Source organism: Microcebus murinus, chromosome 9, assembly GCF_040939455.1.
Source record: "Microcebus murinus isolate Inina chromosome 9, M.murinus_Inina_mat1.0, whole genome shotgun sequence".
NCBI classification, from domain to species: domain Eukaryota; kingdom Metazoa; phylum Chordata; class Mammalia; order Primates; family Cheirogaleidae; genus Microcebus; species Microcebus murinus.
In genome coordinates, this window is record NC_134112.1 from 60,714,839 (window position 1) to 60,855,648 (window position 140,810).

Sequence of the window (140,810 nt, forward strand, 5' to 3'; positions counted from 1 at the left end):
TCCATTTTCACCGCATCTGCACCAACATCTGTTGTTTTTTGACTTTTTAGTAATGGCCATTCTGACTGGGATAAGATGGGATCTCATTGTGGGCATCTTTTCATGTGCTAATTATCCACTTAGAAATTCTATGTATGATGTGTCTCTAAAGTTCTTGGCTGTTTTAAAAATTGGGTTGACTTTTTATTATTAATTATAGGTGTTATATATTCTAGATACTAGTTCTTTGTCAGATTGTAATGTAAAAATCATCTCTCAGTCTATGACTTGCTTTTTCACTCTCTCGATAGCTTTGATAAATATGACTTCCTAAATGTAACTCTGTCCAATTTATCACTTGTTTCCTTTATGAGTTAGTACTTGTGGAAAGAAAATTTTGCCTACACCAAGGTCATAAAGATACTTTCCCTTGTTTCTTCCCCAAGGATCTTCATTGTCTTTACCTTTCTCATTTAGGTCTATAATAAATACATCTAGAATTATTTTAGTATATGGTGTGAGAGAGAGGTCAAGATTTGCTCCAGTTTTTTTTTTTTTTTTTTCCTTTTGGAAAGTTATTCTTTCCCCATTGAATTGCATTAGGCTCATGTCATCAATTGGGTGGCTGTATATGGGTGGATTTATTACTGGACTATTTCATTTTGTTGCTCTACATATCTATATCAGTACCATACCACCCTGATTATTGTAGCTTTACAGTAAGCTTTGGAATTAGGCAGTGTCAGTCTTTCAATTTTATTTTCCTTTTTCAAAATTGTTTTGTCAATTTTAGTTCCTTTACTTTCCATATAAAATTTCAAATCAATTTGTCAATTCCCACAAAAAAACTGTGGGGATTTTGAATGGGATGGTACTGACTAAATAAATCAGTTTGGAAATAATTAACATCGTAACAATACTGAGTCTTCCAATTCATGAATATTTACATTTAAGTCTTTGAAAATCTCTCTCAGAAATGGTTTATGATTTTTTTTTTCAGGTACTGCACATCTTTTGATACCTATTCATTTTCATGCATCTGTAAATTTTTGTTTGTTTGAAGACAGGTTCTCACTCTATCACCCAGGCTAGAGTGCAGTGACATGGTCACAGCTTGCTGCAGCCTCAAACTCCTGGCCTCAAGTGATCCTTCTGCCTCAATCTCCTGAGTAGCTGAGACTACAGGCATGTACTACCATGCCTGGCTAATTTTTTTTCATTTTTTTAGAGGTGGGTTCGCACTATATTGCCAAGGCTGGTCTCAAACTCCTGGCCTCAAGCAATCCTCCCACCTCCGCCTCTGAAAGTGCTGGGATTATAGATATGAGCCACTACACTCAGCCTCTGTAAATATTTTTTTCATTTTCCAGTTGTTTGTTGCTATTATTTGGAAACACAATATTGGTTCTTATATTACATTTGTATATTCTCTTGGATTTTCTACATATACAAAGACATCTTATTCTTTATTTCTAATATTTAAGCCTTTCATGTCTTTTTCTTGCCTTACTGTTCAATGTTGGTATTATTTCTTCCTTACATGTTTAGCAGAATATACTAGTGAAATCAACCCAGCTACAGTTCAGTGGCATCATCAGATCTCACTGCAACCTCAAACTCCTTGGTTCCAGTGATCCTCCTGTCTTAGCCTCCTGAGTAGCTGGGACTACAGAGTCATGCCACTATTCTCGGCTAGTTTTTCTACTTTTTGTAAATATGGTGGGTGTCTCACTTTTGCTTAGGCTGGTCTCAAACTCCTGAGCTCAAGTAATCTTCCCATTTTGGCCTCCTAGTGTGCTAGGAGAATTACAGGTGGGAGCCACTTTGCCTGGCCAAGTCTTTTATTTTTAAAAATTATTTTATTTTTTTTAGAGGTGAGGTCTTACTATGTTGCCCATGCTGGATTCGAACTTCTGGGCTCAAGTGATCCTCCTGCCTCAGCCTCCTGAGTAGCTAGGACGATAGACTACACTGTGCTTAGCATTTTCCTTTATCTTAATACTGCAAGGGCCATTTGAAATTTTACTATTAAAATTTAGTTTTTAGTATTTGAAGTTTTAGTATTTAAAAAAAGGAATTCCAATTGTATCACAAATCTCATCTCCCCATTTAAAAAAGTCTCTATAATTTAGGAGTAACTCTCCAGTGAGGTGGTCCACCTTTTAGAGGGGCTCTGAGTACTCCTGTGCAAGAGCTTAACCCTTTCCAGTGAATAGGTAAAGTTTTCTAACCAGAGGAGCCAGAGATTTATGTATACATTTTCCTTACGTACAGTATTTCCATTTACATACTGAAAACTCCCAAGTTTTTATCTCCAGCCTGGGCTTCTACACTGAACTCTAGACTTGTCTATCTAGCTGTGTACTTGACATCCACTTAGATACTCTTAGTCTTTTCATGCTGCTATAAGAAAATACCTGACACTGGGTAATTTATAAATAGAAATTTACTGCTCACAATTCTGGAGGCTGGAAAGTCCAAGATTAATGTGCTAGCAGATTTAGTCTCTGGCAAGGGCTGCTCTCTGCTTCCAAGATGGCACCTTGTTGCTGCATCCTCCAGAGGGGAGGAGATCTATGACCTCATGTGACAGAAGGCACAGAAGTGCAAAACAACAAAAGGGATGAATGCTGTGTCCTCACATGGCACAAGAGAGGGGAGGGCAAAAAGGGTTGAACAGCTCCCTCACACCTCTTTTATAAAGTCACTAATCCATTAATCTAATGGATTAACTAATCGCCTCTTAATACTATTACATTGGTGATTATGTTTCAACATATAAAATTTGGGAAGACACATATATGCAAAATATAGTAGATATCTCACAGAAATCCCCAACTTACTATGCTTATACCTGAACCTCCTATACTATCCCTCTTAACCCCCAAATTTTTCCTCCAGTCATCCTCATCTCAGCTAGGGTCAACTCTACCCTTCCAGATGATCAGGTTAAAAACCCTGAAGTCATCCTTGACTTTTAAAACTGATAATTAATTAGCAAGTCCTGTAGAAGTTTATTTCAAATTATATTGAGAATCTGATAACTTCCCACTACTTCCACTGCTAACCTTATCTGAGCCACCATTATTTGGCAACTATATTATTTTGATAACCTAACTGATCTTCCTGTTTCCTCCTTTGGCTCCTACAGCTTATTCTCAACTAGCATTCAGTAAACTTCGAAATCTAAGCCAGATCACGTGACTTTTCTGCTCAAGTATCTCCAGTGCTCCTCAACTCACACAGACTAAGAACCAAGGTCCTACACAGGACCTAGCCCCCAACACCTCTTTGACCCTACCACAATTGCTCTTGCTGTTTTGTTCTCACCATATTGATCTTCTTATAGCCAGGGCTCATGTGCTTTGGAAGAACAGCAGAAAGATATTTGGGGAAAGCGGGGAACGTGTGGGCAACAAGCAATCTCTGCCCTATCAATTCAGATTTTTAGATGACATAAAATATATTCCATCAGTATCCCATAATAACATTTTCAACCTAATATGTTCTATGTGGTGGTTTAAAGCATGTCTACAAATTCTTTGACACTCCTTTCATCAAGAGGTGGGTCTGTCCCCATCTTTCTAAATATAGGTGGGTCTTTATCACTGCTTTGACAAACCCAATGCTGCTAAAGTGATGCTATGTGACTTCTGAGGTTAGATAAGGCCATGCAGCACCTGCTGGTTTCTCTTGGCATGCTGGCTTTCAGAACCTAGTTACCATGCCATGAGGATGTGGAGAGAGCACATGGAAAGACAGTGTGATCTAACATTCTTTATAGAATTAAGATTCTAAGTGGGTTTGATTTTTCCTTTTCGGGCTAGATACTAAATACTGCCTCTTCATATGCTGAAGGGAATGGAGGTTATATAAATAGTGGAGAATTGCTATTTGAAAAAAATAAAAAATTAACTTATAGTTTTTGAACAATGGAGATAACCACCTTCTATACATTTTCTTTAACTCATTTCAAGATGGTTTTTCCCCTCACCATGTCATAAATACTACTTTTAAGGACTAAGACTGTTAAATCACCAAATAACTACCTCTATCTTCATGATGCCAATGTTTATACTTCCAGTAACTCTAATTTCCAACCCAAATCCAACTACCTACTTCATATTTCCACTTGGATTTCTCACAAGCACTTCAATGGCAATAGGTCCAAAACTGAGCACACAATCTTCTCCAGCCCTGCAGACCTGGTCCTCCCCCAGGATTTTCTATTTCAGGAATGGCTCTATACTGATAGCACCTATTATCCAGGCCAGAAACCTGTCTCCTTTGTCCACTGCTGTATCCCTTGCACCTAACACAATGCCTGGCATATAGCTGGTACTTAGAATTTATTAAACAAATATTGAATACTCTTATGGAAACTGACCATTAAATCAGACCCTTAACTCCTTGAAGGAGCAATGAAATGGATTATTGCTTATCCAAAATTCAGGCAAATCTCTAATGCCTCTAAAACCCAGGCTCTTTGCCTCATGCCAAAGCTACCACTATTTACTTGAACAGTTGAATGCCTTCTAAAATTCCTATCATTACTGTGCATCAACATGCAGTTAAATGAATGAATTGATTACAATTTTCTCTGCTCTACCAAATTTCTACTTCTCATACTGTGTCTCATAAATGTGTATCACTGCTGGAAAATGAACATTAACTGTGTATTCAGGGCATGTAATGGCAAATTTGAGTGAAATGTTGATATCTTGATAGGAAAAATTTCTTTGAGCTCTACTAAGCATTTCTGAAAGCAAATCGTGTCAGCAGACTGAAATTACATGCAAAATTATCTAAACTATTCATATGATAGGCAGTCATACTTTGTAGTAGATGAAGCTTTCAAAATGTAAGAGATAAAGCTGAATAATATCAACCTCTGGTCTAATTATCTCCAATCCAAGTCTCTGCCTATGGCTAAAGGCATAAAATGCAAACAATTGCAGTACATGATAGTGTGAGACTTCAGGTAGCAATGGAGGACACTATTACAGCTCTGACTGCACAAGAGACAGTTTCTGAATTTCATCTATTTTTGAGACTTACTGAGCAATTAATGTGATAAGAGATGTATTTTCCTGGACTTGATCCACTACTTTTCCTTTGAATATTACAAAGCAGAGTGGTACATACTTTGGAGGGACTGAGTAGGCTTCTTCCTGTCTGGATCTTTCATGCTTCAGACCACCTTAATTACATTAACCAGTTATTGGCTAGCTGGAGGTATACCACTAAGTGTTCAGCCATTATACCTCGAGGGCAAACAATGTAAGTCTTCAGTCACCTGCTCTCTGACTTGATCATTTTCAGCTACACCTTTGATTATCCCACAGGATGCTGCAAAGTAAGTAATGAAATCTGCATATGGATTAGAGCCTGGCAGATAACCCTTCAATTCTAAAAATGTAAGGTATTGTGCCCATTTGAGTAACTCCAAAATTTAGACAGATTTTTCTAGGTATGGTTAGGTAAGAGTATAGTAAAAAAAGGATGTGCCTCTTCTTTTTATAGTTAGAATGTTGCCATATTTCCTCACTTACCTCCTTTCTAGCCCACAAATACTTCATGATAATAACAATAACTAACATTTATTGAGCACTTACTTTGTGCTAGGTACCTTGCTTAGATTAGGGTTTCTCAGCCTCTGCAAAATTCACATTTGGGGCCACATAATTGTTAAGAGGTATATACTTTAGTATACAGTAGTCCACCCTTATCTGCAATACATTCCAAGACACCCAGTGGATGCCTGAAACCTCGGATAGTACTTAACCCAATTGCCATAACTGGAACATCTTTCATGTCTTCCACCCACAAATTTAATGCCTTTTCCACCTTAACTAAGCACTTATCACAGTGTGGCTCTAGCTATTGCAGTTTGAGATGCACAGCAAAACTAGCACAAATTTTTTTACTTCTTTACAATTCAGATAGAAGATTCATTCTTACTATAGATCTTAGTGACTTTAGCATACGAGTTTTTTTCTGTCCTTATTGAGAACTTTCACTTTAAATTAAACACTTTATGGTTTCTTTGGTATATCTAAACTACCAGCATCATTACTCTTATGCTTTGGGGTCATTAAGTTAAATAAGGGTTATGAGAACATAAGCACTGTGAAACTGTGAAAGTTGACCTGATCCTAAATGGCTACTGAGGGACTAACAGAAGTGGCACATAGGTTGTAGACAGGCTATGCAAAGGTATCATTCACATTGGGGGCGGTATAGAGCTGCATGGCAATCAATTTAGAACTTATGAATTATTTCTAGAATTTTCTATTATTTTCAGACCATAGTCTGAGGTTGGCTGTAGATAACTGAAACTGAGGAAAGCAAAACCAAAAATAAGGGTGTACAAATCACTGTATTCAGCATCTCTGGCCTTTTCCCTTCCCACCCTACACCTGGTTGTAACAAACAAAAATGTCTCCAGAAATTACTAAATGTTCCCTGGTGGGCAAAACTGCCCTCTCTTGAGAACTACTGCCTTAGATATACCAATTTATTTAATTCTGTAAACAACTCTATGAGGAAATTCTATTCTCTACTATTCAGGTGAGAACACAGAAGCACAGACAGGGTAAATAACTCACCATACAGCCAGTATAGATACAGCTGGTATTTGGTCCAAGGTAATCTGACTCCAGAGCCCAGAGTCTCAATCCTGCCCTGGTATAAAGACTTGACCCCTTGTGACTTTAAGGCTTAATGAGATGAGGCTTGGTGCATCAGAATCCCTTCCAGATTGTTGAAAAGGAATTGCTTCACCAATGAAGACTGGTCCAGGGACTGAAAATGATTTGAAAGTAAGAGGGAAGAAGGAGTAAGGTCTCCACCTACATATACCTGGCTCATGGTAATTTAAAGATATTTATAAAATGGAGGATCACCAATGTGTGAATAATCTAAAAACCCATAGCTTAGCAACTTTTTTTTTCTGTCACCTAAATAACTTTTACACCTAAGTGCCTCCTCTCAATAGAAATTTCTGGCCCACCAGTCAGCATAATTCTCATCAATGGATTCCCTTTTATAATTGGAGATTTATATCTTCCAATCAGAGAATTCTATTTGCAGATGACCCTTGTTAAAATGCTAATATCCACATTAAGCTCTGTTAGTCTTCATTTAAATAAATTAATCAAATTAGTGAGTCATTTAGCAAACCATTAGAAAGTAAATTATAAATCAGGAAAGTTCTGATAGCCCAATCAGGAGCAAGGAAAATCTGGTTACAAGGTATCATGTGACAAAGCCACACATCAGACTGGTAACAAGCATAGGAAATGTGCTGGGCAGGAGACAGGTGACTAGCAGTGAGGTGAAGGTATGGACAGTCACTTACAGGAAACTTTGTCTCCTTTTTGTCCTTCTATCTAGTTTCCTATCTGATGATCTCTCCCCCTCTGATAACACAGAGTTCTTCATTTAAAATGCAGACTGGCCCTATCCATGACAGGCTGCACAACAGACATGCATCTGCACAGCAAAATATGAGGTGCTAAAAACTACCCCAGGTGGCATTGTTCAGCTCCCCATACTGCTTTCTACCTTGATGACATATGGATTTATACATGCAGGCAACCTAAGCCTTAATCCATACTACACATAGCTTTAATCCGGTCCTGGCTTCTCCAAACATCTTGTGAAACACAAAGCTTCACCATTTTCTGTGGGACAAGGGGAGTAAGGATGTGCTATCACTTGTGGATGCCACACTTTGGGCAAAAAAGTCTTCCTTGCTGTCTTACGTAGAGAGGCAAAAGGGAGTTCCTTTCCTCCTCTCCCTAACCCATTACCTCTACATAAAAGCAAGTATATAACTACTCATTTTCTTTGAACCTGTGTCAGCTTATCACTACATAAAAAAGGCTTTCTATCTGGGAGTGCCTGGTGTGAGAATTTTTCCTCAAAAAAAAAAAAAGGAATAAAGGAATAAAATAATTAAGCTCTGTAATTAAGTACTTTAAATCTGCTCAAAATAATTTTCAAGCATTCAAATGCTAACAGAAAACTTCTTCAAAAATATGAACAGAAAAGAAAATGAGAACCAAGGTTCATAACTAAAATAAAAAGAAAAAATTTTACTGTAGAACTCTTAAAGGCCAATCAATGAGTAAAGAAAACCATCATGCTGACAAAAAAGCTAGGCTGGATGGCTAACTGCAAGAGAGTGAGTGATCAGCTAAACCTTATACAAGTACACAGTAGTTATCAAGTCAGCTTACAGATGGAAAGTTGGTCTATATCTGATCAAACTACCTTGCCTTTTGAGAAAATTGGGTGAAAAAAGACAAGCATACACACGCTTGGATTTAAAAAAGAACTTGTATTTATTATATTTTGCCACTATGATCTTTTAAAACGGTGGCCCTAGGAAAATCTGCTTTGGCAAGCAACTGCAGAGGCTCCTGTAGAGAGGAAGTGAAAAGACTGGGCATATAAACAAGGGCTGCTGGCACGTTCAAAGCGCAGGGGATAGTTCACAGAGCAAAATGTAGTCCTAAGTAAATGGGTTTCAGGCAATTTCAGTGTTAAGATAACATCATTAAGAGTAGAACAGATTGTGCTCAAACCCTGCTGTTTATAATTAACACGTAGCTTCCAAATACTCCAGGGTCCCTGGTAAATAGTCTTCTGCTCACATCCACCCAGACCAATCAGAATATTTTCATCAGATTCCATGCTGGGCCAGCACCTGTTTGGACAAATCCAATAGAGCCAAAGAACTCCTCTCCCTGGCCAGCTAAGTAGTTGGATGAACACAGCTTGGCTTAGTCATTGTCACAGTGTCCATATGGCTTTGAAGCTTGTTTTCACAAGAAATCATACAAGTATTTTATTATGTCAAAGTTCACCGTCCTACAAACAAAAACAGATAACATGTTAGCATCCTCACCCCTGCACTGCTCAGCTTTGTATGATTCTGTGAACCACATGCAAGATAATTCACAACTAAGGCTAAACAATCCTATAGTGTTATCAAATGCACCGTTATAAGATTGACACTAATCTTTTAAATGTCACTAGGAACACAGTTTTTTAAAAAAGTTTGTTTTTGCCATGCACAAAGTTTGCTTTTCTAAAAAAGGAAATGAAGTTAGAGCTATTCAACATTCTGTATTTCAATTGTACTACAGAAAATTTAGGTTCCATTTGAAAGCTATTTGTTTTTTTGTCTAATAGCCAGAATAAAGTAATTAGAGATGCAAAAGTATTTAAATCTTCTTTGCTTCTGAACATTGCTTATCTTCCAAAACACCTGTTTTGTCATTACATAATGCATAGCTCGTCTGTCCTCATTTGTAGTTTTCATTCTTTTCAGTCTTTTAACGCTGGCTGACCTGTGTGTGTATTGTAACTAAATCTGTATGATCCAAGAATACGATACAATAAACAGACGACGTGAATGTATATTTTTGTACTCTGATGGCAGGCAGAATAAAATAGAGAAAGAGACATATAATTATTTCTTTTCACCAAACTCATTCTTCACTATAAATATTCAGATTTAGAGGTTTATTATTTGAATAAATGGTCAAAATAATTAGATATAATGATTGAGCAATAAGTATAAAATTAAAGCCTTAAGTATTCAATTCTGCAAAAATAATCATCCATGAGAGAACAGCATTTTAAAGATTCACTAATTGCATGTTCTTATTTATTAAACCATCATCAATTAATGTTTTTTTCTATCATTTTGTAATAAACTTTCTAAAAAAGTTTCTAAGCAAATGAGTGACATCAAATTTTTAAAAAAATTTGGAATGGGGAACTATAGATACTGCTTATGAAAACACATTTAAAAATAGCTTATAAAAAGAGATGCTATAGTTATTGTGGTACCTAATACTGGACTGAAGAATGCCTTAATTGTTTCATTATAATAATGCTTTCCCAAAGAACACTAAACTTTTCCAAGTGGTATAAAAATGCTGCCGAAACAATTCTGTTATCATTAGTAGTGATAAAACAACTAAAAAGTTACTTAAATTTAAAAAGAATCTTATGCATAAAGACACAGATGGTATAGTTATTAAATCATAAACCTATTTTATTTTTATGTGGTTTTCTTTCATTCAACTCTATAACCATCCAGATTTACTGGCAATAGGTACCTCTAACAAATGATTTAAGAAAAAAATCGTGACACTGGTTGAAAAGACTTTTTTTAGATTTTAGAAAGGAAATACATAGAGTAGGCTACTCTTAACCACTGACAAAAAAGGGAACTGGAATTTGTACATCTCTCTCTAGGCACATTTCCCCACAATGGCTTTAGGTCTTAAGGTTATAAAGCTAAAGTAACAAGGTAAAATAGATTTATTGGGGTTTTATTGTTTTTTTTGGCCTTGAATGGAAACAAAAGTTTAGAATAAGCTAAGATTAAAACAACTTAAATTCCAGCACTAAGGAAATATCTAAATTACAAGACATTATTTGATGGAATATTACACAGCCATACAAAATGATCAATATGAAGGCATATCTACAATATTAAGGGAGAAAAGGAGAACAGAGAATTGCAAATATGTTTTGATAGTCATGGAGAAATGGTTGTCTAATGGACTAATACTAAAAGAGAACACAAACAAATGAAAAGAGTGTGCTTTGTTTGTGATAGGACTCCTTTATTTTTTTAAAAATTTATTTTCAGAAATCTATTTTATGGATTTTCAGAAATCTATTACTATTCACTATAGCAGAATTTGTGTGATAAAATTTTCTTTAATAAGGCCGGGTGTGGTGGCTTATGCCTGTAATCCTAGCACTCTGGGAGGCCAAGGCGGGGGGGATTGCTCAAGGTCAGGAGTTCAAGACCAGCCTGAACAAGAGTGAGATCCTGTCTCTACTAAAAATATAAGGAAATTAGCTGGACAACTAAAAATATATAGAAAAAAATTAGCTAGGCATTGTGGCACATGCCTGTATTTCCAGTTACTAGGGAGGCTGAAGCAGGAGGATCGCTTAAGCCCAGGAGTCTGAGGTTGCAGTGAGCTAGGCTTACGCCATGGCTCCCTAGCTTGGGCAACAGAGCGAGACTGTCTTAAAAAAAAAATTTTTTTTTCTTTAATACATGGAGTGATTTAGGAACACTAAGCAACTTAAATGTGTTCATTTATAAAAGCTTCACTATATTCCATTTTTCTGCTTTGTCACTGGGAAGTACTCAAGAAAACTGAATCATACAGTAAGATTTTTAGATTTTACAAAAAACTAAATTAATTGGGAATTGAATATAAGATCATTCCTTTAAGAAACATTAACTGCCCAAGATGTATGACTACCTCTATCATTCTTCCACCCAGATATAAATAGGTGACTTGCCAATTGATCCCATATAAATTCTTCCAAGAATTATTATTTAATTAAAACTATGATAAGTATCCTAAAGAACAAAGTGTGTGTGGTTGGAGGAGAAGGGAGTGATGGTGGTCATGGTATATTTGAGAAGACTTCTTTAGGGAACAGACATTTAAGGTGAAATCTAAAGATTATGTAGTAGCTAGATAAAGAGGAGAAGAAGTTGGAAAATGCTGAATATGAAAGAATGGGAAGCAAAGTGGTGAAAATAAAAAAACCTGAAAGACAGAGTAGTTAAAGTGAAAATAAAAAGGGAAGAAGGTATGTGTGCCAGATGTGGCCAGGCACCAAGGGCCAGATCACTTCGGCCTTGACAATTTTTGAAAGATTCTGTTATTTATTCCAAGAGTTATGAGAAACTACTGAAGACTTTAAAGTAGAAGGGTGGCATTAAATTTTTATAAAATTATTCTGACATTGTGTAGAGAATAAATTATAAGGGGGTAAGAGTAGACAGAAGATCAATTAGCAGGCTACAAGAGAAAAGATAACAGTGGCTTGGTCTAAAGTAGTAACAGTACAATGATAACATGTGAATAGATTTGAGACATATAGGAGGCACTTGGTAGGCTCAACAGGACTAGTGATTGGATATTGGGAGTGTGGGAGAGAGATGTCAGGAAGAACTCCCAAGTTTCAGGCCTGGGCAACATGGCAGACTGCAGTGCTTATCACTGAAATAGGGAACACTGGTGGAAAACCTGATCTTTCCCTTTTTGTTGGTTGATTGAAGCAGAGGTTAGAATTCCTTGAGTTCAGTTTTGGAAATGTAAAGGTCAAGATTATATATATTTTTAAAAAGGTCTGATCTTTTAAAATAGGGGAGTTATTAATATATAGTTGGTTGTTGAAGTCAAAGGTGTAGCTAAAGTTGCCTTAGAAAAAAGTATAACCTCAAGAGAAGGCGCCTAGGACCAAGCCTCCAGAAACAGCTATATATATTTAAAGGTCAGGTGGGGAAGATAAGTTGGCAAATGAGCCTTAGGAAAAAAAAAAACAAAACCCAAAAAACAAAAACAAAGGATAAGGAGGAAAGCCAGAAGACTGTGGAATCCTGGGCACTAAAAGAAGACAGTTTTAAGAAAGAGAGAGTGGTCAGCAATGTTAGGTGCCACAGAGAGGACAAATAGTCTGAGACTAACAAAAGTTCTGGGGAAATGGAAGAGATGACTTCTGAGCACAGGTGGAAGAATCCACCTTAGATAGGAAGAGGAACCCTACCCTACTGTAAAAGGTAAGAAAGAGAAGATGGGCACCAATGCAGGGAGTTGAAGGAGTCTTAACTGATGGTTTCAATTTTGTTCTATGACACAGTGAAAGTTGAACAGAGGGAACACAAATCTTAGGATTTGTGCTTTGAACACAGTTAACAATCTAGGTGGAAAAGAAGTCTGTAAACCACATGCTCTATTCTTCAATACACAAGGTGGAATGGCTGGGAGGTTGGTGAAAGGTAATCAGTCACAAGGACAATAATAGGAAATAGAGCCAGATTGCATGAGTTTCAAAGATGTCCACATTTTTTACAAAAAGTTGGGGGCATTAACAGTCTGCAAGTGGCAACAAGAAGGAAGGATGGCACTGAAATTACCTACAACCCTGAGTGACTGGTGTTTGAGAAAATAAATAGCTACCATTAGGGATAACTCCAGGGAATTTAGTGTCCCCAGGAAAGAAGCAGGTTTTAGTTAAGGCAATGAAGAAGAGTATTAGGAGAAAATGTAAGGATATGGGAGGGAGGTTAAGTCAGCAGAAAGTATAAAATGTTATGGGGATGAGAGAGTGGAAGAGGGCAGATGTGGGAAGAAGAGGGTGCTTATAATTTGGATGCTGCCATGCAAAGTAGGGAACAGCAAAGAAACAAAAGTAACGAGTTCCCAAGTTCTAGGGCAAAATTCCAGGTCTATGGTTCCTGCTTCCTTCTGAGGTGATAAATTGAAGTGCACATCCCTGGATTTATTTAACATTTATCATTGTGATGCTATGGACTAAGTGACAACAAATTCAGTCTGATTCAATATATATTCACTATATAGGGACTCACAAACCTCTGTCCTGTACATGATTATGGTGGGGCACAACACAACACATTTGGAAAAACAACAAAATCCCTGAAATATATAGGCTTTATCCCAAAGTTTGCCTTGGATAGAGGCTCTTAGTAATGGAGGTTGCAATATCATTGTTTTAAAAAGAAAAATTATTGCTTTATGACCATACTGAATACATTTAAAAAAAGTTTCTGCTCAATTTCTTCTGTGTAAAAGTTTGTCTGGTTTTATCATAATGAAACATTAAAACCCTCATTTCATGTTTTAGAGTCTATATGCCACCAAAATGTGGCAAATACCTACATCATAGTATCATAGAACTTTTAGTTAATTTTTTTTTTTTTAGAGATGAGATCCCACTCTGTCACCCAGGCCAGAGTGCAGTGGCGCTATCATAGCTCACTGCAGCCTTGAACTCCTGGGCGTAAGGGATCCTCCTCCCTAAGTAGCTGGGACTACAGGTGTGCCACCGTGCCTGGCTAATTTAAAAAACATTTTCTTTTACAGACGAGGTCTCACTATGCTGCCCAGCCTGGCCTCAAGTGAATATCCCTTCCCTTAGCCTCCCATGTAGCTGGGATTATAGGAGTGAGCCACCATGCCTGGCAGAACTTTTAATTTAGACTATTTTGGGACAGGGGCTGCAAACCTGTAGACTTCAGATCCTCAAGAAGCTGTAAAATTGGCTAGGCGTAAGTGGCTCACGCCTGTAATCCTAGCACTCTGGGAGGACAAGGCGGAAGAATCATTTGAGTTCAGGAGTTCGAGACCAGCCGGAGCAAGAGTGAGACCCCGTCTCTACTAAAACTGGAAAGAAATTCGCTGGACAACTAAAAATATATAGAAAAATTAGCCAGGCATGGTGGCACATGCCTGTATTCCCAGTTACTCGGGAGACTGAGGCAAAAGGATTGCTTGAGCGAAGGAGTTTGAGGGTGCTATGAGCTAGGCTGACGCCACAGCACTCTAGCCCAGGCAATAGAGCGAGATTCCGTCTCAAAAAAAAAGGAAGAAGCCGTAAAATTCACTGCAAATCCCTATCTATGTCAACTACTATTTTCAGGCTGAACAAATAATGTCTCAGGATTATATATTACGAATTTTTGAATATATGTAAATACGCTCATGATTAACTTAAAAAGGATGCTAAAATGGAGTCTTCATATTCAGAAAGTTTGGGAGCCCAGTCTTATGGGTTGTCTTGTTCAACCTACCCGTCGACACACCCATTACCTCTTCTACTACAGAACTGACAGACTGTTATCCAGCTGCAGCCATGAGATGAAGTCATTTATTCATATAAATGGCTTGAACATTTTCCGTAACAGTAAGTGCACCTTTGTGAGGAAACTCATTACATTTTTAGACAGCTCTCATTTTGACAAACATACTTTTCCTCCCTAGAACTTTGAACATTTTAGAAAGTTACTCAGAATTAGTTTCATCCACTTTGCTCTTGACAGCCCCTGAAATACTTCAGACAGTTGACGTGTCCTTTCTAAGGTTTCCTCTCACATCCTGTCCGTCAGTCAGGGGTACAACATAGTTCCTCACACTGCCACTCTTCTCATGCCCCTTAAGCCTGCACCTATCTGTCAATGTCCCTCATAAAACTCTAAACACAGCAGAGCACAACACATTTGATCTGTCTATGGCAAAACACAGAACTATTATATCCCTTGAACTAGACACTATATTTCTATCAGAGTTACCTAAGTCAGGATTTTTAAAGCTTTGTAGTCAGCTAAAGACTTAGGACTTAAGCCAGGTCTGTCTCATCTTGTTTAAGTTCATATGAGTTTTTTGTAGCCAACTGTCCATTAATCTCACCTTGCAATACTATTAGACCATTATTCTAGTCTGTGACAGTCTTTCAGAATCTTGATTTTTGCCATCTAACACATTAGCTATTTCTCCCAATTTTATATCTTTTGTATATTTGATGAGAGGGCTCATTCTACAGTGGAGCCTACTCACTGGCACTTAAATGATCTTTTCTTATTTAAGCAACTAATGATATTACATTAGGAAGAACATTAGTTTTTATATTTAGTATATCATTTACATTATTCAAGACATTTTACCTTAATGATTATTCTATCCATACCTTGCAATAGCTCTGATGAAGTCTAGAGACACTGTGCATCTATATTTTGGTCCATCAAGTTGATCGTCATGGCCAACCTGGGTTAACAGCTGAAGGGTCACTAGAGAAGTAATCTAAAAATGAGATAACATTTTTATGAGAGACTATTTGAATGAGATTATGTGATGTCCTTGTTTCTGAAACATTTTATAGTGCCTTTGATAAAGATTTATAACTGAATCCACAAAAATATCTACAAAGAATAAACTACTTTGAAATTTATATGCACAATTTTATATACACAAATGTGTTCATATGTTTAGAGTCCTGATTTAACAACTAGTTGTTAAAGAGTCCTAGTTTAACAACTGATTCAAATTAACAATCAGTCCTTAAGGATTCCACTAGAGACAGTTTTGTTTCATTAATGACTCAAGACACAGGACTGCTAAACCTTGGAAACTACAAATACAGCACACTCTTTCCCTACAATAAGCATTTTAGAGAGTTTTTATCTAAATGCCTCAGAATATAAAATCTATACTCTCTTAGGAATCAATCAATTACAACGTGGATTTGGGCCTTTTTTGGAGTGTGTTACAGATTAAATAAAAGAGAAAAAAAGAAGCTCTTGGACCTGGGCTTGGTCTTGCTTTAAAACTTATCACTGATCAAGTGGTAAGGAAAACAACAGAAGGATCAGTACTGGCAAAAGCAAAAGTGTATTTTGATACGTCAAAGTCAAAATACAAAATAACTTCACATTCATGATGCCAAACAAAGTATTAAGCGCTCTGAAATCTAAGAAAGCAAGCTGATCTAAGAGCTGAAATTCTTTGAGCAGCTCATTATCTTCTCCCAATGTTTTATTTGTATCTCCTGTAGGCCAGTAGGAAAAGAGCCAGCAACAGCAAGAAGAAAATATCTGGAAACTTGGTAACCTGCAACTGCTCTATGGCAATATAAAGGATGAGTTTTCAGTTATAATATCTGTAATACCTAATTATGCACCTTAGAAATTAAAATGCTCACTTAATTTGGGACTAATACATTATAGATGCTAAGTAAACATTCTATGAATAATAAAAATAATATTAGTAGTGATTTGGTTGGTCCTAAGTACTCTATACATGTTATCTCATTTATTCCTCATGACCCTATGAGACTGACATTGATACTCATTTTATAGATGAGCCTTAGAAATGTTAAGTAACTTTCCCCAGATCACAGAACTAGTGGTTTAGCAAGAATTCAAAAGAAGAATCCATGCTCACCTTACTACACTTACATATATTCCACTAGATTTCCATTATAATTTTAAAGGGAAAACTGTCATGCAGTGTACAGTCAGCTGTCATTACATTATTAACAAAGAGTGATGATAGATGATAGGTACTACAGTATTTTATACAGTGAAAATAAATACTATGTTTAGTAAATTATTCAATTTATTTCAATTAGAAAAGTTTGTATTGATACATCAAAATATGAAGCCATGCATTCAAAAGGCTTTAATTTCTAATTCATTATCACTAACTAGGTTATTTCTTGAAACATTTTTTATAAATTGTCTGTGTTTTGTAGAGAGAGTATGCAATTTGCAGCTGTTATGTGCTCTGTTAGGTATGTGTCTTATTAGACAAGGCTTGTTATTTGTATTGTTCAAATCTTATATATACCATTTTTTAAATAACACTGAGAGTGGTACTATAGAAGGTTTGGAGGTTTCTTGAAGAACTAAAAATAGATCTACCATTTGATCCAGAACTCCACTACTGGGTATCTACACAAAGGAAAAGAAATCAATCATTATATCAAAATGATACTTGAACTTGTATGTTTATTATAGCACTATTCACAATAGCAAAGATATGGAACCGACCTAAGTATCTGTCAACCAATAATTGGACAAAGAAAATGTGGTATACATAAAAAGCACAGAATACTATACAGCTATAAAAAGAACAAAGCAATGTCCTTAGCAGCAACTTGGATGGAACTGGAGGCTATTATTTTAAGTGAAGTAACTTGGGAATGGAAAATCATATACCACATGTTCTCACTTATAAGTGGGAACTAAATAATGAATACATATGGCCATACAGAGTAGAATAACAGATACTGGAAACTCCTAAAGATGGGAGAGTCTGCAGGAGGAGATGACCTCAGCCTAATCTCTCCTGCCAAAGGAATATTCTGTGTGATATCCAGCTCTACCTAATTATTAGCACATAGCACAAACTGTACAATAACAATAACTTTGGTTTAATCTCCTTTATTGTAATACAAAAAAAAAAAAACCCCCACCAACAACAACACACCTGGGTGTCACTGTGACAGTGAGTGAAACTGACAATGGTGGCCACCCTGCCTGTCCTTCCTGTCAGCCTCTTCCCCTTTTGTTCCGGCAAAACTTTAACTTCCTTATTTAACTTTAACTTCCTTATTCTCTCTTTACCCCAACAACATGCCTTAGCCAATGGGATAAGGGCAAAATTGTGAGGTCAAAGTCCCTACCAATGGGATGAGACACAGCCCTAGGTCTGCGTTAGGGATAAAAAGATGAAAAACTTCCCTGTAACACACTGCTGGCTGGCTGCTTTTGCTGCTGCCACGCTCCCTTCTTTCTGATCAGAAGTAAAGATTTTGCCTTGCTGAAACAATTCACAGTGTCTGTTTTCTTAGTGATACCGCAGCTACTTCCAAAAAGTGGGAGGGGGATGAAGGATGAAAAATTATCTACTGGGTACAGTGTACACTATTCAGGTGAAAGGCACTCTAAAAGCCTAGACTTCATTACTATGCTATGTAGCCATGTAACAAAACTGTATGCATACCACCTAAATCTATTTTAAAAATCAAAAACAAAAACACCTGAAATAAGTATTAAAATTATCTCATTATCATAGAAAGTCTGTCTTCCTGTGATTCTATTTGTTTTTGCTTTGTATTTTTGAAGCTCTGTTGTCAAGTGCATACTAACAACATTACTATATTTTGCTGACAAATTAAACCTTTTCATTATTATATTAATATAATGATCCCTTTCTTCTCTAGTACTGTCATTGGCTTACAGTATATTTTTTAAAATCCTGATATAGCTATATCAGCATTCTTTTATTTGCTATGCCTTTTTTATGTTACTTTTCATGATTTTACTTTCAAGTTTTATGTTTTCTTAACTTTAGACAGATCTCATGTAAACAACACAGTGGAATTTTGTTTTTACAGTCTGATAACTTTCACCCTTCACGTGGACCACATAATCCATCTGCTTTTAATGATCGAATGATTTTCTAAAATTTCATTTCTACCATTATACCAACCTTTCTATTTGTCTCTTTTTCTACATGTCTTTCTCACTCCTTTCTTGCCTTTTATTGTATTGAATTAATATTTTCTCATCCCATTGTATTACCTTGCTTCCTTGGAAGTAGTTATATATTCCATTTTAACTCTAATTTCTATTTTGATTTCTTCTTTGGCTCCCAAGCTATTTTAGAAGTTTTTCTCTACATTTCCAAATTATAGAGTTTTTCTAGTTTTTCTGTTTTGTTTTGGGGGAAATCACTGAATGTGATCTTAATACTAGCAATCCTTTGAAATTCGTTAAGGCAGTTGGGTTCTCTGGGAGAAAAGAAGGGTGCACAGGGTCCTGGGTGTCACTGTGACAGTGAGTGAAACTGACCATGGTGGCCATCCTGCCTGTCCTTCCTGCCAGCCTCTTCCCCTTTTGTTCTGGCAATGTCTCCAGCTGATGGCAATGAGCACAAAGCATGCCCCACCATCTGGAATGACTCACCAGGCAAATGAAGTGGGGTATGAAAAGAGTTTGCTCTCTTACTTATATAGGTACATATATAATATCCTCCATTTTACCTCTTGGCCTGCAAAATCTAATATTTACTATGTGGCCACTTACTGAAAAAGTCTGCTGACCCCTGCATTAGAGACTGTTAGATTCAAACAATTAATTTATCCAATGCAGAAACTAAGATGTGCAATGACTTTTGCCCAAAGTGATGACTAGATGGTGCCAGAAAGTCACCTGAGTAGGACTTATGTCTCCTAACTCCAGCTCTAAAAAAATTTTTTTAAAAGACAGAATCTCACTCTGTCACTGAGGCTGGAGTGAAATGACACAACCACAGCTCACTGCAGACTTGAACTGCTGGCCTCAGGTGATTGTCCCATCTCAGCCTCCACAGTAGCTAGGACTATTGCACCATGCTTCGCTAATTTTTTTCTTTAGAGACAGGATCTTGCTATGTTTCCCAGGCTGGTCTCAAACTCCTGGCCTCAAGGAATCCTCTAGCCTCCCAAAGTGCTAGAATTATAGACATGAGCCACTGTGCCCAGCCTTAAACTTTTGAAAAATATATCCAACTTGTGATCACAGCTAAGAGAGCTCACATCAAATAAACTGCATTATACTCTTGCCAGAAAAAAAGTGTGTGTTAAAAGAATCAAGATGATCTGTAAAATAATCATAAGGGGAGCATTCAATAGAATGTACCCAGCAGTATGCTTCTAACACTAAGACAAAGGACTCTTTGCTCAATTACTTAGAGGTGTGGTACATGCTACAAGTTTGTGCCTACCATGGAGGTAGAGTTGTCTGACTGTCACTCAAGGTATTATGATCATCCGATCATCGCTTTCCTACTCCCACCCCTGGCCCCAGGATTCCATGCTTGATCTAATTTCAGAAGAGAGTATATTGGTTGGTGCAAAAGTAATTGTGGCTTTAGCATTGTTGAAATTTGCCGTTTGATATTGGAATACATTCTTAAATAAATGTGGTTATGTTATATATCACTTTAATGTGCATTTCTCACTTTATGTTTTTTTGCTAATGACTTATGTGCTGTTTATTTTACATTTATTTTAGACTATAGAAAGGATGTTAGACAAAAAGCAAATTCAAGTGATTTTCTTATTCAAGTTCAAAATAGGTAGTACAGCAGCCTAGACAACTCATAACATCAACAACGCATTTGGCCCAGGAAATGCTAAGGAACGTACAGAGCAGTGGTGGTTTAAGAAGTTTTACAAAAGAGACAAGAGCCTTGAAGATGATGAGTGCAGTGGCCAGGCAGCAGAAGTTAACAACAACCAATCAAGAGCAATCATTGAAGCTGAGCATCTTACACGAGAAGTTGCCAAACAACTCAACATAGACCACTCTACACTCGTTCAGCATTTGAAGCAAATTGGAAAGGTGAAAAATCTCAATATGTGGGTACCTCATGAGATGACCAAAAATCAAAAAATTGTTTTGAAGTGTTGTCTTCTCTTATCATACATAATAACAACAAACCATTTCTCAATAGCATTGTGATACGTGATGAAAAGTAGACCACACCTCAGTAGCTGGACCAAGAAGAAGCTCCAAAGCGCTTCCCAAATCTTGGCAAAACCATTACATCTGAGAAGTATGCTCAGCAAATCAAGGAGATGCACTGAAAATTGCAACGTCTTTAGCCATACTGGTCAACAGAAAGGGCCCAATTCTTCACAACAACACTCAACCGCAAGTCACAGAACCCATGCTTCAAAAGTTGAACAAATTGGGCTATGAAGTTTTGTCTCATCCACCATATTCACCTGACCTTTTGCTAACAGACTACCATAAGCATCTCAACAACTTTTTGCAGGGAAAACACTTCCACGACCAGCATTATGCAGAAAATGCTTTCCAAGAGTTCCTTGAATCCAGAGCATGGATTGTACGCTACAGGAATAAACAAACTTACTTCTCGTTAGCAAAAATGTGTTGATTGTAGTGGTTCCTATTTTGATTAATAAAGATGTGTTTGAACCCAGTTATAATGATTTAAAATTTGTGGTGCAATTACTTTTGCACCAACCTAATAGTTTAAGAGAAAAAAAACATTCAAAGTTAGGAAGACTTACCAAAAACATTCAAAGTTAGGAAAAGCTAAGCTATCTTTTGCCACTTACTAACAGTAGAGTTCAGATTACTCACTTAAACAATCTGGGCCTTACTTTTTAAAACTAAATATATTAGCTATGCAGGGATGTTCTAAATATTTACAAGATAACTAAAAATGATCATCAAAAAAGCATTAGAATAAATGATTTTTATTAAAGTTTCAGGATACAAAAATCAACAGACAAAAATCAGTTGCTTATCTATACACTAACAATGAACTATTCAAAAAAGAAATTAAGAGGCCGGGCGTGCTGGCTCACGCCTGTAATCCTAGCACTCTGGGAGGCCGAGGTGGGCGGATTGCTCAAGATCAGGAGTTCGAAACCAGCCTGAGCAAGAGTGAGACCCCGTCTCTACTATAAACAGAAAGAAATTAACTGGCCAACTAACATGTATGGAAAAAATTAGCCGGGCATGGTGGCGCATGCTTGTAGTCCTAGCCACTGAGGAGGCTGAGGCAGAAGGATTGCTTGAGCCCAGGAGTTTGAGGTTGCTGTGAGCTAGGCTGATGCCACGGCACTCGCTCTAGCCTGGGCAACAAAGCGAGACTCTGTCTCAAAAAAAAAAAAAAAAAAAAGAAATTAAGAAAACAATCCCATATAAACCATCAAAAAGAATAAAATACTTAGTAATAAATTTAACCAAGGAGGTGAAAGATTTATACATTGAAAATTATAAAACACTGATGAAAGAAATTCAAGAAGACACAAGTAAAAAGATAATCATGTTCCTGGATTAGAAAAATTATTATTAAAATGTCCATAACTATCCAAAGCAATCTATAGATTCAATGTAATCACCACCAAAATCCAATGGCATTTTCCACAGAAACAGAAAAACAATCCTAAAATTCATATGGAACCACTAAAGAATAGCCAAAGTAATTTCAATAAAGAAGAACAAAGCTAGAGGCATCATACTTCCTGATTTCAAACTATATTACAAAGCTATGGTAAACAAGACAGTATGGTACTGGCTTAAAAACAGGGACACAGATCAATGGAACAGAATAGAGAACCCAGAAATAAAACCTTGCATATAAGGTCAAGTGATCTTTGACAAGAGTGCCAAGAATATGTAATGGGAAAAGAATAGTATCTTCGATAAATGGCACCGGAGGCCAGGTTTTGTGGCTCATGTCTGTAATCCTAACACTTTGGAGGCCAAGGCAGGAGGACTGCTTGAGGAAAGGAGTTCAAGACCAGCCTAAGTAAGACCGAGACTTATCTCTACAAAAATTAGAAAAATTAGCTGGCAGTGGTGGCATGCTCCTGTAGTACCAGCTAACTTGGAAAGCCAAGATCAGAGGATCGCTTGAGCCACGGAGGTTGAGGTTGCAGTGAGCTATGATGAGGCCACTGCACTCCAGCCTGATAGCCTGAGCAACATAAGGAGACCCTGTCTCAAAAAAAAAAAAAAAAAGAATGGCATTGGGAAACTGGATATCCACTTGCAAAAGAATAAAATTTTGTGCACACCATACACAAAAATTAACTTGAAATAAACTAAAAACCTAAATGTAAGACATGAAATCATAAAACTCCTAAAGGAAAATATGGGGAAAAAGTTCTCTGACATTAGTCTTGGCAATGATATTTTGAATATGGTATCAAAAGCACTGGAAACAAAAGCAAAAATAAGTAAGTGGGACTACATCAAACTCAACAGCTGCACAGCAAAAGAAATAATCAATAAAATGACAAGGTAACCTATGGAATGGGATAAAAAAAGATCAGGTAAATCAAATAGCATAAACAAGATAACAGATTTAAACAAAATTATATTAGCAACTACATTAAAATGCTTCAAATAAAAGACAAAGATTGACTGAAAAAACATCCAACTTCATACTATTTAGAAGAGATACATATAAAATAGAAGCATATGTGAAAGTTAAAGGCAAAGAACAGAATGAGATACATCAAGCAAATACTAACTAAAAAGAAAAATGATGTAGGTATATTAACACCAGACAAAACAGACTTAAAAAGTGTTTTAAAGAATGGTATACTCAATAATGATAAAATGTAGGCCCTGAGCTCATATCTCTTATAAGATTAGCTGCTTAAGACCTTTGTTATGAGGGATGAAACACAGAACAAGAGGGGCAGCCAAGGGATACAGGGTTCTCTGGGGTAGAGTAAGTGCTGCTGAAAGCCAAGATATGACATCTCTATGTTCTTCCCAGTTTGGAAATAAGAAGAAATCCATGAAGAGAGTCAAACTGAAATTTTAATGAGTGGGAAGATATACAGAAAAGAGTTAACATAGTCTCTTATGACAGAATACATTAACTTCAACTCTTCTACTTTTCTATAAGGGATTCATTTACTAAAATAGGTTAGTAATAGTCATTTGAAAAATCACACATGAAACTCCTTTTATTATTAAAAGCATGTCTCTGTAGTACTCTTCTTTTAATATGGAAGAAAACATTAATTACCTTTTACTTTGCCACTGGCATTTCCTTATAACATTTCTTATAACTTCTACTTTCCTGTAACTCAAATATTCTCACATACTTAATTAGATTCTTTAATCCAAACTGTATGCTAAATTCTCTTCTTCCATAATTTTTCCATAGAGAAACACAAAAATCTATCTTTAATCCAATTAAGACGAAAATATTTTCAGATACCTTATAGTTTTATTACTCTTACCATATTAGTCATAATAAATGTCCAAAGGCAAAAAGTTGGAATAGGACTTTGAAGTCACTGTCGGCTCTATCAAGATTCCATGGATAAATTAGTCATGTAAAGTATGCAAAGGATATAGCATCACTTCAAGATGCAGCAGCCAAAAGGTACTTTTAAAATGTTAATAAAATGATTGTTCAGTTTTGCAGGGGCTGGGAGATGAGTTGAGTGGTTCTGATTTAGAAAAAGCTAACACAAAAAATGTAAACCTAAAGAAAGCAATTAAATGAAGATGTGATTTTTCACATTTAAAAAAAAATCATTTCACTGACTTTATCATATAAAATCACTCTAAAACTCAACATACAAATACATAGTTCAGGAGACACATAAAACAGTGAACAAATGTACCAACAACTGAAAAATACTTTCCTAGTTTATTAAAATATTGGTAATATAAAACTGAAAAAAAAATCAAGTACAAAGATTACTTTATGTGGTGTCAACATTTTGAATCTCAAACATATTAATTTATAACAGTACTAACTGAAAACTTCTGGAAAAATACACATGAAACTTTCAGAAAATTATTTCTATACACCCACAAATATAAAAATATCTACCTTCCTCTCCATTATCCAATCCTTAAATTATGTAATTTTTATTTCCAATTGCATATCCATGAAACTCTTGAGGACTTACTCTAGGTACTATGCATTCAAAGATGAGCAGAATCAGGGCCGGGCGCGGTGGCTCACGCCTGTAATCCTAGCACTTTGGGAGGCCAAGGTGGGCGGATTGCTCAAGGTCAGGAGTTCGAAACCAGCCTGAGCGAGACCCCGTCTCTACCAAAAATAGAAATAAATTAATTGACCAACTAAAAATATATATACAAAAAATTAGCCGGGCATGGTGGTGCATGCCTGTAGTCCCAGCTACTCGGGAGGCTGAGGCAGTAGGATCGCTGAGCCCCAGAGATTGAGGTTGCTGTGAGCCAGGCTGACGCCAAGGCACTCACTCTAGCCTGGGCAACAAAGTGAGACTCTGTCTCAAAAAAAAAAAAAAAAAAAAAAAAGATGAGCAGAATCAAATAAAATATTTATTTACTACCTTGCTAAACTTTAAATGTTCATGACAAAATGATGAACCTAGATCTCCAGGCAAGTATTAATACCTACAGTCTGATACGGTCAGGGTTGATATGACAGAAGTCTCTAGACAGTGAAGGTATTCAGATTCACAGTGGTGTTTCAGTTTTGTATGTTTGCATGTGAATCCATAAATAAGGCAGAGATGGGATCAGAATCTTTCTCATCTAGCCGCTGAAGACTCAGTGACAAATCTGTCACTCAGAGAAAAGAAATACATAACAGTCATTCCAGTTGTTAGGTCCCCAAATGCAGAAAGTGATTTATAGTAAGTTCCAGGAAAGAAGAATAAATTGGAATATTTTGCAGCCAATAAATCAATGCCTTAGAAGGATTTAATCTTTGTTGGGAAAAACCTCTCTAAACAATAATGGTAAAATATACTTGAATATTCTGTAATCTTTTTTAGCACTATCTAATTTACAGAAGGCTTCTCATTCAATTGAACTGTGAATTACCCTGGAACATATTTGAGAAACAAATACTAACAGAGGGTTATTTATAGAGCCAGGGGTCCTAAAACTTTTAAACAGGGTGCCAGTTCACTGTCCCTCAGACCACTGAAGGGCCACTGGAGAGTGCGGCGGCCCACATTCCACACATACGCACTGTGGGCCTGGGACAAGTCGGCTGCTGCATGTGGCCCGCAGGCTGTAGTTTGAGGACCCCTGTGTAGACAGAGGGTTAGAAAAAAGACTAATACTTCCAGTCCAAACAAAATGGCATATATTCACATGTGCTGTTCTTCCCCGCTAAGTATTACAATCAACCCTGAAAATAACACACAAGGCAACCACAATAGTATCTGAAAGGTGGAAAGAGAAAAGGACTGCTTAGGGACCTCAGGATTGGAGGAAATAATATAGGGAGTTTTATAACTTCCCACCCAACAGCAGAAGGTAAATAAGTCCTTGCACCTCCCAATCCACAATCCAGCAACAGAAAGTCTACCCAGGTAGGTTCATTCCTTCCTTGGACTAAAGAGGAGTCCTGCCAAAATGAATTGGCAATTTCTATATCTGGCAAAACTATCCTTCATGAATGAAGTAGAAATAAAAACATACTCAAACAAAGGAAAACTAAAGAATTTATCACTAAGAGACCCTTAAAGAAAGGCTAAAAGGAAGTTTTTCAAACAAAAAGGAAATAAAAAAAGGAACTTTGAGCATCAAAAAAAAAAAGGAACAATTAACAGAGCAGATATATGGATTCATACGATAGAATATCTCCTCATGAGTTTTCTAAAACATATCTGATTAAAAGTTATAACACCATATGATACTCAAAACAGTATTTGAAAAATGGGAAAATAAAAAGACCTAAATGGCCTTCAGTTGAAGTGGGAAAACATTGATACCACTTATAAAACTAAATATATAATTACCATATTACCCAGCAATTGCACACTTAGGTATTTATCTCAGAGAACTATGTGTTCACAGAAAAACCCATACATGAATATTCACAGTAGCTTTAATCATAATCACCAAAAAACTGGAAAAAACCCAGATATCCTTCAATGAATGGATGGTCAGACAAACTCTAGTATATCCACACTATGGAATACTACTCAGCAATGAAAAAGAATGAATTATTGATACATGCAAATAATTTGGATGAATCTCAGAGGAATTAATTCTGCTGAGTGAAAAAAAAAAGCCAACTCCCAAATGTTACATACTATATGATTCTGCTTGTACAAATTCCTAAAATGACAAAATTATAGAGGTGGAGATTAACAGTTGCCAGAATTAGGGAAGGGGAAGGTGACAGAGGAATGGAAGGAGGGAGGGAAGGAAGTACGGTTATCATTGGACAACAGAAGGGGTCCTCATGGTAACAAAACTTGTGTGTATCTTGACTGTGGTGGTAGATAAATGAAACTATACATGGGATAAAATTTCACATTACCAAACATGCACAGATAGACATAAAATGAATATATGTAGAAATGGGAAATTTTGAATAAGATCAGTAGATTGCATTAATTTCAGTTTCCTGGTTGTGATATATCACTATAGTTTTGCAAGATATTACCACTGCGGGAAAACAGTGAAGGACACACAGGAAGAAAAAGCCCGTATTATTTTTTACAACTGCATATGAATCTATAATTATCTCAAAAATAATTTAGTTAAAAAATAAAAACACTGATAAGTACTCAAAATGTAGAGAACTTTGAGAAAGACCTTATAAACTGTAAGAATAAATTTTATCCATAAGTACCTATAAAGCTACAAAAAAATCCACTTGTAAAATAAAAACATTTTTGACCCTAATATGTAAGACTTTTAAAAAAACACTTGACAAAACATGGCTTAAAGTGGAAAGATTAAAGAATGTTAATCATTTCCATATTGATATGTCACTGGGGTAGGTTTTTAAACATTTATAGATTATAGATTTTTCCTACCTACAGGCAGATAATTAGTTGTGACTTGTAGCTCAGCCTCAAGCAGAATTTGTACCTACCAGTTTCATGCTGTGAGCCCATAAAGGTTACCACAAACCTACTGCTAGTAAAACTTATTACCTCCCCTACAACACAGGGCGATGATAACAAAACTGTTGTTATATTTAAAATGGTGAAAGTACTATTTTTGTTTGTTTGGGGGCTATAAAAGCCAAATGCACTTCAAATTTATTAAAAGGTAACATTTTCCAACATAAAAATGATTGCAAAATAAAATTCTGAGCTAGCTCATCAGGACTGGAAACCTTGGAGATCAATGCCTCATATAATGGATGAGAATAAAGACATCATAAAAGGATGATTGGCATTATCAGTCCCTAGTCAATCACCCCAAACAAACTAATATGTTTCAAAATTACTTAATCCAAAAGCCCCAATGAAAAATAATTCAACACATATGCCATGCTAGAGGTTTACTAGAACGTATTTCAGAATGGTAACAATACACTTTAAATTAAGCACTGAATTTTAACACTTAACATACTAAAAATGTTTAGCCAAAACAATGCCTCACTTTGGGTGTTGATGAATATCAGAAAGTGGTTTGCTAAGGCTATTACTACTGTGAATAAAGAACCTCAGTATTAGTCTGTGTGCTTTTATCTTTTCTTCTACTATCTTTTCTGAGAATGGAACATATGTAAACTGTTATTCATTCCTTTCCTCAGGTTCCAGCAGAGTATATGGACAAAATTGGAGAGAGGGGGAGAAAAAGAGAGCTATGGGAACTGATTAATAATATTAGTGACTATGAGGAATTAGTGGAATAAGGATTAGAATTTATTATTTTATCTTGGCTCTGTGGCAAACACTGTGCGAGGCACTTTAATTTTTTCAATCCCCACAACTCTCTCATTATTAGATACTAGAAATAAAACTCTTTTTTCCAGATGAGGAAACCACCTTACAGAGGTTAGTAAATTGCTCAAAGTCACTAAGTTAACAGTGGTAAAAAGAGCACTAAATTTGAATATCATCTCAATCCAAAACCCATATTCTTTACATAATCCCAAATAGGTAGCTGCAGAATAAAAGGAAGAGGTAACTTTGTTGATATAGATTAAGGAAAGTTTTATGGAAGAAGGAAAAGTGAGTAAAATGACACCTCTGGCAACATTTCACACTGAATGAATATGCTAGAAGTTAGAAACCAGGTAAAATAGAGAAATAAAAAAAACCTTAAATGAAATTGTAGCAATAAGGACAAAGAAGTATCTCACTACTGTATAGGCAAATGTCCTGTCCCAGAAAAAACCAGCTTTGAGAAGTAGCAATCAACGATCCTATGAACAAAATTGTTAAATGTATGGGATTTAATGTCACAAAAGTAAAATATTAATGTAGAATTCATTTAATCTAATGATATGTTAATTCTTCATAAATCAGATTACACACAGTATTAGACATAAAACTACGACTTTTAAGGTTTAATTTTAAAAAGATAAATAATTTAAGGTAGAGGAGAAAAGTATTATTCCTTAAAATCTGAAATTATTAGGTAACACTGAAAATGGTATCCAAAGCAAAGTTTCCTATACATTTGTGGATTAAAGATCATTTACAAAAAGATTTACAACACAAATCATACAAAATATATAATGGCTGAATGTACTAAAGGAGAAATGTTAAAATCTTTAAAAAGCAAAGGTGATAAAAAGGTCTTTCCTGAAACACTATAATCATTTTCAAGTCATTTCAATTATTTAAGTAAATTTAAAAGTTGTGGGGCCATTATTACCCCCTTTCTGGATTTCTATAACCTATGAAGACATATTCTTTTGCTAATAATGTTCAGATTTTAGGGGCGTACATACTGTTTTCCACAGCTACTTTTCTTGTCTATTTTGTCAAGCTCAAAGTCAAATGAATAAAATTCAAATGAATAGCCTAGGGAGTGGATTTTCTTTATCAAAGTCAGGATTTAGATTTCATGCTAGAATATACAGAACAAAGTTTTGTTGTTTTATAAAACTATACTAAAAGCCAGTGATGTTAATTAGCAGCATTTTGAGACTATTTAAAGAATTTTATTTTACCTTAGCTTAAAATAATCTACCTGTTTAAAAAACCAAAGCATATATTCCTCTTCCTTTAACTAGCTCCTATGTTATGACAGGCATTCACAAAGAAAAATAAAAAATGAAAACTTCCTTATATGTGCAATATTTTTAGATTTACATCTTAAATGGGGTTATGCAAAATTTGTTTAATCTTTGCTCTGTGTACTATTATGTTCTTTGTTCTCATCCATGTAGGGGATGAGCTAATTATTTGTGTCTTAACAATAGGAGTTCATGTACCACAGTGAGGATCTTTTTTTCTTAATCTGAGAGGCAGTCACTAACAAGCTTCAGCTGGAAATGCTTGATGTAAAAACAGTGTGAACCTGTTCCTGGGCTAATAAACTGTTCTTTCTGCCAACAAAAGGAAATCAATTTACAACTGTAATTAATTTTTAACATGCTCATTATTTTTATACTTCCATAGGTTGGGATATATGTCTATTGATTTATGAAATACCCTACCCTGCTTATCCTAGAGAGCTTTACAATCTGAAACATATTAAATTATTTAAATAAACACATTCAACATGTGAAATATATGTGTAAGTTCTATACAACTTGTATAGCAAGTACCACATATGATCTGATTTTAGAAGATGTGATGATTCGTGGCATATATCAAGAGAATTCAACTAACATTTGTATACACACAAAGTAGAGGTGGTGAGTGCAGCACATGGAGGAGATAAGCAAATACCATCAAAGCAGTTCAACTTTAAGTCACCACCATGAATTTTTGTCCTCCCCCCAAAAAATAGGGTGGATTGTAAGTCTTCAAATATGCTCAGATAAACAAAAAGTGGCATGTATGTTTATACATAGATGAACTGAAGACAGCACCTCTAATCTCTGCAACATTTTAGCATGCAAATGACTACAAACCTTTAGTAACCAGGAAAACCATAAATGCATGTTAGGAGAATGGGAAGTCATTTAGTGAGTGAATCCCACGTTCATGGCATTGTGCAAGAGATGTAAAAAAAAAATGAAGAAACAATGTCTATGCCCTCAAAGAATTCAGGGTAGTAGGAGACAAAGTGTATAAGATGATAATGACACAATAGGAGTGCTATGTTAGCGATATGCATAAACACAATTGTCTGATTATAGAGAAGGAAATGAACTAATAGGAAAGGAGCCAAAGTGCAGATTCATTGAGAAATGGCATTTGGGGATGGACCGTGAAGCATAAAAGAGAGCTCAGTGGTGGTAGGGCGAAAGTACATGTAGTAATACAAAATCATGAAAATTCTGTTTGCTTTCAGAAAGGAAACAACTTATCATCAATGGTTTATAGGACGTATAAGGAAAGTGGCAGAAATTGGGGACAGATTGCGAAGGGCCTTACAAGAAATGGTATGGAATGTACACTTCGTTTCTGTAGATAATGTAATTAAAAAGTGTAAGCAAAAGAGAAAGACTATTATTTGCAAACACATATCCACACAAACATTTTTTGTGCTTTCATCAAAAAATGTGCCAAGTCAAACAGAAATTTATTGGTGTTAAATATACTTTCCCCAAAAATGTGAATAAAGGATATACATTTGGAATATTTACTGGAAGCAATACTAGATTTTGAGAAAGGTAATTGTAAAATATTGCCTACAAAAGTAAAATATCAATGTATTATTTTATAAAAAAGTAGAGCGCATAATTTATACAAAATTTTAAAATCTCTTAGGCAATATTTTACATGTCACCCTTAAGCAATGGTTCCATTTTTCTACAGTTCAGTAAAAATGTCTACTACAGGACTTATATATTCACAAAGACAATGTGGTCACACTAAAAAATTTAACACCAAATTCAGGGAAGACAAGAAAACACTGTTCTTACAAATAAGAACAAGAAAAACCACCTTTTATCCCTGGGCAGTATAATAAAATATGTCATGCTTTTATAATTCTTGGTAATGATTAATATTAGTTATTCCTTACGACAATGGTGCAGCTAGTGAAAATCACAGATCAACTTTACACTTTTTCAAATATGAAGCATCCCAAAGCAGTTTTGTAAAAAATCTCCTGAAATGGACACTACTGCAGAGTGGTCTGATGGCAGAACAGTAATACATCCACACCAGGGGTAGTAGGAGATTTGAGAATCTCATTTACTGCACCAGTGGAGACTGAGCATCATGGCGGTGATGCTCTTAGCTGCTAGAGAAGAGGCAGCCTCTATCAAACAGCATCCCTGCTGACCTATTCATCAGCGAAGTAGGCATTAAGTAAGGCTCCTTTACCATCTTTGGAATGGAATGTCTCACAATCTCAGTCGTGGTTAAGAAAAAAACACAGTAAGATTATTAGAAAATGTTAGCATTCAAGCTATTTTCTACAATTTACATTATTTAACTTAATAGCATCTAGTATTTCAGTTGTATATTACAGAAACACTGGAATGCTGGTATAAGACAGAGCACAGAGAAATAGCAAAGGAATAGAATAGCACTTCACATTTCTAATACTCTAGTAACCATGGAATTGTTTTAAGGAAAAAAGTCCTTTGTAGTCCCAAGTTTAACATCTATCAAGACAATGCCCAGACTCAAAACACTTTATGTAAATATCTTATAGATTTTAGAATATTAAACTTTATGTTTACAAGGTTCAAATTCTAACCTAACCAATCTATGATGTATTTTTATCAACTATGATTTCTAGTGCTATATGAGTAGCACTTAATAAATCCAATTACTTTTTGTAGAAATATGATAAAACTATAACATGCAATATGCAAATTAATTTTTAAGGTAAAGAGGTTTTATAATCATAAGTAAAGTCTTTATAAAATCAATATATTTGCTTAAAGTGCTTTTGGTTAAAAATCTATAAAAGCAGTTAGAAATACTGTATATAAAAGAGTGATATAATGAACATATTATAAATGCATACAAAGTATTTGAAATATAGCCATATAACCTTTTTTTCTGAGACAAAGTCTCATTCTGTTGCCCTCGGTAGAGTACAATGATGCCCACATAGCTCACTGCAACATCAAACTCCTGGGCTCAAGTGATCCTCCTGCCTCAGCCTCCCAAGTAGCTGGGACCACAGGTACATGCCACCATTCCTGGCTAAGTTTTTTATACTTTGTAGAGACAAGGTCTCACTATGTTGCCAGGCTGGTCTCAAATTCCTGGCCTAAAGCGATCCTCCTGCCTCAGCCTGCCAGAGTGTTAAGATTATAGGCATGAGCCACCACACCCAGCCTACTTTTTAAGAAAGCCACTCAGACAATCCCTAATAGCCTATACACAAAGTCACTCAGACAGTTTTTAATAGGCCATACACAATACACTGTTTGTGTCCATAACCTTAGTTACAAGTTTCAACTGAGATTGTTTGATACCAACAATATAACTAAATTTAATTGGGTATTAATAAAATTTAGTTATATGTATGAATATCAAACAATCACTGCTCCAAACATTAAGTTCATGTAAGTTATGTCAGAAGGGCACATTCGACAAGCAGGTAAGCTATCACTTGATAGAAGACATTTAAATATCTAAGTCATCAAATATCAAGGACTACTGGCCAGATACAATGGCTCATGCCTGTAATCCTAACACTTTGCGAGGTGGGGGGAATTGCTTGAGGTCAGGAGCTCAAGACCACCCTGAGTAAGAGCAAAACTCTGTCTCTACAAAAAATAGAAAAATTAGCTGGGCATGGTGGCATGTACCTGTAGTCCCAGCTACTCAGAAGGCTGAGACAAGGGGATCACTTGAGCCCAGGAGTTTGAGGTTACTGTGAGCTATGATGATGCCACTGCACTCTAACCCAGATGACAAAGCAATACCCTGTCTCAAAAAAAAAAAAAAAAAAAAAAAAAGGAAAAATACTGACATAAAAAAATCTTATTTTTATTTATTCACTTTATTAAGTATTTAAGTATTAGTTCTTTCAGAATGTATTAATATATGTCCTCCTAATAAATACAAATGTACATCCAAGGTAGAATCTGGTAACCACACCAGTACAAATGAAGGGCTGTGGAAGCCACAGACACAATTTCTTCACTTTGATACTCTCTTTATCCAATCCAGTGCCTGAAATATAGTGAGTACCTAGTAAATACTTGTTAAATAAAATCTTAGAGAAAGAAAAATTTAATTCCAACTGTGGAAAAAAGATAAATACTGACTTCAAATTCAAAGCTTGAATGAGAATAAAGTATTTTTAAAAGTTTTAGAATTAAATAAATATTAACAAAATCCTGGCCAGGCACAGTGGCTCACACCTGTAATCTCAGCATTTTCGGAGGCTGAGGTAGAAGGTTGCTTGAGCCCAGCAGTTCAAGACCAGCCTGGGTGACACAGCAAGACCCTGTCTCTATGAAAAATGATAAAACAAAAAATTAGCCATGCATGATAGTGTGTACTTGTGGTCCCAGCTACTTGGGAGGCTGAGGTGGGAAGACTCCTTGAGCCTGGGAGGTCAAGGCTGCAGTAAGCTACATTAACGTTAACGCCACTACACTCCAGCCTGGGTGACAGAGAGAGAGATCCTGTCTCAACATGAAAAAACAAATAAATACTCCCTTTACTTTAAAAAACTAAAACCTATACACATTTATTACACATCTATTGGTGGTTGAAGAAAAATGCCAAAAATTTGGTTTTGGTTGAGTAAAACGTGAGCTACCCTAACAAGTATAGTATAGCAAAAACATCTTCCTATAGCTATGGTGAATTACTGACGAAGTATTTGCTTCAAAAAACCCTCATGGATAAAATAACTAAATTATCATTCTCTTTCTGATTGATAATAAAATCATCGGAAAAAATAATTAGAGATATTAATGATTTAATAGTATTCTTTTAAAGATGGTCTTCAAGACTATATCTAATCAAATTAAAAATTTAGAAATAATACCTATAAACTTACCCATTTACTACATGTAAATGGGGAGTTTATCCATTCTATGATGAAAGGAGAAAAAAAAAAAAAAAGTACCAGAATTAATGCTTTGTCATCCATAAAGTTCAGGCATATACAGAAGGACTACATTTATCTTCTTTGAATAAAAATACTGAAATGATTTTAAAAGTCTAAAAAAAATTTTAAAACCATATTTAAGTTCAATAAATTTGAACAACATAATATAAAATATTAAATGTATTACTATTCTCTTTACTTATTTATGAGACTGGAGAGTTAATGAGCAGAATTTTATATAAAATTCAATAATGGGGCCGGTGGCTCACGCCTGTAATCCTAGCACTCTGGGAGGCCGAGGCGGGAGGATGGCTCAAAGTCAGGAGTTCGAAACCAGCCTGAGCAAGAGTGAGACCCCATCTCTACTATAAATAGAAAGAAGTTAATTGGCCAACTATATATATATAAATTAGCCAGGCATGGTGGCGCATGCCTGTAGTCCCAGCTACTCGGGAGGCTGAGGCAGCAGGATTGCTTGAGCCCAGGTGTTTGAGGTTGCTGTGGGGTAGGCTGACACCACGGCACTCTAACCCAGGCAACAGAGTGAAACTCTGACTCAAAAAAAAAAATCTTAAAAAGAAAATTCAATAATGAAGAAATTCAGAAGACTGTCAATTATATTACTAATACTGCTATCATAAGTTTGATTATTAACTGAAATTTTAATAAACTTTAAAGATGGTTTAAGTTACTATTTTTATAACTTCATTATAGAATATATTTAAATAAAATGCAATGAAAATAAACTTTTGTTTCAAGAGAATTCTGAATGTATATATCACTTATCACGTGACAAAACTTTAAATAATTATGTAAGTGGTAAATCCAGCTATAAAAATAACATATCACTATAAAATAAGTCCTTAAAACAGTTGTATATAGATTAAATAAATAGAAAAATAATACATTATTATCTCATATAGACACATTACAATCAATAAAAAGCAATTTACTTCCAAGTAGAAAATAGTCATACAATTCATTACTAATTTTATTTAAATTTTCATGAACATGTACATACACACACACCTATATCATTAAATATTTTCAAGCAATTTTATTTTTATTCAAATGAACTAAATAAAGTGTTAAAGACACTATCAACAGGTAAACAGTAGTTTTCCCAGGCCACCTTAAAGCTAGAATGTAACAATATTGCCATCTAGTGTTCAAATCAAATAATCACTTCCACAACAAATGTGGTCATATTTTTTTCACTTAAAAAATTGAGTGTAGGTTAAATATAAATTGACATTCCTATAGGTAGGAGTATAGTTTTGATGGATTAATAAACAGAGAAAGAAGAAAAATAGAAAAGGATACTTGAAGTCAATGGGATGAAAAAATACATAAGGCATACGAGAGAAATACCCTTTTACTGGATGTGATTCCTGCCACATTTTGTTCTTAAACATACACATATATATATTGATTTTCTTGAATACTTTACTGACCAAGCAAAAGTCAATTCCCTAGGACTAGTTGCATCTATCCCTATATATACTCTCCAATATTCCTATCTCAAATGGGAATGGCTAAGATCAAATTCCTAAATGATTTGTTATTAAATGAACATAATGAAATTCATTTATAGCAATGTTTCAAATATACAAAATTTATCATTTTGATTACTAAATGTTAATTAGAAGAGATAAGGAATAAAAAGATCAACTAAACCGCCAAGATTGAAAAAACTTAACTTCATTAACAGATAAAGATACATTTGGGACCAAGTTGTTTCTTAACTACATTAGTGGCATTGCTGAAAACAAAGACGTTGTTCATCTTAGTCAAAAAGCCTCAGAGCAGCTAGTAAAACTCTAAATCACAAACCTTCCTTAACCTGCTTAATTTTTTTCCCAGAGGATAAAACTGCTGAAGAGTTTATTTCTAAAAAAGCAATATGCTCTACCAATATAAGGTACCAACAGCAAGGTGTGACATGCAGTGGTGGCAGCATGTCTGTGACTACTAGTACTATCAGCACTACTACTACAATCACAACTACAATAACTACTACCACTATACTACAATTCCACCCCATTCAGTTCCATCCAAACCAGACAGTTCTCAAATGTGTCTTGCTTTTTCCTAGCTCTGTATCTTTGATCATATTATCCTCTTTTCTTAATTTCTAATCTAAATGCTATCCTTTGGAAATATGAGGTCAGGTGATTTTAAGCTACTATTTTTCCTTATTTATCCATTTTCTCATTTTCATACAAAAACATGTATCACTTATGTAAATCAGAAATATTTAAAGAACAAAAACTTCTGTTGATTCTCCATAGCCAAGCTCTATTTTTCATCTTCTATGAATTCTTTCTTTCATCCTGCCCAATCCATCCAGAAGTAATTTCTTTCTGCTCTAAACTTCTCAGCAGCACTATTATCCATTTATAGTCTTAAAACATTATTTTAATATATGTTTTATTCCCCAGAATAAACTCTAAGCTTGCTAAAATTAGAAAATATATATATTATCCTTCCTTGTGCCCCTCACAAAGGTAATTTTTGGTATCTGAGAAGTACAATCACATGTGATACAAACACCTTCCTACTCTGTTCAGAAGCACCATCTACCTCACTTCCCTAGGCTTTAATTCTCAAAAATTTATTCACTGTGTCATATTGTGAAAGCTGAACTGCTTGCAATAAAGATCATAAATACCTGCTATTTCAGAGTTACTATAACAGCAAAAACTAAACAAAAATGTTACATATTGTAAGAAGCTATTAATAAAATGTAAAGTTTGATTAAAAACTACTTTAATTTCAAAGCATTTTAAAAAATAGAAAAAAATCCCTATAACACAGATGAAAACTGAATTAAATTTTTTAAGTTATCAGCATTAGGGATCTACCTATCTATAGAGCTAGCTAGCTACCTATCAGACTATTTATGTAACCTAATAACTGAGTGGACTAACTTTCTTCAAGATGTACACAATAAATGTAGATATAATTTTGTATAAATGCCAAGTTTTATAAAAATTATCTAAATTCAATGTTGAGAACACTGAGATTATATTCATTTTTGTTACTCAAACTCTTCTTTAAATGAAGAAGTAAAAGGTACCACCACACATTAGATTATAAGGTCTGATGTCCATTCTGGGGCCAGATTTATTTAGTCAGTGAATTAATTTAAATGTAAATTTCATTATTTACATATTTCTCAACCTAAAAATACATACACAAAACAAAATGTTCATTGCAATATCTGATGTGACTTTGCTCTTAAATAAATACTAGTTACATCATTTTGCTTTTTCTTCTATCCACCTATACTTAGTGCTAAGTATTGTTTTCTGGACTATTTAAGAAATCTAATATGGCTATAATCTTAATGAATCTTGTCTTAAACGAGTCTTGTCTTAAAACGTTAACTAAAAACACTAACTTCATTTTTTAAAACAGCCATATTTTCTATTTTTATGCTTTGCTGCCACCTAGTGAAATCTTGAGAACTTGATTTTTCCAGAAAATAGATCACTTAAAAAAAGCATAATGTCAACCTACAAAGTATATATATGAGGAATGAGGACAGTGTCAATTACTTTCTTACAAATGAATTTTTAAAAATGTTTTCTTCATTAAACTACATTCATATTATAATTTGTCAATTTAATCATCAAGTAACTTGTTTAATCAGCAAGACAATTATGATCACTAAATTTTAAAAATTCCTTTGTTGAAAAGAACCAGAAATATTGTTTTTGCCATGAGGTTATACTTAAAGATATATGCAAATTCAATGATAACCCCAAAGATTCTGTATTTTTAATTTCCAGTTACTCACCAAGAAAATTGTTCATTATATAGTTAAAACAGTAACATATACTGACCAAAAATCTAAACACCTGAAACTCTATCAACTATACTATCCGAAGAATTCCACAAAGATGATAGAGAACAACCTATGATTGAACTTACCTGGGAAAAGATATTTGCTGTTGGAGCAACTCTGCTGTCCACAATACTGTATAATATTGCTAACAATCTGTCTAACGGAAATGGTTTTGGTCCGAGGAGATGATTGCTTGTCTGTTACAAAGAAAAACAAAAAAGAACATGGATTTCCTTCCTATACAAAAGCATTTACTTTCTGTACTATTAATTCTCAACAACAATATATTTGTACTTTATATAATTCCTCTAAAGATGCTAACAAATCTAACCTTTAGTCTCTAAGTTAAACATTTACTTGATAGATCATGATTTATCTTTTGACATATTTCTCAAGATTTCTGACTTAGTACCAACAAATACTAATTAAAAAACTTGCAGTCATCAGGCCAGTCCTGAATGTCACACCTATGTTGCTGTTATAATCAGATGGTAAGGACTTCACTAAGTGCTTTTCAAGATAATCCATAACCAAAATGAGGTTCCTAACTTCTAGACCCGAGCTTACTACTTACTTCTCACCATTCCACTTTGTGCCACTGATTGGAAAATGTATTTGTTCAACATTAATAGTTCTAAACAGATCAATTATAGTAAATAGTAGCTTAGAAAACTAATAACATTTTATAAAGTGAATGGGCTGTCAGCCTGAAACAAAGTAAAATTTAAAAATTTTTTTTGAGGATTGTAAAATGTTCACACTTGCATACAGACTCATCTGATACAATTATATGCCATTGGAAAATTGCAGTGCTCAAGTCCTGTTACACTAGCACATAATTTAATAGCAATGTAAGGATTTAAGTACTCTATTTTAGCAATGGCAAAAAAAAAAAAAAAATGGAAACTATATATACATGCATGGGAATAATTACCTAAAAGAAGAATGACTGTAAAGAAAAATACCTGCTCAGAATTACAAAATGACATATTTACCTAGGCTATTTACATACAAGAGATAGTTTAGAAATCATTTTCCTGGTCTTAAATTTTGTATGTTTTTCTCATTAAATACTTCATACAATTAGAAAAGTACAGAGGTTAATTTGATAAATACCAATGTACTCACCACCCAATTTTATCAAATCCTAATATTGTGCTATATGTGCAAAGAATAAAACATTATATCATATTACAGATAGTTAGAAGCCACCTTGAACACTCTTCCACCATCCCATTCTCCCTTTACTTCCCTAAAAGGAAATATTATCTAGAATCTGATGGACTCTCATAATGGTTTTTATCCTATTCTGGCATAAGTACCTATAAGCAATATATAGTATTGTTTGCATGATTTACAATTTTATACAAATAGTATTATTTTGAACACATCTACCAAATTGCTTTTCACCTTCAAAATTATGTTTTTCAAGGTTTATCCATATAGATACATGTATCTCTACTTCATTTTTAAACTACCCTACAGAATTCCATTTTATTTATGATTATCTGCTTTTAAAAACCTATCACTTTTACAAATAATAATGTGACTGACAATCCTGCACATTTCTGCTTGTGTACATGTGTGTTTCTGTAAGTGGGATTGCTAGATTAAAGTACAGGGCAGAGACAATGCTGTTTGCCAACATTGTTTCTTCTTGGGCACACAGGACTACGACCTTTCTCAGTCACTCCTGCAGTTACAGGAAGGTCACTTAACATCACTAAGATAATAAAGGACTATGATAAAGGACCAAGATAAAAAAGGAGCACATTCAGTTATGTTGTGAGTAATATAAAAACTTCTGTTGTGGTAAGCCACTGAGGGTTTGCAGTTTTTTACTGCAGCATAGCCCAATCTATCCTGACTAATACAAAGTACATTCACAACTAACTTTGTTAGATATTGTCAACCTACAGAATCAGCAAGCTCTTATTCTTCTACATTATCAGCAGCTCTTGGAATTACCAGACATTTTTAGTTTTGTCAATCCAAGAGTGTGAAATATCTCACTGTCATCATAATTTGCATTTCTCTCATCAGTGAATGAGGCTGATAATTGTGTTGTTATTAGATATTCAGGTTCCTTTTTGTATCACTTACCAATCCTTCTACTGAATTTTTATCTTTTTCTTATTAGTTTGCATGAGTCTTTAAAAGTTCTAGATATTAATCATTTGTCTATTGTATGAGTTCAAGGATGGTGGTAAAGATGATCCTAGGTTTGGAGTTACACAGTCCTGGAATTGGATCCTAGTTCTACCACATATTAACTATGTAATCTTAAGCAAGTTACTTAATTTCTCTTGAATACTCAGCTTCCTCATCTAGAATATGAGGAAAATGACAATAACCACATCCATTAAGTCACTGTGAAACTTAAATAAAATCATATGTAGAGCTTAACAATATTTGGCTCAGAATTGCTCAACAGCTTTTAATATTATCATCATAACACATGTGCTTATGTGTTCTTCTTTTCTAGACAAAGCCTTCTTGAAAACAGGACAAGCTTTATTCACCTTTTTATGGATGAATGGATTCGGTAAGGTCACTTCCCTGCCAAACGTTGGCACTGTGTGAAGGGAGAAGAAAGCTTTCCTTGAGCATTTTAACTAGAAGCTAGGGGGCAGAATTCACAATATCTTTGTAGTCTGAAAACCACAAATGATCCCAGGTTACTAGTGCTCCTAAGTAACTGTACAGAAGTAAAATGTAAGAGAACACATTTCAGGGTTCAAAAATTCCAAAAACTAAGTTCAGACAATAATTAAAAATCATAAAATGTCCATGAAACAAGACATCATGAGCATAATTCAGTAAAATAGAAAATGTGGAATGTGACCAACAAGGACTTCTGATACTGTAATGTAAGATACAGAATATAAAAGTCAGATTTTATATTAAAGAAAAATATGACTAAGAAAAATATATGTGACCAAATAGACTTGAAATAAACTAGAACTTCTAAAAATTACAAATAAGATTTTTAAATTACAAAGTTGATATAAATAACAGAATAGACAAAGCTGAAGATAAAATCAGAAGACAGAATTGAAGAAATTTTCCAGAATATACTGCAGCACATAGAGACCAAAAGGAATGAATATAAAAGATTTAAGAGACAAAGAGAATAGAGTGAGAAATTCTAGCATATATCTAATCAGTGTCTCAGAAAGATATGTTAGAAACAATGGGGAAGAGGTAATATTTGAAAACTGAATGAGAATTTATCAGAATTGAATAAAGGTATCATTATTCAAATTCAGAAAGCAAAACTAATCCCAAAATTTAAAAAATTCAATCCCAGATATATCAGTGAAACTAAAAATATCGAAGGAAAATAACTTAAAAGCAGCTAGAGAATACAAAGATACCAAAAGAGGAATAACAAACCATCAGCAGAATTTTTAGCAGCAACAACGAAAGTCAGGAGGCAATAAAATAATGTCTTCAAAGTCCCAAGAAAACTCTATCAATTTAGAAGTGTATACTGAGAAAAACTGCTTGAGAATAAGAGTGAAAAACTTACAGCTTCTATAGTGTAAAATCTATTGTTCAAAATTCTCTATCTTCTGTCAAGAGAAGCAGCAGTGGTTTGGACGTACAAAGTGGAACAAATGATCTGAACAGTCTAAATGCTCCTCTCAACAATTTCAACCTTGCCCTACTCTTAACCTTCAAAAGTATTCAGTGCCTGTAATTCCTAAGCTTTCCCAGATTCTTCAGGCCAAATGAGCTTGGTTTGGGACTAGATTTTAGCCTTCTCTGACCTTAGTCACCTGAATAGTTTACCTACTATGCAATTACAAATTTGGGGGGATTCTCATCTACTTAGTCTTTATGAGTTTACCTTTTTTATTTCTTAAATGTCATTTTTGTGGGTATTTCAAATGAGAAAGAAAGAAAATATCTGTTTTTAATCAGTTGTGTAAAACTAATTAATTCAGGGTGATCTTTTTCATCTACTAAATCACTAAAAAAAACTTTATCAACTCAGTTTTATCATCAGCACTAGTATACTTGAATGTGCCTTCAATCACTGTTTTCAACATGAAAACTATTACAATATTATAATGGTATCATATCAATACAAACAAGTTCTTATATTCAAAGTGACTAATACACTTACACATTTATCAATTTCCTATATTATCTTCAATTCCTAGATTTCTTCCCTTAGAGACATTAAAATGTAAATACCTTTTCATGTTTCTTTAGAAAGTTGGTTTTCTTGATTTTCCCATGATGCTGCAATTAAGCAAAATAAATTTTAAGATGAGAAGAAGATACTACTCCATAAAATAAAAAAATTTCATTTAAAACACAACACAGTACTAATTTATATATTTTGGGGTTTTAAAAATTTTATTCTTATCACCTTGTATATATCAAACTTCAACATATTTTAAGATGATTTGACTTAGATATGGATTGGATCCAAGATTACTTTTGTACATGAACAAAGAGATTTTAAAATAAAATAGTGGCACTTATTAAAAGAATTTATATTAATTTAGTACAGCATATTTATTGCAATAAAAATAGAACTTTCAAAGAGAAATGGGTTTTTATTCAGCCCATAAAGGAGATTGGCAATTCATATCACAAATGCTGAGAACATTTAATTAGACACCCAAAACTCAATAGTGGGGGAAAAAAATAGATGTAGTCCTTGCCTTCATGTAACTACAGTGGGAGAAATGGCCAAAAAACAAAAACAAAAACAAACCACCCACACAAATTTATTACACATTGTTGTAAGTCCAAAGAAGAAAACAAACATCATGTGAAATAGGACACAATCAATAAAGAGGACCTACTTAAGACAGGTTGTACACAGAGGACTGCTGCGAGAAAGTAACATTTAAACTGACATCTGAAGGATAAAAAGGGAAGATTTCCAGAAAGACAGAACATAGACAAAGATCTTAAGGAGAGGAAAGAGATTGGAAAGTTCTCAGGAAGTTAAAAAGCAAATGTGACGAGTAGAAAAAAAGAAAAGCAATTCTAAAATGGGATTTCTCTAACTAATGTCCATGCAGAAGAGGACTGTGAATATTTTTGATAATAATTCACTACAGTAAGAACTTTAGAAGAATAGTTATCATCCTTAAAATTATTTCTGTCTTCCATACTTGAACCAAAATCTTATTTATGTATTTTTTAAATCTAGTATTACCACCACCTAAGGTATATCTGATTTCCTCTCTTCTGTGAAACTACCTACCTTCTCTCAAATTTCAGGTTGTGATATTAATTTAAAGCCTTTAGAGCAACGGTCCAAAACCTTTTTGGCACCAGGGACCAGCTTCATGGAAGATAATTTTTCCACAGACCAGAGGCAGAGGTATGGGGTGGGGATATAGTTTCAGGACAATTCAAGTGCATTCCATTTACATTTACTGTGTACTTTATTTCTATTATTATTATTACACTGTAATATATACTATAAGCCTGTCACCAGATGCAGCTTAACTGTCACTTGCCACTCATTGATAGGGTTTTGATATAAGTTTGCAAGCAACTGATTTATTATGGTCTCTGTGCAGTCAAAACCTCTCTGCTAATGTTAATCTGTATTTGTGGCCACTCCCCAGCACTAGCATCCCCACCTCAACTCCACCTCATTCAGGCATTAGATTCTCATAAGGAGTGCACAACCTGCATCCCATGCATGCAGTTTACAATGGGTTCACACACCTGTGAGAATCCAATGCAGCCACTGATCTGACAGGAGGTGGAGCTTATGCGGTGATGCAAGCGATGGGGAGCAGCTGTAAATACAGACGAGGCTTCCCTGGTTCACTTGCCCACTGCTCACCTCCTGCTGTGCGGCCTGGTTCCTAACAGGCCAAGGACTGGTACCAGTCCGTGGCCTGGGGGTTGGGGACCACAGCTTTAGAGAATAAGTTCTAAATATATATTTAGCAATCTCTTATTCTACTCTCTACCCCTTAGAAATTTACAAGTGTTAAGAAATTTCAAAATATTCCTGGGATCCTCAAAAAAAAAGCAAAAAGAAGTATGCTACCATTACCTTAAGAAAGAACCTCTTGTCAGTTCTTGCTGGATTGTATGAAGCGAGGTATGCAGCAATTAGAATAAACTTAGAGTAATATGGAAGTTCCACATGAGTATGTGCTGAGAGACCTACATGATAAAATACTTTTATGAAGATATTTATTAGGCTACCATTAGGTTTTAAGTATCTCTTCTGACTTACATAGGGTATTCTCTAGTAAAAATGCCTTGCTCCTTGTGCTTAAAGTGGCAGGATGATGCTGCTGGTAGTGATGAACACTAATGACATGCTTTGCTCAATCTATCATTCTTGCTTGGCTCCTCCCATTCTGAAGTCTAAATCCTACCTATTCTTCCCTGCATGACCATGGTCTCCATTAAACCCTCCCTGATGTTCCTCTACCACATCAAAGGAGAAAAATCTCTCTCTACTATGGATTCCTACTCTGTATATTTCACTTATGTCCCACATGACATTATGCCTTATGCTAACAGTTAATTATACAGGTTAACTATTCCTGATCTGAAATGCTTAGGATCCAGAAGTGCTTTGGATTTCAGTTTTTTTCAGATTTTGGAGCATTTTGGTTTTTATATTTTGAGAATAGGGATGCTCAACCTGTATATAAATCATATTCTCAACCAGACGTCGTGGCTCATGCCTATGATCTCAGCACTTTGGGAGGCCAAAGTGGGAGGACTGCTTGAGGCCAGGAGTTCAGAACCAGCCTGGGCAACATAGAGAGACCATATCTCTAAAAATAAAAAAATTAAAAACTAGAGCAGGCTACGATTGCACATGCCTGTAGTTCTGAGCCACTGCACTCAAGTCTGGGCAACAGAGCAAAATCTTCTCTAAAAATAATAATAATATTATTAATAATAATATTCTCTAGTAAATCTATTGTTTGTTGATGGAGTCACATCTAGTGTTTTTTTTGTATCGCTACAATGTCTTGTACATAGTAAATAATTGGGAATGGATAAATAAAGCAATGGAATTAATCAAGCAATACTGATTCTTAAGGGAAGTAATCTGATATTTACTGAATATCTATGTGTCACTGTGCTAGGTGCTTCACTTTAAACCTTTGCAATAACTTAAAGCTAGATATTTTTCCTATTTTACAAACAAAAAACTGAGCTGGGTTCACGGTCACAGAGTTAGAAAGCATTGCAGACCAATTACTGCTGATTTTTCTAACTCTAGCTTATGTCTCTTTCCCTTATAACACACAACTGGAAATCATTTGTAAAGTATCTGGAGCATTTAGAAACCAAAAAAGACAAAATAGAATCTTAACACCACCATTTCATACCATTTTCTCCAACCATCAACCATTTTTGAAAAATAAGGACATGTTAGATATTGCCTTATTTTTTTAAAGTAAAAGTAGTTTCATTTTGGATAAATCCAAAGTAATAGTTTTCTTAAAGAAAACAAAAGCACAAAGCTTTTAAAACATCATCAAAGAAGTAAATCCCCTAAATTGAGTTAACATCAAATTGGATTTTATTACATAAAACTCATGAAATATATACACAGGATAAAATTGTCATATAATTGGATTTAAAAAAACATTTAAAGATATATAAATCATTTGATTTTCACATGATATAATCTAACATTTAGAAAATAGAAAACTGGCATTCAAACTTTATTTCCTCCCATTAAATTGTAGCTTCAGTTGAAGAAAATGATTAATGAAAATATCATAATAGCTTGAAAAGTGAATTCTCTTTTATAATACTATTTACTGAATGAATGCTCTTTAGTGTTACTTTAACATCTTGATAATTAGTTTAAAAAGTATCTATAGAACTGTCACAGTATCTCCTCTGATACCTTTCAGCTGTCCTGGATCTGTGTCATCTTTCTGCAGCTTTTCCCACTGGGAACTGAAAGAAAATAGAAGAACAAAAATGGATTGAAAATATATGAAATCAATATACTATACTTAAAATAGAGCCTTAGAAAACCTGAAAAATTTTAATTCACTGATAAAACAAGAAAAATAGAAAACAAGAAAAATAATATACATATTTACACCTCTACAAAATCATTTAGTGTATATTAGAATATAAACTTACAAAGCAATACCCAGATGTTAATTATTTAATAATCTTTTACTATGATCACAATTGTAAAGCTATCAAAAAGCATCAACCAATGAATATTTCCTCACTTAGGGCTGGACTGTCTTTCTGCAGGTGATTTCATTTGTGTTTCACTACTACTAGTTAACCTATCCCCTGCCCCACCTATACTCCCTTCTTTTCCTTGAAGTCTCTGATTGACTTTTTTTTTTCTGTTTTATTTTATTTATTTATTTATTTTTTATTTCAAGAAAATATGAGAGTATAAACATTTTGGTTTCTGCTTGACTTTTCACTTAAGCATGAGCTCCATAGCTGGCTCTGCAGTTTTGGTTGTTTACTTCACTATTTACATTTAAACAAAAGTTTGTAGCAATCTCTAATTCCTAGTTATATTATAGGCAAAGGTGAGAAGTGGTTTTATTTGGTCTCCTTATCGATATTGTGGAGAGAACTGGTGGCCATAATTATCCTGTGGGAAATTAGAAGTCCTTTCATCATTATGTAAAAATCATACCATTTTTTACTTAAAAAAAAGATAACAAGCTTTTCCATTCTGTGATTTCCAAAAACTCTCAACAAATGAATTATTATTGAAAAGAAAAAAGGAATAACAGTATCCTTGTAATGTTTCTGCTTATTCAGAAACTATAATTATTTTATCTAAATTATAGTCTAATCAGCTAATTAAATCGAAAGCAAACAAAATCAGTAGTTATAGAACAAGGCATTTATGAGAGAAAAATGATAAAACTGACTGAAAAGTTTAAAAAGCAGATAGCGTTGATGTTTTTAAATTTTCTATATTGCTTTGTAACTTAGGCTCAATCTAATATATATAAGCCACCTTATTATTCACAAATTATTTTCACATACATTTAAAAAATAATCTTGTAAAGATTATTTAAGAAGAAAGCTAACACGTAGAGGTCTTGGGTGACTTGATAAGATCACACAGGCAGGCTGGACGTGGTGGCTTACACCTGTAATCCTAGCACGCTGGGAGGCTGAGGCAGGAGGATTGCTCCAGGTCAGGAGTTGGAAACCAACCTGAACTAGAGCGAGGCCCCGCCTCTACTAAAAAATAAAACAGAAAAAAATTAATTGGCCAACTAAAAATATATTGAAAAAATTAGCCGGGCATGGTGGCACATGCCTGTAGTCCCAGCAACTCAGGAGGCTGAGGCAGAAGGATTGCTTGAGCCCAGGAGTTTGAGGTTGCTGAGCTAGGCTGATGCCACAATTACTCTAGCCCGGGGAACAGAGGGAGACTCTGTCTCAAAAAAGAAAAAAAGATCACACAGGCAGAAAATGGCTGAGCTGTAAATCAAAACCATGTTCTTCCCACAACACTGTGCCACCACGTCTCCTAGACAGTTTCATTAATATAAAATTCTAATAATAGACAAATGTAGATTTGCGATGACTTTTAGATTTCCTTGATAATCAAATTTTCATTAAGTCATTCTAACATACATATATAAAACAAAGTTAATAATGATTTTCCAGTAGCTTTCCAGATTAAAAAGAAAAAAAGCCTTGTTTCAAATTGTGTAATATATTGGTTAAAAATTGTTTATCCTTCCCCAAATAAGAAATGATCCAAATCTGCAAGAGTTCCATAACTTTTCTTCCCAACGTGAAGAAGGTAAAGGAAAACACGTACACTGTACCAAAGCTATGAAAGCTGTCAGATTCAGAATGGAGTCACATGTGTTATAAACTCTTGACAAATAGAGCCAGCAAATGCCATGAAAAAGTTTCTCATGCGTAAATGCCTGATAACAAGAACTATCATAAAAATCACAACCTTGCACAAAGGCCACAGCAACCTCACACAAAATATATTTCTTTCTGAGAGGACATCTATCCAGCAATTCTCTGATCAACCTTGGACTGGAATCACCTTTGTTATTGATTCTTGTAGGCAAGGGTAATTATCTCAAAACAATTATGTAATCCTCATTTTCTTTTATTAATAAAATCCTTTGTCTTCCTTTACCTCTCCGAATATGCACATAGTTTACTACAGCATGCAAATTCCCAATGCAATGCCCATTCCCGAATAAGTATCGTTTTCTTTTAAAGAGCATTTCTCTCTCTTTTTTAGGTTGACATATCTGGGCTCAAAAGAAGGACATGAGGCAAGATCACTTGGAAGGAATCAGTGATTCTTAGAGCTGGTGTGCTACAGTCATTTGAGCCCTTTGAGCTTTCTTCCATAGCTTGCCTTTTCTGCTCTGGTGAGTCCTCCTTCAGGCCAAACGGGCCTCCCTCTTTTTGGCAGAAGCTCTTGAATTTATTCAGGATCTGATTTGGGTATGGACACCTAAATAAAGGACCCTGCACCCTTCCTGGGATGTTAAAAGATTTTTTTTTTTTTGTCTTTTCTGGTGAGCTCTTTCTGGTATAATAAGTACAAGTGTCCTTCTGGCTTGAGTACTCTGGTTTCTACAGAATTTATGTTCTGTCTGTGAAGCATGTATTTTCTGGTGAATTCACTTTTGATTCTGCATGCCTAACTTAGTATTTTGTTTAATCTGCATACCTGGCTTAAAAATTTTTATGAACACGGTTATCTTCGTTTGATTTTGGTTTAGTTACACATGATTATAAATGATTTAGCTCTTTTCCCTTGCTTGTTTCTGAAAATCTTCTGAGAGCAAAAATAAACATTCTAAAGGGTGGACACAAGAAGGCTAATTAAAAATCACTAGGGCAGTTGCCACGATGTAAAACACTAGTCCAAACCCCTGACATTATCTGACAGGATTTATAGGATTTTCTTTGCCCTTGAGAGATTAATAAGAAATAGAAGAGGATCCTCAAATTTTAACCGCATGCCAAAACAACCTTTTTTCAGAGATTCTAGTCAGCTATTCTCATTCTGAGGTTCATTCTCATGTACATTTTTAAACTGATGGGCAAATTATATCAAGGAGAAATCAGAGCTCAACAGCCATTATTTGAACTCTCTAAGCTTGTTAAAAAAACCACAACCAACTACAGAGTAACATGTAGTGCCTTCTAATTTCAATATTTCTGTTTTTTTCTCTCTGTATTTAAAAATCTGCTAACTTTTCTGCTGGTGTTGAAATAAACTCACTACTTATAGCACTCCAGCCAAAATAGAAAGAAAGAAAAGAAAAAAATCTAAAAGGCTTTCAAATTAATGGCTTTACAAATTAAAACAGCTCTATGGCAACTGACAACTTAGACACCTTTGGTAATGCAAATTTAGGTTTGTCTGGCTTGTAAGTGCTTACAGTGATGGAACAGTTAAATGGTGGATATTCTAAAAAGAAAAAAGAGCTAGATAAATGTTTATAAAAGTTAGGCTCTCGGATTGAACAGGTCAAAATCTAGAGCACAGAATAATAATGTATCTCTTTCTGGCATAAAAACTGTTGTGTCTACCATGCAGGGGACTAGAAAAAGGGGGGAAAAAAGAAAGAAAGAAAAAAGTCCTGCTAAAATGCTTTTCCATCCATACTGACTAATCAAACAAACTAGATCAACAAACAATATATAGATGTAGAGATCTGTTATTAATTCAAGGCCCCATGGAGATTTTGGTTTTTTTATACAATTCAGCTAGTCCTAGCTAAAATATAAACATTTGAATATTTAAACTCATTTGAAACTAAAGAGAGGGATAAAAAGAGTTTATTATTATTTTTTTAATCAAACTGCTATGAAAACTGCTTTACCCAAAATTTTGGTCCATAATAAATTATCTATCAGCCAAATAAAAGTTAAACCATGTGAACAGGTCCTATTTTTATGAGATATATAATTTGGATTCAACTGTCCTTTTATAAACTGGCGAGTTTATAATACTATGTTCTGCTACTCATGACTAAATTTCTACAATGAAAACTATAAGGTCTTTGTTGTTATATGCTATGTCTACATGGTAAAATCCAGCATAGTCAGCCTGAAACCCCCCCTTAAGGAATTCTACTCAGATGGGCTTAAATAAGAAAGCACTCATAAAAATTGTTAAAATACATAGCAATTAATCCAAATGTCTTTTAGTTCATGTGCCTTAAATATATCTTTGATAAATAACCTGGTTTTAAACTTGTTGATAAAATAAAAATAGAAATGTCTTCAAAATTGTCAGCATACATTTTTGGCTAGGTTTAATGGCAGTTTTAAATTTCTCTCTACTAGATGTTTTTGTCAGGGTTTGACACAAAGGTTATAAACCTATAAACCCAGCCTACAAACAGAAATGATCCTTCTTTGTGTAACTCTTTGATAAACAAGACTACTGCTGCTGCCTCTGAGTTACTGACAAAATATTCATATGTTTAACTTAAGGTAGATATTCACAAGCTATAAAAAATGGTTAACATGAAAACAGCTTGAACTAATGACTAGCCTTGTCTAATATCTCAGTTTTCATAAGTTATCTAATTATAATTGTTAAAAATAATAAGGTGAATGTAAATGAGTATTTATAAATAAACATTTACACATGTCTCAAAAGTATTAAGGTTATATTAAGTAATGATACTCAAACACCTGGGTCATTTACAAATAAGATAAAATACTGAAAAATAAATATAAATATAAGTTTGTTCTTGGCTCCTTAAAGTTTATAAAAAGACTACATATATTTGGGTTTACTAATAAACATTAAGTTATGTTACAGGGAAATATTTCTAAAATTATAAAATGATTCTTCTCTATAAAATACATGTGACAGTTCAGTTTCTTGCTTCCTAGGTTTTCACTAGAAATTATGGTTACCACGAAAAAGAAAATTTAAGAAATTTAAGAAAATATAATTTTACATAAATTAGGAAGGTTACTTAAGGTTGCTTCAAAAAGTAAATTTAACAAGAAAACAAACCAGGAAGAGATGTGAAAAAAGTTATGAGTATAAAGATGCATTTTTGGTAAGGAAGGTTAAAAAGAAAAGAGAATAGAAAGAAAAGGGAATAATTTTGTACACGTAAGAATCCTGTGTGGTAAATTTTTTGTCCTAAAGTAAAATGACTGTTTTTTTTCTTAAAAATATAGAACAAAACTAAAGATTTAAGCATGCTGTGGAAGGTCTGTGTTAAGTTGTAATAAGGTTTGTGATGGGCAAAAAAAAAGTGTGTGACCAAAATGGATATAATTATAAATCTTTCTAAAGATTGACTTTGATTTTATACACACACAATAGAAAATACCCCAATACAAAACAAACAGAATACAAAAATTTCGTTTCCTATGTTAGAACAAGTTTCATTTTTTCTTAAGTATTGACCTGCACTTCGTAAAAACTGCAAGAGGTTTTAATTTTTAATTCTAAAATCTGTTTCTTTAATAGCCATCTTCTAAACTGCAGCTTCTTCCTCCTGTTTTTATAGTCTTCATTTAGTTCCCTAGTTTTAGGTGAGAAATGCTGTCTTCTTCATTTAGAATGGTAATTTCATTTCTCAAAGTAGAATTTTCCTGTTAAAGCTTCTCAGATTTGGCCGGGCGCCTATAATCCTAGTACTCTGGGAGGCCAAGGCAGGTGGATCAGGTGGATCATTTGAGCTCAGGAGTTCGAGACCAGCCTGAGAAAGAGTGAGATCCCATCTCTACTAAAAATTGAAAGAAATTAATTGGCCAATTAAAAATATGTAGAAAAAAATTAGCCAGGCATGATGGCGCATGCCTGTAGTCCCAGCTACTCGGGAGGCTGAAGGAGGAGGATTGCTTGAGCCCAGGAGTTTGAGGTTGCTGTGAGCTGGACTGATGTCACAGTACTCTAACCCAGGCAACAGAGTGAGACTCTGGCTCAAAAAAAAAAAAAAAAGCAAACAAAAAAAATCCCCTCGGATTCACACCTTGAAAGTTCAGCTTTTGCTATATCTTACTGCACATGATTTGCAGGTAATGCTCATTTCCTTCAGCTTCTGCTGATAACTTGACAGAGCATGACCTAAAAGAGTCGTTAGTGTACCTAGTGGGTAACTTTGACAACATCCCTAAACATCTACTGCCCAATCTCTGTTTTATTTCAACCAAATCATGGGATACTAGATGACAAAACTACTTTATGTTATCTATCGGTTAAATAAAAAAAAAAAAAAGTCTGTTTCCTAATATACTACATGCTGTACCTGGATAAATTCCTCTGGAGAAATTGAGACTCATATATACAAAATAAGAAAATTGACTACATGGTTATAACATGTCTCATCTAATTGTCCATGGTCATTTGACTTATTCAATTGGTTGCCGTTAAGCCTATATTCATGTATCAAAAGCATTATGCAAATGGGGACTGTCACATTACTATAAACTTTACTTTGCATTTTCCTTTTACAACTTTGTACCTGTAGCCTGTCAAATTTATGCAGGAGTATAACTCCTAACAAAATAATGCTGGCCTAGCACATTGCCATGATAGCCAATGCTTATGGACAGATAAAACTGAACTTAACTCCTAGCCGCCATTCATTCCCTCCAACATGCAACCAGACAACAAGCCAGGACAGGTCCATCCCAGCATCGAGGGATAATAAATACCTAACTACAGCATGATGGATGAGCAATGCTTCTGGAGAAAGGGCTTGATCAAAAGGGGGAATGAGAAAGTTGTCAAAATAAAAATGGAGTCACTTGTGTTAAAAACAAACGGAGTCAGGGAAGGCCATGAAGTGAGGGTTCTCATACACAAATGCCGATAACAAGAACTATCACAAAAGACTACAAAAACCACAACCTTGCACAAAGGCCATCACAATCTTACACAAAAAAATACTTCTGTGAGAACATCTGACTAGCAACTGCTTGTCCAACCTTAGACTGGCACCACCCTTGTTACTGATTCTTATAGCCAAGGATAACTATCTCAAAATAATTATGCAATCCTCCTCATTTTTCCTTTAAAAACCTTTGTCTCTTTTACCTCCTGAATATGCACATACTTTACTAGATGGCATGTGTATTCCCATTGCAATGCCCATTCCTGAATAAATATTTTCTTTTAGAGAACCTCTCTCTCTGTCTCTCATTTGGATTAACAGAGTAAATATCCCAAATAAAGATACAGAATTAATACATACACTAGAGAGAAAATTACCTTGATATTTCCCTGAGATAAACAGTCTGCATGGCTTTCTTCAAATGAGGTTCAATATTTCTCCACAGTTTGCGAGTATCACGTTCATTTGCTACCACAAGGGGAAGAAAGTTTTAATAATTTATATCTTATAAAAATTTTTCTCAAAAGAAATACTGATAAATAAAATTACATAGGTACCTTCTCCTTTAACCACAGGTTCACAATATTTAGGAAAATTAAGTATTGCCTGTAAGTAAAGAAAAAGAGAAGGAAAAAAAGCACTCAATTATAATTAAGAATTTATTTTTCAAGTAAAATTTTTATTACAATTTAGGCAATTTTATTTAAATACAACTGCTCAAAAAAAATGTAATTATATGAGCTGAGCATGGTGGCACGCTTCTGTAGTCCTAGCTACTTGGGAGGCTAAGGCAGGAGGATCACTTGAGCCCAGGAATTCAAGGCTGTAGTGAGCTACAATCATGACTGTGATTAGCCACTGCCTCCAGCCTGGTCTCCGTTATTATATTATTTTATATCTAAAGGCTAATATTTTAGGCAGGATTTAGCCAATTAAAGAATATTTTGTATGGTGTACTATCATTGATATTTTTATTATTATTTTATTTCTGTTTTATTATTGTAGTAAAAAGCTATAATTAGATTTTTTAAGACACAAACTTGGAAACAAATAATAGTATTCATTTGAAGAAAAAACTGATAGTAATTATCTTTATTCTATGTCCTAAACATGGAGAAAAATAGGAACATTATGCTATTTTTATCTCCAATGCTTAAAGATCATTTTTATTAGTATTACCAGTAATAGTAAAGACTTAAACCATACTTCACATTTATGAATATGATATAAAGAAAAACTATAACCCCACCTTAAATAAAACCATTCTTCAGTGAAACCCAAGACTTTTTAAAATACCATATTTAAATATATATTTTCTTCCTTTACATTTTATATTTTTTCCCAGAAACATTTTCCCTAAATAATTTTTACTTCTTGTACTTTATAATCTACTTTCTTTTTTTTTTTTAAATGGGGCTTTATGGAACTGAATATAATCTACTTTGAAATGACTGCCAGCACAGATTCCCACAGGATTTAAGTGGTAACTGCAAGTATTTCCCAGAAAAGACAGAGGAAACTTTGCTCCTTACTCCATCTCACCCAGGTGCCTTTTACTGACCCTCTTCTCTCTTTAAGTTCCTTCTGTTATCATTTCCCTTGGGTGCCAAAGAACCCAAAATATTCAGCTCCTGGAGGGATGTTAGAGATCAGTTTGAGCTGGAAAAGCTTGTTTTTTGTTTTTGCCTAAATGACAAGATGCTTGAAATCTACACGTAACTCAGAAGCTCCCTCAAATCTAAAACTTCCAAAAACATAATACATGTGAGCACAATTTTAACTGGTCACCTTCTATGTCCTGTCATAAAAACATATTCCAACGCCTACTGAATGTCTTTCATATAATACTTTTCAGAGTAAAGAAAAGAACAAAGAAAATTTGCTAAGACATACAGACTGTTATTTTGAAAGTAACTGTTTTCCAACCTTAGATATATTACTATTTCCCATTACATAGAGATAGACCTTAAGTATTAATTGAAGGTTTCTAAAAGGGAAACCAGACATTCTTGTTACCTTCCTTTCCCATACCCAAAATTAAAGAAAAAAAATTAAACATGATCATTTTCTAAACTGTGGAATATAAACAGCTTTTCTATTTAAAAAAAAAAAATTTCTAAAGAATCTTTTATATCAAAATTACTAGCACAAGGTCAACGGCTGATGATAAGACCTGAAACTGGAGCTTCTGACCATAACTAAAATTTATCTAGATTCTAGACCACAATACATATGTAAAACCTGAAAGAAATCTGTTGCTAAAAATTAACAAAGAGTTATAAAATTGCCTAAGTTTTTACATCTTTCTCTTATTCTTCATTTTGATTTTAATGGAGTTCTACATTTTCTGCAATTAGAGAAAAGAGAAAAAAAGGGGTAAAAAAGCCACAATACTAAGGGAGAGTGAAAAGACATGACTGAAGATAAATGAATGGTTTCTGATCAGGTCGAAGTTTACATAATATTAACCCACAGATATCTACTTGCATATGTTACAATAGCCTTCAAAGGCCATATCTAAATTTCTAGAATAAAATTTCTGCTTTTAGCCTATCTTATACCATTTCTACATGGACAAGTATGCTCACTCACCAGATGTCTGAGCTCTTTCAAATCCCGACAAACTGTGTAGAAAACTCCAAGAAGAATATTAATGTAGGCAGCATAGAAGTCAGCTGAATAATCTGGAGGATGATCATGGGACAGGATCTTTTGAAGGTTCCCTGTTCACAGGAAACAAAATAACTTACAATGATGAACACAGTACCCTAATCATATCTTACAGAATTTTATAACAAAGATTTTAAAAAAATCCATACTCAGACACAACAACAATTAAGGAATAATAAAACTGCTACAAGATTAGAAAAGTATGATTTTGTGATATAAAGAGAAATATATATTTGGTCTTTGCCCAGGTTCTAAGCATAGAGCTTCTAAAACTCTTGGAATTTCCTGAATGAGAGGGCTGGGAAGAGCATCTTTTGTTATTCATAAGCCCCTTTCAAACATACCCAGAGTTTAAACTAATGAGGTAATTCTTAGTGGGCCCCTAGACAGCTTCAGGATGGGGACTAGTTAGTTGCTAGAGAAACCAACCATGTGATTAGAGGACCTGTTCCCTGTCCTCTAGGAAAAAGAGAAGGCCTGGAGATTGAGTTCATCACCAATAGCCAAAGATGTAATCAATCATGCCTATATAATGGAACCTCCACAAAAAATCCTAAATGGTGGAGTTCAGAGAGCTTCCAGGTTGGTAAATGCATCCATGAACTGGGAGGGTTAGCACATCCCAACTCCCCAGGGACAGAAGCTCCTGTGCTTGGGACCCCTCTGGACCTTGCCCTCTATACCTCTTCATCTGGCTGTTCATTTGTATCCTTTATATCCTTTATAATAAGCTGACAATAGTTAACTAAAGCAGTTTCCAAAGTTCTGTGAGTCATTCTAGCAAATTATCAAACCCGAGGAGGGGACATAGGAACCCCCAATTTACAGCCAGTTTTCAAAAGTACAAGTGGAAACCTAGGACTTAGACTGGCATGTGAAGTGGGAACAGACTTGTGAGACTAAGCCCTTAACCTGTGGCGTTTGCACTAATTCCTGGTAGTGTGAGAACTGAATTGAATTGTAGGACACCCACTTGGTGTGGACAATTGGATGATTGGTGGAGGAAACAGCACCACATATTTGGTGTCAGAAGTGTTTTGAGTAGAAACAATTCAGAAAAAGTAATAAAAATTTTGAAACTAATGTTAAAATGTTCTAAAAAAAAGAACTATTAAATATTGGTTAAGACAAATATAAAACAATGACATCTAAAGAAAATCTCAAGAAACTTATTATTGACAAAATTAATATCAAGGGTGAAAAACACAGATTGTAATTTATTTTTGTGCATATTAAGTAAATCAAATAGAAAAAAAGGGAAGGAGAGTAGTACATAAACTACCACTAAATCAGAAAATGCTCTTCATATTTTGTGAAATGAATTCATTAAATTTTTTTATGATAATGATCACCTGATCCCAATCCTTACTTTGTCATTCCCCTTTTTATAAACCATGTTTTCATCCTGTAACTTTGGTATCTTCATTTCTCTTCCATTATATCTCAAACTCTTTATATATAATATCACACATTTAAGAGTCCTAACTTTATATTTTATCCTGCTGGAAATATCATATTATAGAAGCACAGTTAAAATTAAAGAGAAACAACTATCTATTATTCAAAATTTCCGAGCCACAATACATGAATCAATTAGTCATTCATTCCTTATTGCAATATCCTCTGACTCCTCAGTACAATGGTCTCCATAGACTACTCACTCAGTTAAGAGCTCTTTGCATATGACTTCTACTTTAAATCTAGTTCTAAAAGGTTTAAGTCTCTGGCAATAATTAGAGGTAAAAACTCTTGTAGGATGTTCTGATCATGTCTATTTTCTTTTGTTTAAGATTCCCATTAAGTAAGCATTTTTAACTATGGCATTTATCACTAGTTCTTGATTTTAACCACTCTCTCATCTGTGACAGATATAGGTACAAGATCAAACTATATTGATTATCAATGGAAATTTACAAACAGAAGTTTAGAAATAACTATATTAATAGGATATTTTAAGCACAGTAGTTGACAATACCATTTTCAAAGCCTAGTTTCCCACTTAGAATACTATCCTGAAGAAACACTAGATGAGAGACTGTTGTTGGATATGCATTTTTATATTGTAACTACTGAAAAAAATACACAAAGCCAAAACTTGAATTTGGAGTCTATTTACTTTTCATTCTAGTAGAAAATTCTAAATACAACGTCACTAAGTTGTTTTAAACTGTGCATGACAAAATATTTGATAGACTGAAAATTTCTAAAAGGTACCTTAAAACTTAGAAATGAAGATATTTATATACAAAAATCACCAAATAATTGAATGAATGGAAAGAAAACAGGGAGTGAAGGAAGGTAGAGATGATCAGACAGATGAACATGCAAGGCAAAAAAGATGGTCTATAAATGCATGGATCAGAAAATTTGGAAAACGGTTGCATCTCCAACTCATACTGTACCTCTGAGTGCCCCATAAATATCTCTACCTAAATATCCCTTATAGGTATCCCTCATTACACCATAAGAAAGCTGATTAGATGTTACTACTTCCCATTTCAGCTCTGATGAAAGTCTTGTAAGAATCAGACCTCTCGAGGCGTTGCTGTAAAACTAGCCCAGCTGCTTGTTTATAGATTACAGACAAAATCTCAGAGTACAATTCTATTAAGCAAGTCATAGCAGCTCTAAAAGTCTAGGACTATTCAAATGCATGGGAATAAAATTTCATCTTTAAAAGAAAGCTGAAAACAGTGCATCACCAGGTAGTAAATAAAGGAGAGGAGAACATTTTGATTGGTCCCCTGGTGTCTTAAAATTTTGCTAACCAAGTATGGTCCAACACACAAAGAAAAGTCATTCCTAACTTGGAGAGGGACTTTTGCTTTCAGTTGTGAGGGAGCAAGAGGATCCAGAAATACTCTCCTGCAATAAACAATTAAAAACCAAACATAAGATAGAAAACAACTATTTTCAGATATAGAACAACAGGCAGAAAATAACCATGATACCTGAGAAAAAGGAAACAAATTAGGTGAGTCCTTCTACAAGCCAGGCTTTCTGACAGGAGATAATTTTAAGGCTGTAATACAAAGAGAGTTCCAAAAGGAGTGCATTAATTTCACTGAGTTGAGGAGACAGGGGCCAAAGTAGAGGGTGCTAAAGCAGCTAGAATTTGGAGGGCAGAGTACCCAAAGGGAAGGAGCTATGCAGAAAAAGAGCTCCAGAAATCTGCACAAGGGGTCACCCTCAAGTGTTAGCTGAATACCAATCTGTGTATGTATATAGTAAAACTCCATGAAGCCAAATAAGAACAACTTTAAGGGAAAAAACAATTATTGGAGACCTGTAAGTCAACTACTTCCCAGAGCTCACACAGGACTATGGATCTTTCATGCCACCAGTCAGAATGCAGGATCTTTCATGCCACCAGTCAGAATGCAGACCATGCTGAATACATGGAGCATTCAGAAGGACTATGTCTTAGAAATGGACCTAAACTTAGACCTAGAACAAAGGATACTCTAGATATTCTCTCAAAAAAAGCTTAAAAATAGCCTCAAAAGGGTCAAATATATCTTCAAGTAATTATAAATGCTTACTAGAAAAAAGTCTAACAAAAACACAATGTCTACAATTAAAAAAATTACTAGACACACAAAAAAGTATAAGGGATACCCAAAATGGAGAAAAATTAGTCAGTAAAAACAAACCCCAAATGAAAGTGGCAACAAAATTGGTAGACAGGAACATTTAAACAATTATAACAAATATGCTCATATGCTCAAGGATATAAACGAAAACAAAAGCATAATGAAATCTTTAATGAAAAATTACAGATGAGATTACAGAAAAATTACACGATGAGATTAACTACAGATTAGACATTTGTAGAAAAAAGGTCAGAGAACTTAAAGACAGAGAAACAAAAACCTATCCCAAATAAAACATAGGAAAAAATGATTTAAAATTTAAATAGAGACTTTCAGTGAAGACAATATCAAGTGGTATAACATACCTATAATGCAGTCCTACAAAAAAAAAAAGAAGAAGAAGAAGAAAATGAGGGGGCAGACAAAATATTTGAAGAAATAATGGCTGAAATTTTTCTAAAGCTGATGAAACTACACACCCACAGATCCAAGATGTTCAACAAATCCCAAGCAGGATAAACAATAAAAGATATTTTGTTTTTTGTCATTTCTTTAAAGCTAAAATAATATTATGGGGTTTATAATAAATAGTATTATGGAATTTATAATAAATGTAGAAGTAAAATGCAGGATAACAATAGTACAAAGGTCATGAGGTAAGAAATTACAAGTCACTAAAATTTCAGAGTTATCAGAGCATACTTAACCTACCCTCACTGATAAAATCACTAAACCAAAAATCTGATCAAGTGCATTATAATTCTTCTGAAGAAAAAAAATGTATCATCAAAAGATGAGTAGTCTGCATGTGGTACAGACCAGAAAACAAGACTTCCAAATTGGGTCCCTAGCCATAACTGCTAAGAGGAGAGGTGTCCTTAACATCAGATACCATATTACTGAAGATGACATATGTATCAAATTATTACGAGTGGATGACATTAACCATTAAGATAATCCCTATGTACTGGTTCTATGCTTACTTACCCCAACCATAATAATTTTAGCTTATCAATTCATGCTCCCTTTTTGAATGGCTTTTTGTCTGATTATAGTACTTTTGCTTAAAATAAACTTGATATGTAAGAGGGCATACAATTTAATAATCAGATTTAATTTGGCTCCATTGTATACTTTTCAAAAATCTATCATCCTATGCTCTCTAAAAGTAACAAGACCACTTTAATTTTGTTCTCAAACTCTCTAGCAGGATGCTTTATAACTTTACTTTTTAAAAATGTTAATCAAATTCTATAATTATATTATACTTTAATTGAAATTCACTAAGATATAGAAAACTAGCATTTTTTAATAAATTTCTTAAATTCTAAATAGTTTTCAGTACTTAAATCTAAGTAATGAAAAATAAACCTAAACCTAGTATGGGTCATGAAAAAATTGAACTACAGTGATGATTTAGGTACAAATGAATTTTTTAAATGAAATCCTTTGATTTATTTCCTTTTCTTCCTACCCTTTTCTCTTTTCCTTACTTTGTGATTTTCATGGAGGAGAAGTAATTGAAAATAAGGACTTCATCTATTTTCAGTTGCTTTTTTAAAAATCTCAGTTAATTAGCTAAGGCAGGGGGTGTTATTTGTTCCTGTGAAAATAGGCAAAAATGTGTTAATCTTAACAATGAATGTTTACAGTTGATTAGTTCAGAAGGATAGTGTTAATGAGGCCAAGGTCATGGAATGCTATTTTTTTCATGGCTTGCTAACCATTACCTTATGCTTCACAGTTATAATCTTTGAATCAGTATTACCTTTGTATAGTGACAGCCTAGTATTAATCTACAAAGCTATTTAACAACACAAAAACTCTTCTGTTCTTTCAAAGACAAAGATCATCAGGATCTATGAAATTTAACATTAAATACCACCTCCAGAAAATAAGACACACAAGGTCTAGTAGTTGGTACTTCAACAGTTACAGTAATGAAAAATGAAATTTACAAAATTAAAAGATGTAAACACAATACTTAACCTAAGAACATGGCAAATAAAGATTTCAATACAATTTTAATATGCTTTGCCAATCTAGTCTGATTCTAATTTTTAGGGATGTTATAATAAAATATATATACATCTTAATATGCTGACTAAAAAAAATGATGAAAATAAACCATTAGCACAGAGGTGAGAGCTGTTTATTCAAAAAAATTTAGTAATTATACAACAATAACCCCTCACAGTTCCAAAATAAAAATTCTATAAATGCAGAAATATAAACATTTTATGTGAGATTGGCAGCCAACCGTAATAGTTTAAGATACAAAAGTATTCCAATTTGAACATGCTAGCTGAATCTTTCTAACAACACAGACTATTTTATAAATATCATTTGCCAAAACAATGTTTTAAAATTTACCTATGCTATAATCGGGGAAATACAAGACAAATGGCTCAAAGCATCCAGTATTTGGACGAAACTTTTCCCAAACAATTTCACTGAGAAAGATAACAGTCACATTTCTGTCAGTCTGTAAAAGAAAGAAATAAAAGTAACTTTGCATTTAAAAATCTTAAAGCAATAATTCCATTTGGATTTTTCTTTCAAATAAACCCTATAATGTTCTAAGATATAACAAAGTATCTGCATATTAAGAAACCATATTTAGAAAACCTAATCAAGGAGCTCATCCATTTGCAAATTTTCATACATAATTACTTGGAATTTCCATTAAACTTGTAGGTTAATTGACACTTCAGTTACTCATGAATGCTAGGACAGTCACGCAAGGACTTATGTTATAGAAATTAAGAAACACATTTTCTTGAATAATTAAGACAAAACCCTTTATGAGAATTCAAAAAAAATTATAAGCTTTCAATCAATCAACAAACAAAAAAGAGCAAAACTCAGCACTTTCCATCATTAAAATGACTACAGCAACCCAGAGTGAAAGAAATACGGAGTTGAAGAAAAACAGATATGCTATATTATATAACCTCATAATACTACTAGGAAATTTAAGGTTTTTTAAAAGGTTATTTCTACACAAATTATTGAGTAAAATTGACACTGAATATACATTAAAAATATAAACTGTGAGTACTGGTATCTAAACACCACTGATAAGTAAAACAGATGTCTTTTAAAGCATATTTAGAAATTACAATTAATATTCCAAAAAAGAACATTACATTAAGAGAATAAGCTTAACGTGTCTGTATCCTTCTACACAGTATACACAAATGCGCCATGCATTGTTAGCTAGAATTTATCTGTACATACCCTCTGCATTTTCCAACAAATTTTTAATTTTTTAATATTCTTTTTGACATTTCCTAAGCTGACAAAGCAGATGTGATGGCTGTTTTCATCTAGGAGTATTCTTAGGACCTAATCTCACACATAATTTACTCTATACTTTTATTGTCATTTACTATTTATAGATTCCTAATTTGTAGGACTATGCCAACTTTCATTATTTAGAAAAACTTTCTTTTGGTTAACAAAGACAGCTGAGTTCAATAAATAAAAAATTCAATAGAAAACCTAGCATCTTTATGAAAGAAGAGGAAAAAATTTTAACTTTCAAATGCTTTTTCTGTCTTATAAATTCATTGATTTTTTTAAGAATCTGAGTTTATTTCCATGGAAGTAAAAAAAGTATGCTCTAATCATAATCCTAATTACAAAGCATTGAGTTGTTTTTGCTTTAAAATATGATTAATGTTAGGTTTGTTCAGGGTGGGAACCCAAAAAGTATGTATAGGACAAAATGCAGTTAATGGAAACTTAGATAGTGATCATAAAGCCTGTGAAAATAGCTGCAGCAATCTGGAGAGTCTAGAGGCTGCAAATCTAACTCTGATCACACACAGTTACCAGGACCCCACATTCCAATCCCCTCTAATAAAGAAAAGCTACTCCCCTCCCCTACTCTGCAGGATGAGACCAATGCAGGGGTCCCCGGAATTGGTTGTTTGAAAAACAAACACCCCTCCTGGAAAAACCCTCTATGAAACCCAAGGCTCTTCCCTTTTCTCTTGTGGATACTCTTTTTGCTTCCACCCATCTACACCTAGGTGCTCAAAATAAACAGCATTTTGCTACACCTGAGGCTTCGTATGTCTCCCTCTTGGCTCCCACCCTAACGATTATCTAAAAGTATTTTATAAAATCAGTTAAAAATAATTTAAGAGGTTAAAAAAAGGATATTTATCAGTCTGAAAGGATTTTAAATTGGTAATGTTCTTAATTGTTTATCCTGAAGTACTTTCAGTATACGACAATATCTATCATAATTTAAAGTTCCTTTTACTCAGATAAATACTTAATATAAAAAATGGGAAATGCTTTCAGTAGATTTCTCTTAAATGAAATACATTTTTAAAACTCAAGCATGTCTTCAGAAATGTCAAAACAATTCTCTTTACTGGTGGAGCTGAAATTACTGTAAATCTTTTCATTTTCATCAGTTTCTATAATTGAAACTAAGAAACAGTGAAAAGACTAACTATTGTGAAGGGACACATGATTAACATTGCTGGGCATGCGGAGGAAAAAAATAGGTAATCTACACTAAGAGGGCAAGTGGACAAGAATGTATTCTGAATACCAGATGGGGAGGCCTCCAGCAAAGCAATGGGAAATAGTGGATGAAGCTATGCTAAAAAACCGCAAAGGAAACAAATAAATAAAAGGAAACAAAGTAGGAAACATCTACTCAAAGAAGCCAGGTCTCTGGTCTCAGTAATAAAATGTGAAGAGTTAATGAAACCAGAAAAAGTTAAACTCTGTGAGGTTAACTTCCAGGATTAGCCACCAACAGCTACACTCACTCTTCTGACCTCTCTATTCCTCCTCGCCCTGACTATTACTAAAAGTGAACTTTAGGAGTTGGCCTTAAGCATATAATGATTTCAATGGCACCTGGAAGGCCTTTCTAAACTTCTAGCAGTTTCTCAAATTTGAATAATGTATTTAACTTTGAAAAGGGAGTATTTGCTTAATTTTTATTATAATGTTACTTAACACTTTAATACATATAGACATAAAACTATAGGTATAAACTACTTATGCTCAAAGCACTTACAAAATTATAAAACCAAAATAAATTTGTAAATTAAATACAGACTACAAAATTATAAAACCAAAATAAATTTGTAAATTAAATACAGACCAATAAAATTTAAATTAGTATTAACTAAATATGATGAATGGTATCGTTTTGCTTAAACTACCTCTTTGCTCCCTTTATGAATACGGTCCTAAAAGGAAACAGCAATGCTTTTGAGTTAAGCCTTCCTATACTAATTGATATTGGTGAAGACTGAATTCTCTAACCAATTTTCTTTATTCAAACTACTACAAAACTCTGTTTCTTCCATGATAGTATTATTTGGCTTTTACCTATGCATAGTAAGTCCATTCCTGTTCTTTTCTTATTGGGCCATAACAATCACAGTAGTGTATTAACACAGGTAAGTTTAAGTCCTCGCTTAATGCTGTTGATAGTTCCCTGGAAACTACAACTTTTAAGTGAAAGGCCATATAACAAAACCAATTTTTTCCTCAACATTATAATGACATGATGTTGAAGGAAACGCCTTTACTCAAGGATCTGCTGTACTTCGGTTCACTTAACATTGCAGTTTCCAAGAACCTATTGACAATGTTAAGTGAGGACTTACTGTACTATTTGCTGCCAACATAGTTATAAATTGAAACACAAAGCTGAGTTCTGACATTGTGTGGCCATAAAATAGAAATCTAGATGGTCCAAAATAGCCGTATCACTCTTTTTTAGATTATTGAAATAAAAAGGAAATTTAAAAATCCTTTTGAGAGTTGAAAGCCTGGCCCCCTGCTATTTACTCTACCAACAACTAAATTCTTTTAATAAAAAGCTGTTAATCACTTCATAATTAGAGATAAAAAGCTAAAATAACTGAAGAATAAATGTTATCAATCACAAATTGCTTTTACTATGACAAAATAGTACTTTACTCGTAATAGAGAAATGCAAATTAAATTATACTAAAATATTAATTCTCACCTATCAGATGGCAAATGAAAAAATTTGACAGCATAATCTATTGATTAGGTTGTATGGAAAAACCACTCTCATATATTACTTACCAATTCTTGTAATCTAAGAAACCCAGGCAAAAGATTTGCTTCCATATCCCTTAGATACTCTGCTTTATCTAGAACCTTAAAAAAAAAAAAGTGCAGCATCAAAATCAATTTACAAAGCCCTTTACAAAATGATACGGTTTGAATGTGTCCCCCAAAGTCCATGGAAACTTAACCCCACAATGCAATAGTGTTGGAAGGTGGGGCCTCATAAGAGGTGCTGCCCTCATGAATGGATTAACGTTATTATCAAGGGAAAGGTTAGTTATTGACAATGATTTTGTTATAAAAATGACGTTAGCCTCCTCTTGCTCTCTCATTCTTGCCCTCTTTTGCCCTTCCACCTTTCATTATGGGGTGAAGCAGAAAGAAGGCCCTTGCCAGATGTGGACTCCTCAACCTTGGATTCCCAGTCTCCAGAACTGTGAGAAATGAAAGTCTTTTCTTTATAAATTACCCACTCTATGGTATTCTACTATAGCAACACAAAATAGACTAAGACAAAAAACTTACACAATACACTGCAAAATTCAAAACTTGAACTTTACACGTTATAAAGAAAAACTATAACTTCTGAATTAACTTTTAAAATGCTATTTACATTTGTAGGAAGAAAAAGGTTTATTTTATGGGCATACTACGAAGAAAACACTGATGTAAGGTGCCCTATGGACATTTTCCTAGACAGATAAGAAATAAAGCCATGTGCATTTTTTATTCCACTTGATAAAAGATAAATATCCACCATGTACTGAAAATTAAAGGTCTTTCTGACCCAAGAGAGACAGAAGTTGGTTCTGAATTACACTATGTAGAACTTTTCTTCCTTGAACTTTGTAAATGCTTGATAAATCTTATTTAACTAACTGTATAACTGATTTTAAGAAAGATGAAATTTTTGTTCAGTGTAATGATAATACTATTGGGGTTATGTTTTTTTAAACATCCTATCTTTTAGAGATAAATAGTGAAGCATTTACGCAAACATGATACGATGCAGGAAACTGCATGACTGGAGTACAGGTGTCAGAAGTTTGGCCACACGTTAATAATTATCGTAACTAGGTGATAGGTACATTACACTATTCTCTTGACTTTACATATGTTTGAGATTTCCATAATAAAAAAAATGTAAAAAAAGGTTTTAAGAGGTCATCACCAGTCCATAAAAACAATCAAGGTCTTAGCACTATCTAAAGTATTTAGTCCAACCTTCGTTTTTACCTTTTATTATGGACATTTTTAAATACACATAAAAGTAGGGAGACCAGTACCATCAACTCTCATATATATTAACTCACCCAACCCCAACAAACATAAACATAAGGCCAATCTTTTTTCTTCTATACCATCTACTTTTCCCCTCTACCATCTTGCTGGATTATTTTAAAACAAATCCCAGACATTACATCATCCCATCCATAAATATGTCAGTATCTAGCTCTAAAAGAGGGCTCTTTTTTTAAACATAACCACAGTCCCATTATCATACCTTTAAAAAATTAACAATATTCCTTAATGTCATCTAATAACCAGTATTCAAATTTTCCCATTTGTTCCATAAATTTCTTATAGTCGAGTGTGTTTAATTCAAGATCCAAAAAGGTCCACACATTGCATCTCATTACATTTAGTTTGTATTCTAAGTCTCTTTAAAATTTAAGTTTCTACCATTTCCTTGTTATTTATTTAAGAAACCAGGTCATCTGTCATACAGAATTTTCCATATTTTGGATTGGCTGATTGCATCTCCGTAATAACATTTAACACATTTCTATATCCCTGCATTTCCTGTAAAACAGTCAATAGATCTAGAGGGTTGATCAGATTCAGGTTCAAATTTGGGGCAAGAATACTTCACAAGTGGTGCTATATATTTTTTATTGCATTACATCAGCAGGCATATAATATCTGGTTGTCTCTCTTGTGATGTTATGACTGACTGACAGATTCAAGTGTTGTTAGCCTCATTTATCAATTATAAAGTTCCCCAGTAGCCTTCCACACATTGATTTTTGCATCAATTGATGATCATTGCCTATATCTATTATTTCATTAGGGACTGCAAAATTGTAATCTCCTATCATTCTTTCTATATTTATTGGTGGATATTTTTCTAGAAAGAAATTTCCCTCATCCATGACATGGCTACCAAGAAACAGAGTTCACTTAGGACAAGAGGGATAAATGTTTGATTCTTTCTCTTTATTTACCAATTTTCAGAATAATGAGTTCATGTCTGTATTAGTTTCCTGTGGTGGTTGTAACATTGTCACAACCTTGCTGGCATAAAACAGACTTAAAATTTGTTCTCTCATAGTTCTGGAAGCCAGAAGTCCAAAGTCAAGGTGTCAGGAGGGTCACACTCCTTCCAGTGGCTCTAGGGGAGAATCCACTCCCAGCCTTGGCTAGTTTCTGGTGGCTGCCAGCATTTCTTGGCTTTGGCTACATCACTCTAATCTCCAAAGGCCAGATTCTTCAAACTGTTCATTCTTCAAACCCCACTTCCTGCTGCTTCTGTTACCTGGCCTTCTCCTCTGTGTGTGTTGGTGTAGTTAAATTTCCCTCTGCTTCCCTCCTATACAGACACTTGTGAATGCATTTCAGGTCTACCCAGATATCAGGTAAATCTTCTCTATCTTAAGTTCCTTTACTTAATTGCATGCACAGACCCTTTTTCCAAATAAGTAACATTTACAAGTTCCTGATATCTTTGGGGGCCATTATTCAGCCTACTGCAATGCCCTAGTAAATCAAACTCCCAAGATAACCAATGAATTGAGAGTTACAATTTTTGTTTAGTATTGTTATGAATTTATGGATTTTAAGATATCTAGTACTTGTTCCCATCCACTGAATTCATTATTCTTTTTGATGGTCAAATTGTTCTATCTTTGGCCGGTGGAACGCCCTTTAAATTGGCTTCTATGTCTTTTTAAATGACCCTAGAAGTCATCAATTGTTTCCTAGCTTTCCAGAATGGCAAGAAGTTCTAGATCCATCTTGTACATTTTCTGCTCAGAATTAAAATTACTCTTTCCCCAAAGAAATTTGTTTTTTCCCTATACATTTATACTTTATTAATGAATCTTATTGTAATGATCACTTAAATTGGGAATAAAGTTAAAATGTAGTGAATATTTCTCTGAATAATTCAAATGTTTTACATCTGTTTTATTAATAGCTTGAAACAATGTATAAGAAAAATAATAATTAAGATATTTCATTCCTAATTTAGACAAAATAAATCTAAAGTTATTTGCTGCTACAAAGATATAAATTAGTTTCTCCACTATGCATTCCCATTATGAAATTTCCTATTAATCTCCATTTAAAAAACGCTCTAATCCAGAACAGAGATTAATTCAAATAAACGGGTCCATTTTTTATGCCCACTTCAATGCTAAATGCAAAGCTAAACAGTAAATTAATAGTTCACTCTTCTGGTTTGATAACAGTTAACCCATTGTAATTAATTATTTTATGGTACTCTAATGAATGATCCTTCTTCAAAAGCAATTATCAGATAACTAATATTCAGAGAAGTAAAAATTCTAATTCAGACCCAAGTATTTTTCTTAATAATTTATACTAAGGCATTCTAAGACTCTCAATTTGTAAGCTAGTTTATACCTCAAAATGGAAAGACCAATGGGTGTAAAACAAAAAGCCCCAACAATAATCTACTCTCCACAGCCAAAGGATCAGTAAAAGGGCAGCCTAGCAAGACTTTCAGGACACTGCAGTCTCCAAGTTTTCTTTATATGTCACTGATTTATACTCAGTCTCTATTCTTTCTCAACTCCTTGTGAAAAAAAGGAATTCAAAGTCTAAGTTGTTGGAAATTTCAAGCATTTTGAGCCTTAAAGGAATATGATTATGGGGCCTCAGTCACAAGTGATAGGCAGCTGCAACTTTTGTTTCCTTAATTATATATTAGCTTTCTTTCTCACCTACATTGTTCTATAAAATGTTATAAATGACTAAAGGAAAGACCCTTTCCCTCTTCACTGTTGATCTTCATTATAGATTAACTTACCTCTCACCTTTCTCACACAAAGATTTCATAGCTGTCACATTGTCTTAAGATGGAATGTTAAATACACTCTTTTAAATTGGAAAGGAAATGAAAACAAGCCTTAAGAAAAACAAACTATAATTAAATTGTTGTAACTCATAAACTAGTCTTGTATAGAAAATGTTATAATCCTATTAAATTTGTTTTCTGCCCGTATCAGCAAGGCCTAATTTAGTCTCACAGGTTTAAGTACTACCTCTATGCTCTCAACTCCAAAATAATATCACCATATTGGACCTCTCTTGAACTCCAGGCTCATGTGTGTAATTGCAAACTCAACATCTCCATGTTAACATGCCCTAAACCAATCTCCTGATCACTCATTCCTACCCAGCAATACCCTATCTACTGTCTTCTCTACTGAAATAATGACAATTCCATCCTTTTAGTGCTCAAACACTTGAGTCATCCTTAACTTTCTTTTTGGGTCCTCCACGCAGACTCTATCAGGAATTGCCAACCCTACTCTCAAATATATCCAGCCCACTTCTCACCACCTCTACCACTACTACCCTGATCCAAGCCAACATGATGTTTTGCCTAGATTATCACAAAAGCCTCATAACAAGTTGTATTAGTTTTCTAAGGAGTGTCTAAGAAAACTGTTTCTCTAAACTCTCACACTTCTGACACAAAATATGTGGGTTTTCTCCACAGCAAGCCAGTCTCCAATTCTCTGCAGACACCAACTGAGTGTCCTACAATTCAATTCAATTCACACACTATCTAACTGAAGTTAGTGTCAGATCCCACAAGTTAAAGGATCAGTCCCACAAGACTGCCCCACTTCAGGTGCCCATGACAAGTTCAGGCCACCCTTCTGACTTCTGACAGACTAGCTAGGTATCGGAGGTTCTCATGACGCCCTCCTCAGGTTCAATAATTTGCTAGATCAGCTCACAAAACTCAAGGAAATGTTCACTTGTATGTTTCTGTTTATTATAAATGATACAACTCAGAAAGAGCCAAATGGAAGAGATGCACAGAGCTAGGTATGAGGGTGGGGCACAGAGCTTCCATCCCCTTTCTAGGTGTGCTACACTCCCAGGACCTCCAAGTGTTCAGCAACTCAGAAGCACTCTGAACCCCATCTTTTGGAGTTTTTATGAAAACTTCACACATAGACATGACTGATCAAATCACTGACAGCTGGTGATTAAGTCAATATCCAGTCTCTCTCTCTCCTCACTAGAGGTCAGGTTATGGAACTAAAAGTTCCAACCCTCTAATCTCAGGTTTGGTTACCCTGGTAAGAAGCTCCCATCCTAAGGCTATCCAGGAACCCCCAGCCAGTATTCAACTCATTAGTATACAAAAAGACACATCATTCCAGAAATTCCAGGGGTTTTAGAAGCTGGGCATGCTCTAGTTTCCTTTGCACTCTCATGTAAATCTCTTTGCTTAAAATACTCCTGTTTTACAGATATCCTCATGACTTGCCCCTTTCCTTCAGGTTTTAGCTCAGGTATTATCATCTCGGAGAGATAACTCTATCTTCCCTAATTAGGAAAATAACTACTATCCCCCACCTTGATTCTCCCTTTATTAATGTATCCCTTTATTAATTCTCTACTTTATTAATGTATCACACCTGAACATACTACATATTATAACATATTATACAACATATAATATTATATGTTTTGCCTAGATTATCACTACTACATATTATAACATATTATACAACATATACTACATAACATATTAACTTGCTTGTTATCTATCTTTCTCAACTAGCCTGTACAGTACAAGTGGACAGAGACTGTTTTGTTCCTTGTTCTATCTCCAATACCCAGCATAGTGCCCCTAGCATATAGAAGTCCTCAGTAAGTATTTGTTGAATACATAAATGAATGAAGCTAAAATGTAGAAGGAAATGTATAAAATGTATTATACATTTTAGGAGATGTAAAAATGGTCTCTTCAGTGAATTTATAACTTAGCTGTTGTAAGGTATTATATTAAAATGTAATTCCAATTCCAAAGGTAATCATTTTTTAAAAAGTTATAAAGTATTATGAAAAATTAACTAATGTGAAACACATATATTTTTAATTGTCTGCTAGTCACTTTCACATTGATGTTAACAAGTACAATCCAAATTTAGCCAACCTAAAAATCAAATAATTTATCTCTCCCTACAAACCAACCCCATACAAAATGGATAGTTTGACCTTTGCTGTTTCTTCCATTTCTTTCTTTCTGCAGCTTCTGCCCCATTGCTAGTACAGGCCCAAATTTCCTCTCATATTTGAGTCAGAACAGCCTCAAAATCATTCTTCTATGCTTCAGACTTTCACCCCCCTCCAATGCATCTATTTAACATGCCTTCAGAGTAATCTTCCTAAGATCCATTTATTGCTCCAAAATCTTCTCTACCTCCTTTCAATGCCTAGGAAATGAAACACAGCACTTTAGTATAGTTTTGAAGACCCTCCATGATCTGCCCCAACGTATCTTCTAGTCTTCTTTTTCTCCCTTCATACTTTATAATCCACTAAAACTAAACTATTTGGCACTCTCTAGCCTCCAATCCCACCTGCATGCTTCAGCATACATAATCTCCTGAAATTCCTCCTCTTCAGTTTCTTCCTATAATACCCTGATCATTCTTTCAGGTGTATCTCAAATACTATCACCTCATGAAGTTGTATTGGATACACATAAAGCAGAACTTTGCATCTTGTGGCTACCATTTATCACATTCTGCTTGTAGTCATATGTATGTATGTATCATAACTCTTGACGCTTCCTTTGGATAAAGAACACATCTAACACATTTTTGCATCCCAAAAATACCTTGCAGAGCACTGTACATAATGGGACTCAAAACAAATATACAAAAAGTGATATAATAAACAATCAGTTTTCAAATAAGAGATGATATAATCATTAAATTACTTACAATATATACAGTCTGATCCTTGAGATTTTCAGCTTTGGTTATTTGCTTAAACAAGCGAACAAAATCATTTAATGTTTCACACGTTATTTCAGAAGAAAATTCATCCTTTGAAGAACTAAAATGATTCAACTTGTTTAAAATTTGTTCCAAAAGTAGCCTCACGGTAAAGCATTCAACACAATTCACAAAGACATGTGGGAGCTGAAAACAAAAACCAAAACAGTATAAATAAAAAAGAAAACACATGTACAATAATGGCTCTGCTGGCTATTCTGCATGTGCCTTTCTAAATCTGTACCCCACCCTTCTCCAACCTTCCCTGTGCCCCAAGAGACTGATGGCTACAGACTGCATCACCTAGACTCTTATTTTCTGGCTCTGGATAGAGAAGCCAAGGGGAAGACCAGCAGCAGAAAGATGGAGAATAGTAGGAGAGAAAAATTGGACATTTATTCCCTTGATCTTCACCCAAACCCCCACCCCAAGTGGCCCACAGTTTGGTAGTAGATATACTCCTCAATCAAAGGCCATGGCTCCAGTTGGGCAGCTCCTCTTCTAAGGCTACAGCTCTTGTTAGGTTCTCACAACAGTTCCTTTCTATGGCCCCTTCAGGTCTGGGGGTGGTAAAGGCCTTGGCTTTTCTAAAACAGTCCCTTCATTAAACTCACTTCAACTATTTCTTTGAGTCTGCCATTTGTTTCTCATAGAGATTCAAAGCAAATCTGTATTTCCTTCTAAGGAATTCTTATAAAGAAACCCAAGTATACTTGAACATTAAAATTCTTAATGGGAACTTCATATTTATAACTTAAAGATAAAATCCTTAATGATAAATGAACCTAGGTCAAAAAAGAAATTTTAGGAGTTAGAAACCAGAGTAATTTTCTACAAGGATCTTAAGAACGCTCTTCATTTAAAGAATTATCAAAATTAGGTGACTCCAGAAGTAAAAAAGCAAAAGATTTGCTCACAAATAAAGTCTGTTTTCAAAATGAAATTACAAAAACAGTACTAATCATTCAGAGGAAGATAACTTGTGGCTTTTGGCACAAATAATGGAACCTGTAACTATTTTTAGTGATATTTTATAAACCTCATCCAATAAGGAGGCTTTCCTTTCTCTCTCATAGTAACAGTGTAACTAAAGATATATTAAACTTACTTGGGCACAGTTTCACCAATATTTGCTAACCCCCTTCACTCTCATTCTTTTATGTACAAGAGTCCACAACATCTCTGTTATGCATGAGTGTCTTGCTTATGGCATTTATACTATTCATGACCTTTAATGGTATCATATTCTAAGTGCTTCTTTGTATACCTTTATCAGAAGTAGTGATAACCCTCATATATTACACTAATTAAACAGTAGCAAATATTATAATGTGTTTAAAAACGGAATATAGCTCTCAAATACTGAACTTCCTTATCATGTTTTCATGCTTTTACTCAACATACATTTTTTGGACACTTCTTACAGGATATTCTCAAACGCAAATGACAGGACCAGGGCCTAGTACACTCAGATTCTGAAGTCTGGTATACAGCCCAGGCATCCGTGTTTTTAAAATGCAGACCTGATTTTCAGGATCAAAGGCTGAAATCCACAAGTTAATATGTGTCAAGCACTGTGCTTGGTGCTAGAGATAATCTCAAGAAACTCACCATCTAAAGCCAGGGAAATGAAAACACAAAATCACAGCTCAGAGCTAAATATTATGACAAAATTAAGCACAGGGTGCTGAGGCTGCAAAACAGAGGGGCATCTAACGTAGCCTAGAGAATCAGGAAGGACTTCCCAGAGTATATGTAGAAGAAAACCTGGCAAAATAAATGAGCAGGTCTAAGGGTAGAAGAGGAAAAGTAAGTACCAAGCAGAGGGAGCAGCACGTGCCAAGGCTTAAAAGTAAGCGAGGAGGAACTGTAAATAGTTCAGTAGCCATACTAAACATGCAACCTCAGAGCTAGAGAAGGACTGGTGTTAGCAAACCAATGCCTGTGGGCTGGCCGCCTGGTTTTGTATATAGAGTTGCTTTTGAACACAGCTGTGCTCATTCAGATAGAGATTGTCCATGGCTGCTTTCACACTACAGTAAAGTAGTTGAGACAGAAACTATGTGGTCCATAGCCCAAAATGTTTACCATATGGCACTTAAGAAAAGTTAGCCCATTTCTGATTTAGGACATGAAAGAAGGTGTGACAATACTCATAAATAATAGCAGCTAAACTTCATTGAGTGTTTACTATGTACTAAGTACTGCAGGAAGCACTTTTCATGTATTAACAATTCTCCTAACAATCCAAATGTTGTCACTATTAGACCTACTTTCACAGCTGGGGAAAGCACTAAGTGGTGGATCTAGAAGAAGAACAGGAGTCTGCCAGACTTTATAGCCCAAACTCTTAACCATTATATTATGAAAGATAAACTGAATTCAGCTCATCAAAAGTCTTACACATCAGACAAATCAAACACTGTCCTGAAGATCTTAAGATCTGCATGGGCTAGATGCAGGGTGAAGAACGGACTGCAATTAAGAAACTTACAGAAATAACATGGAAAAAACAATGGTAAATGAAACTGAGATAGCAGCAATAGCTATGTCTAAAGGTAAAGTCATGACTCTAAGAATGTAGAATAAATAGAATACGTTGATTGGTTTGATTTACTGAGTAAGTAAAGATGAGGAAAAAGTTAAGAAAGTACAACTTTAAACAACTGTGTCAATGGTGAGATCATTCATGGAGAGTTAATATGGGGAGAAGAGTAGTGTAAAGGAACATGTTCAGTTTTATATTTGTGGAGATGTGAAATTATCAGTGAAAATATTATAAATTAAACAATAGAAAAGAAACACATTTTAATAGTTTTATTCTTACCTCCAAAGTTTTCAACAAAGTCTGTGTTACATAAGTCTTGCCACTGGCAGTATGTCCATAAATAAAAATGGATGGAAAGCTGAAATGATGTCTCTAGTGGAGAAAAGACAAAGACAAATGTCAGCTTGACCATACAAAACAGAAAATAAACATTTACCAACTTGTGAGAAAGTTTTATGTAGTAAAGTAAAATATTCAATCCAAATTACTTCGACAGTGAGCATACAGTAGATTCGTCATCACACTTTGAACTTACTCAAATTCAATTCTAAGCACCTTCTATTATGAAATTTAAATTTCTGTAAAATTGTATTTGACAAATTTTATTAAAAACTATATATTATCTATTTATACTTTTTATTATTATACAGTTTTACAAATACAAACTCTTATATTTTCAACCTTATAGAAGATTTAAGGGATTTTTCAAGGGTAATTTTGTTTGATCTCAATCCTTTCTAAAGAATCTAATCCCCTTGCAGGCTGCAACTTCACTGTACATTTTAATGTTTTGTAACTTAGCTGATATAATCACAGTGTTAGAAAGAATTTCAAAAGTCTTCATTCTTACAAAAACTTATAGAATACTTCTGAATTATGCATACTCATTGACCCTCACATAAATGCATATATTTCACCAAATAAAACACTGATAAAATCTGCACAGTATATGTTGAAAAATACATATTAGTAAGATCATCCTGTACATTAAGTTAGCAGGCTAGAAAAAAGTAAAAATTGTCAAAGGCTCCTCTTATGGTCCAGTACTTAGGTTTCATTCATGCAATGAACACTTACTAGAAACCTACTAAATGCTGCAACCACAAAGCACTAAAGAGTACAAATATCAGTAAAAGACAATATGGAGGAGGAGATTATAGTCTGCAGACATAGGAGACATACATGTAGGAGACATACATTTTAAAAATAATTACAAGAAAATTGGATGATGCAATTTTCATGAGAAAATTGAGTCCCTATGATCATCATCTACCACAGCAATAGTAGTCACAAATATTGATTACATTTTAGTCAGTAATTCAAACATTTCCTTTTTGAAGACAAATTAGGAACTCAGATTTATATAGGAAAAAAGCTTTCTAAATGGCATGTAGCTATGGCAAAAGCAGCCCAAGGGCAGACTAAAAATTTACTTAACAGGTATTATATATTTTTTTCTTTTTTATTTACTCTGAGTTACCAACTGAATGGACAGGTATTTTAATATATGAATCCTTTTTTAAAGTTTATATGTAATAATTTTATAAATTAATTGGCTCAAAAACTGTCTCAATAATTAAATGCAGATTACTGAGCATCTCTGCTACCCAACTACTACATTTCACCCTGAAAGAACTCAAACTCATGCTTCAGTTGTTTTTTCCAAGCTACACTAAATCTCTCCTTTTCTGGAATCCTGCCACACTTGCCTGCAACCATTATTTGGTGCCTATAATACCTTATAACATCTTTTCTATTGTCCCTAGAATTATATTGAGCTCTTCCACCGTTATTTCACCTTTCAACTCTATAAATCTCTTGAACAAACTGTAATAAGCCAGGATCTAGCTCAGTGCCTGATACAAACAAGGTGCTCAGTATAAATACTTATTTTTTGAACAAATAAATGAATCTTCTTAGAAACATGAAGCAGTGTTTTACAGTTCTTTGTTATAGTCCTTTGTATTTCCCACATGCACAACACCTTGCAGAAAAGTGATCATTAATATTGTTAAACATGATTTCCATTAAGAGCAAAGGTGAAAACACTTTCCGTGATCTGCCACCATGTCAACAATACTCATCCTTATTTCCCATTATTCTTTTTCAGGAGGAGCATTTCTGGTTGGGGTCATCTGGGTTTATCAACTCCAGGGAAGAAATTCATGGAACCAAGAAAATGTTTTAGTTACAACAAAAAAAATGATAGACGATTCAGTCACTGACATTTTACTTCCCTAACTAGTTTGCCCATTTAGATGGAGGGTGGTACTTTTCCACTAATATTTTACAAGCCACCTCAGACTGCCATCCAATATTTCTAGTTGGATGAAAGTACAGTCATAAGCCACATAACATTTCGGTCAACAATGGTCAACATATACAAGAGTGGTATCATAACATTATAAAACTGTATTTTTACTGTATCTTTTCTATATTTAGATATGTTTACATATACAAACACATACCACTGTGTTACAATTGCCTACAGTATTCAGTACAGTAGCATGCTGTACAGGTTTGTAGTCTAGGAGCAAGAGGCCATACCATATGGCCTAGGTGTGTATAGTATAAGATCTAGGTTTGTGTTAAGTCCACACTATGTACTCACACAACGATGAAATTGACTAACAATGCATTTCTCAGAACATATCCCTTTCATTAAGCGATGTATGACTGTTCTTAAAAAAGCAAATCAGAAAATGAAGGGATGAAGATGGCCCTTAACTTTCACTCTTTTTACCAGTAAAATCTAAGTTTGATTAATTCCAAGTCTTTTAGAGGCTTAAGCAAAAGGCACACCAAAGGCCACCAAAAAATAATAAAAAATAGATTAATTTGTGAATTGGTGAATGCTACCTTCTGCCTATGTAAAGGATTTCCTAGCTGTGTTCATTCAGAATAGACAAATTCCTCTCTATGGCATCATGTGAACTACCAATCAGGGGAGAAGGCCTCAAAGACCTCTTCAGGGCTTTTACAATTCTGGAAAAGAAACTGAATTTTTAAACCTGAAGAAACGCTTTGGCCCTTAACAGCTTTACCAACTGAATGGACAGGAAAATAACCACCTCTCCAAATTTGACTCACACCAAGCACCACGCTGAAATCTGTGAACTTTTTTAAGTAACACTCTGTAAACACACCTGTTCTATAAAATTCTTTTCAGCTAGGGTAAGACGGTAAGCAACTTCTAGTAGCTTCTTTGGGCTAACACCTTACAAGCGTGGTGTGTGTAAAGAACACGTCCTGGGCCAACATCCGCAGTGTGGGCTGGTCCTTCCTTACCTTTAAGCTTCCCCTCAAAGGTACTACTCACAAGTTACTTTGGGTGAAGGTGTAGGGTACACTTACAACACTTCTATCTCAACGTAAAAATGGCCCAATTCAAACACGAAAAGAAAAAAATAAGGACTAGGTCGCAAGACCACGGAAAGGTTTGCCTCTAGGATTTGGAAAAGACAGTTTGACCACAATACCTCTCCGAACAGGGACTGCAAGGTGGACACCTGGGACTCGCGACAAAGCACCACGTTTTCCAAGTGAGGCATCCTGGCGGGCTAAAGTGGAGAAGACAGAGCAGCCTGCGAAAAGCTCCGCGCCACAAGCCACAGCGTCACCTCCGCGGGGAGGGCGCGCTCCCGGAAACCAGACCTGCCGTGCGGAGGGCGGAGCCAGCGCGGCCGTGCGTCGGCGTGACGTCAGCGCGTACGCGGATCGTCGCCACCGCTCTAGTCTTCCACTGCTGATCCACCGCTCTCTGGTTTATCTTCTCAGTTCCTGGGCTTTGTCCCTTGATGACGGGTTCTGGAGCCGGGGCATTTTCCACCCAAAGGCCGAGAGGGCGACGCAGGGATGGGCGAACAGACACGGAGTGGAAGGAGCTAAGGGGACCCTGTGCGCTCCCAGTGACCTGTGAGCCAGTGGCTTCATTTTTCCTACCTGGAGGCCCCACGTTTAGAAACCTTGAGCGCCAGGGAAAGCGACCGTGAGCTGAGGCCCTTACAGGGACGTGGGGAAGGCGGACTCCGTTGATGACTACCATTCTGAAAAGATGGGGTTTTTCTCTGACGAGATTGTGAAAAATTTGTGGCAACCAGTGCAAGAGAGGGTATAATGGGATTGAAAAAACAATTTGGAATTACTATTATTTTGTGTAACCCTAAACCCAGTTCTGGAAGGCCTCTCACTCCCAAGGGTAGGGAGTTGTGTGTGTTGGTGAGAATGACAGTGGTAAAAATAATGCTACCTTTAGCATAAGGTTTTCACTTGTATTTATTCTTGGAACACCTGCTAGATATCAAACACTAGAAGATTCTGGGACTTAAAGGATATAGAAGTTAACAAATGTGTGAAAAGAGAGCTTGGGGTTCTGAAAGCCCTAGGTGAGGACCACTGACTCAACTGTTAATACTTTCGAACAGTGAGACCTTGGGAGAATTGTTGGACCTTTCATTTTGAATCTCAACTTCGTTATCTAGAAAATAGGGATAATAATAGCTGGGTTATTGCTAGGAGTAAAAGTATGGTAAAAGTTCTATACATAGTGCAGGCTACACAGAATTAACTTGTGAACTTCAATCTGTCCATAAATTGTGGATCAGACTCATTGTTCTAGTCAGAATCATAATTTGAAAGCAGCAATTCACAAGCCCTCTCCCAATGCTAATTTATACCTTCTCATAGTGTTACAGCCCAACCGGGTTCTTTGCTGCTCAAGAGGAAGCCAATACACTGAGACCACAGGGATTACAGCAAAGAAAGAGTTGAATACCACAGGTACCATGGAAAGAGATGGGAGGAATTTCTCAAATCCATTCCTCCAAGAATTTGGGAGGAGGGGTTTGTAAAGATAGTTTGGTGGACAGAGGGCTAGGCATTTGGGTCTACTGATAGGCTGGATTCTGGGTGGAATCACAAGAGTGTAGAAATTGTCTTCTTGTGCCCAGTCAGTTCCTGGGTGGAGGTTGTAAGACCAACTGAGCCAGTTCCTCGGACCACTGGTCTGGATGGGTCAGCCATTCCACCAGAATGCATGGCTTGGAAGATATCACAAAAACTAGCCTTAAGTTTCACAAGGGTGACGTTATCTATGGGAGCAATAAAGAAAACTAGTCTCCCTCTCTAAATGCTTTATGAGGGGAGGAAATCCTGTCTTCATAGCTTCATTTCCAGCATAAACCATATTGCCTAGTACATATATAATAAACAGGTAATGAATAATTGTTGACCTAAGAGAAATACTTTACTTTCAGGACAGATTTAGGATAGTTTTTCAGAGGAGAGAAACTGGAAGCAGAGGCATAAGAATAAGGGTTCACCTGTGAGACCAAGAAGGAAATGCTCAGCAAAGCAATGTAAAGGCAAAGGCAAAAAGGGACAAGTGGGCAATCTCATACCAGGGACTAGCAAGTAGTTTTTAAGAGTAAACCTAGAGGGTGGCAGGAGGTTATGTAAGGGACAAGTGTAGGTCATGCTAAGAGAATTGGACCTTATGTAAGCCACAGAGAGCCAGTGAAGACTTTTAGGCAGAGAAGCAAATGATGAAACTTGACTCTGAGGAAGATCTTTGGCTACAGTATGGAGCGTGGAATCCATTTGACTTGTCAAAAAGACTATTGTAATGTTCCAAACAATAAATAATAATGACCTAAACAGGCAATGGGAATAAGGAGAGGGAATGGCAATTAAAGTTTATTAAACATAACATGGGAGACACTATAATAGATATATTATTCCCATTTTGACAATATTATAATAGAGATGCTATTCTTGTTTCACAAATTGAAAAAACTGTTGAGGTTAAGTAATTTATTCAGAGTTTTACAGTTAGCATATACTTGAACTTAGGTCTAGTTGACTCCAAAGCCCTTAATTTTTTCACTACCCTCTATGGGGAAAAGGCTAAATCTGGGAGAGATTTAAAAGTATTTTATAGAACTCAGTAACTGTTTATAAAATATGGAGGGAGAAATCATAGAGAATAGCATTTAGATTTCGATGTAGGTGATTTTAGGTTTTTCCAGTAGCAAAATAAAAAGAATACAGATGAACAACAAGATGGAAAAATAAAGAAAAAAAGAAAGAGCAGGTTTATTAATTTAATTTTATCTTTATGGAATAAGAAATTACCAAAGTGAGTTTGTCATATTAAATTTGAAATGTTTGCAAAATAGTCATGTAAAGAAGTCCAGTAGAAATAGGTATTCTATTTCTGGAGCTCAAGAGAGAGGACCCTGGAGAAAGAGGTGTAGAAGTCATCACGATATAGGTAGTTGAGTCAGTTCTTTGGATGAGAATACCCACAGGTGCTAGTTTCATTTATTTCACTGCATTATTCAAAAGTAATTAATTATGACTAGGGAATAGAAAGGAATTTTCTCAATTTGATAAAGAGAATCTATGAAAAAAAACCCTGCAGCTAATATAATTAATGATGGAAGACTAATGAATTCCCCTACATTGAGCAACAAGGCAAGGATGCGCTCTCACCATTCTATGCATCATTGTCCAGGAGGTTGTAATCAGTGCAGTAAAGCAACATTAAGAAATTAAATGCACCCAGATTGGAAAGAAAGAAGTAAAAAATTTATTTGGAGACAAATTATTTATATAGAAAATCTGATAGATTCTACAGAAAAACTATTATACTGGAACTAATAAGTGAGCTTTGCAAGGTTGCAGGATGCAAGATCAGTACAGAGAAAAACACTGCATTTCTATTAATACATACTAGAAATAAACAATTGGGAATTGAAATTTAAAATAGTGATACAATTTCAATGGTATCAACAATTATTAAATATTTAGGAATAAATCTGACAAAGACATGTCAGACCTGCACACTGAAAACTACAAAATATTATGTTACTGAGAGAAATTAAAGAAGATATTTTTTTAAATGGAGAGATATAGTGAGTTGGAAGACTCAATTTGTTAAAATTTGTCAGTTTTCCCCAAACTGATACATAGATACAATATAATCCCAATCAAAATCTTAACATGCTATTTGGGGGGGGGGTTAGAAATTGACACTTAAAAATAGGGTAGGCCGGGTTTGCTGGCTCACGCCTGCAATCCTAACACTCTGGGAGGCTGAGGTGGGAGGATCCTTTGAGCTCAGGAGTTCGAGACCAGCCTGAGCAAAAGCAAGACCCTGTCTCTACCAAAAATAGAAAAAATGAGCTAGACATGATGGTCTGCACCTGTAGTCCCAGCTATTTGGGAGGCTGAGGCAGAAGGATTGCTTGAGCCCAGGAGTATGAGGTTGCTGTGAGCTAGGCTGACGCCACAGCACTCTAGCCGGGGCAACAGAGTGAGACTCTGTCTCAAAAAAAAAAAAAAAAAAAAAAATAGGGTAAAGATTTGAACTTTACCCAAAAAAAAGAAGAAAAAAAAGATGTACTGATCATAACTAAGCACATGAAAAGATAATCAACATTTTTAGTCATTAGGAAAATGCAAATTAAAACCACAAGAAGATATAAACCCAAAATATATTGATACTAATTTTGATTTAGACCAGTGCTGTCTAATAGAACTTTCTGTAATGATAGAAATGTTCTACATTTGTTTTGTCAAGACAGTAGCCACTGGCCCCATGTAGTTGTTAAGAACTTGAAATGTGGCTGGTTATACTGATGCACTGAACTTTTAGCTTTTTTAATTTTAATTAAATTGTATTATTACATTTATTTAATAGCTAGTGGCTAGTATATTCAGTTGCACAGATTTAGGTAGTTCAATATATTTTAGAATAACTAAAACAAAAAAAGCTTAATATAAAATTAACCTTCACTTAACCATTTCTGGACATTTTTATTTCTTTGTGTAGATCTAAATCTTTGCCTGGTATCATTTTCCTCCTGTTTGAAGAACTTCCTTTAAGATTTCTTTTAATATGCATCTGCTGGTAACAAACTTTCTCATCACTTGTTTGTCTGAAAAAAAAAGTCTTTTTTTCCCCACCTTCATTTCTGAAATATATTTTAGCTGAGTATAGAATTCTGGGATGATGATGGATTTTTTTCAGCATTTAAAGTTGTCACTATATCATCTTCTGGTTTGAATAGTTTTAGACAGGAAGTCTACTGTAATTCTTATCTTTATTTCGTCTTTCTGAATTATGCCTTTTTTCCCCTCTGGCTGCCTTCAAGATTTTCTGTTTATTTGGTTTTCAACAGTTTTAATATGATGAGTATAGGTATCTTATTTTTTATTTATCCTGTTTTCCTGCTTGGGGCTCTCTGAGGTTCTTGGATCTATAATTTGATATATTTCTCTATTTTAAAAAATTCTTAGTCATTATCTCTTTAAATAGTTCTTATCCTTTCTCTCTCTTCTGGAATTTCAATTACACATATGTTAGACTACATGATATTTTCCCACATTATTTATATGTTCTTGTTCCGCCATTCCACCATTTTCACACTCTTTATTTTCTTTGTTTCACTTTGAGTAATTTCTTTTGACCTACATTCAAGTTCACTGATTCTTTCTTCAACTTTGTCCAATCTATTGTTCACCCATCAAAGGAATACACCATCTCTGCCATGATATTTTTTATTTCTAGTATTTCTATTTTCTATAGTTTCTGTCTCCATCAAAATTCCCCATATGTTCATGCTTTTCTACTTTTGCCTTGGATTCTTTAATATAGTAATTAAAGTTATTTAAACTTCCCTATCTAATGGCTCAAATATCTGGATCATCTGAGTCTGATTCTGTTGATTCCTTTGTCTTTGACAATAGCTTGTTTTTTGTACCTTTAAAAAATTGTGTGTCTCATAAGTTTTTATTGAATGCTATATATTATGTATAGAACAGTAATGATGTGGGTAAATATAGGTTGAATATTCCTTATCTGAAATGATGGGACCAGAAGTGTTTAGGATTTGGGATTTTTTCAATTTTGGAAAAAATATGTAATATTTTTATATAATAAATAATACATTTGCATTATATTTATAATAAATATATAATAAATAATGTATTATATTATATATAATGTAAAATAATATATTTGCATTATATTTCTTGGTTAAGTATCCCTAATCTGAAATCTGAAATGTTCCAATGAACATTTCCTTTGAGCATTATGTTCGAGTTAAAAGTTTCAGATTTTAGAGAATTTTGGATTTTAGATTTTCATATGTGGAATGCTCAATTTATGGTATTTATGCCTGGAATCACCTTTTCTGCTAGGTTATTAATGTGTGGAGATCAGGTCAATGTAGCAAGGGTTGATGTTTGGGGCTTGTTGCTACTGTTTCTTTTAGCCTCAAAATTCTTCCAGTGTTTCCTTTTCCTTAGGGCAGGGGCTAGGTGGTAACAGTGGTATGGAAACCTCAAGGTAGTTTGGGCTGAGGTCTGGTTGCTTGGTTGTTCGTGGCACAGAATAACCAGTTGTTGAGATAACAAGGATTTCCAAGGAAGAAAGGAAATCTTAATACCAAAGATATCTTGTTGGGAGAATGGGAGAAGCAGCCTTAAATCCATCTCCCCAACTGAGGCAGAGTCCAGCTACCCACATTTTGACAGGTTGCAGTGAAATTAATAAGGGGAAATTAACAAGGTTCCACTGTTTGAGGCAGGTTACTGAGGGAATGGTGAGTCTTGTTGTCAGGAAGTCTGCCCAGGGGCCTTTAGAATCTCAACTCCTTTGCCTTGCAGAAAATCCACCATTTCTTGGCAGTAACTCAAAAGGTCAAGTTATTAAGGAAGAGGATTATTAAAAAACATGTAGGGATCATTGAAATTTGTTCATAGAGCCGGCTACAACAGGGTTTGCTGCCTTTCTACCAGAGGCTTAGGACTTTTGTTTTATACAGGACAGGAATCTAGGCAGGACTTTGTTCCTTTCCTGATTTCCAATATTTCCCAACATCTGTTTCCCAAAGGAGCTGTGGTCAATCCTTTTCCTCCAGACTTGCTCCTCTGAGAGAGGCTTTCTCCTCCTCTACCCTCAGCCTTTCTTGTGAGCGGCCAGCAGAGATTCATGGAGATGAGCCTGTGAGTGTGAGTTCGCTTTGTGCCTGTGGCTCCATGCTAGCCAAAGTCGGCCTTTACCAAATCATTAAAAATTTTAGCTGAATGTTTTTGCCTACTCCTATGGCATCTGTCTTTTTTCCCTCCTCTATTTCACCACAAATGATTCCATGCTCACGTCCCATCTGTCCTTGGAGGAGCCTGTCTTTCCTTAGATTTTAGGCTACTTCGTTTCCTTGTGATCTTAGCTCTCTGATGGGTTAAAAAATAATTATGACTTTTTTGCTTTATCCAGCTTTTCTTATTGTCACGGTGGCAGTGATCCTACTTCCAGATTTTTAGACTTTAGATAATGGTGGAACTCAGCTAGTTATTTTAAAAATCCAAGCTCACATGTCTTCTCTTGTCTCATTTCCCTTTCACTCATCCTTCTGTCCTTGGTCTGAACCTTCCATCTGAAAGCACTTTCATCATTGACTCAGGCTATATCTTACAGGGAACCAAACCTAACACATCTATTATACCTGTATGTTCAGTCCAAGCTCCAATGCTTTAAAACTCCCCCAATTTGCTCAAGAAAATTCTTGCAAGTCCTATAAGATTGATTATTTACATTCATAATAGCACCTAAAATCTCAGCCTTGTATTATGGATATTTATGCTTGTGTGTTTGGGGCACAACTGAATTCAAATACTCAGACTAATTTATTAATTCCTTCATTCATTAATCTAGCATTTTCTTTTTCTTTTTTTCTCCTTAGGGTCTTGCTGTATTACCCAGGCTGGAGTGTAGTGGCTATTCACAAGTATACAGACCAAGGTAGGGTCTTAGTATACAGCCCAAGGTAGGGTATACAGGTACCCAGGCCCAAGATAGGGTTTTGCTGTATTACCCAGGCTGGAGTGTAGTGGCTATTCACAGGTACACAGCCTTAAATTCCTGGGCTCAAGCAATCTTCCTCCTCCGTCTCCCAAGTAGCTGGGACTGTAGGCGCCCACCACTGCATTTGGCTAATCTAGCATTTATTGAAGACCTGTCATGCTGGGGTGCCACAAATGCAGTGTGACCAAGAGATACATTGTAACTGTCCTCATGAAACTTACAATCTAGTGGGGAAGACAAACAATGAAGATGTAATTAGAAGTTTATTGAGTGATACAAATGACAAGCTTCAGTAAATAGTAATTTAATATCAACACTTACAGCATAAATAAATGACTAGTTAAATGAATGTATTAATAGTCCTTTTTATGTAACATTCAGCCTAAAATATAATGCTTATTTCCCTATCACATTATTTTAGAATTTTACCTTAATAGCACCCTAAATTTTTTGTATAAAACTTTTTCTTTGTTTAGAAAGTGATCAAAAAGTAGCTCTAAGTGTTGGGTTTTTATTGCAGGACCACAGTTTCCAGTGTTTCATACTTCCTGAGAGATACTAACATACATTAGAAGTCTTATATAATATTACATTAAATAGGAAAAATATTTTGAAACTTGTCTCAACTTAAATTTATTTCATTTATTTCAATGAAATAGATTTTTAAAACGATGCCACAATAGAAAAAGAAAGTAATAAGGAAATGTAATAAAACTATCTTCAAAGGTGATTTATAAAATGAAGTATAAGAAAATTCAATATCAGAGTGAAATTAAATCAATATTAAGTTGAAAAACCAATTCAGTTAACTTTTTCACTGCAACAGCCAGGTCAATTATTTTTACATCATTTCTTTTTAAACTTTCAATATTGCATTTCTAAAGAAAATTTATGGGACAAACTGATACATCTTAAAAGATATAATATTTTCTCTACTAGTAAATATTTATGAATACATTCTTATTCAAAAGATAATAAGGAGGCACAGGATCTAGATTTCAATAGACCTGGGTCAGAATCACTGTGACTTTAGGCATGTTTCTTTTGTAAGCCTTGATTTCCTCATTTGTAAAGTGTGGGGGGGGAGAAGAATAAAAATAATATCTACCTCACAAGGTTGACATCTCTGTATTTCCAGGAAGAGATTATTGATTGTCTCCACCCACATTGAACTTCCTCAGCAATCTGACTATCCTTCATTAGAATACAAACACCAAGTAGAAGGCTTTGTTCAATGCTGTATCTCCAGCTTCTAGAATAGTGAGTACTCATATGAGGTGCTCAGTTAATATTTGTTGCGTGACTGTATGTGATGTCCTTAACACAGTGTCCAGCACATGGCAAATGCCCAATAAATATTATTAAGATTGTTATAACTTTACTGATTATTTAACCTGACCAAAGCCAAACTTTAATTCTTGTCCTGCTGCTCCCATAGTCTTTCCACCTCATTAAATTGACACTGCAATTTAATGAGATTTTAGCTCAGGCCAAAAATATTGAGAACTTATATTTATCTCTCTTTTTGCTTAATGCCTTATAAATCTATCATAAGTCCTGACCCTACCTTCAAAATATTGTAAGACATTGCCCAGGGGTCTCTCAGATTTCTGCATGTCTTGTAAGTAAGGCATTGACTGCCCTTATTTCAGGACGATGTCTTCTAGGTTGTTTATCTAGCAAACAGCTTTGGAAGATGGAGATAGTGTCTCCCTCAGGAGCAAAGAGGGTGGGCATACATTTCTGTCCAGTATGGTAAAGATAATGTCTCCCTTATAAGCAAAGAGCAAACATGTTTACTGCCCACTATAAAAGATTCGAGTTCTGCAGGTTCAGGGTTTCCTCTCTTATAACAAAATTCACTGCATGTGCAGGTGGTATTTGGTCTTTGTTTTGTCAACCTGTGGGAATTGGGATTTGAAGAACTCACATAAAAATGCTGATACTGGGACATTGGATCAAATGCACAGATCATAGGAGACTTCTAGGGAGATGATATCTATATCTACTGTGAATACTGAAATAGAAGTAGGAGTTAGGTGAATGAGAGAAGAATGTGCAAAGGTCCAATGCCATAAAAAGCATGAAAACATTAGAAGACCTATAGGTGTTAGGATAGGGACTCACAGGGAGCTCAGAACGTGGGTGGAGAAAGATTTCTCACATAAAGATTAGGATAGAAAGTAGTAAAATGTTTTATTTTACCTTAGAGATTTGAACAATTTTTAAAAAAAGAAAGCTTATTTTACTTCCCAAAGGTAGGAAGGGCATGACACAAAAGAAGAAAGGAAAGGAAAATTATTGGCCCTAAGCAGAGGAAGCTCAGGATTTTTATGGGGACAAAGAGAAAAGAGAAAGAGAGAAAAAAAAATGGTTATGGCTGCCAGCTGTTAACAGAAGCAGCTGTGCTTGCTTTTTCCATTTTTCTTTTCTCTGTGAGGCCGGCTCATCAAAGTCCTTGAAACATGGCCCTGGCAGGAACTGAAGCATAGAGTTCACACCCCTAATGTCCACTTAGGGCTCTTCAAGGCTGTGAAAATGAACACTTCAAGCCTAACTCATTAGGCTTGAAGATGAGTTGAGTCCCAGGTGTTTAATAAAACAGAGGGGGCAGTAGTGCTGTGAGTTTTCTCTTTAAAGGGGCAATTATGTGCTGTGAGTTTATTTTTTGTTACTTTCTATTTGATAGTTTATCTTTCTCTGTTAGCTAGTTGATTAACAAGGCCATCCTTTCAGTAGGTATTTCAGCAGAGCCCAAGTATTGGGTATAAGGTAGAGATAACAAAATGAAATAAGGCTAGGGAAGAAAGTAAAAAAAAAAAAAGTTGGAGAGATAAGGGTGTTCTGGGCATTAACAGTCATATGTGTCATGACATGGAGTTTAAACCTGACCTTGAAGATCATGGGGAGCCATTGAAGGATTTTATTGGAAAGATCACAGTAGAAGCAGTATTGAGAACATTGAAGCAGGCAGGACTGGAAACACAAAAATTTTTAAATCTTTTTTAAATCTCTTACTTGGTAAACTGGTTTAGAATTTATAAGTAATCCAAATAGGAAGTGTCAGAAGTAGGGTCAGGTCAAGGACTTAAATAGTGCAACGGTTATGCTATATCCAACTCTCCCTGACATGCATTTCAAATAGAAACTATATTGAGCCATAAAAATAATTGTAAGAAAACTGAATTATGTTCTGATATTTTCTTACATTAAATATAATCTTTTTTTGATATATCAAATATGGAATTCTTACCAATTTTTGTTTTTTTATTCCTGGCATGTTAGAGAAATTATTGGTTAAAGACAAAAGGAGATTTTATCTTCCTTGTAAAGGTGTAAATTAATGATCTGGTTTGAAAGACTCAGCACTTTAAGCAACAAAGGATTTAAGATATCAGTCAAAGAGTTTTTAAACAAAGTCCTTTTCCTCTCTTTAACATTTTTATTCAATAACAATTAGATGTTATCTACACATTGGTTTTTCAATTCACTACTAGTGAAAAAGAAACAGTTTCTTTTTTGAAACTGTTTCAAAATTCTAATAGTGAATGACTCTCCTGTCATATAAGCAGCTGATAAAATAATGTCTATTTACAGTTAAACTCTATAGAAATGATTTGGTCACTGCTTCCCTAGGGAGGAGGTTGCAAAGTAAATGCCTCTCTAGTATATCTAAGATGATGAACAGTAGAAATGTCTAAGTATAATTTTTCCTTTCTTATCTGGGGCACTTAGAGATGGGCATCTTCTACTGTTTATCAGATATATGACAAAGTAACAAGCATGCAGAATTTCCCATGCCTGAGCAAGATAAAATTATTTTAAAGAACATCTAATGTTTTAGCTTCATTACAGTAATGTATCAGTTATTTTCTTAGAAACAGGACAATGCAGATCTTTCAATATTATGGTTGTCTGGTGTCTTTATCAAGTTCATCTTTTTCTTAGATGAAGTAGAATTCCTACATGACAAACAGCCAAGAGTCTTGGACAATGAGATGAAAGTTTGTGAGGGCTCCCTGGAACCCCATACACTAGTGCTGGTGCCCTAATCATGCAATGAAGCTGTCTATTAGATAACACCAGGAAGGAGAAATGAAGAGAAATACATAGATGTGAGAGCTATTTGGATGGTAGAATTGGCAAGACTTGTTTGGTCAAAGAGAGGAAGAAGACAGGAATGATTGCCAGGATAGTGAGTGGACCAGTGACCATCAGTGAGGCCAGGAATTCTAAGAGGACCAGTTTTGGGAGGAGAGGGAAGATGAGTTCTATTTCAGGAAGCCAGAATATGAGGGGCCTGGAAGACATTCAAATCATGATGCCAAGTTGGCTAAATGGTTTGGAGTTTAGGAAAGCCATTTGAGCAAAACACTCAGATTTAAGAGTGATTAACATTTAGATAGTTGTGAAATTCATGTAATAAGTGAAGCCACCCAAGAAGAGTGGGTAAAATGAGAAGATAAAAGAAGGGGAGCATGGAAACCTGAAAAAGATCAACATTCAGAAGTGGGTAGAAGAATAGAGTGTCAGATTGACAAAACCTAGGCAGTTAGGGATTCTAGGAAAATAAGGAAGGGGGTTGTCATGAAAACTAAGCAAGGGTTGAGAAGTAGGGAATGATCAACAGTGTCAATAATGCAGAGGAGGCTGGGCGAGGTGGCTCACGCCTATAATCCTAGCACTCTGGGAGGCCAGGCGGGAGGATTGCTCAAGGTCAGGAGTTCAAAACCAGCCTGAGTGAGACCCCGTCTCTACTAAAAATAGAAAGAAATTAATTGACCAACTAAAAATATACATACAAAAAAATTAGCCGGGCATGGTGGTGCATGCCTGTAGTCCCAGCTACTCTGGAGGCTGAGGCAGGAGGATCACTTGAGCCCAGGAGATTGAAGTTGCTATGAGCTAGGCTGATGCCAAGGCACTCACTCTAGCCTGAGCAACAAAGTGAGACTCTGTCTGAAAAAAAAAAAAAATTAATTAATAATAATGCAGAGGATCAAATGAGACATATATTGGGATTTTATTGTATATACTCTTCTTTAGATGCTTTCTTCCTTAAAGAATATTGTGAACTTGTTTTCACCTCAATAACTACAGATCTGCATTCTGATTTAAAATATCTGCAGGCTAGCTGCTACTTAGAATTCAATTGTCCTTGTGCACTATAAGTTATTTAACCAATCACCAACTGAAGCTTGGAATTATTCCCAATTTTTGCTTTTATAAAAATTTCTATAAATATCTTCCTATTTATGTGTTCTATTATTTCCTTAGCTTAAAATCCTAGAATCGGAATTACCAGGTCAGAATGTCCACAGATTTTGAAGACTTATTACCAAATTGCCTTCCAGTAAGCTGATTCTGGGACTTCTGAATTAAACCAGGGAGCCTGGAAGAGGAGTGGGTGGTCAGAAGCCAGTAACGCCACCTGATTCTGGGCACAATGAAATGGAAATCCTCTTTAGAGAAAAGCATCTATGGACAGGGACTCCATAGATTAAGATCAACCAATCACAGGGCCTGCTATTGAAGCATAAATTGCTGAACTGACCAAAGAGGAGGGAGAGACACGCCCTCCCCATTCTTGAACAGTACAGGCAGGAGCAGAGGAGCTTTCTCTGAGCCCGAGGCTGCACCATCTGGAGGCAGGATGCCCAGTTAGGAAAATCCCTCAATTGAGTGGAGGGTTGTCAGGGAGAGTGATGAGTTTCTGGCTCTGGGCCGAATTCCTTGGGCGTTTGCAGGCAGCTGCAGCTGTGGGGTAGAGGAAGAAAACTCCAGACAACTGATAGAAAACCGTGACCGGATCCACAAAAGCTTCTGCGGCTGGGTACATGGGAAAGAGAAAAGCTAGAGTAGTTTCTAGGGGCACGGGGTGGGGAGAGACCTCTTGGAAGGTCAGAGAGAAGGGAAGAGAGCCAAGAGGGAGACAATGGGAAAGAAGGTCCTGGGCACTGGGAGATTCGATTCTCCTTAGAAATCAGGGCCACGGTCCTTGCCTTCCAAACCCACAGCCTCCCAGTGCCAGAAGGTGAGAGTGACGCCCCCTGGCCCCACACATCCGGCACTAGCAGAGGGCCAGAGGACCCTATCTACCCCGTGGGGCCTGTGTGGACTACAGAAGGACGAGAGGGGGGCTGGGTCCTCCGCGTGCTCTGCCTTCCTAGCCCGCCCCCTGCGGGTTACTAATGCTCAAAGTGAGGAGAAATCCACCTTCCCTACTTCGTTTGGGGTTTTTTTGCCAAACCTTGACAGCTCATCACGACCCTCTGCTATGGCTTTTAAAATGAGGGGCCAAGTCTGGCCGGAATGCAGTCTGAAATGGGCAGGAGGCGTCGGAGCCGGAGGGAGCAGTCTCGGCCCGGCCTGGCCAGCGTACGTACGGTGGCAGCAGCCCTGGTCACCGGGCAGAGGATCTCCGCGGATCGCTGGAAGGACGCTTGGGATCCTGGAGGTAGCTCTGCCGCTGCTCCTCTCTGCCTGTAGATGTCGCCCTTGGAGCCAAAATGACAACTCCGGTCTCCTTAAGAACGCCTCACTTTTAGGAAAGGACTAAGAATCTGCCTGTTTCCTCAGGAGAAGTGACAAACCCTGATGGATTGACCCTAGACACACCTGACTCCCAAAATAATAACATAAAATAAAGGCCTGTGGAGGTGGAAGTGGTAGCAAATAACTACTCTCTCTCTCTTCCTAAGTCAGGTAAGTGAGGAGAACTGAGGTTAGAGGGCAGATTTATGACACAGCAACTGAATGATCTGAAAGACCTTGGGAGTCTCTCCTGTGCCTGGGAAATGAACTAGTTTGGGCCAGGAGCCACTTTCTATCCTCAGCACGAAGGGCTGCAAGTTTTTACTGGCTCCAGGACCTCCAGAATTCTAGGCAGCTGTGTTTCCCAGAAAACTAAGTCAATTTCTAAATAAACATTTCTCTGGCGCCAAGTAAGTAATCTGTGGTTGTCCCACTGAGATTATTCTTATGCTTGCCCAATAAAAAAAGAGATTGGGGGGGATGTTTCTTCACTTCAACCTGGTTGTGTATCCCATAGTTGCATACCTTTCTATGGGGCAGAGGAAGAATTGGGACACTCAGGTTTTTGTTTGGTGCCCTTGGCTTGTGAATGTCCCCCAGTACAGCCTATTCCTTACCTGTGCCATGTGAGATTGCAGAATTTACTTTTATCCACCTCACCACACTGCAAAATACCAAAACCAATCAGAAGATCACAGAACTGCAAGAGGAAAGTCAGGAACCACAAATGGCCTGTAGACTCCTTACCTCAACGATGAAGACCAGGAGAGGAAGAATATCTACAAAGTGCTGAGAGATAATATTTGTCTCAGATTGTGCACTCAGAAAACCTTCTTCCAAGAATGAGAGCAAACTAAATAAATTTACTGTGATAAATAGAAACTTAGAGAGTTTGTCACCAACAGATTTATACATAAGGAAGATGTTAAAGTCATACTTCTAGAAAATGGAAAATGATAGCAGAAGGAAGTTCTAAAATGCAAGAAGCAACATGAGGAAAGAAAGTGGTCAACATAGATAAACCTAAAGCATTGTCTGCAAAAACTGATGATAATAGCGTCCAATTTGAGAAGTTTGAAAGGGACAGAACTAAAACATGGGACACAAATGGCATACAAGGTGGCAGGGAATTGATAATACGTCTAAACATTCCAAAAACCTTTTTCCAAAAGGGAATAAAGTTAAGATACAGTGTCAACTTTAGACTTAAGCATATTGTTTTTCAGCATGTATTGCCTTATATAAATAAAATCTTATATAAATTCCATAAGGGAAAAAGAAAATGTAGATCTGAAATCTTTTGAAATGTATAAAGTATGAAGTGAAAATATCTCCTTGATTCTGTCCTTTATTCTCTCCCTGTGAATTTTTTTTTGTTTACATGCATACATGCACCCATGCACACAAGCATGATCATTTTTTAACATAAAGATTCCTCTTTGATTTGCTTTTTCACTTAGGAATAATCACGGATGTTGTTCCAATTCAGTACATATATACCTAACTTATTCTGTTTAACAGCTGCATAATATTTTATTGTCTAAAAGTACCATAATTTTAAAAAATTTGTATAGATATATAGTTAGGAGATTTATTGTTACTACTATTATCTCAAGTAATGTTGCAATAAACATTCCTATATATACATCTGCCAATTTGTGTGATTATTTCTACAGGAAAGAGTCCTAGAGGCCGGGCGTGGTGGCTCACGCCTATAATCCTAGCACTCTGGGAGGCCAAGGCGGGCAGATTGCTCTCGAGGTCAGGAGTTCGAAACCACCCTGAACGAGACCCCCGTCTCTACTAAAAATGGAAAGAAATTAATTGACCAACTAAAAATATATATACAAAAAATTAGCCAGGAATGATGGCGGGTGCCTGTAGTCCCAGCTACTTGGGAGGCTGAGGCAGGAGGATCACTTGAGCCCAGGAGTTTGAGGTTGCTGTGGGCTAGGCTGATGCCACGGTACTCACTCTAGCCTGGGAAACAAAGTGAGACTCTGTCTCAAAAAAAAAAAAAAAAAAAAAAGAGTCCTAGAAATGTACCAAATAATACATGCTACTGTCCTAGAAATGTATCAAAGAATATAGGCAAATTTAACTTCAATAGATACAATCAAATTACCCTCCAATGCACAACTCCATGATAGCATATGAGAATGTCTGTTACCCATCCAACACTGGATATTATAAGTCTTTTTAATTTTTTCATCTGATAAGCCAAAATGATTTTTAAAATGTATTATTTTAAATTTCATTGCCTTGATTGTTAATGAAGGTATCATCTTATCTTTTTTTTTTTTTTTTTTAAGAGAATGGGTCTCACTCTGTCACCCAGGCTGTAGTGCAGTAGCACCATCATAAACCACTGCAACCTCAAACATCTAGGCTCAGGCCATCCTCCTGCCTCAGCCTCCTGAGTACATAGAACTTCAGGAAGGCACCACCATGCCCAGCTAAATTTTTTATATTTTGTAGCAACAGGGTCTCACTATGTTGCCAGGCTGGTCTGGAGCTCTTAGCCTCAAGAAATCCTCCCAAAGTGCTGGGATAATAGGTGTGAGCCACTGTGACAGGCCTTTTCTTATCATTTTATTGGCCATTTGCTTTCTTCTTTTGTGAATTTGTTATGCATATCCTTTACTTATTTTTATTGGCTTTTAGTCTTGTTTGAATTGATTTTTAAAGTTTTTTGAGGTATAATCAACACATTAATAACTGTACATATTTAAACTATACAATATGATAGATTTTCACATAGTATATGCTTGAGAAAACATCAAGATAATAAAATAAGATGAAAACATCAAGATAATGAAATAATCAAGATAATGACATACCATCTTGCCAAAAAGATTTGTTATAACTCTTCAACATTCTACACTCCTGCACCCCATACTGGCTGAAGGCAACTATTGATCTGCTTTCTCTTACTACAGATTAGTTTGTATTTTCAAGAATTTTATATAAATGGAATCATGCAGTATGTAGTCTCTTTTTGTCTGTTTTTTTTCATTTAGCATAATTATTTTAAGATTTATCTATGTCAGTGCTCTTAAGAGCTCTTTCTATATCATAAATATTAGCCCTTTTTCTACTATATATAATACAAAGATGTTCTTAGAGTTCTGTATATATGTTATATATTTTGTATTCCCTTTCATTGTAAGAAATTAAATTAAAACATTTTTAATAATAATCTCTATCAGTACTTTGCTTTATGACCTGATTCTTAGGTTTGGATTAATAATTAAAAAGTCTTCTTCATTCCACAATTAAAAAGACATTTTAGAATTTCTTGGCACTTTTTTATTGGAGTTACATTAAATTCATAGATTAACTTGGGAGAGAATTAGAATGTTGATTCTTGCTCTCCAGGAACATATATTACTATTTCTCTATTTATTCATATCTTCTTTATGTCCTTCACTAAGATTTTATAGTTTTTTTAATATAAGTTTTATCCATTCTTTTCTGAGTTTATAAGAATTGTAAGTTTGGAGTAGTTATTGTACATAGTCTTTCTCCTCCTATTTCTTTCATCAATTTTCTAATCATATTATACTGTACATTCTGATTGTTGCTCTGAATTTTATAGGTAGAAGCAATATGTACTATGTCAATTCAATATAGTCAATCCTTACTTTGCATCATTCCAATATGTACAAATTTTAGTTAACAGAATTTAGTTAAAACACCAGTCTTCCATTATTTGGTTCAAATTTTAGGTACCATGATATATTAACTGTGAGTAATTGCATAAAGTACACAGTCCTCAAATCAGTGCATAAATAACAAATGAATATCATGATCAGTGACCAATCACATTGCTTCTGTCAAAGAAGACCATGATTGGTCACTGTACATTTGTTATTAAATTCACAGACAGCAAAGCATGTCGTTATATTGCCTCCTTTTCTCCTGGTGATAAACCCACATAACATTTAAGAAACCAACATGCAGAAAAATATATTGATCACCAAAAATGAAAGTGCTGCAAGAAAACAAAGTGGTAGGACTGAAAGTGAAACATAAATCACTTGCCGTGGAGCTATTAAAGAAATTATGTGGACACTGCTGCCATCCAAGAAACTCTAGACATGCAGCCAGAGGAACTCTGTGAAGGTGAACTTATGGATATAAATAAGGAAAGAATGATGAAAAGGATGAAGATCTCCCGGAGGAAGTGATGCTGACAAAATCTTCCCTTAAAGGAATGCTCAGAGATACTTTACAGCATTGAAAGCACAAAGGATAAAAGTCAATAACATTTCTGCTCAACACTAATGCTATAAAAATATAATTTAAAAAGAAATTGTTGCCAAGGCAACAATAACAATAAAATATGTTCCCAAAAATAAATCTTAACAAAAAATAATCATTTTAAGAAACCATGAGCTCATCATTCTGTATAGATGTATGAAAACTTTGAGCTATCAGCTACTTGGGAACAACATCTGCAAAATCCTCAGGGTCACTTGCAGGAAGCAAGACCCTGGGGGATGGGAAGGCACGGTGCTGAGAAGGCCTAATGTGAAGCTGTATGTGTGTCCCATCAGGGAAGCCCCAACCATGCATTGCTGCTCTTTTATACCTCCCAGCCTGATGCCTGTGGCCCATTAGAGATGTGGAATGATATCTGAAGAGTCTATTGATGGCCTTCTCCATAGGCAACATCCTGTGACATCTTGGGAATACCTTTCTGCCTCGGAACACTCTTGATATACAATTACCAAGATTTATCCTTCATCCTTAATCTTTTTTATTCTCAAAGACATAGCACTACCTCTATGGCTGGTGTCAATCACAGAGTATTGTTGCAGTTATGGAGGACTGTGCTCAAAGCCCTTCACACACGTTTATACTTGCCCCTTGTCATTCACTGTCAGCCCAGCTGCAAAGAACACAGTCTACGTAGCACTCAGAGCCTTCCCACGTCCATGCCCAATCCCTGCTCCCATGTTTTAGTCAGAGCCAGAGCCCTACTCTGTAGAGGACACAGGTGAGTTAAGGGTTTCAAGTAGAAATAAATGTAATGTAACTGCTTGTGTGTTTGTTTGGGTGGTTCATGTTCAAGGAAGTCACACTCAGGTTTTCAAATGCTCTATTTCTATTCTTGTCCTATTGGATTATCTCAAAACTTTTTGAAAAGAGATTGTTCCTCATCAAGAAAAGAGGACAGTAAAATGGAATGGCAAGAATGGCAAGGAATGGCATCATTGTCAGATGAAAAATTTAAGATATCGAGAATAAAAAATATAAATCCAGTTATAGGTATCAGGGGTAAGAAGGTAAGATATCTTAAAAAGCAGCCAAGACATAAGAAAGGTGAGAGAGAGGTTGGAAAATTAATAATGATAAATATGAACCTATACATACAGGTGTATAAAATTATTACCTCACTCTAGGCATTTTTAAAAATCTAATTTAATATGACTTAGGCCCCAATTCCTATGACCAGGTTGACAGAAAGTTTAATCTCAGTCATATTAGAACTCCCTGCCCTCTCTCACCCTATCCCATGAAATACTCCAAGGAACTTGGAAAATATTACAAGTGACACCTTCCATCTTCAGTCCCCCCCTCCCTGGTTACCACTGATATTACTATTGTCCTTGATGGACCTTTGAGGGGCTCTTCTACTTCTCTGGGCATGTAAACTTCTGCCAAAGCTAGGTGACCATGCAGCCAAACACCCCTTCAAGTTCCATTCCCTTCCCTGGTCCAGACTCAGGTCCCCACTCCCTGTGGAGACTGCTAACCTCTAGTCTCTTCTACAGCTTTGAAAATTCCACCTTCTCTCCCCTCTCGCAATCCTCAAAATCATGCACTTTTGTCCATTTCTTCCTAGTATAATCCTCTCAAGAATTTCAGGGGTTTGGAAAATAAATGCCAGAGTGGGACTTTGCCTATGCAGAAGCAAAGGAACATAAGGGGTCTAACTACCTTCTTAGAATGGGGGGATTGGGAAAAACTCTGAGAATAAATACAAATTCATATCTCCATAAATATCCTTTTACATTAAAGTCAAAGAAACCTTGCTTCACCTCAGCCATGTTCAGCACAGTGATTAGGCTGCAGACAGATCACACAAGAATGGGTACTTGCACGTCCCAGACTCATGAACAGGGTGGTAGGAAAGAAGGCCCTGCTCAAAGATCCCTGTTTCACAGGACCAGCAGTGTAACAATCTCAGTGGGGGCTTGGTCGATCCTGTATAAATATCCAAGCACTGCAATTGGCACCCACAAAAACCCCATTATTAGCTACTGTTTATAATACAGGCTGATAGTTCAAAAATCTAGTCAGCTCTGAAACTGAAAGTTTTTGGTAATCATTTGGAAGCAATATCTATGCTGACCTCACTTGAAACTGTTTATAATCTTTATTTGCCCTATATCATGTCAGTAGTTATGTTTTTGCCAGAGAGAAATCAATGTGTTTGATTACAGGGTATTGTCCCAGACTTGCTGGGAATGTTAAATAATATGTGGTCCATGCACCATATTTTCCTCATAAAATCTGAAAAATTCTGAATTCCAAATATTTAACCATAAAATAATTGTGGGACAGTACTTTGACCTTCCTGGCTTATGCACAGAGCAACTGTTCCAGATAGACTCATCAAGTCACCTATTTCCAACCACAGGGACATATACCGTAAGAGCCAACGTGCAGGGTACTTACTCTTGAGGTTGATTAACTTGGAGGTTTGGTCTCTACTGAGGGGAGACAGGGAGCAATGAATTGTGAGGACAGGTAGCATGTGCCTGGGGCTCCCTGGCTCTATGTGGTGTGTAAGTTTGCTGGCCAAGGAAGCAATAAATCCAGGATAGCAGTAACTCCCTATTTACATATTGGGAACTTTAAAGTTTCTTTGACTCTAATGTAAAGGGAAACTGAGGCTGTGTTCTATGTCCTAGAGGTGGAGGTGAGGGGTGGGAGGAGAGGGAAGTGTGCAGCTGCTGTGCCCTAGCCTGCAGCTTATTAGCAGAAAGAGATATCTTCGTGGGTTTATCTTGGACTATAAATCCAGGTCTGGTAGTTTACCAGGGATTTTACCAGGAAGAAAACACATGCTTATTACATCTCTCAGTTGTATATGAAAAAGAAAAAGAAGCTTGGAAAAAGGAAAGCAGTAAAAAAAGTAAAACAGGAATGCCTGTTAATCAGAAATGGTTGATTTTTTTTATATGAGAAAATCAGATTAATACTTGAAGAAGAAATGCTCTAAGACGTTAACGATATAAACAAGAATCCAAGAAAATCAAGAGGAAAGATACATGTGTGGGCCACCTTGCAGCTATTTCACAGTGTGAAAAGATATCAGGGTTATTTTTACAGATTGAGGAAGCTTCTATGTGAAGACTTTTTAGAAGAAAGCATTAATGTACGCTGGTTCAAGTGATTTGGTGAGCAAGGGAGGTATAAAGATGTAAATAAACAAATATAATGTAAAGTTATTTAACCACAACATATATAAAACATATTTATCTTAAAGATGTTTGCATTTTATTTATGATGGAGTGGAACTCCATGGTATACATATACCACATTTTATTAATGTGCTCATGTACTGATGGGCACTTGGGTTGTTTCCACATCTTTGCAATTGTGAATTGTGCTGCTATAAACATTCAGGTGCAGATGTCTTTTTTATAAAATGTCTTTTTTTCCTTTGGGTAAATACCCAGTAGTGGGATTGCTGGATCATATTGGAACTAATCGAATAACACTTATGTACACGTATGGAAATAAAACTCATCAGAAATCAAGCAGGTGGGAAGGGAGAGGAGGGGATGAGTAAATTCACACCTAACGGTACAATGCACACTGTCTGGGTGATGGGCACACTTCTAACTTTGACTCAAACTGTACAAAAGCCATTTGTGTAACCAAAACGTTTGTACCACCCTAATACTCTGAAATAAAATTTAAAAAAAGACGTTCATCATGTTCCTTATGTAATACCATTTCTGTGAGCTTTAAGGGACTCACCCCAGGATTTGACTGGCTTAGCATCTTTCATCAGCAGTTGTGACTTGGAAATCTATCTGTCCTGTAGAGATCCTTGTTTACCGTATGTATTAGAGAAGTGTTGCTCTGTAACGTACACTCTCATGAAGCAGGCTGAGGGGGAGACAATTCTCCCAGGCTGATTTACTCAACAGATCAGAGGAAGGCTGAGGCAGAGTCCCCATTTTCCTACCTAGGTTGTGGACGTGCAGGTCGGGCTTCTACCCCTGTCCCTTCCTGGTGCTCGGCTGGCAGGTCTCCAGCACAAGCCCTGCAAGGGGCCCTTGACCTACTTTCACGTGCTGCTGGGCTCTCATTCACCATTCCTCCCGGCATCTTGCTAATTGTCTTTACTCTCAGCTTCTGACTGTTTTCTCACTTTTTCTTGGCTGCCCCCTGGGATTACCTTCTGTTCACCCTTGGTCTGTGTTTTAGTCTCTGATTTTGGAATATCATCCATCTCACTTGCTTGCCTCGTTCTCATTGGGATCATCTCTGGCTAGATTCAGTAATACCTTATCAGAGTACCCCTCAGCCCTCTTCCTGACAGATGCTGTATTATTTTTTCCTTCTGATTAGCCTCTGTCTTCTATGCCACACTCTCTTTCCCAGGCTCTGCTTCATTATTTACACATTTAGAAACTAGAGACTGCCATATATGTCATTGAAATTCTGCATAATGCCTGTCTATATCACTGGACATTATCAATTGCCCATTTACTCTTTGTCACATTGAATATTAATCAAACTAGTTTTCAAACTACTCAATAAATTGGTGAGTCAGGACTATGATTTTTTATAAAATGAAGTAGAATGTGATAGGATGAAAAATATCAGAGTGCACTGTAAAACAGAGTATTATTTTGTGAAACTTGTGTTTCCCAAAAGTTGAGAATCATAGGATGAAGTTATTTTTTAACACTATAGGTCACAGATAAAAAAATTAAAAACCCATAAGTTAGATTGCAGAGTGGGTTAGATAGATGAACTAGAGAGTTGTTGATTTTGTCTGTCTAATACCTTCTCCAGCCATATTTCTGGCAACAGAAACACTCCATTCCGTGCTTTGTGGATAGGGTTTACTTCTCCCACTCAGGCTGTCATTAGAGAGCTCTATGCCCTGATCATAGTGATTGGCTGACAAAGAGACATATGATATAAGCCAGTCCAATCAGAGTCTTCTCTGAGATCTTTTTTGTTACCAAGTATCAAGAACAACTTTTCTTTCCTCTGGAGTTGCTAAATTGATAGAATATGAGTTTAGGGCTATCAGAGACAGAGAACATACCTGAGAGATTTGGAGAGAGAGATGGTGCCCATCGTCCCAGAGTTACCCCTGGACTTTTCCATTGCATGAGGCAATGCATTTCCTTTTTGGCTTAAGGGGGTTTAAATGGGATTTTTTCCCTTTGCAACCAAAAGAATCCTGGCTAATATAAAAGAGCATGATGAGGAGAGAGGAAAGCTTACCAGGATTTAGGCTTACCAGTGTTACACACTAGACGTGTGACTCTTAGAAAATCTCAAAATCTCTATGGCTCACAGTTTTCTTCTCATCTAAGAGAAGATCATAAGATTGGTAACTCACAGTCCTCGTTGGTCATCAGAGATCCCTGTGGAGCTTTAAAACATACAGATGTCTGAGCTCCATACTAGTTTTTCTGAATCAAATTCTATAGGAATGTGGCCCAGGCAGGCACTTGTAATTTTTTAAATGACTTTAGGTGAGTCTGATGCATGGCAAAGGTGGGTAAGTGTTGAACTAGGTCATCTCTAGAGTGTTTCTACCTCTAATCCTCAGTGCTCTGTATTCCTCAGAGATTACACAGCCTGATTGACTCTTTGGCCATCGACATAGTAACAAATGGAGAATTTGGACTCACTCTATTTTTGTTGACTGGCCTAGGATGGATGATATAATGTAAGTGATAATAATGACTAATAAATATGTACTATCACTATTTCTAATTAGTCTTATAGGAAAGTAACACTCACCAATGCATCAATTCAATGTTCCTAGTGCAGACACCCACAGGACAGTCTGCAGTCATAATTTCGCTCTTTTTTCCTGAGAGGTAGAGGGTTCAAGGGGAGAAGTGTGAAAGTTAAAAAAAAATGTGCAAGAAAGTTGGATGATTAAATTTGCTTTGTGTCATTACAAATATTTCTAGTATCCCAAACTGTCACATCTCAGTTCTTTCCTGTGTCAAAGCACAAATGTAAATTAGGGATGTTAGACAAGTGATAATACAATGGCCTCAGTGATCTTTCCTAAGTAATTTTCTCTTGCCCAAAGATTTCCTTCTGTATTAAAAAAAAGGCATATTTCTGTCATTAATAAAAAATCCGCAGAGTTGTCTCATTACCCCTACAGATTTGTGTTTATTTTCCTCTTTAATATGCTTCAAGATAATTGATTAGGCTGTTCATTGTTTTTCATAGGAACACTAACAAGACTAGCAGACTTGAAATCCTTTGTCTAGGAGACTGGTGTCTTGGCAAATTTTTATTATGCTCCTGTCACCCCTACCCTTGGGTGGAAAATGCAATGAGTTATAGGATGGCTGCAGGGATGTATACTGGACTTCAAGTGCACAGATTCATTGGTTCAGTGTTCTGGAGGCTCCAAGGCAGTGGCCACAAAAGGGAGCAGAATGTGTAGTGCCTGTTCTTGGATGATTGCTGAGGAGCTTTGGGTGGGGGAAGGAGAATGTGTGGGGACAACCAAGTAAGTAGAATGAGAGAGGCAAAATAGGCAACATTTTTGCTCCTAAGGAAATATTAATAACTATTTTGGAAATGTTAGAGTAGCCTGTCAGCCTTGACAATTTTTTTTTTTTATATTGAGGAAACCAGGTTGAGTAATTACAGGCAGTAACTGTCATTGTCAAGATATTCTGTAATTAGAGAAACACAAAATATGTCTCCTTTAGAGGCAGCTCAAATAGAGCCACTGGAGCAGCCATCAGTTAAAAAAGGTTAATAAAGTCAGAGCAGTCAGATGATGGTGGAGCTGAGGACTATAGCAATGTCCATGAGAATATAGGACATTCTGTCCTCCTTAAAGCACAAATTCTCCTTGAAAGCAAATTTGGAAGGAGTTGTCTGGAAGGAGAAATGGGTTTTGAATTCTGCAGTAAAATTGAAAGGAGGGCAGAGAGGAAAGGCTTAACCAAATTCCTTTACATCCCCCAGTCAGATTTTTAAAATCTTATTTGCTTCGTTAAGTTAATGGAATAAAAAATCCTTTGCAGGGAGGAGCAAGATTCCTTCTTTAGGCTCATAATATAGTTGGAATCCATTTTTTCTCATGTGTAAATCTTACAAAAAGGATTAAGCTAGGCAGCTTGCTGTCTAAGCAGTCCATGTTTTAATAAGCATGGAGTTGAAATCTTAACTACCTTACAGTTTGGAAAGATGAGGGACCTCCACCCATGAAAGCATGTAGAAAGCAAACATGTGAATTAAGGTGCTAGTTGAAGTGACATAATCATCATTTATTTAATAAACAGGATAAGCAGTGGGATGCGGTTGCCTTCAGGCATCTGGTACAGATTTATGGGTGCCCACATAGACATCCTGAATTCTAATAAAGGCACACGGTCAGAATAATTGATTGCACAAACTGTCTTGTTATATGTAGTTCTTGTTTTGTTTTTAAATTTAGAAATGTCTCTCCTATTTCTACCACACCAATAATAGGAGCTTAAGAAAGAAACACACATTTAGCTTTTTATGTAATCACATGCTTAAAATGACTTTTAGAATATAAGAAAAGTCCAAGGAAGTTTAAATTTCCTTTAAAGCCCTTCCTCCTTGTCCTTTTCCCATTCTCTTCTCTCCTTTCCTTTGCATTTTATATTTAGTATATGAAATTTCTCTAAGCAAAATATGAGAACTATGTGAAAATTATACTAAAAAGGACTTTTGTTCAAGACAGCTTTATTCATCCACCACAAATAGATGTGATCTTTAAATACTAACAGCATATCTTAGTTTGGATGTAAGAATATTTTTCGAGTTTAAAAAGAAAACCAAAGTACTAAAATTTCAATTGACTAGACTAGAGTGAAGGTGTTTTCCCACATACATAACTTTTTTTCTTGTTTAATATTCAGTGTAACGATGTCCATTTTTAGTCTGTGCTTGAGCCCATGATATCATAGCCAGTACTATGTAGCCAGTACTCAACTCTACCCAAGAATTGTGCTACCTTCTGTAGGTCCAGGGGGAGCTAGCTGAGCATTGCTGATGGTAAAATGATAGTTATAGCTGTGGTTTTAAAAAGTACGTAGCTAGAGCTTAAACTGGTATGGCCTAATAAGTTGACTGAAAGTTTAACATTTCTGGTTGAAAGAGATATATGTTAATTCTTTGTGAAAAAGTAAAAAACGTTTTCTTTGTAATTACAATTTTGTATTTGAGAGCCCTTGGCATAAAGTACCTTCGGGTATGTTCCATTTCTGTTGAATTGACCTCTCATCCGGAAGGTGGGAAATTGTCTCTATAGATAGCTCAATATAATTTCAAGGCTCCCCGACCTGTAAACGTGTTGGAATTATTCTTTCCTTCCTCAAATAGCCATTAAGATACTGGAATAGAGATGCTGAGGAAATTAAGATGAAGGACACATGGTCTCTACCATGAATAAGCCCAAAATTTAGCCAAAAAGGAGGACATTTACAAATTCATGTGTGTTAAGTTCAGACATGGAAGTATGTTTTTAAATATTAGGAGAGTCTAACATACTTAGGAAGTATGTTTAAATATTAGGAAAGGTAAGAGAAAGCTTCAGAGAGTAATTGATTTGGGTTTGAGTTTGAGTTGGGTTGTGAGGGATGCTTAGATGTCTCACAGGCAGACAAGAGTGTTCCAGAAGAGTGAAGCACCTGCACAAAGACGTGAAGATTTGAGAGCTGCAAGTACATAGTTTAATTTGGCTAGAACAGGGATTAGAGGATTAACCAAAGAGGAAGTGAGAAAGATAGAGAGAGGTTAGACAACTTTGAATTCTACCCAACTGACCAGTGATTCTTAGCCTCGGTAAATGCACAAACCACAATGCAAACACTTTCAGCATGAATCTTAGGCTCCCTCCCTGTCTGCTACCAGAGTCTTCAGGTTAAGAACCACTAAATGCTAAAGGCAGCAGGGATAATTGAGATATTTTGAGCCAGAGACTGACACAATAAAACTCATGTTTCATAAGGACTGCTCTTACAGCAGTGTGGGAAATGTTACTTGATCACTTCTCATGTACCAGGTTTGAAAAGAGACAGACTAGAGGCCAGGAGACCCATCAATGTCTCACCTAGCTCAGTTTCTTTAAAATCTGGCTCTCACTCCCAAAGGTAATCACCATACACAGGAGAGCAACACTTCAGCATGTGAGTAGCTTGTGTGTTATCTCTGGTTTCCAGCCTAGCCTCTCTCACCTGTCACACCAATTGACATTCTTCCTGACTCATGACCTTTTGATTCACTGCCTGGATTCTGATTAAGATTTCTCATTTGGCAGGAAATCTTACAGAGTAATAATCAGTTACAAACCCTCTTTTGGCACAGCCTTAAGACCTCTCATGTCAATGTATGTTTCTCATGGCCTGCTCGTAGCAGATTTTCTCCAGTCCCATGAGCTGGTTCCAGATAGTAAGGAAGCCAGTGACACCTGTAGGTGAGAGCTGACACAAGACTAAACACAGATGTAGGTCTTAGAAATAAAGATCTGTCATAGGTAGAATAAATAGGACTTAGCCACCAACTGATGCAGAGAATAAAGATGGCAAAGATAAGGCATTAATGACTTTCAGGTTTCCAACTTGAGAGACAAGATAAAAAAGAAGAGTTAAAGAGAATTGAGTTTATTTTGGATATGCAGATTTTGAACCTTCTTCATTTTATTCAGGTTTAAGTAGGGCATGCTCTGCCTGTCTATTAAATGTTGATGAATCATAGGATTTGATTCTTGCTTGCCTTTTCTTACCATTGCACACAGACTCTCCATGATTTCACCCATTCTCCTGGCTTCAACCACTGCCTGCCTGTGTGCTGGTCTCTCTGCTTCCATTCTCTCCTCTTTCCAGCTGGGTAATAGGAACTCAATGAATATTCACTGAATAAATGAATTGTGGTTGAGTGAATCCATCTTCCATAATGCTTTTAGAACTCTTTTCCTAAAATGTAAATGTGGGCCTGGAGCTTGAAGTTCAGGATCATGGTCACTCAGGAGCTGAGACCCATTAGTGTAGAATCAATAAATAAAGGCTTAGCAATGGATGAGCTCATGCAGGGAGAACATGTGAGTAGATGAGAAAAGACAATAGAAAACGGAACTGTAGGTGTCAATAATGTTTCAGAATTAAGCAAAGGAAAGTGAATCAGGGTAAGTTGCTGACAGAGTGAAGATGGAAGCAGGAATAAAACCAGGAGATCCTTGTATCTTAGAAGTTAAGCAAGGAAATGCTATCAGTAGAAACACTGAGCTCCCAATATGTTACCGTCTCCTAAAAAGGTGACTGGTTATTTGGTGGTAAGTTGACTACATTGGACCTCTTCTACTCTTGGAAAACCAGCAATTCATTCTGACAGGAATAGACACATATTCTGGGATAGGTTTGCTTTTCCTCCTTGCAAGGCCTCAGCCAGCACCACTATCCAAAGACTTACAGGATGTTCAATGCACAGACACAGGATCCCAAATAACATCATTTCAGATCTCACTTTGTAGACGAGGGGTAGGAGTAGGCCTACACCTGTGGATTCACCATTCCCATCACACTGCATCACCCAGGAGCTGACAGCCTGACAGAGCTTGGAACATCCTATTAAAGGTATAGCTGACATGAAAGCTTGGAGACAATACTTGACAGTAATGGGAGGACAAAACAAAACCAGATCTGAAAGTATGAAAAGTGTAGAAATAAGAAATGACCAAGTAGATATTGGGCTTCATTCATTAAAAACAAAAAGAAAAAGAAACAAGAAAAATACTAAAATACCAAAGATTGAGCACCAAGTGGACAAAGGGGAAACATCCAGGATAGTTTAGACTCCAGGGGATGAGGTTTAGGGAAGAAAAAATGGAATAGGTCTTTTAAAGATAAAAACCCCTGTGAACTGTATCTGTCACATATTAGGAAAGCAAAGCCTCTGAGTGTTGCTGATTGGCAGGTAATATCTAGGCTTGTCAGATAAACAAGTACTGGGCTAGCTGGAGGTGGTCTACTGTATATGTGGGATGGATCAGCTGCATCTGCTGCTGACATGAGATGCTGGTCTCAAGATTAGGGTGTTCAGCTCACCTCTCCTCTGTATGTGAAGTGCCTGGGGTTGGGATTATGTCAACCAATCTGGTCTGCACTAGTGGTAGCAGACTAGGTGGCCTGGTCAGAGTTTATCAGCCTCTAATCTTTCTCTTTCCTTCAACTTCACATCTGCAACTCACTCACTAGCACCTTTTAATCTCCCTCAGTAGTAAGCCACAGGCTTGATTTGAATATAGACCTTAAGCACTCTATACCTAGATTATTGATCTAGATAAATTTTGGCTTCCAGACTCCAATTTACCTGCCCCAATTCTTATTACATAGAGTTTGTCCCTCTCTTATTGGGCTGCCACTTGTTTTTCAAATTGAATTAAAATTCCAACTCCAAGGATTCATCCTGCCCTCCCATGGAAGCCTGCTGCTGCATTCATGACTGTGCATGCCCTTTCTTCTATTAGTCTGCTCCTCATACCCGCAAACTCTCCCTCTCCTAAGTCTGGGTCTATTCTACTTCTTGTTTGCAATGCCCTTCCCACTTTCCTCACCAATCATTTGTAATTTTACTATTTTAATTTTGAAAGGTGGGCTTATGTGTGGTTTTATGGAAGTTCCAGCATAGGAAATCAGTGACTCAAAAAGTCCTTGACCCAAGCATGGCTTATTTATATGGCAGATGGCCTTATCACTTTGGGAAGGACAGATATCCAGTGCTGAGGAAGGAAGGGGATACCTACATATACCACCATGTGAACCATCAACTGGAGAGAAGTCACAGCAAATTGCCTTCACATGGAGCAGGGGTCTGCAAGCTACAGCCTGTTGGTCAAATCTAGCCCGTTGCCTGTTTTTGTAAATGAAACCTAGAGCACAGCGATGCTCATTTGTTTACATATTATTTATGGTTACTTTCATGCTATAATGTGAGTTTTGAGTAGTTGCAACAAAGATCATGTAGGCCAGAAAGCGTAAACTTAAAATTCAGCATCTAGCCATTTACAGAAAATGTTTGCCAACCCCTGACCTAGAGTTGTTTTATTTTAGCCTGTCTGGTCTCCTTTATTAGACTGCAACCTACTTAGGAACGTGTCTATATTTCTCCCACTGCAACTTGTAATGCACTCCATACAATGAAAGCATTGGATTTCTGATTGAATGACAGGCATTCATCCAAGAAACATTTTTAAGTGCACCAGATGAGCAGCAAAATCTAGAGATGATTTATATTTTATATGGTGGAAAGGCTATTTTCATGCTTTTTCTTCTCAATACATTGATTTCTTTTTGTTTGTTTTACTTTACAAGGTCACTATAATAAAAAATTCTCAAACTTTGTTAAAGAGATTTTAAGGAGACGGTTTCTTTGAGGAAAGGGACTATCTGGTTCACTGCTGCAGGCTCCATCCTGCTGTAGTGCTTGGCACAGAGGAGATACTCAATAGATATTAGTCGAATGAATGATGAATAAATGAGCTCTCTTTTCTGGATGCAAATAATTTTGTTTAAAATATGTTGTTTGAAAACATATGTAAACTTGAATTTCACAATGTTCATAGCTCTGCAGTTAATTAACTAACACCCAGGCATATGTTTGGAGAATGTCAACAGATTTGTAGGGAGATCAACTAAAAAGCAAGCATTGATAAAAGAAGCCCACCAGGCCAATTCTGAATACTGGGAAGAACCTCTCCCACCTCAGAACAGCATTATGATTAAAATGATCATAGGCAGCCTCCATTTAAAGAAACATGTTTCAGAATTTTATTTGTATGGCAAGACTTTGACCTACATTTCCTTATAGAAACAACCTTACAAGGAATGACTACATTATATTCCAAAGAAATTATCGTGGGGAAAGGGCTTTGGAGGAAAAGGAGTCTGAGTTCAAGTAATCCTGACTGTCATTAATCAGCTGACTTGGATAAGTTACTCTATATTGCAGCTTCTGTTATTTGTTTAATCTATTAAATGGGGGAAAACAACACAAAGATTGTTGGGATAATTAAATGTAACAATGTAAACAAATTGAATTCACTATTCCTGGCAAGTAGTAGATAACTTTAAAAAAAAATTTTTAGTTTCCCTTTTCCCAGGCATTGGTGAAGTTTATATTTGAAACCTCTCCTTTTATCCTGCACTCTTCTTTCACTCCTAGTATCCCCTTCCCTCTCCCAGAGCTCAGTGACCTAAATTCTTTCCCAGATCTATCTCATTTCTCCAAGTACTGTAGGCTCCAGAATAATTAAAACTCTTCTTCTTTCATTGTATCTGATCTTGCCTAATTGTTAAAAGGAAAGCAATCTGATTCGTTTACACTAAAAAAGTGTTAATGGCTCACAGTCCCTTTGTTCTCCCCAAATGGTTTATGTTTTTCTAAAAGGACTACTAGATCACCCACATGAATCTCTAGCAGTCAAATTAAAATGCAGGCAGAGGAGAGGAAATGCCACTCCAATTTCTCCACCCAGAATGGGCTCCCCACTTTGCCCTCTAGCTGTGTGCTAGTCCCTTTGGAGGTGCTGCTGCTGGGCTCAGTTCTTCTAAGCCTGGGTTTCTGTGGATAAAGGGCCCCAGAAACACCCTGAAAGTAATTGTGAGTGAGCAGAGGTGCATTTTTCTGGGAAGGAGGACTTCGGCTTTCATCAGATCTTAGAGTGATACCACATGACTCCAGAACAGTCACAAACCTCTGTCTTATGCTGTAGCTGATTCCATAGCTTCTTGCTCGCCTGCACTTCTGCGCTCTCAAGTTCTCTAAATGTTCAAGTTCCGACTGTCTTCCCTTCAGGCACCTGAGTACTCTTAGAAGCTGAAAGAAAGGGGAAAGCAAACAGGGTATAAATAGCATTGGCTATTTTCCCCACAGAAATTTTTTAGAACATCATTTTTCCTTACATAAGTGAATTCTCACTGAAGAAAATTTAGAAACTAAGGGAAAAATAGAAAGAAGAAATAGGAGAAAAGTACTCAGGTTCTAAAGCATGTGCGTGATCATTGTTCCTTTGATTGTAGTGGCTGTGTGATCATTGTCCCTTAGTTTCCCACTTCCAAAATGCGTACACTAATAGTATCTATGTCATGTGGTGGTTGTTCCTGCATGAGCTTCTGGTATATGGTTGGCACTCAATAAATGTTAACCGTTTCGTTACTTTTATGACTGAGTTTCTTTGTCTATAAAATTGGGATAATGATCAGTTCATTTCAGTTGTTGGGTCGGCTAAAGACATATCTGTAAAACCCCTGACACTTAGTATACAGACACAGAAGTGAAAAGTACTGGTCAAAGTACTTTACTTGTCAAAGTACGTTACAATATACCTTTAGGTGAAAGCATATTCTCATTTTAACGAGATGATATATATTGCCAAATTAGTTTTTAAATTGTTGCACCAGTTTGCCACCACCATGTATATAAGATCCTACTTTATAGCATAGCAAATACCACTATTAGAAATGGTTTCTGTTAATTTGATAGGAAAAATGATATCTTGTGGTCACTTTAATTAGTAATTGTTTATTGTTATTATTGGTAAAAGAGAATTATTTTCCTACATGATTGTTGGTCTGTTTTAGTTACTCTTTGGTAAATTGTTTGAATGCTTTGTCCACATATCTAATATATAGTCTTAGTGATTTTCTTATCAATTTCTACATGTTCTATTTACATGGTAAGAATTAGTCCTTTGTTTGCTTTGGTTAATAATTTACCTCTACTTCTATTTATCTTTTCAGTCCAGTAGGGTGGATTTTTTAATAGTAAATGTAATTTTATTTTCTTGTAGTCAAATAGTCCAATTTTTTTCATCCATTTAAAAAATGTAGTATTCTTCCTCTTTCTAGAAATAGTGTAAATATTGCATTTCCAGTTCCTCTAGGTTTAATTTTTTAAAGGATTTAAAATGTTTATATATAACTCTAAACCTACCTTAAACTAATTTTGATATATGGCTACAAAGTAAGTGTCTGCACTTTGGTTCAAATTACTAACTCGCAGTCTCACCATCATGTATTAAATAATTCTTCCTTATAAGATGGATGCTTAAGAGTTAGTGACCACTGGTAGAGTTCTAAATATGGATGGTTCTGAAACTAAATTTTTATTTCCAGGGATCTCAAATGCAAATACCTGCAGGATTAGGCAGATAACATAACATGTAAAGTGCTAAATGTTCCTTATAAAAACAAGTAGTTTTGATGAGTACTGGTCAGGTATATTGTACCATGCCCTGTTACTTGAATTGGTCTGACATTTTCTTCATCATCAGACTGGGGTTATGGGTTTTTGGGAAGAAGATCACAGAAGTAAAGTGCCATTTTCATCACAGTATATCAAGAGTACATACTATTGACATGATTTATGACTGTTGATGTCAACCTTGATTATCTGGTTGAAGTAGTATTTGTCAGGTTTCTATACAATAAAGTTATTCTTTTCCCTCTTACTTTGTGTACTGTACTCTTCGGAAGGAAGTCACTATGTGCAGCCCATGCTTAAGGATTGGAGTTATGCTCCTTCTCCTTTAGGGTGGCAAATCAATATAACTTATTTGAACTTCTGCATGAAAGAATTGTCTCTTCTCTCTGATTTGTTAATGTATTCAATCATTTATATCACTGTGGATTCATGGATTCTTATTTTATGATGCAACTTATAATTAAGACTTTGTTCCAGCTTTGGCTATTGGGAGCTCTTTCAATTGGATTCTGTGCCCTGTTGATATACCCCCATCAATATGGGTTTTTGGCTTTATTCCTTACTTTCTAGTACTACAAAATGCTCCAGGCTCACCTTATAATTTTCCTGTCACAGTCCTAGAATCAGCCATCTCTTCAAGGATCCCTGTTCTTTTACTGCGGAGTAGTATTAGAGACCCATACTGGGTGCTAGGGGTGATTGCTGCTATAGGGTGTCATTTCTTTCAGGCTCTGTCAGTGAATAAATCAAAGAAATATATGCGTATATACTAACCCATGTATATACACATATCTATAAAATTTTTAGATGTAACCATCTTATCCATATGAAGTTAAACATGAGTTCTTAATGGTGTCTCCAACTCTAATCCATCACTATAAGCACCATTCTAGCTTCCTATAAATGATCTGTAAATATCCACTTCACTGGTAAGAAATATGTCTCCTTAGATTATTGCCATCCACTTACTTAATTGTCCAAGTCCAGTAAACATATACAGAAGTATCTGAATTGTTAACCTGTACTCCCATAAGAAACGACTTTATTGACTAGAGTACAGTTTTTATGTGTAGTTCCCTTTGCCTTTAGTTTACACTAAAAGTTTTCCTACATCAAAAGTTATTGTTTGTGTTGTAGAATTCTCTGGGTTTTGACAAACACAGAATATCATGTATCCACCATTACAGTAGCATACAGAATAGTTTCATCACCCTAAGTATCCCTTATGCTTCTTCTATTCAACCCTTCCATTCTGCCCTAAGAATGAGAATTCACTCACCTTTGTTGTCACTATACTTTTGCTTTTTCAAGAATGTCTTATATTTGGAATCATACAATATGTAGCCTTTTCAGACTGGCTTCTTTAACTTAACAAAGTACATTTGAGATTCCACCATATCTTTTTGTGGTTTGATAGCTCACTTCGTTTTATTGATGAATCATACTCTATTGCATGGATATAGCACAGTTTCATTATTCATCTCCTATTGAAGGACATCTTGCTTGCTTCCAGATTTTAGCAATTATACATAAAGCAAGCTATAAACATTCCTGTGCAGGTTTTTGTATGGACATAATTTTTCAATTCAATTTGGTAAATACCAAGAAGTACAATTGTGAATCATATGGTAAAACTATGTTTAGCTTAGTAAGAAACTGATGAAGAGTTTTCCAAAATTGTTGTACCATTTTGCATTTCTACCAGCAATGAATGAGTATTCTTGTTGCTTCACATCCTCACCAGTGTTCCGTATTGTCAGGTTAATACACATAATTAGCATTTGTAATTATGTGTAGTGGTATCTAATTGTTTTAATTTGCAATTCCCTAATAAATGATGTTGAGCATCTTTTATATGCATTTGTACTGTCAGTATATATTCTTAGGTGAGTGTTCACATATTTTGCCCATTCTTTTTATTGGGTTTGGGATTTGCTATTGTTAGTTTTAAGAGTTTTTATTATATTTTGGATAGAAGTATTTGATCAGATATATATCTTGCAAATATTTTCTCTTAGTCTATGGTTTGTCTTTTCTTAAAAAACAGACTTTATTTTTAGAGCAGTTTCAGATTCACAGCAAATCTGAGCAGAAAGTACAGAGAGTTCTCAAAAACCCCCAACCCCTGTTCTCCAACCTCACCCACTATCAACATCCCATATCACAGTGGTATTTTTTTTTTTTTTTGCAATTGATGAAGCTACATGGACACATCATTATCATCCAAATTCTGGAGTTTACATCAGGGTTCACTCTTGATGTTGTACATTTCATGGGTTGGGACACATGTATCTACCGATAGTATCATACAGAATAGTTTCACTGCCCTCAAGTTTCTCTATGCTCCTACTATTTTTTTTTTTTTTTTTTTTTTTTTTGAGACAGAGTCTCACTTTGTTGCCCGGGCTAGAGTGAGTGCCGTGGCGTCAGCCTAGCTCACAGCAACCTTAATCTCCTGGGCTCGAGTGATCCTTCTGCCTCAGCCTCCCGGGTAGCTGGGACTACAGGCATGCGCCACCATGCCCGGCTAATTTTTTATATATATATCAGTTGGCCAATTAATTCCTTTCTATTTATAGTAGAGACGGGGTCTCGCTCAGGCTGGTTTTGAACTCCTGACCTTGAGCAATCCGCCCGCCTCGGCCTCCCAAGAGCTAGGATTACAGGCGTGAGCCACAGCGCCCGGCCCTATGCTCCTACTATTTATTCATCCCTTTTTCTCCCTTAACCTCTGGGAACTACTAATCTTTTTACTGTTTTCATGGTTTTGCCTTTTCCAGGGTGTCATATAGTTGGAAAAATACAGTATGTAGCCTTTTAAGATTGCCTTCTTTCACCAAGTAATATATATTTAAGATCCCTCCATGTCTTTTCATGACTTGATAGCTCATTTCTTTTATTTTTCCATTCACCTAGTGAGGGACGTCTTGGTTGCTTTTAAGTTTTGGCAATTATGAATAAAACTTCTATAAACATCCTTGTGCAGGTTTTTGTGTGGATGAGTTTTCAACTCATTTAGATAAATTCTAAGGAGTACAATTGTTGGATTGTATGGTAAAATATGTTTAGTTTTGTAGGAAACTGCAAAACTATCTTCCAAAGAGGCTGTACCATTTTGCATTCCCGACAACAATGAATGAGAGTTCCGGTTGCTCCACATTCTCACCAGCATTTGGTGTTATCAGTGTCTTGGATTTGGGGCATTCTAATTGGTGCAGGAATGGTATATACTTGTTTTAATTTGCATTTACCATATGATATATGAAGTGAAGTATCTTTTCATATGCTTGTTCATTATCTGTGTATCTTCTTTGGTGAAGTGTCTGTTCAGATCTTTTACCAATTTTTTTAATTGGGTTGTTGATTGTGTTATTTGTGGCTTCTCTTTCATTTACTTAACCATGTCTTTCACAGAGTAGAAGTTTTTAATTTCAGTGAAGTCCAACTTGGAACTTTTTCTTTCATGACTAAAAAAAAACCCATTAACAAATCCAAAGCCATCTAGATTTTCTCCTATGTTAACATCTATAAGTATTATAGTTTTTATATTTTATTTTATATTTATGATCTATTTTGACTTAGTTTTTATGAAAAGTATAAGATCTATACATAGATTCCATTTTTATCTTCCCCTCTTTTTCTGCCTTCTCTGGTTTTACCTAAACATTTTACATAATTCCATTTTCTTTTCTCTCTTATCATATCAATTTTATTTCTCTTCTTAAGAGCTTTTTACAGGTTGCCATAGAGTCTGCCATGTACATTTAAAACTAATCTAAGTCAACTTTCAAGTTGCACTTCATGAGTAGTGCAACTCGTGCAGGTACCAATAACCGTGTTTCCTGTTCCTCCCTTCTGACATCGCTGTGGTTCTTTTCACTTATCTGTGTGCTATAGTCACACAATACATCGTTACCCTTATTACTTTGATAAACAGTTATCTATTAGATCAGTTAAGATTAAAAAATAAAATATTTTATTTTACTTTAATTCATTTTTCTCTGATGCTCTCTTCTTTATGTAGATTAGAGTTTCTGACCCATCTAATTTTCCTTTTCTCTGAATAACTTCTTTGAAAATTTCTTGCAGGGAAGGTCTTCTGGTGACCAATTTCCTCAGTTTCTGTTAGTCTGATCAATTTTTTATTTCTCCATCTCTTTTGGAGGATACTTTCACTGGATACAAAACTCTAGGTTAATGTTTTTATTCTTTCAACACTTTAAATATTTCACAACACTCTTCTCTTAGCTCATGGTTTCTGATGAGAAGGCAAACGTAATTCTTATCCTTGTTCTGCTATAGCTAAGGTGTTTTGCCTTCTCCTCTGACTTCTCTCAAGGTTTTCTGTCTTTGTTTTTCTGCAGTTGAATATGATATAAGTAAGGTAGATTTTTTTCTTTTTTTTTGTCATGGTTCCTGTCTGGTGTTCTCTAAGATACCTGGATTTATAATTTGGTGTCCGTCATTAATTGTAAAAATTGCTTAGCCATTGATAATTCAAATGTTTCTTCTGCTGCTTTCTTTCCTTTTCTTTTGAAATTTCAATTACATGTATTACACTTGTAATTTCCCCACAGTTCTTGGATATTCTGTTCTGGTTTCTCCTTTCCTTTTTCTCCTCGTATTTCAGTTTAGGAGGTTTCTATTCATATGTTTTCAATCTCACTGATTCTTTCTTTTGCTGTGTCCAGTCTCCTGCTGAAATCACCACAAGCACAGTGTTTTTTATTCTTTTGGTTCTTTCTCAACATTTCCATCTCTCTGCTTACATTACCCATCTATTCCTGTGTGTTATCTACTTTCTCCATTAGAGCCCTCACCATATTAATAATAGTTACTTTAAATTCCCTCTTAATTCCAAAATATGTCATATAGGAGTCTGGTTCTGATGCTTGCTTTATCTCTTTAGATTGTCTTTTCCTACTTCTTAACATGCCTTGCAATTTTTTGTTGAAATCCAGACTTGATGTATTAGCTACATCGGACTTTAGTGTGAGATTTTATATAAATCTGTCTAGGAGCTGAGCTGTGTATATTGTTTTGTGTAGCTATAGGTGCCAAAGGCTTCAGTTTCCTTTTCTCCTTGTTCTCTTTCACCCCTGGTGTCTTTGAGGTTCCTAAGAATTGCTTCTTAAACAGAGTCTGTGTCATGCATTTCTTCCACTGTTATTATTCTGGAGCCCTGCTGATGTGGTGGCAAGATATGGGGGAGAGAGAGCAGTCTATAATCTTGTGATTAAATCTCATTCTTTCAGTGGGCCTGAGTCCCTGGGCTATGACATTCAAAAGTGTTTCTTACCCTTTTTTACTTTTCTTAGGGAGACTGGAAGGCTAGAGGGAGTTGCATTTGACTAATTGCCCTTCTTCCAGGTAGATGAGACTTTCACCAAAGCTAGTTCTCACGGATAAGCAGGACTTTGTTTTGGAAAATGCTTTGGGCATTTTAGGAAATGGTTACTTTTCCCCTCCCCTTGCTAAAATAGAAGGAGACTTTACTCAGCTCTTCACAAGGGGTTCCTGGAGGTAAAACCTACAAAAGTATGGGGACCCTTTTACACTGGCCCCCAGGAGTTTCTCAAGCCCAAGTTAATTCATACTCAGTCTCCAGAAATTTGTCAAATTTATCAAATAAATGTTCCTACCAGTTAACGGCCCCAATAGATCCTATTCCACGTAAGCTGATCTTGGCAGTGATTCTCTGCATTTGCCACGCTCCAGATTTCAGGGTGTCAGTTTGCCCCATGACATCATCCTTTGACAAGTCTAAGAAAAATTAATTTTCAGTTTGTTTAGCCTTTTTCTTATTGTAAGGATCACAGTGATGACTTTGAAGCTTTTTACGCATTGGAACTAACACGAGGAGTTTCCTCGTTTGATTATTTTTAATCCTGGAGCCCATCCTGAAACAGATCTGCTATATTGGCCTTTTTCTCCATCTCATCCCCGGATTCCTTGTCTCCTATCTTCTGAGACTGCACATAGTTTACCATTGTCCTATGTAATCTATCTTAAATCTATGTTTCCTCCCATCCTGCCCTGTGCTCTAAGTTTCTTATATATTTGTTATTAATTTGGTTAATATTTTAAAACAAATTTAATTTGTAGTCTTCTATTTGTCTTACATTCAAGAATATGTTTATTTACCTCTTCTTTTAACTCTCCTCTTGGAATAAAATTTTGATAAAAAATTATTATCATAGGATTTTTTTTCTTTTTTATATGAAGAAATATTGTAAAAAGCGTTCGCTCAGTATTGTTGACCAGGTCTTATTCAAATAGATCAAATATGGCTATTGATTTTAAACACAATTATTTTATTCTAAAATTTACTTAATTATCCAAACTTTTCTGATTCATTTCTTTTATATGTTAACTCTTTTACCCACTAACGTTGTTTTTATAAAAATTTTTCTTCCTTTAGAACAGCTGGAAAATAATGTATTCTATGTGTATTGATAAAAACTGGCTGAAATTATATGAGTAATAGAATGGTAAAATCAGGCCTTCAGCTCCAAAATAACCTACTATTTTCATTCATTAAAAATAGAAAGGTAAAATTATAGTAACCCAAAGATTTTTTTTAAGTTTTTTTAAACAGTGATTCACATGGAAAATAATAGGTGGATTTCACTACAGAGGCTACCTTGTAAAGCCAAAGGAATTAGAGACTAAATGGTGGCAGTCCAGGAACAATTGATAGTGGCAATTAATATTCATAACAACCATCACATAGCTATAAAATATTACTGATTGTTATAGCTAGTATATAAAATCCAATTGACTTCCTCAGGATTAGCACAGTAAAGTCATTATAGTCTGAAATCATGTTATAAAACTGTAATCATGCTGGCCTAAACAAAATGAGAATTTGCACCAGAAAAAAAATTAATCCATTTACTTACATTTGGTATTTGACTTAACTCAAATGCCTTCTATCTAAATTGTACATTGCATAGTCATAGCAGAATTGTACAAACTTAGTACCAATGGGAACACCAACTAAGGTGTCATCTATAGGTTATCTTAGAAAATGCAAAGTTTAGCACTAGGGGAATATCTCGTTAACAAGAGACAAACCTATAAGCTACTTTCTGGGATGGAGGACATGTAGAAACAAGGTCTCAAAAAGCCAAGCAAAATAGAGAATTGAAGGAGCTAATTAATTACCATTGTAACTGGGTGGAGTAAACTGCTTATTTCAATTAATGAACTTCTACCTTCATTTGTATTTAATTTCATAGTTTTCTATGCACCAAATTAAATGAAAAAAAAAAAAACCCTTAATTGTAAAAAACTTCTTTCTGTATGTTTGAATTGTCCAAAGGGTATTTTTATAAAACAAAGATCCTCAAAACAATGAATTACGGTGGCTCACGCCTGTAATCCTAGCACTCTGGGAGGCCGAGGCGGGCGGATTGCTCAAGGTCAGGAGTTCAAAACCAGCCTGAGCGAGACCCCGTCTCTACCATAAAAATAGAAAGAAATTAATTGGCCAACTAATATATATAATATAAAAATCAGCCGGGCATGGTGGCTCGTGCCTGTAGTCCCAGCTACTCGGGAGGCTGAGGCAGAAGGATCGCTTGAGCCCAGGAGTTTGAGGTTGCTGTGAGCTAGGATGACGCCACGGCACTCACTCTAGCCTGGGCAAGAAAGTGAGACTCTGTCTCAAAAAAAAAAAAAAAAAACAAAACAAACAAAAAAAAAACAAAAAAAAAAAAACACAATGAGTTAAAAGAGATCTGGGTTCAAGTCCAAGTACCACTTATTATTAAATAGTTGTGTAACCTTGGATTATTATGGTTGGAAGTGTGGGCGCTGGAGCCTGGCTCCTGGATTTGAATTTTCTCCATTTCTTTCTCCTCCGGCTCCTCTCCCTTCCCTCATGGTCTCTTATCCCCCTCCCAGCTTCTTTCCTACTAGCTTGTTCTCTAGCTCTTTCCCCCTCCCTCCTGCTCCTCTCTCTTCCTCGTCTCTGCCCTCTATTTTATCCCCTTTCCCCCCCCAATTGCTGTTCTCCTCTGTCTTTTTTTCTTCTATTTCTGAAAGACATTCACAAAACTTGCTCTTTTCAACCATTCACCAAATGCTAATAAAATAGCTCTGTATGCACAGTTTCGGGCCTTTTGTTAATGTATTTTGTTTTCATTATTTTGATGGGCATCTGTCATGTTTTCTGTCTGTGCAACCCTATTTTTTAACTACCTGCTATATTTCAGGAATTTGTAACTTAAGAATTCGATGCCTCCGCCCCAGTCTTCTTTGCAGCCAAAGCACAGGCATGTGACTTAGATTCCAAATGGGACTCGCTTACATGACATTTAGATTTGCAAGAGAGCAATTTGGAGCAGGAGCATCTGCAGGCTGGCAAGGCAAGGTGACAGAGGTGTGGCCACGAGAGTGCACACCAGACCTCCAACTATGGCTAGTATAATTGACCATGGGCCTAGCCGCTGCCTTCTGAAAGCCATTGCAGCACTGACGCCATACTTCTCATGCGACTGCTCAATGAGTGCTGCAGGATACCTGGGCAGGCCTACTCCTGTCCTCTCGTTGATGGACTCTTGCTTGGAACATTTGTAGGCTGCACAGAGGTAGAGCACACCCCATCTACCCTATCTCCCTTTTCCCTTAACTGAAAGTGAGATTTGGCTAGAGGCCTTATGGCTTTCCCTGCTTTTCCAGCACATTCCCATTTTCTCTCACACAGATATTTTCCCTAACAAAATCCTTGCATGCTTAATTCTACCTTGGTGTCTGCTTCTAGGAGGACCCAGATTAACACAGGAGGCATTCAGCTTCGAGAGAAATCAGTGGCTGCAAAGTTGAGTCCCTGGCACCAAAGTAGCAGCAGTTGCAGGAGAGTCAAGGTCCTGGTATCTGTGCTTCATGAGGGCTATGTTAGGTGTTTCCTTATCAGGAAAGTTCTAAAGTATGGACTGTGGCATTTTCCCCAAAAGCTTAGCCTCAAACCTCATTCTCTAGTTCTCCCTACACTTCTATGAGCTTCTTAATATCCTAGCGTAAAGCAGAATCTGTGCTTACTCAGCCAAAGAAACGTTTTCTTCCTTACAATGAAGAACTCTTGATATAGAAATTGATTATAAAAGTGGTTACAGGCAACAGAACCTCACAGAAATGGAGAAAAATTGGAATGGGGTATTTGAACTGAATGGGATGGGGTATTGGTACTGCATCTGGTAGCTTCTAAAATCCAGGTAATACAGAGAGATGAATTCAGGCATCACATAGCACACATACAGTGGCAAAAGAGATAATTAAATTAGGTCATAGAATTAACACCTAAAGCCACATGGAATAAAGTATCCATTAAAAGCAAGGCTTTAGGTGACCAAGTGGCTGCTACCACAGAAAAAACATGAAGGCTGTGAGGAATTTAAGGGCTATAGGATAAGTTAGTTGCTTCCAACTGCACTGAATAGCTTTAAGAAAGAATACAAGGTTCAGCCTTCTAAATTCTCAGCTCACAGAAAACAGAAAATCATGGAATGCCTATAATTATGTTACAAAAAATCTCTTATCAAAAGTAATTACAGGATAATACACCAGAAAATCAAACTCAAAATTTGATTCTCTGGGTGGCTTTATTACTTCAGTTGAATTCATAGTCATGCCTATCTCTTGTAAGAAAGTTAGGAGAAATAAAGGGTACCCTACAATTGGCATGGGAACTTATGGAGAGATTTAGTGATTGAGGACTCCAAACCTGTAAGGTCCCCCGAGCCTCCCTCCAGGGGAAGCACCACCTGCTCCTCTGAGGAGGCCCCTCCTGCTTTGAGATGAGATGAAGACCTTGTGATTATCCCACCTTGGTTACCTTTCAAGGAAAAGGCAATTCTCCTCCTACCACACTTGTACCTTCTCCAGACTTTGACCTGCAATGAGATCCCAGCAAGCCCAGGGTAGACAAATATAAAGTCAAACAGGATCAAAGATTCACACACCAAAATAATTGCAAGATTTTGTTTATTTGTATTGATGAAAGGAAGGAAGGAAGGAAGGAAGGAAGGAAGGAAGGAAGGAAGGAAGGAAGGAAGGAAGGGAGGGAGGGAGGGAGGGAGGGAGGAAGGAAGGAAGGGAGGGAGGGAGGAATAGGAGAGAATATGCTTAGCAATAGATCCTAAAAGAGATAGAACAAGGAGGGGCAGTATATAATTTTAGATTGGGCTAACTTTATCTCTATGAGCGTACTTACCAGAGTTTCTGGATTAATATGCGAGAAAATCAGACTGGCATTGCTTTCTTGGTGGGTTGACTGACCCCTGGACTCCACACTGGCTGCTGTGCATTCTCACCGACTGCCCCTCCCTTGAGCCTCAGGATCAGCAGGTAGACTACATGACCCACCCAGAGACTGTCAGACAACTGCTTTCCTCTGCCAGTCCAGGGCTAACTTAATGGGCTCGTGGAAAACATAGCTAAGTCAGCCAGATTCGGTTTCTACTGCTTGAAACTGAGGCCTCTAATACATCATGTATCTTTAATTTTAAAAACTAAGCACTGGTTGTATTACTCAGGGTCCTCCAGAAAAGCAGAACCATTCAGATGTGTGTAAATATATAGAAAGATGTTTATTTTGAGGAACTGGCTCATGTGATTATGGAGTTTGGCAAGTTTGGGCTTAGAGCCGATGCTGCAATTGAAGTCGGAAAGCTGTTCACTGCTGAATTCCCTCTTGCTCAGGACAGGCCAGTCTTTGGTTCCATTCAGGCCTTCAGATGATGGGGTGAGGCACACCCACATTATGGAGGTCAATCTGCTTTACTGAAAATCGACTAATTTAAATGTTAATCTGATCCCAAAACACCCTCACAGCAACATCCAGAATAAGGTCTGACCACATATCTGGGCGCCATGGCCCAGCCAAGTTGACACATGAAATTAACTATCCCAGTAGATAGATAAAGCTCTTTATCAGAATAATCTCAAGCATCTGTGTTATAAATTAATAGTTTATTTCTATAGATTACTGTATTTAATCTTTTTGCAAGTAATCCAAAAAGTGACAAAGACTATGTAACTTGAGTCCAATTTAAAATGTTGCATTTAAATGCTACAGAATTCCCTTCTATACATTTTTAAACGCTGCTTATTTCAATGATTGACAGTTGGAATAGGAGGGCACCAGTGCATCATGCTTACTCTTAATTCTTTTTTCTCAGTCAATATGCTTTATTCAGAGATTCTAAGCAGGTAATCTTGGCATTCATGGCACATACATAAATAAAAGCCTGTGAAAGATAATGGGTAAACATTAGGACTCTAAAGTTCTGATCCGTGGGGTCATTAGGCTATTGATCTTACTTGTTTATATTTGTCTTGCCAGCGAAATCTTAAGATGTGTCACCATAGAGTGTATTACTAGACAATAACCGCAAAATCAAAGAATAGATCATACATTTCAGTGAGAGGCAAACAAATAAAAATAATTGAGATTTAGAGAACATTTTTTCCCTAGACAAATAGAGATTTAACATTGAAAGCATATTCTTTTAATTGAATTCAGCCAAGGTTATTTTTTCATGATGTTAAGGTAATAGAGGCCCTATAGATAATATTCTCATAAAAATTTCTCTGCAAAATATGTACACTCAAGTGAGATATAAAATGAATCAGTGAATTATTCTGTTGAAAGCAACTTTTTAATATAAAAATCTGCAGAAAAAAATGAATTAACTTTATGCATTATGATATAATTATTTGACCTTCCTCAAACTGAGAATTTCAAGGACTCTAAAAACCACACAAAGAGCCATTTAGTTTCACTTGAAGCCTTTATGAGTTTCCCCTATGAACCAGGCTTAGATTCAACGCTCAAGGTGATGATTACTTAGTGACTCACAACAGGTTCTTGGCCACCAACAGAAGTAGTATACAAAACACACTAGTTTCCTATCCAAGCTGCCCAAGTCAGAACCCACAAACACTCCTCAATCCTGCCTTTGAACAAGCATCACTCTTCTAGAAGCTGTCTTAGAAGCGCATGTATAAATTTGTCATTTACGATGTAATGATCAGAACAATTAATTATTATTTGAAATCATCTTCAACAATTTACTGATATAGCTGAGTATGGCATGGTAAAGCATTTTCTCTTGTGTCTTCACAGTTCATAAAAGGCCTATGCAATTTGTGGCTATTGCAGTAGATGGCAGTGTTTTAAAACTTGCTCTATTTGCAAATCAGGACGGTTGGATGATTATCTGTAATCAAGCTATTTATATTATATATAGATGAAGTCTACACAAAAGTCATGCTTTGATTCTTGCATTTATTACTTCCTGGGAAAATGCTAAAAGGCAATGAAACCTGAATTAACAAACGGTGTACTTCAGAGTTGCCTGATGTTACTTGGGGAGTACGTGGCATTCTTTGAGCCATGATAGCAGGAAAAGTCAAGGTTAAATTGTGCTAATAATGGTCATCAGCAGAGACTAATAGAGCCCAGATAACATTAAATGTGCTTAAAAAAGAGCCCAATACTGAAATACAGGTTTATATTTTGGACATTTAGTAACCCGGAGGTGAGACTATTCTCTTCATTGAAAAATATTTCTGACACTCAGATGTGCATTGGAAATCTTTGGAATATGCTTTTGGCTAAATATTGTGCAGCATTAGTGATATGTAATTTATTTTCATTGGCTATTATAGGCATATTTGTCCATGGCTTCCGCCAACTCCACCTAGAAGCAGTTATTTAAGCTTTTTTTTTTTTTCTTTGTCATTATGTCTTTTTAGCTACAATGAAAATAAAATTTTCTCCATTATGTCCACAAATGGGTAAGGTTCCTACATTGGAGGAAAATAATGTCTGGAGGATGTGTAGTAAACCAATTAAGTATTTTGTAGAATCCATCCCTTTCTAAGCTGGCACTCTATTCTCCTCCAACAATACCAATATGCAAAATATTAAACATTTCAACAACCAGTCATAAGCAATGGTTCTGGAAACTGCTTCAGACATACCCAGTATGTGTTCTTCCTCTATAAGATCAATCCCCATGGTCTTGGTCCCACTTCCTACTGCTTCCTTGGGAGCTTTGCTATATTAATTATTCATCCTATCTTCTGTCCCTTAAACCTTTCTTTCTTCATTGGCTTCCTTCTCTAAGCCTAGAAACAAACTCCATCTTGCCCATTCTAAAATAATTAAAATTAAAAACCTTTCCCTGATCCAGAATCTTATTTTGATTATTGTCTGTATTAGTTAGCTCAGGCTGCCATAACAAAATACCACAGTCTTGGTGGCCTAAATCACAGAAACTTGTTCTCACAGTTGAAGGCTAGGAATCTGAGATCAGCATACCAGCATGATTGGCTCCTGGTGAGGCTCCCTTCCTGGCTTGTAGATGGCCACCTTCTTGGTGTATCCTCATGTGGTAAAGAGAGCAACTGATCTTTCTCTTCTCTTCTTATAAGGCCATTAATCCCACCACAAGGGTCCCACCCTCATTACCTAATCTAGCCATAGTTACCTCCCAGAGCTCCGCCTCCAAATACCATCACATTGGGCTTTGGGCGTCAACATATGAATGGGGGGAGCACAAACATTAAGTTCATAACAGTGCCCTTATTTTCCTTCCTCTGGAGGATTTCAGATAACATTTTGGAAAAAAGAAGCTTCACTCCCTGCACCCTTCCTCACCTCTCATTTTCCCCCATCCTCCACAATTTGGCTTCTGTCCTTACAGTGTGACAGAAATCACTAAGATCACCAGTGACCTTGCATTTGTCAAGTCCAAGGGCTGCTTTTCCATTCTTATCTTACCTGACCTTTCTTTAGTGTAAGGCTGTTGGCCATTTTAGTACCTCTTAGCTTCCCCGAAATTATGCTGCTTTCTGTCTCCTCCTCACTCTAGAGTTTCTCTTTCTCAGTTATCTTTGGATTGTCTTCCTCAGCGACCCTAATGTCAGAGCTCCATCCTCAGTAATCTTCTTAATCTGTATCTTCTCCTTCAAATCCTTCCCATGCCTTGATCCCTGCGCACGTTCTGTGGTAGATCTTCCTCAAACCCGCTGTGATGTACAGGGGGCAGGGGCCCTGCTTTACCAGGCAATCTGTATCATGATGCATGTTATTTAAATAAATGTTAATATTTTATCAGGTGCTATCAAAATCTACCCCCTTTATTAATTCTGCTTTTGTCATTTGTGGCAGTATAAAACAAACGTATTCTCTTATTTCTATAGGAAATCTTTAAATATACATACTTAAATCTCTATGATGGACTTTCTTAGTTTTCTTTTGTGCACATTAAGCAGCATGTTATCTTTTATTGCTCTTCAGTTACTGTGGTCTCCAGGCTGGTCCAATCACCACTGGATACTTCACTATTTATGAATGTCTTACTTAAGATGTGCTGCTAAAGAAAAATACAGTATTCTAGATGTGGTCTGCTCAGCCTAGAAGTCAAGAAACTATTAGTCTCATGCTCTTAATGCTAATCTTCTCAAGATAGACTGATGTTCTATGAAATGTGTTGGAGAAGACTCACTTTGCTTAATGCCAGCACACATTAAGTTTTTTTTTTTTTTCCGCCATGAAAAACAATGTTTCCAAGCCACACTTTTTTTGCGGGGGTTGAATTTTTTTAATTTCAAAATATTAAGGGGGTACAGAGCTTTTTGTTACATGAATACGTTGCATAATGCTGAAGTCAGGGCTTTTAGTGTGCCTATCACCAGAATAGTGTTCACTGTACCCAATAAGTAAGATTTTGCCACTCACCTTTACCTATCCTCCCTCCTTTTTGGATTCCCATGGCCTTTACATCTTTTAGTGCCTGTGTGTGTCCATCATTTAGTTCCCACTTATTAGAGTACATGTGGTGTTTGCTTTTCCATTCCTGAGATACTTCACTTAGGATAATGGTCTCCAGTTACATCCAAGTTCTAAGACACACTTTTCTTCAGTGACAAATACAGGAATTATCATTTATTTCTACTAAATTTCACCTTATATAATAGATTTTAATCCTAGCTCATAGAGATATTGAATCATAATCATGTAATCTATTGTATCATTTCTTCTTATTGCATAAATCATCATTCTTAATTTTGACCTCTGAAATTTAGATAATCTTTCTTTCTGGGAATTTACTCAAGTCATTGATTTCACTGAACCGGAAGAAGTCAAGGAAGAGCCTGTAACACAGTATTGAAGATGCTGCCCTATTGGTAGTGCTGTGTGCTTTACTCAATATTCTCTCAGGAAGTGGGCTGACCTGCATGATGTCATCCGTAAGCACCAGCTGTGGTTGGGCAAGCTCCCATGATTCATCACAACATGTCAACAGCCCACTCATGAGGCTGTTGTAGAAATCTTCATCAAATATTTATTTGAAATCAAGATGCATCAAATGTCTACACTGTTTCTGCACTTCACCAAACCAAAATCTTATTCAAAAATAGATTACTTTAATATGATTGCTCTTACTGAACTTATGTTTGTAGCCAACGAACACTAGATTTTCCACTAAATAAATAACTCTGTCTTATCGTATGTCTAAAACTTTCACTTGATCTTGATTTTATTGTGATTTTCAGACAAATTATAACTTAACTTTCTCTTTTACTCATTTGTATACTCGCCTGGAATAGTTAGGCCAGGTCACTGGCCAGAGAGAATTCCTGTTAGGAATTGCTTCATTGTTCTAGGGTATTCTGCTGACACAATTTTGCAGCATGGTTCGTTACAGTGATGAGAAACTTCCCATAACCTGAGGAATATGGATTCCTCCCCTTGATTAAGTCTTACCACTGTGTCACACAAGAGTCCCCCAAAATGTAAAATGTATGCTTTTATTGTCCCTTGCATATCAGAGTCTCCCAAGTATGGCAGTGAGGTTCGGAGTGCATTTTCCATTCAGTATTTTAATCCCAGACACATGAACATAAGCATATTTTAGGAAACTCTGATTAGTATATTATGGGTTTGTATCACACTGTTACAAACATTCCAAACACTTTGATTGGAGTATAAACGCTTAGCCTCAAGATTCTTCCACATTCAAAAATATTGGCTCAAAATTAGCAATTGTGGATCATTTCTTTCCAATTTTCACACCTTTCCAGAAACACCTTAGCTAAGCAAATATCCATGTATAAATGCTGCCACCTTTCAGTTTTGCCTCTTCTTGACTTCTGCTCTATTTGTCATTAGGGCCTTACTCATTGGGGCAAAATAACTCTCACTGCTGTCTCACTCTTCTGGCCACCTGCCACAGGTGGCTTTTCCCTTGGAACTTGACTCTTACTGTCTACTGCCCATCTTATGACATCCTCCTATCCTCACTGTTCTTGGTCCATCTTCTATCTTCCCAAGACTACATAATCAGCACTCATAAACTGCATTGATAGAATCTCACATACACTGAAGTGTAAATCTTCTAAGTGTTCTTTCTTGGTTTCTAGCTGTGAAATGAGACACTTTGATTCCTGTGAAATGAATTTCAGGCTGTAGTTAACAGGTAAAAGAAAGTTTTGCTTTTTGTGGGGGAGTTACCTTCTCCTTGATCCTGAATCAGATTATGCCTAAGGCTGGCCCCGAAAGTAAAGTTCCCTTAGGCACTTTTTAGAGTGCTTGAGATAAAGGGGTGGTTGGTAGGAATGGGCAGTGGAGATTTTGGACCAGCCCCTTAAGACAACTATTTCAAGAAAGCTATAGAGCAAAGACTGGGGAATAAAAATAAAAACTCTTTCTCCTCCAATTTTGTCTTATGTAGCAATTAATTTGACCAGTTATGTAATTCTTGGATTGACAGTTATCTTGATCTATAGAGAGGTCCAACACAAGAAACCACAAAAGATCTTCAGGGTAGTAAAAACTTCAGTTACCATACAACCTCTAAAATAGCCAAAAGAAAATAAAAGAAAAACAGATACTTCTGTATCATTTTAGAGCTCCCTGTTCCTTAAGAACTATATTGAAATTGTATTTTTGTTTCACAAGCTTCATGTGTTATAATGAGTTATTGAATAGCATGGTAAGCACATTTGACTGAAGTGGATTCTATATGTCTAAGGGAAGAAGATGTCCCATATGAGGTCAATTGTAATTTCTGATAAAAACGATTAAGTTACGGTTCTTACTGAGATTGGTTAAGACAGGAAAATATTGGTCTCTCTGGTAAATAGCCATGTTGGAGATAAAGAGATGATACTTCCAACCAAAAATGAGGGTTCTACTGTAGCATTCTACATAATGACAAACCATTGTCAATTTCTCATGCACGACCAATTTTATTCAGGAAAGTGTGGGAAGCTCGGGAAGTGTGAGAGTAATCTTTCCTTTATAAAAATAAGTCTGCCTCTAGAATTGATTCAAATGATTAAAAAATGCAGTATTTCATCTAGAAAAGTCAAATTTGAACCTTCAACCACCAACATGCCGAAATGGTGCTGAGGAAGGCTGACATGAGAGAAAGCAGAATTACTTACTTTCTCAGATGTAAAACCAAAGGAAAGAAGGCCACATAAAATATTAGTATAGATTTTCACAGACATAGTGAGGATCCATGGTTATTACATACAATGTATGAGGAAGGCTAGCAACTGGATTGAAGTACAGTCCTGTGTTGCTTAAAGACAGTGATACATTCTGAGACATGCATCATTAGGCAATCACATCATTGTGTGAACATAATACAGTGCACTTACATAAGTCTAGATAGTACAGCCTACTACATACCTAGGCTGTATGGTATACCTATTGCCCCTAGGCTACAAACCTGTCCAGCATGTTACTGTACTGAACACTGTAGGCAATTGTAGCACAGTGGTAAGTATTTGTATATCTAAACATATCAAAACACAGAAGAGGTATAGTAAGAATATGGTATTATAATCCTTAGGGGACCACTGTCATATATGCAATCAGTTCTTGACAAAAACATCCTTATGCAGCACGTGCCTATATACTACACTCTTATGAGACAGGGATAACTGGGAAATTTATGTTGATTCATTCTTAGTAATGAAATAAACCCTAGGAGCTGAGATTTCTGTGAATTTCAAAAATTTTTTCTGTTCAGACATCTTGAGCAAATATCTTTTAGCCATCTTGAGCAAATATAGCCTTCCCTAGAATGGTAGAGAGGTGCTGCATACATAGATATATTTATCTTCATTCATTTATATTGGCATATTTTCAAGGAAATTGAAATTGGAAAAAGGCATGACATACATTATGTAAATACAAAAGTCCAGTTTTCAGTGAAGTTGGTATTCTTTCAGAAGGCAGGAGATTGTCTAGTGACCAAATGCAAATAAATGAATGACTTGATGACATATCTAAAGTAATATAAGTGGATTTATGTAAGTGGATGACATATCCACTTACATAAAATATAATAGATGGACTTCTCAGGTCCCTCACTATCCCCCAGTCATCCTCCTCTTCCCCAGCTAGGATTAACCAGGGTAGATTGAAAAAGAAGGTGGTCTTAAACTGTTTCTGCTGCTATAGTATTAGCTTTTACACTATTTTCTTTCTCTCTCTCTTGTTTTAACGTGGCTTGTAGATACCAGTCAGAAATCAGTCTTCAGGAATGGGGTATCTATTCCTGTAAGGGTAAATAGATGTAGCTAAATGGAGAGTCACATGTGTTTAATGCAACAATAGAGAACTCTGTACCAGCAAAATCAAGGGACCCAGGAAATGGAATATGGAGATTCTTTAGTCCTTCACTTCGTGGGAACTTCTGGGTAAGTAGTTTCATGCCCAGCATCTCCAACATAGCATCAAGATCATGCACTAAGAATCATGCTTAAGAATTTGCATTGTCTCCATACAAAAGGTGTAGCTTTATTGGGAAACGGCAGCAGCAGGGACCACAAGGTGAGTGGCAATCAGAAGATTGCTGAAAGCCTTTAGTAAAGGCAGACTATCAGCCAAGGAGAATGTATTTTGTACAATTCAGACTCTGCAAACAGCGGTTTTCCCTAGAGTATAGCTTTGCCCTGTGGGGAAAGAAGAGTTGATCACAAATGGACATTGTCAGCCTCAGCTGGGCCCCTGTACTCAGGAGGTAGCAATAATAGAAGCAGTAGCAGCAGCACCAGAATGAAAGTGTGAGTTTATATGCTGATGCCTGTATGTTGTGTCCCTTAAACTTACTGAAGAGATACATGCCAAGTTGTGTGTGAGGTTTATTCATTTAAGAAAGTAGCATTACAGGAGCATTTTATCTTGTAATAATCTATGGTGTCACTTTAAAATAATCTAGTGTTCTCAGTAAATACCTGTATTTACTTGGGAAAAAGCCAAATTTGCATTGAGAGAGTTGTAAAAAATGGAATAGCATGACAGGTGATAAGCAGAAGAAAAGACTGGATTGATCCATAACTCCCAAAAGCATGGAAATCAACACTTTCACCTTTTGAAAGGATAAAAGGAAAAAAAGTATATATTCAGCAGTGTCCTGGAATTTGCCATTAATTGTAACTTAACCCAGTTGCATATTGAAGAGCGGTTACAGTCCTTCAAGATTTATGTAACACTTACAGCAGTATAATTTATTTACAAAGAGCTTCTTTGATGTGCTCTTTGAAACAGCCCAGTAAAGTCATATGTCCTCCACCCAAATAATGTTTGATTTGCATTCCAAATTCAGTCCTGGAAAGGAATGCACAGTCAAGTCCGTTTGCCTTGGACATGAGCCATGTGAGGATCCCTTGTCAACTGCTCTGGTCCCAGTAAGACCTCCTGAGGCTGCCTTCTTTATCAGCATGATACCTTGCTGGCAGCAGGGGTGGACCCTGATTTTCCCCTGGCTAGCATCCGATCACTATTCTGTCAATTATGTCAGCTTTGCTCTGGAGGATTACCCCTACAGATATCAAGTCTGTATCCCTCACTGGATATAGACTTGATGGGTATAACAATCAAGATGTTCTGCCATCCCCTAACCAAGGGGTAGGACTGTGTCACAATCAAGGCCTCTTCTAGTGATTTCAAAATATTACATGGGTACTGATTTTTTTGGTTACATGTATGGATTTAATTATGTTTGAGTCGGGGTTATAAGTGTGCCCACCACCCAGATAGTGTTCATTGTAGCTGTTAGGCAGGTTTCCGCCCACCCCTCCTTCCCACTCCCCCTTGCTTGATTTCCACTGAGTTTCACTTCCCTCTGTGCACATGTGTGCTCATTGGTTCATTCCAGTTTAATAGTGAGCACATGTGGTGTTTGTTTTTCCATTCTTCAAGTACTTCACATAGGATAATTGTCTCCAGTTCCACCCAAATTATTGCAAAAGGCCTTAAATCATCCTTCTCTGTGGCCAACTAGTATTCCATAGTGTGTGTGTGTGTGTGTGTATATATATATATATATCACATTTTGTTAATCCACTTGTGAATCAATGGACACTTGGGTTGATTCCATATCTTGGCAATTGTGAATGGTGCTGTAATAAACATTTCAGTGCAGGTGTCTTTTTGATAAAATGACTTCTTTTCCTTTGGGTAAATACCCAGTAGTGGGATTGCTGGATCAAATGGTAGGTCTACTTTTAGTTCTTTGAGGAATCTCTATACAGTTTTCCATAGACATTGTAGTAATTTGCAGTTCATCTTGGTGAGTGGTCTAAGGATTGCTAAGTGGAGATTCTTCAGAAGAATATAGTAGAGACAACATAAGAATTTTAGTAACAAATATTTAATATTTAGATATCAGTTCCCTTTTTTCCAAAGGATGGACTTCCTTATGCATCTGAACCCCTGATATACCAAAATTGGATCCTAACTCATTGGCAATTCAAATAAAGATGTTCATCATCAACCATCGGCAATTTAAATAAGCACCTGGCACATCTCCAGAGAATTCTGTACATCCCTGCTGCTCTCAGGAATGATTTCTTGCTCATTTCTTTCCAGCAAATTGTGCATTGGTTAGGCTTAGGTGAGAGATTTCTCATAAGGGATGTCTTGGAAACCACCTTGGTGAAAGCCAAAATGTGCCCCCTCAAAGCTTCTATCCTGTTCGAAATTTTCCAGCTCTCAATCTCATATTTGCTTTTCTTATCCTCTAGATTTCTGATTTGGGATGCAAAGAGCTGGTATTAGGCTCTTTATCCAGAGCTATTGTTTTTCATTGGCTTCTTAGTTTCCTTCTTCTTCCTCCTCAAACTCTTTGCCATCCTCTATGTTTTCTGATGGTATTAGAATATAGTAAAACTGTATCATATTGAAAATAAAGAGTTTGTAAATCCTAATTACAAATCATAAAATATGGCTCTTCAAACTATGGATCAAAACCCATTTGTGGGTTGTGAAATAAATTTAGTAAGTTGTAGCCAGGGTTTTAAAAAAAATAAAATTGTATATAATAGAGCAGAACTGAATAGAAAATATCAGAGTATCTCACTCATAGGAAAAGTCAAACTTTATTTCAAACAAGAGTTTTGTCTCAGTGATGTGTAATTCATAGTCTGGTCTCTTCGGACTAGGTCAAGACCCAATTGGCATGCCTGATTGATATGATTTCTTCTCATCTTTCACTTATTGAGAACAACACAGTCTCTGTCACATTCTCCACCTAGCCTTTTGGCCTCACTGGAAGATGCAGTAAGTCATGTACATGATGGTACAAAACTATGAGTTGGTTCCTTCAAGCTCAGTAGTAGATGCCAAAGCAGGCAATGACAAAATGCTTTGTCAAGACAATACCTTGGCTAGCAAAGCTATTATCTTGTTAATCCTATTTTGCATGCTAGAAGCTGAATCTCACAATGTCACTATGTTCTTACTCTGCATTCCTTCTGCAATGTTCCTCATCTTTCAAATATTCACATTTGAATACCCTAGATCAATGGAGCAAAGGTTAAGTACCCTGGAAGGCAGAAGAGAAAACAATATTAATTTAATAACTATAACTATGTTACACATATAAATGCTTCATGTAGTATCAAGCTCATAGTGTTATTGTGCTTCTCTGAATGAGAGTGTTGAATTGGCCTCTAAATTCCTATTTAACTCAAGATTCTGCCATTCTAAGAATATCTGTACCATTTCCTCTTAAAAACTCTTCCCTATAACCCTCTCCACCTTTCCAAAAGCCTAGTGCCCTTTTGCTGTTCCACTGGGGTTTCCTTCTTTAACCAGTGCCTCATCTATTGCTTTTTTTGGACTTTCCTCCTCCAAAGTAAATTTTCCCACTTGGAAGTGACTTGGATCTCTGCCTAGCCTTGGTCTCTGCTTTCAAAGACCCCACCAGCTAATTACATAAACTAATCTATGCTAAATTGTCCTTAGTTTTTCTGTTTTGCTGATTTCCCTAAACTATTCTTCACTCTCCTTACCTAACCTCAACCTCCCCTAAATTCATCAAACAACCTTGCCTCCTTCCTCTGAGGTTCCTCATTTCCACCTTAAAACATTGAAATAGCCAAGGAACTTTTTGCTACTACTGCCCTTCTTTCTCCTAAAGGCCGAGCCCTCTGCCTGGACTCAAACACTCCTGCTACTATTCTTATTTGTACGCTCACTCTCCTCCTCTCTAGTCACTTCTTTCTGTTTACAGAGAGACTTTCTGAGACTTTTAATGACCTTCTGGGAAAAATGTGCCCTATAGCAACCCTCTCTTACCTTCACTCCCCAATTAGTTGGCATTCTACATTACTTGCATTCTTCTCCATCAATTCCTCCTTAATTTAGACTCTAACCTACTGAAGTGTGGACACTACGTCCCAAAAGCTCTCAAGTGCCTTTTCAATTGCTGATCTCTTCAGTTCTCATTCTACCTGATCTCTTTATGGCATTTGAAGCTGTTAATCACTCGTTCTTTCTTGAAATTCCCTTATTCCCTATTATGTTCATTATCATTTATTCATAAACACCTACTCTGTGTCAGGCACTGTTCCAGAACCTGGGATATAAATCAGTTAAACACAGCAACATCAGCAGCATTAACAAAAATCCCTGCCCTTATGGAACTTACCTGCCACTATTGGGGAAATTTTTGTGTTCTCTTGGCTTCCTGCCTTGCTCTCTCCTAAGCTTCCTCCAAATTTTCTGGTAGTTCCTCAGACTTTTTTCAGCTTCACAGTCCTTGCATCTTCTTTAAATGTTGTCGCCCTCCCAGGAGTCCTCCCATGCCCTCTTAATGCTTTATAGGCTCTTGCAGGGAAATTTTGTTCAATATCATGACTTCAAGTCCATCCATATAATGTTAACATTTATGTAGATATCTCTATCGTGAGCATCAGGACAAAATTCTAACTACTTATTGAAACTTTCTACTGGTTGGTCCCATAAGCTTCTCAAATTCTCTTATCTAAAATAAGATTAATAATTCTTACTCCCAAAACATTTTCACTCCCCTGAACTGGTTTAGTAGCAGCACCATTTACATAGACTCACTAATTAAAAATATCAAGTCACTTTTAATTTATATCAGTCAAAAATTTACATTAATCTTACCTGCTGAGTGTCCCTGTTCCATCTCTACTTTCACTGTCCAGGTTTTGGGTCTCAAAACTTATCAACTGGTCTCCTTGTCACTCCTGACTGGTCTCCTTGTCACTCTAATATCCAATTTCCACAGTGCCACTAGAGTTATTTTGAGACACAAATATGATCATGGAATTCTCCTGCTTAAAAATGGCGAATGGCTCATGGCTCCCTAAGGAAATGATCCAAACTCTTTATTGAACAGCTAAGGGCTTTTCGAATCTGTAAACCTTGTCTCTCACTAGGATTCCCCACTTTTCTACTGGAACCAAACCAAATTTCTGGCTTTCATTTCAATCACCCTTTTTTTGTTATAGTCTGTCTGCCCGAGAAAGGAGAAGGGGACCAGTAATCAACACATATCCACTTTGTGCCACGCATTGTGGTACCCATTTCCTCCTTTAATACTCCTAGAAATTGGTTGTCCTTCTCATTTTGAAAATAGGAAAATCATGCTAAGAAAAAAATTTTTTAACTTTGCTCAAATTCACAGAATGAATAAGGGCTAGAACTATGATTCAAACTCCAGTCTCCTTGATTCTAAAGGGAAAGCTCTTTCCACTCAGCCAGGCTGTATCTTTGCTGTGGGCTGAATATTTGTGTCCACCCAAAATTTGTGTGTTGAAATCTAATCCCCAATGTGATGGCATTTGGAGATGGAGTCTTCAGGGATAATTAGGTCATGAGGATGGAACTCTCCTGAATGAGATTAGTGTCCTTATAAGAAGAGACACAGGAGGGCTTGCCTCCCCTCTTTCTTCTCTCTGACGTGTAAGGATACAATAAGATAGCCATTTGCAAAGCAGGAAGCAAAGTGGGCCCTCACCAGACACCAGATCTGCCAGCACCTTAATCTTGGACTTGCCAGCCTCTTTAGAAGTGTGAGAAATGAATGTTTTCTAAGTTACCCGGCCTATGGTATATTTGTTATAGCCGCTGTAACTAATACAATCTTGGAATTAATCCTCTCTTTGTCCTTCAAGACAGTCTAAAATGTCACCTCTTCCATGAAATTTTTTCTGACTCCCAGTGGCGGAGTTAGTCATTCCATCCTCCAAGCTCTAGCGTCACAGTGTGCACGTCTCTGTGGTAGTTCTCTTCACATGGTTTTGGAGTTATGTATGTGTCCGCCTTCCCCTTAGCCTGTGGAAGAAGGGCGACTTCTAATTCATCAGCAATAGGCCCAGCTGGAGAGGTGGAAACAGCAACAACTTACCAAGAATTGAATCCCAGTTTTTAATATTTATCAACCCCACAACATCGGACAATTTACTGTTCCTCGTAGAATCCTTTCCCCTGTCAAACAGGGATGATAATTCCATAGGAAAGCTTTCTAGTACACGGAAGGCACGCATTAAATGTTGAAAGAAAAACTTGCAAGAATATTTGATAATTCGTTTGGTATTCCTTTCAAGGTATAAATTTGCATTTTAAGGAATTTTCCACAGAACTTTAATAGTGGCATTTTTGGTATTTGTGTGAGACTGAAGGGAGAGATGGTTTGAAGCAGCAGAACATCCAGTAGCCCATCCACCCTCATCGCTAGTATTTTGTTATCCCCCCCACACCCCCCACCCCCAATGCTGGCTTTAGAGGAATAGTCCTGACCTCTAGTGGAAACAACTGGATCTTAGTTCTGCTCAACACCTCTTTATAGGAGCCAGAGCCCAGCCCTCTGCTAAGCAGGTGTTGAGAACATACCCTCAGGTTGACTGATTTGTTAATTGAAAACACCTTTATAAAGAAAAAATAAAATACGTTTTGTTGTGCATTCTTGAAAAACATTCAATAGTAGACTGACTATGTTTCATAAAATATCTTTTAAGAAAAATGTATCCCCCAAATATCTTTTATTTAAAGCTAATTATGGTGTTTTAATATTTATGTGAATCTTTTCATCTAAATAGACTTGAAAGCATTTTGCAAACAGATTTATTACCTATATAGTGTGTTCAAGTCAATTAAAGTAAAATTCAATTAAAAAGCAACCACCTCCGAAGTAAGGCACAGCAGATGTTTAACAGTTCACAGCAACACCTCACAGCAGTGCAACTTAAGCAGCAGTTGATGAACAAAAATGAAGAATACCATTTTCTATTTAAGCTACAGGAGCAACAGAGAGAAGCAGAATGTAATTATCCAAATTAGAAATTTTCTGTGACACTGAGGTCACCATCTCTGCTATTCACAGAAGGGCCAAGGGACACTTATTGATCACATGCAGCCAAGAATACTGCTTTATGTCTCTGCTGATGGACAGCCCCTCAGGCACCCAGCCTCCCAATGCTCCAGTGATGAAAACTCACAGTGAAGCTAGGGATGCTCTTCGGGACTTCAAAAAGGCAGCCCTTCACTCCTTATTCTCTTGCCCCTGTGCTCAAAAGAGGGCTTGACCACCAGACTATCCACCAAGTAACACAAGGAGAATACAATGTAAAGGACGCAGTCAGAATGGATATTTTTGTCTAGAGCAGTGGAGATTTTACTTGTGTTTAACTTGATCTTGAGTCCGGATGCAGTGGAAAACATTCTGACCATTTCACTCTGTGATTTTCACGTTCAATACTATTGAAGACTAAGGGCTGCTGAGGTGGGTCAGGGTTTCTTCTGGGTGCAGAGATGTGATTTGAAAGAGTGACTTATGCAATATCAAAGCAGCCTTACAAAGAGCTAAAAAAAAAAAAAAAAAAAAAAAAAAAAAACAAAACAAAAAAAAAAACACAACTCAACCATGATCTGAAAAATGCCTGGCTGGAAAACTGAGTATGTCTCCCTTTCTTCCAGATGTGAGCTTGTTCTGCATCTAGAGGCTTGATCATCCTGTATGTACCAAACTTATGTGTATTATATTGCTTTTAAGTACTAGTTAGACCAGGTTTCCTGATAGAAATGAAGAAGAAAGGCTTCTGGACTGCAGTTTATGTTGAACTGAATAATAATTTGACTCAGTTTTGCTTTAATCTGATAGAATTCTAAAATTAGAAACAAGCAGAAACATGTTAATGGATTTATCTCTGGGTCAAATTTCTTCAACTTGCCATCACAGTGCTATTATTTAATTCCTTCATTTTGGTAATGGCCACTTGCAAACAACTTACTGATACATATAGAATTAACAATTATTCTGTCCCTGCATGCCGACAAAAGGACATCTCGACCGTCTGAAGGAGAGAGGAGCCAGCCGGAGGCATTGTTTACCTCTAAATCACAGTCCATTCAGCTATTATAACAATTTTACCTATAAAAAATACAACAAGGGCTGTTCAGATAGTATATCTACCCTATGGATCTCAGGGATTAAATACTGAGATAAACGTTTTCTTCCTATGTAAGAAAAATATTAATAGAAGACTTCCTCAAGAGGATTATATTGACCCGATTTTCTCAGGATCAAGCAGATGCAAACCAACGCGTTTATTACACACCCACTCTGTGAACAAACTGTGCTGAATGCTAGGCAGACATAAAGATGAGCACAATGATCTCCTGAATCCTTAGGGATCTAAGGAATTCCTTAGGAACCCTTAGGAATCTCAGGGGTCTAAGGAGATAAGAAGTAGCTAAAACTAAGTCAGTCCCAGGGGTCACATAGCACATTTATGGTAGAGCCAGAAATCCTGGTACTTAGAACTTCTTTTTGTTGTCTGGTGTTACCCCCTCAGAAGCAGAGTTTTGAATTGGGCTTTGCAGATCCCAAATTTTGTTTTCAATAGCATACAGTAATAGAACCCAGTAGGTCACCTTTAAGATAGCAAAGGAAGAATCATTCCTGGTCACTTAGAGGGGGTACTGAACTTGGAGAATGAGGTAGAGGCTGTCATTTCTCTCCAGATTTAGATTTCTTGTGTCACCTGGCAAATTTTACTCCGTCAGTAAGCTCCCTCCCCCGTATCAACCAGCCTGTCGTTGACCACTGCGGTCTTTCTCAGCAGAGAAAGTTTATCAACTCCCTTATGTCCTAACTAATCATAAAATGAGCAAAATCTTACCTGAACCCCAAGCACCCTCTACAAATCTGTCCAGCTTTCTCCTTTCCTTTGCAGCCAGCTTTGGGAAGGAGTGGTCTGCATTCATTGCCTGTGTTTATTTGTCTAAGCCCTGCCCCAGACACCAACAATTCAGCACTACACTGTCAAGATTGCTCTCCTAAGGTCACCAAAGCCACGCTCTTGGTCCCGTCCCAGTGCAGATCCTGTTGTTGGTTTTCTTCACTTTGAGTTTCTTTCTTCCCACTCCCTCTGTGACATCATTCCTTCTTATCTTCTCCTTCTCAGACCTCCCAGACTTCCTCCACCCACCTCTTCAATATCATTCCTTCCCAGGATTCTGTTCTTAGTCCTCTCACTTTGTTCATCTTCCAGAGCACCGTGGGGAGGAAAAATAAAGTAAGCTTTGGAAACAGGCCTGTTGGTTTGAGCATTGATTCCTCCACTTATTAGCTGTGTGATCATGAACAAGTTATTTGGTCGCTTTGAAACTCAGTTCCCTAGTGCTCAGTAAGACGGGGCTAATCGTGCATAACTCGCCAGGTACTTGTAAGAAACAAATTGAAACCGTAAGTAAAGAGATGAGCTCAGGTCTGCCACGTAGCATGTGATCATTCTCCTTCACCTACATCTCTGCCTTGATAATGCCCTAATTTATTTCTCTAGCTCAGACCTCATTGTCTCGGTAAAGGCATCACATCCCATCAGGGCCTATGAGTCACCTTAGATGGCAACTTCTTCCTCCCTTGCCCTAAAAGCTCTTGAATCAATGATTCTCCCCTTTTCCCACTACTGCTCCCATCTCAGTTTGGGCTACCTTCACCCTTTATCTGGACCATTGCAGTAGTCTTCTAAGGGATCTCCCTCCAGGCATCCCCAGCCCCCCACCCCCATTCCATCTTCCCCCATAGCTACCATCTCATGCATCTTCTCTCCTGGAAAGCCTTCACTGGCTCCTTATTGCCCAGAGAACAAAGTTCACATCCTTTGCAAGGCACGCAAAGCCTCCCAGAGTGTTCCTCTAATGACAGCTCTCTACCTTTATCTCCATCTCCCCTCCTCAAACAGCCTGCCCTCCCTTCTAACCAATCTGCTAATAAGTTTTCTGACTCACTGTCCTTGCATTATCTCTGCCTTTGACATG

The 140,810-nt window shown here is 36.1% G+C and overlaps 1 protein-coding gene across 2 annotated transcripts; it reads right to left on the minus strand.

The window, feature by feature from the left end:
• Window positions 1-8,303: 8,303 nt before the first annotated feature.
• ORC5 (origin recognition complex subunit 5) lies at window positions 8,304-78,965 on the minus strand. Of its 2 annotated transcripts, XM_012747024.2 has the most exons (14): window positions 78,807-78,965; window positions 75,607-75,699; window positions 72,726-72,926; window positions 65,746-65,820; window positions 62,026-62,137; window positions 55,982-56,112; window positions 53,947-53,995; window positions 53,767-53,857; window positions 46,444-46,496; window positions 44,614-44,726; window positions 42,777-42,824; window positions 38,660-38,770; window positions 15,520-15,632; window positions 8,304-8,856 (listed from the first exon to the last, which is right to left on the minus strand). In XM_012747024.2, the coding sequence occupies exons 1-14, from the start codon at window positions 78,876-78,878 to the stop codon at window positions 8,811-8,813; spliced, it is 1,308 nt and encodes a 435-aa protein (XP_012602478.1). In that variant the 5' UTR covers window positions 78,879-78,965; the 3' UTR covers window positions 8,304-8,810. The 2 variants fall into 2 exon arrangements, with proteins under 2 accessions (XP_012602478.1, XP_075862615.1); XM_076006500.1 differs by lacking the exon at window positions 15,520-15,632.
• Between the last annotated feature and the right edge of the window lie 61,845 nt (window positions 78,966-140,810).

What these genes read in the sequence shown, in the direction of transcription:
- ORC5 (XM_012747024.2), bottom strand. Translation starts at nt 78,878, where the DNA reads ATGCCTCACTTGGAAAACGTGGTGCTTTGTCGCGAGTCCCAGGTGTCC. An exon ending in TGCAGTCCCTGTTCGGAGAG is followed by an intron (nt 75,700 to 78,806) that starts GTATTGTGGTCA and finishes TTTCTCCACTAG; the next exon opens with AGACATCATTTCAGCTTTCC. An exon ending in CAGCAAATATCTTTTCCCAG is followed by an intron (nt 15,633 to 38,659) that starts GTAAGTTCAATC and finishes TCTCATTTTTAG; the next exon opens with ATTACTTCTCTAGTGACCCT.